Source organism: Lupinus angustifolius, chromosome LG08, assembly GCF_001865875.1.
Source record: "Lupinus angustifolius cultivar Tanjil chromosome LG08, LupAngTanjil_v1.0, whole genome shotgun sequence".
Taxonomy (NCBI): Eukaryota; Viridiplantae; Streptophyta; class Magnoliopsida; order Fabales; family Fabaceae; genus Lupinus; species Lupinus angustifolius.
In genome coordinates this window covers 13,956,435-14,100,613 of record NC_032016.1, presented here as the reverse complement: position 1 = coordinate 14,100,613, position 144,179 = coordinate 13,956,435, and the positions used below count along the sequence as shown (strand labels likewise).

Here is a 144,179-nt window from a genome sequence, read left to right as displayed (position 1 = left end):
TGGCTTTGGCACTTAAGATTTGGGCATTTAAACTTTAGGGACTTAAGTATGCTACATACTAAGGACTTAGTCTCAGGGTTACCAGAAATAAGGATCTCTAAACAACTATGTGAGAATTGTCTAATTAGCAAGCAACCAAGAAAATCCTTCACCACACATACTAACCATAAATCATTGAATCTCTTACACATAGTCTACTAAGATGTGTGTGGTCCACTGGAAACATGCACATTAGGAGAAAACATATATTTTGTATCCTTTGTTGATGAGTATAGTAGGAAGATCTGGATCTACCTAATCAAACACAAGAATGAAGTCTTCACTATGTTCCAAGCATTCAAAAATCTGACAGAAAAGCAATCAGGAAAGTACATCAAAGTCCTTAGAACTGATGAATGAGGAGAATTTTGCTCAACAAAAATGGAAACATTCTGCAGAAATCAAGGGATAGTGCACAAAATTACCACACCCTATACTCCTCAACATAATGGCATTGCTGAGAGGAGGAATATGACAATCTTGAATATGGTAAGAAGCATGATCAAAGGCAAGAACTTAGCTCACAACCTTTGGGGAGAGGATGCTACAACTGCTGTTTATGTCCTAAATAGAAGCCCAACCCAAAAGCTGAATATGCAAGTCCTTGAGGAGGCTTGGAGTGGAAGAAAACCCTCTGTTAAACACTTCAAAGTGTTTGGATCATTATGATATGCACATGTTCCAGATCAAAAGAGGAAGAAACTAGACAACAAAAGTGAAGCTTTGATGTTTGTTGGCTACACCTCAACTGGAGGCTATAGACTCTAATCCAATAACCAAAAGGATCACCTAAAGTAGAGATGTGATCTTTGATGAACACAAGGAATGGCATGACATTAAACCAAGCATGAATTCACAGAGTATGACTAAACTGGACCTGGAATTGAGAGACTCATATGCACAGACAGGGGAACACACTAATCAAGCAGATGAAAATCTTGCCAGAATAGAGAATCAAGGCACTATCAATGCAGATAGACCACTCAGACACAGGTTGGCACCATATAGATAAGAGACTATGAGATGATACCAAATGATGCGGTAAATGATTATGGAAATTTAGTACAACACATGGCTCTCTTTGCAGACACTGAACATATCCAATTTACAGAAGCAATCACAAACTCAGTATGGAAAAAGGCAATGCTAGAAGAATTGCAGGCCATTGAGAGAAAAGAACATGGGAATTAATGACCCTGCCACTGAACAAATCAGCCATACTTGACAAATGGGTGTTCAAAGTAAAACTAAAGCCTGATGGTTCAATTTCTAAACATAAAGCTAGGCTTGTTGCAAAAGGTTTTATGCAAAAATCTGGATTGGATTACTCATATGTATATGCCCCTGTTACAAGAATTGAGACAGTGAGAATGATTGTAGCAACTACAAGTAGCAAACAATGACATTTATGGCAATTGGATGTAAAATCTGCCTTCCTTAATGGTCCTCTAGAACAAGAAATCTATGTGAAGTAGCCACCAGGATTTGAAATCAAAGGAAGAGAGAGTGAAGTCTTCAAACTGAGAAAGGCACTCTATGGTTTAAAACAAGCTCCCAGAGCCTGGAACAGAAGGATAGATTCATTTCTCTTACAACTTGGCTTCAGTAAGTGTACAATGGAGCATGGAGTCTATGTGAAATCATCCATGAGCAACAATGTTGTGTTGTTATGCCTATATATGGATGATTTGCTCATAACTGGAAATGATGAATCTGAAATTGAGACAGTGAAGCATAACCTGAAAGGAGAATTCGAAATGACAGATCTTGGCAAGCTCTCATTCTTTCTTGGAATGGAATTCATAGAAACAAAGGATGGAATTGTGATGCATCAGAAAAAGTATATCTCTGAGTTATTGGAGAGATTTCAGATGCAAACCTACAACACATCAGAAACTCCAGTTGAAAGCAATCTAAAGCTAGACTGTTGTGAACAAGAACCAAGAGTGGATGGAACACAATTCAGGCAACTGGTTGGAAGCGTCAGGTTTGTATGCAATAGCTGACCCGAAATCAGCTATGGAGTTGGTCTAGTTAGTCGCTTTATGAGTGATCCTAGACAAACACACATGTCAACAGCTAAACGTGTGCTAAGATATCTAAAGAAAACAATAGAACATGGCATGTTATTTCCTATTCAAGGAGAACAGAATCAACTACATCTTGTAGCATATTCTGATTCAGATTGGTGCATTGACAAAGTAGAAAGGAAGAGCACTGTGGGTTACATTTTCCTACTAAAAGGTGCTCCAATCTCTTGGTGCTCAATGAGGCAGAAGGTAGTAGCTTTGTCAACATGTGAAGCTGAGTACATATCAGCTTGTCAAGCAGCTTGGGTTTCATCTCTCTTAGAAGAATGGAAAGTGTTTGATAAGATCTTAGACACATTGCTTGTAGACAATAAATCTGCAATAAATCTAGCAAATAATTTGGTGTCACATGGAAGAAACAAACATATAGAGACCAAGTTTCATTTCCTTCGTGATGAAGTGAACAAAAGGAAGCTTGACATGAGGCATTGCTCAACCGAAGAGCAACTTGCAGATATCTTTACGAAACCATTGAAGGCTCACGGATTCAACAAGCTAAGAGGAGAAATTGGTGTTATAGACTTAAAGGAAATTTTGAATTAAAGGGGAATGATAGAATTGTAATTCAAAAGCTTAGTTAGTTTTCTTACTATAAATAGCAATATGTTATTAGTTAGTTAGTTGAATAGTTGCTATATATAGAAGGTTGTCACCATTGCTTTGATATATGAAAATAACACAATCTCCTTCTAACAATCTCACTTCTTCTATTCTTTCATCACTGTCTCTGTTCTAACACTTATTATTATAGATAATGTATTTGAGTTCAACATATCTACTAATCATGTTTTAACAATGTTTTTTAATTGATTTAGCTAGTAATGGAGGACATTTATGTGCAAATGATTTATCGACAAACTACTTGTATCTATTGTCATTGTGTCTCTAATCTTTTCACTATATATAGATATGATGATAGATCTGTTTACACTGAATTAAGTTATATTCAGTTTCATCTATTTATTTATTAAATTCAACGAACCAAATTAGTAATATTTAAAAGTCATCTAATATTGATCTTTTTTCTTTCATCACATCTTTCACTCACTCTTTTGGTCCATTAAATTTGAAAAATTAATAGATGAGATTGAATGTAACCAGTACAACTTAATTTGGATGTAAACAGATCACTCATCATATATAAATATTCAAATATTTTGCAAAATATATATGTATGTATTATATTTCATGCCAATAAATAATATTTAAAGGACCTCTATCTAAAATTGCGGAAAAATTGTATTATATTAATTTGATTTAAGGATAAGTTAAAGTTAGTTTCTAGCGTTAAGTAAGTCTTCAAGTCTAAGGTCGTGTACTAATTTAAAAATTATTCCAATTAATATTTAGGATTGAGTAAAGAACAAATATTACACGCATTAACTTGGTTCGTGCTCATTTGTTATGATCTATTTACAAGTTGAAATTTAGAGAAAAATGAATAAAAATAAAAGGTTTGAGGTACCATGAAACACACGTATAAGGTTAGTCTTTTATTTCCCACTCTCTCTCCTATCTTTCATCTTTCATGATCTCATATTTAATGATTTAGTGGAATGAGATCCACAACTTATATGATTTATTAAATTATGATTAAGTATCTCCAAATATGATGTGTCAGGCTATATCCAACCAAATTTTTCTCTCTTTTCTTCCTACCAACCAAATGGGAAGAAGCACCCTTGAGCAGAGAGTTAATAACACCATGTGGTACGTTAGGCAACTCTGGTTTTCGACAAAGAAAAAAAGTTATCTATACTTATATATCTATATCATAATATTAATTTATATTTTTACTACTAATAAAGGTAAAACAATTAATAACCATCATCATGATATAATTTTATATTCTAAACTTATCATTTTGTATTATTAATAACTATTATAAACTTCCATACATTGATTCTATTGCTTTCATTTTTATATTAATATATCATTAATATTCCACACATTCTCTTATTTTTATCATCTCTCTTTCTCAACTTAAGTAGAACACACAGTAACATAAAAAACATTTGACAACTCTGTAATGATTATTAAAGATACAAAATGAGAAATTCACATACGTTTTATGTGTATCATATCAACTAATACATGTTATCTTTTTAAATTTCCACTCTCTATTGAGTTTATATATTGCATTTCTTATATTTAAATTGTTTTTTCTTAAATAATATAACATGAAGATGATATATTTTATATCAAAAAAATAAGAATGTGGGTGATCGGCACGAGGTGTCGGTCGCCACGCTAGTTATATAAACGCAAAATATTATGTAACTACTACCATTATTTAATTTCTACAAAAAATCATAGAAATAACCAACACCAACACATTAACCACCTCTATCACCTTAAATAGTAAATTATAATAAAAACAAAAAATTATAATATAAAGTATATAGAACACAAAAAATATATTTAATTCTCCAAAATAAATATATGAAAATTGATTACTTAATAGTATATAATATAGACTGACAGACATAAAGTATTTATCAACACACTAGTTATAACTAAAAAGTAAAAAGCTAATAAGTAGTATGAACAACAACAAACCTTACTTTCAATTCCTGAAATTATTGATTAAAAACAAGTAATATTAATCCCCGAGTTTGGGAAATTATCATATTAGTCCCTCCTATTAGTCCTTGTTCAATAAAATTGATCTTCACACAATAACTTTAAAAAAATATTATAACATCGTATTTTTTAAGAAATGTTATAATATGATAATTTCTTTAAAATATATAACATCATAATTTTATTTTCTAAAGTGTCATTTGAAAATTTAGAAATTTATCATTTTCATTAATGAAGAAATAGTAAATCAGAGAAAATAGATAAATGTTGCATAGAAATATAAAGTATAAAGGATTATCAAAATCTGCAAAGTAGTGTTTTATAAGGAGTATATATACCAACAAATTGGAAAATTTCTATAAATGGACTTTCCCTTATTGCCATTGATATTAAATATATTAAAATAGACAAAAGAGTAGTTGTACCTACTTAATTATCAATGTTAACGCATACATATTTTATATTTATTTATAACTATAATATTTATGTATTGTCAGTTTTAAGATTATGCACAAATAATATATTATTTATCATTCATTTATATTTCTTTTTTGAAAATAAGTGATTATTAAAAATATATGATAAATAATATATTGATAATATATAAAACTCATACAATTATAAGCAGACAATTAAAAAAGATTCAAAGACTAAAGTTTTATCCATTAACATACAACTTTATGGCACTGCTTAATGCATGTATTATCTCCACCTAATAAAATTAATACTTAATTATTGTAATGTGCCTCTTAGCGAATAGTTGGATATTAATCTTTTTCAAAATTAGAGATAGTTAATGTAAGTTTTGCTCTATATAAAATGTTTTTTATGCAAAAAACATAGTTCAAACTGAATATCATTTTAAAAACTCAATTATCTATAAAGCATAATTAACTTTGTTAATTAAAATTTTATAAAAAGATTAAGATAAGATAACATGAACTAAGGCTAAAAAGTTGAAATGCTAATAATATAGATCGTGGTCGGGTTTGTGCTTAGTACTTACCCAACCTTGACCTGAAATTTAAAATTGGAACCTGAATCTGAATTTAGCGGAGTTGAAAATAATGCTACTATTCCCGAATTCGTCAAATTTTGGGTAAACCGGACCCGACAGGAATCCGTCTGAAACATGGATTTATTTATATATACAATATCTATATATGTCAAAAGTTTCTCTATATAAGTCTTATATATATTAATCGGGTTCCGAGTAAATATTAACTGTATCAAACTCAAAAGTTGAACTCGAGTAAAATCTAAACTCAATTACATCAAGTTTTTCCCATTAAATTTAAACATATATTTATAGGTTTGATTTTCATTATTATGAATACTATAATAAAGCCACTCAACAATTTGGATTTCCAGCACTTTTTCCCTCTAAATCACAACCACATTTTGCATCTTATGTAGTAAAAGAATAATGATACTAATTAATAATTAATTAGAATAATTAATAAAAACAATATTTTCTCAACTACTTATTGCTTATTTGTCATTTCTCATCGGTTCAATTCAAAAACCAATAAATCATTCTTAATATTAATATAGTATGACATTTTATTGAATATATATTTAAAATCGGTCAAATTAAAAAATATCAATTAAAAATCTCTTATTTTTTAAAACAACACATCAAATCTTGCATCTTATATAGTAAAAGAATAATGATAGTAATTAATTAGAATAATTATTAAAATCAATATTTTCTCAACTACTTATTGCTTATTTGTCAATTCATGACAATTATATCAATACTTAAATTGATAAAAATGAAAAATATCGATAAAAAATCTCATACTTTTTAAAACAACACATTTTTCGTATAACTATGTGTAACATGGTTAATCACTGTATAATTGCAATAATAAGAGTGTAAAATTTATATAATGTTAATATAAAAATTTATACACATTCACTATATTATGTATTATTATTATTATTTTGAAAAATCAATTATAATTAAAAATGAATAATAAATAATGCAACAACAATGTATAAACACTCATATAATGTTAATACATATATTTTTCAAATAATTATTTTATAAATTTATTATATTTATTTTATATAATTTATTTAATTCATATTCCCTTTTATTAGTAAATGAGTAAATCATGCAATCAATGATATTACAAACCATATACTAAATACTAAGAGTGTAATATTTATGTAGTAATAATACAAAAATTTATACACAATTAATGTTTAATTAAATATTCATTTGTATTACTTTTATGTAAGAGTTAATGATAATTGAAAATGAATGATAGATAATATAATGACAATGTAAAAAAAATTTATTCTGAGTGCATACATCTTTTTTTCTCAAATACTAATAGATTTTACTTTTTCGATATTAATGAGTAAATACTCATTTCAACCTCTCATATTTTCGACATTACTAGTTTGGTTACTCAAAAATTGAAAAACCCAAAATAATTATCACAAATTTTAAATGGTGAACAAATTAATCATTTTTACCATATTTTACAACAACTAATAAGACTAATTTAACCACAAAATAAACTAATTTGACTTATATTTAAAATTATTGAAATCATGCTACGTTTTTTAATTTTTGAATAAAAAGATGATGGAATAAAATAAATATTTATTGTTAATCAAATTGTTGGGGTTACCCATATAAAAAATAACTAATAATTGTGGCCGTTTCCCATAAAAAATAACCAATAATCGGCGTTTTAAGTTTTAGACAACTGTTACAACACCAATCACCAAACCCCCGTTAAAGCAAAAGTAGAAAAGTACAGTGTTAAAGTTATTTGATGTTATAAAAATCTCATCCTTTTCTCAATCCTCCCTCTTTCACACACACAATAGAATTGAAGCCATGGCTCTGCAACTATTGGAGACATTGAAGGAAGCCATAGTAGCCTACATTGGCCTTTCAGTACCAACCTTCTTCACCCTCCTTGCAGTCCTCATTGCCTTCTACTACGTTGTTTCGAGTTTCTTTGGTTCCTCTGATCAACACGCCCATGGTAGTTCTAGGGGCTATGAGTCACCGGTGCAGCCTCTTAAACCACCAGTTCAGCTTGGTGAGATCTCGGAGGAGGAGCTTAAGGCCTATGATGGCTCTGATTCTGAAAAGCCTTTGCTTATGGCTATCAAGGGTCAGATCTATGATGTTTCACAGAGCAGGTATCGAGTATAAAAATAAAAATCACTTTTTTTTTGGATTTTTGGTTTTGACCCTTTTTGAATTTTGTGGTTTTGGGTTCTGGGTTTTACTTTTGGTGACCAAAAGTGCTTTTTTTTCTTCCGGGGTGCTTAGTTTTTGCTGAATGTGAGTTTTAAGGAAATTCTGGCTTGCTTATCCAAAAAAATGTTTTTAGTGTGTTTCAGTGTTTCACCTATTTTATGTGCCATTTTTTTTTGGAATTAGTGATTTTATTTCTGGATTTATTCGAGTTTGACTTTCTTTTCCATGCTTATGGGTTTTATTTTTAGGTTGCTTTTCTTGAAAAATATTTTTTTGTCTACCTTTTATGTATTTCATGGTTTCATCTGTTTTGTGGTGTTTTGGTTTTGTTTTCTACATCTGATTCCTTGTGGTTCTTTGTTGTTATTATTATTATAATATTGAAAAGAGGATGTTCTTCTTATTGTATTACACTTGGCTATGCTATTTTTGAGTGGAATTTGGAGAATTGAAATTAATGGATCTATCTAGAGTTGTTTTATCACTTGCCATCAATTACATAGGTCAATTTTCAACCCTCTATTTTCCACCTTTCTAGTCCACACTTCTGCTATGCCTACCCTCATTGTATGGTTGGTGGAATTGGTGATAAAGTTGGTGGAATAGAGAGAGCTGGATGAAAAGGACTTTTAAACAAAGTTATGGCCCAGTGTGAAATTGACCTCTATTTTATCTTGCCCCTTATCTTATTTTTGTTACTCCAAGCACCCAATGTGTTTTTGCTTTCAAATTTTCCACATTCCAAATTTACTATCGTCAACCATGTAAACCATTAGTCAGAAGCCTGCAGTAATTTATCCTTAGCTGAAACAGTATCACTGTTTTAATGCTTGCTCATTATGTGTGTTTGCGTGTACTAACCAATCATTTTAAATTTTAGCCATAGTTTTGGTGCATCTGAAATAGGTCTCAATGAAATGTAGCATCAGTATGTTCCATATTTTTGTATGGGCTAAAGTTTGATCATGGTGGATTCTATGTTTCAATCATTATATCTCATTCTAACAGTAATGTTTTTTCTAGTGACTGGAAATATTGAATTGGCCTGCTTATTTAGTTTCACCTGCAAGTTATATTTTAGGGGTAATTTATTTTGGGATTATGCCAGATGGTAACTCTACTCATTAAGTTATGGACTTGGAATTGTTCACATTTTATCCAAAAATAAGTTTTCTTGTATCTTATAAGCGTGAAGATTTTCATACAATTTCAATATACTTTGAAGTTTGAGCCATCCAAGCCTTTGATTTAAGGAGTAAGTGGGTATAACAATGGAAGGAGAACAACAGTATCTTATTCTTTGTATAGGTGGTAGTGCATCATATGCCAATTTGGTGTTTCATTTCACTTTGATTGCACATGTAATCTTTAAGAAGCTTGATTTGATTTTTTGTTCCCGTACTTGGTCTGTTCTAATTGCTCTAGATCAGCTAGAATCACAGACTCACAAGTCTTTGGTATGAAACTTTGCTCGATATGGAGGATTGAACCTTGGCCTACTTTGCATCCCCTTCTGTCCTTGTTTCCTGAACAAATATTGGGAAATTTAGGAATTTTTCCATTCCGGTTGGGTGCCTGATTCTGTTGTGGCTCTGCTTAGAAAAATGAGTTTGGAATGGTTTGAATTGCAATTCATTCATGATTCCGATTCAGAAAGGAGCCACCGCCTAACTTGATTCCTTAAACTGCTTTAAACATGCATTGTTTTTGTTAATGACATCAATGAATGGTGTTGCAGATGAATGATAAAATCAACAAAAAATCTTCATTATAAATTTTTGGCAGTTGGAAAAAATATTAAACTCATTTTATTTTGATCTTTACTTCAATTCTGATGTAACAAATTATTAATCCAAACCAAAATAAAAAGATGGATATTTTTTTAATGTTCCGTTTGTGTCTTCTTACAAGGATGTTTTATGGACCTGGTGGACCTTATGCTCTATTTGCCGGCAAGGATGCCAGCAGAGCTTTAGCAAAGATGTCTTTTGAAGATAAAGATCTAACCGGAGATATCTCTGGTCTAGGTGCATTTGAGCTTGATGCCTTACAAGACTGGGAATATAAGTTCATGAGCAAGTATGTGAAGGTTGGAACTGTGAAAAAGACAGTTCCAGTAACCGAAGGAGAAGCACAATCCAGCGCTGAACCATCAGAATCTACTCCCTGTGATGCTGAAGCTGATGCATCCAAGAAGCCTACTGAAGATGGTCCATCGGAAACTCCAGCGGTTAAAAGTGAAACCCCTGCAAATATTGATGCTGATAAAGAGTAGTGATGATTGTATTGTATTGACAATAAAATACTCTTGCAAATTGTGGTGACAATGATATAGGAGATTATGAGAAAAACTGAACCTTTGTGGAAGTATGAAACAAATGTTCTTTTGGTCTAGGACCCCTGTTTTGCATGGAACTTGGCTTAAATATTGAATTTGATGGATGATTGAATATTCAATGTTTAATTTTAGTTATCTTAAGATATTTTTTGGGTGGTATTAAGGGTATCCCTTTATCTTTTGGTAAGGAACTAATCCTTTTCGGGGTGCGTGACTGCCCCTCTCAACAAGTGTCACTCCAAGGAATCGAACATTTGACCTTTTGGTCATTATGGGGATCTAGCTGGGTCTTACACCATTAGACTAACGCCTTGTTGGTAGTTATTTTGAGATTTAAAAACCTTTTTTTTTTTTGCATTCCATGAGATGTGATATAAATTCCCTTGAGGTAACATACCACTAAACATTTCTAGGATCGGAGCCAAGTAGAGGTCTTTAGTACAACCATTTGATCAGTGCAAGAAAATGGTAAGTATGCAGATTTTCCTTCTGCATGCAAATCATTTGATTGATGCCTCATTTTAGTCTCATAAGTTCTGGTAGTGGATATAATTTGATAACCCCAATTGTTAGCAGGCACAATATATGTGAACATTTTTTGTTTTTGTTTGTCATGTCATTGCTTAGTATACTCTCCTAACTAACTCAATATTTTAATGAGCATACTTTTTATATGCTAACACTATTCACATATTAGTCAGTAATTTCTTCGTCAAAATTTTATATTTTTAATCACTCAAATAGTTTTGATATATTGGCCCATTTGATAAGGAATTGATTTAAAGCCTATTTGAAAAGGAATTGATTTAGAGTATACAAAGTTGTTAGAAAAACTAGTAATTCAAAAATTAGTTGGAACTTGCTATAATTAGAAAATTGTTAAAGTTAGTTAGTCTATAAATAGTAAGGTGTATAAATAACTCATTGAGTTGTTCTATGAATGCAAGTTGCTTACACAAAAATTACACTACCTTTCTTGTTAATCTTTCTCAACTTCTTCTCTAAATCTTCTTCATTATGTTTCCATTTTCTTGCTGTATTTCTTTCTCTTCTTTCTTTGCTTCAACATTTGGCATCATAGCTTTGGTTTGGAGGAAAAATCATCACTCTATTTTCCGCTGCAAACATGGCACAATCAATTGCTAATTTCTCAACAAACTTGCCCGTGCTTGATGGATCGAATTGGTCAAGATGGTGTATCCAAATGAAAGCCATCTTTGGCTACCAAGATGTAGCTGAAATTGTCGAAGATGACATCCCAATTCTGGAGGAAGGAGCCACTGAAGTTCAGAAGAGTGAGTACAAGCAAAGCAAGAGGAAAGATTATAAGGCATTATGCATCATTCACCAAGCAGTAGATAATGCACACTTTGAGAAGATTGCAGGTTCTGCAACTTCTAAAGAAGCCTGGAAAACTCTTGAGAAGCACTATGCAGGTGCTGCTCAATTAAAGAAGATAAGATTACAGACAATGAGGAGAAGGTATGAGCTTATGCAAATGGAGGAAAGTGAGAAAATCTCTGAATTTTTCACAAGAGTAATTACTCACACTAATAGCATGAAGTCGTGTGGAGAAAGGATGGATGATGCCACAATAGTGGAGAAGATTCTTAGAACAGTGACACCAAGGTTTGATCATGTTGTGGTGGCCATTGAGGAGTCAGGGAAGGTTGAAAGAATGAAGGTTGAGGAGCTTCAAGGGTCACTTGAGGCTCATGAACAGAGGATGAATGAAAGAGGAGCAGATAGATCTCCTCACCAAGCCTTACAGGCTCACACACTCAAGAAGGGATCTCAGTTTGCAAAGACTTTTAACAAGAATCGAGGGAAAAGCTTTGAACAGAGAAATAACTCAAGGAGAATACAATCTGGTAATGATCTCAACACTGAACATGGAGAGACATTCAACAGAAGAGATGGAGGAAAACATGTCAAATCTTGGAAGAAAAAGCTTGACAGAAAAAGAATTAGGTGCTTTAACTGTGACAAGCTTGGACACTTCTCATCTGAGTGTCAAGCACCTAACAAGAATCATCACTATGGAAGGCAAGAATCAGAAGCAAACCTTGTCAAGGAAGATGATGAAGACTCGGGTGAAATTGTTGTTCAACTAATGATGACAACAAGCAATTTAAATGCAGGCAGTGATACTTGGTACTTGGATTCTGGATGCTCCAACCATATGACTAGAAATAGAGAATGGTTAGTAAACTTTGATGTAGCAAGAAAGAGTAAGGTCAAATTTGCTGATCACAGAATCATCACTGCTGAAGGAACAGGTGATGTCCCTCTTATCATGGCTAATGGCAGGAAAGCATACATCAGTGATGTGCTATATGTACCTAATATGAAGACCAACCTGATAAGTATTGGTCAATTGCATGAAAAAGGCCTCACAATGCAACTCTTGAATGGTTTCATGACAATCTATGATAACCATAACAGGAAAATTTTGAATGCTCCATTATCCAACAATAGAACATTTCAGGTCAAGCTAGGAGCAAGGAACACTCAATGTCTAAATGCAACAACCAAGGATGATGAAACCTGGTTGTGGCATCTGAGATATGGTCACCTCAACTTCAAAGATCTTGGATTACTAAGGTCAAGAGATATGGTAAGTGGTTTGCCAGAAATCAAGGTTAAGCAACCTGATTGTGAAAGCTGCATCACAGGTAAATTGACTAGGACCTCTTTCAGCAATCACTCACAAGCAAGAGCCTTAGATACACTACATGTAGTGTACTCAGATGTGTGTGGACCTATGGAAGTACGAACCTTAGGAGGAAACAAGTACTTTCTCTCCTTCATAGATGAATTCACTAGGAAGATGTGGATCTATATGCTTAAAGCAAAGAGTGAGGTGTTCCATAACATGATTAAATACAAAGTCATGGTAGAAAGACAGTCTGGCAAACAAATCAAGATCCTCAGGACAGATGGAGGTGGTGAATTCACTTCAAGAGAGGTTGAAAAAATCTGTGAAGACAGTGGCATAATTCATGAAGTAACCTCTCCATACACTCCACAACACAATGGCTTAGCTGAAAGAAGAAACAGAACTGTGATTAATATGGTAAGGTGTATGCTCAAGTGTAAAGGACTTCCTCACAATCTATGGGGTGAAGCAGTAACAACAGCAACACATGTTCTCAACAGATGTCTTACACAAAAGCTCAACAATATGGTTCTTGAGGAGGTATGGACAGGGAAGAAACCTTCAGTGAAACACTTAAAAGTGTTTGGTTCTATGTGCTATAGACATATACTAGACCAGATCAGAAGGAAACTAGATGATAAAGGTGAGTTGATGATTTTTGTTGGCTACAACTCAACTGGATCATACAAACTACTCAATCCTGTGACAAAGCAAATAGCTTTCAGCAGGGATGTCAAGTTTGATGAGATGAGCACTTGGAATGACATTCTCAAGAAGATTGAACACAAAGAAGCAATGATCACAGTGCCCATAGAAGAAGAGCATGAGAGCATACATGCAACAAACATAATCTCAGGTTCAGAAAGTGGTGAATCTAGACCTACAAGAACAAGAAGCAGACCAACAAGACTTAGTGAAATCGAGATGCTTGCAGATGATGCAGTTACAGAAAAAGGTGACTTAATCCACTTTGCACTCATGGCTGAAGCTGAACCAATCACCTTTAATCAAGCAACCAAAGAAAGTGTTTGGATCAGTGCAATGGAGGAGGATATCAAGTCCATTGAGAAGAATGAAACATGGGAATTAGCTGACCTACCATCAGATAAGACTCCAATTGCAGTGAGGTGGGTGTACAAGGTCAAATATAGGCCTGATGGAAGCATATCCAAACATAAAGCCATATTAGTGGCAAAAGGGTATATGCAAAGAAAGGGTCAAGATTACTCAGAGGTGTTTGCCCCTGTAGCCAGATTTGAACCTGTGAGATTAATTGTTGCCTTAGCCAGTAGTAACAATTGGAAGTTATGACAACTTGATGTCAAGAGTGCCTTCCTAAATGGACCCTAGAAGAAGTAGTATACATCACCCAACCTTCTGGATTTGAAATACAAGGAAGTGAAGACAAAGTACTAAGGCTGAGAAGAGCTTTGTATGGGTTGAAACAGACACCAAGAGCCTGGAACAAAAGGATTGATTCATTCCTAGTATCAATTGGTTTCATCAAGTGCACTGTTGAACATGGAGTCTATGTAAATGTGACTACCACAAATGCAGTAATTTTGCTCTGCCTCTATGTAGATGACCTGGTCATAACAGGGAGTTGTTAGAATGAAATTCTCAAACTAAAAGGCAAACTTAAATTTGAATTTGACATGACAGATTTGGGAGAATTAGCATACTTTCTGGGTATTGAATTTCTCAAGACAGATAAAGGAATCATTATGCATCAAAGAAGATACATCACAAAATATAATTCTATAATTGTGTTATGGCCATTATGTAATTAGCCAAAATATAAAATGATCTTAAGTAAAGATCACTCACAAACCAAGCAACCACTAGATGCAACAATTTTCAGACAAATGGTAGGATGTCTCAGGTTTGTGTGTCATAGCAGGCCTGATATAGCATATGGTGCAGGAGTTATAAGCAGAAACATAGCCACTCCTAATCAAACACACATGATAGCAGCTAAGAGAGTCATGAGGTATCTGAAAGGGACACTCCACTATGGTATTCTGTTTCCCAATGAGGGGGAGAGTAAGCTTCAACTGGTTGGTTTTTCAGATTCTGATTGGTGTGGAGACAAAGAAGATAGGAGGAGCACTTCAGGGTACACATTCTTTGCTCATGGTGCTCCAATCTCATGGAGTTCCAAGAAGCAAGAAGTGGTAGCACTATCAACATGCGAAGCTGAATACATTGCAGCTTGCAATGCTACTTGTCAAGGTCTATGGCTAACATCACTAATGGCAGAGTTGAAGTGTGGTGAAGACTTGAAGATTGAATTAAGAGTAGACAACAAGTCTGCTATAAACTTAGCAAAAAATCCGGTTAGCCACGGAAGGAGCAAGCACATTGAGACAAAATTCCACTTCTTGAGGGATCAAGTTAGCAAGAAGAAGGTTGAGCTAATTCATTGTAAAACAGAATTGCAAATTGCAGATGCTATGACAAAACCACTAAAGGGAGATAGGTTTGAGATGATGAGATCAATGCTAGGTGTGGTGAAAGTTTGAAGCAATATGGCTTAAGGAATGATGCATTTTTTTCGTAAATCTCACTGTTGTATTTTTTAAACAACTTGCTGCTTGTTTTTGAATGCTTTGAATTAAGGAAGGATGTTAGAAAAACTAGTAATTCAAAAGTTAGTTGGAACTTGCTATAATTAGAAAGTTGTTAAAGTTAGTTAGTCTATAAATAGTAAGGTGTATAAATAACTCATTGAGTTGTTCTATGAATGCAAGTTGCTTACACAAAAATTACACTACCTTTCTTGTTAATCTTTCTCAACTTCTTCTCTAAATCTTCTTCATTCTATTTCCATTTTCTTGCTGTATTTCTTTCTCTTCTTTCTTTGCTTCAACAAAAGTCATGAGTTAATCTAACTGTTGACATAAGAACCTCATGGAGCATTGAAAGTAGAGAACTAAGGACTGGACATTGCTATGGATAAGCTAACGAAAATTGGTTAATCTATTTGGTAAGGAATTGATTTAGATTCTATAAAGTTATGAGTTCGAATTTTGCTGTTGTCATAAGAACCTCATAAAGCTTTGAAAGCCCACAACAACTATGGACTGGACATTTTTGGAAAGCTAATGAAAATTGGTCCATTTGGTGAGGATTTGATTTAGAGCTTATTGGGTAAAGAATTGATTTAGAGCCTATTTGATAAGGAATTGATTTAGAGCCTATTTGGTAATGAATTGATTCAGAAAGTCAACAAAGTCATATGTTCAAATCTTGCTTGCTGACATAAGAATCTCATAGAGCTATGAAAGCCAAGTTGAACATCAGTATGGAAATCTAATGAAAATTAGTCCATTTAATAGGGAATTGATTTAGAACCTATTTGGTAAGAAATTAATTCAGAAAGTCGACAAAATGATAGGTTCAATATGAATATGAGAGCTTTGAAAGCATACAAAGAAGTATGGGCTGAGCATTACATTATTAACCAATGGAAAGGGTGTGACCTTGTCATATCCATCATTGTTTCTTGTTTATAATTTCAACAACATACTGAACAATGATTGGACTTTTTCCCTTGTCTTCATGACACCTCAAGTACACATAACAATTTATTCTACAAAATACATAACTTATGAATCATGCTAATAGAAACATATGCATTATTATTCATTAAAAGATTAAGAGATTCAGAAACCAAATCCTATCAAAAACTTCTTGATCTTGCAAATCGCAATTGAATTAACCTTGGGCTAAGGTAGCCTTCACATTACAAGCCCCATTTATATTTTCTAACTCATGCACTCAATCTTGTTGCATCATCTTCAACGATTCTATGTTGAATGAAGATCATTTGTCTCACATTTTGTGTTTCACTGTGTACTAATCGAAGGAAAAGTTAACATATATTTAAAAAAAAAATATAAAGTAATATTTTTATACTATTTGGTGAGGTATGATTGACTTGAGACATGAGAACAATAAGTTTTGAAGACAGATGATCTTGGTTCATCCTCTGTCCCCTTAACTTTCTATCTCTTTGTGGACGGGACAAGATTAGGATACCAAATTGGGACATGTGATCTCCATCCATCTTCAATACCAAGAACTCACGTTACTTAGTTCTTCTTTGACACATTCATCCTTTTTATCTGCACACAATTCTATGTTTGCATTCATCCCTCTAATTTGTTTTTCATAGTACATTTGTGATTTGTTACTTACTGAAGAGGTACCTGAATAGTACCAAAAAAATCTCAGCCATTTTTGTTTGATTACTATTGCAGGATTTGGGTTGTGGTATGCTCATTATGATTTTGTTGTGACCCTCCACCTGAAAACATTACATCACATGCATTAGACCATGCTTTAATTCAATGATAATGTCACAACTCACAAATGTTTTCGTTTCATTTTAACATTTTGAACTTGTAATACTTATAAATTTTAAACACTAAGAGCAAAACTCATAGAAAGATAATACCAAAATGACAAAATAATTCCAACCAAAACATAAAAAATTTAGTATTTATATATAACCATATTTTCCTTTAAAAAACATAAAACGTTTCGCATGTAAACTGGACTTTCTTTCTGACAAAGGAAAAGAATCATATCATTAAAAAAAATTATGGCTGTCAAATACCTATTAGTTAAAAATCATATCAACATTATTAGTTAAAAGACATTTAACACTCCAAAGTTAGTTAAACGACTTTTGTCTTGCGAGAATAAATGGAAGCGGTCCTATTCTTATTCTGAATTATCGTTGTATCTATATCATGCCTGTGTCAAATATGAGACCACATCTCCTATATTACAAAATGTGATAATTCATGTGTTGTTAGTAAAAAAAACAACATTTAATTATTAAAATTTTAACTCCAATATAATTTTCAATTAATCATAACTAATAGTATATGGAGTAACACATTTTATAAAATACACCGGTCAAATACCTATCAACATTAATTATACACTTCAACCTATGCTTTAAAACTTTGTATATTTACTTTTTTATTTTTACGACCATTACAGATGAAAATGTCTTTTTTTTTTACCATAGTCATTTATTTTTTTGTTATAATTAAGAGTATTACTTCATTTTATGAATAATGAACTAATCTATTTCTGAGTATGAGAGTGTTTCTCTCAACAAGTGTCATTTATATGAATTGAGTTTTAACCTTTAACCTAGTATAATATCTGAAAATCTCATAAGACTTCATACTCATCAAAACATTATGAGTTAGCATATTCATTTCTATACTTGGTTTATAATCAAAGATTATAAATTTATTAGTTTTCAAAGCAAAGGTATTTAAACTAGTGGTTATAAAGTAGACTATAGATCATGAAACTTTAAAATTGAGGTTATGTTTGTATCATACTTTTAATTACGTCCTTGGATACCTAGCCTAAATTCTATGCTCTAGCTATAAAGATCAAATTAATTAACTAGTCCCAGTCACCGAATTGATATACATGGTGACAAGGAGAGGTAATTAATATACCAACAACTCTGCTCTTTCATTCAAGAAGTCAAAGTTGGAAACATGGAGAAAAACGCTACATAATCATAACTATACCAATTGCTGGTCCTAGAGAAAGTGATTGCTTCCTTCACCATGAATAACACTCTTCAGAAAAGTAAAAATAGTTAGAGATGCATTGTTATAAATATTTATATCCAATCAATATATCATTTATTATCTATTTGTATTAGTTATATTTAAAAGTCAATAATAATTAAGTATGAAATGTGAATAATACAATGACAGTATAAAAAACGCTTACATTGTTCTTGTACAGTTTTATGCATATATTCTTTTTCTCAGAAGAGTTACCCTGTGTTGTTTCATCAACATTTAGTTCTGCTTCTTTTCTTAAATGCTTTGGTCCCTCCACAACTGCATTTTAAAATTTGTATCCATGCTATTACACAGATTTGTTGACTTAAAACATATTTAGTAGCATCAGTTATAAAGTTAGTGTACCATTTAGAAAACAAAAGTTATGCCCAGAGCATTTAGGCATAAATATTATTCACACTAAGCTGTCAGATTAGAGCATGCAATAACCATATGATTATGATTCAATTATCGTACACCGTTGTTCTTTCATTATTTTAGGTACACATAGCAATATTAGTGTGGGTGGGGACAATTAATTAAGCACATGATAGTTTATGGAAAACTGGTTAGGTAAAAATATCTACGATGTTGAATAATGATGGTTGCACACACGAGTTGAGTCAGTCAAAAAAGTTGAATTTCTATTCAGTAACTTACATAAGAATGTGTTGACAAGGTTGACACGTTTGTTAAAACCTTTCGCTCACACTCACTATAATTTGGGTTTCATGAAGAGGTTTCTTAGTGAATAGATGATGGGTGAATTTCATTATAAATATTTGTTGAGGTTGGTATACCCTAACTTTAAAAAGGTCATGTTTCCTCACTCTAAATCAGATTTTGTAGAAGGTTTAAATATTTATATCTCAATCTTCCCTAATTGTTTTTATATGATTTTTTCGTTGTCTTCCTCATCCAAAGTGTCTAATGGCCATCTTTCACACATTCTAAAACAATTTATGGTGTGATGCTATTATATTCTCTAACTTTCTCCCTAATACACATTCTCATTATTCCTGCTACATTGATTTTATTCTTTTATGACATTTATCGCAGCCTAACAACCAATTTCATAAAATATTGTGGACTTATAGTCATGTGGTAAAATTGTCCCTTAAGTTTAAGTAGAATCTATATAGCACATATGACACTTGAAGCAATTAATTATTTCATTCATCCGCTTCAATCCAATGGTTTACATCTTCCTCATTTTTTCATCATGTTACATGATCAATCTAAAATATTTAAATTTAGTAATTTTTGATATGATAGGATTTCAAATTTTTACATCTACAGTTCAGAATGTCATTCTCCTATTAAACCTGCAAAGAGAAAATGGTAGGTGTATAATCACAAGTAGATTTAGAACAACATTTTAACCCAAAATTTAAACCATAACATCTGTGGATTAATCAACTCACATGACCTTCAACTAATCATTATTTTCCATTATAAAACTTCTCCACCACATCTTATTCATACTTGGAATTCCGAACATTAAATTATTCCTAATTTTTCAGTCAGGTAGCACTAATGATCATCAATTATTAACATAGGCCTAAGTATGATCGGAATCAAATTTCAATCATGTGTATGTACTCTTTACCACAAATTGATTGAGTGCATTGTACATATGAAAAACACTAAATATCATACCTGCTAACCACCTATCAATATTTATTTTTAATAGTGATTCAATGACTTTTCTAAATATACTATTTAACACAGTATTCATCTCAACCTCCCTCTTTTTTCCTTATCATTTACAATCATGAGAGTTCATAAATCTACACTCTTAATTATCATGTTCTTTCTTCTTATACTAGCACTACTTCATCTTTCAACTTACTGGCACATTTCCTTGGGTGGCAAGGAAGATATGAGAGAAAGAACAAGGACCAGGTTCCTCTTTTCATTCCCACATGCTTTTGGTACTACTAGCTATCACGCTGCAGAAAATAAAGACATTAAGGTCAGTGGGTTTCACACTGTTTCACTTGCAACTACCCCAGGTGGACCAAACCCACTTCATAATTGAGAATAGGTATCATTGTAGTGATAGAAGATCTAGTACTAGAACTAAGTATTCATAGCAATTTGAATCACAAAGGTATGCAATTTCCTTTGGTATATGTATCACATTTTACATATATTACTTGATAAAATTGCTTGTACTTGTGGGGTTCATCTAGCATAGTATAATAAAGGTACTTATAATGTACTTGTCCATATACTCTATGTTGATTATTTCATCTGTATCTTGCCAAATTCATTGCATCCACAACTTGAATACGTTGAATTGATTTAGTTTTCTCCAGTTTCTCTTTGAAGTATCAAAGAGGGTAGTTATATATTCAATAAAGGAATATTAATCATGACTTCATGCTTCAGCTTCTATTGTATACATCAACCTTTTATTTCCACACCTCATATTTGGATTTGGGTTCTTGCGGTCAAAGTTTTAACCGCATGAAATCTTAACCTTTCATTTTATAAATTAAATGGAAATTTGGTTCAAACACTATCGGCTATTGGATTCAATGAATGCAATGACTGGGACTTTATTTGGATACGGGAATGTGAATCCTTTCATATGCACTCACAATTTTTCTATCAATGCTAACATTTCTCAAGTATTTATGTTTCCTTATTTCATCAATCCTTAGTGTATGGATTTCTTTAAATTTTGAAAGTAACATTATGTTGAATATAGTCAAGCCGTGAACATGTAACATTTTTTTAGCTTGAAATGAAAATTATGTAAAATAGTGATAAGAGTTTGCTACCCCTATAAAAGACGGTGGAGAATATCACATTTGACATGTACTTTAGAGTATGTTTGCATGTTACCCTCAGCTTGTCTAACTCATGTACCCTTCTGTGAATTGAAGAATAGAAATCATTACCATATATACTTAGAGAGAATTACTCTAAAAAACTACAGAAAAGACAAAATATAATGTTATTGTTTGCACTTTTTATTTATGATGAAATTATATTTTTATCCTTAAAAGTAAAAGATAAAAAGAACATCTCTCTCCAGTAATAGAGATGATCATTTTCTATATATTTGGAGTAAGACTCATCTCCATTGATGAAGAGAGAAGATATTCTAAAAAACAAAAGAAAAGGCAAAATACAATGTCATTTTTATTATTTTCATTTTATCCTTTTTAAACTAAAGACTAGGTTTGATCAGTGGCTATAATTTGCAATAAAAGAAAACTATGTGAAGAATTTTGATAAAGTTTTTCTAAATTAAGATGGACAGATCATTATTTTGATATTATACACAAGTCAAGTTCAATGAAGCATATGAGAGTAGTTTATATCCCTATTCCATCCTCTCGTGCAAGAAATTTTTGAAGCAAGGACAATTGATGCACGAGCTAACTTGAAACAAACAATTAAATAGGTGAGCTTAAATTTAATTATAGAAAGTACTGTAAGTGTAATGGTAAGAACGAAACTTCTAATCACTTGATTAAAGAACCTTTAAAAATATCAATTTAAACATTTATACAATTACCAATGATTTTATGTTCCTTCAGCTCCATAAACATTCACTTAATTGTTCAGTAAACTGTCTTGAAAGCCAAATTTTGACATTCAGCATTTGGCATATATAATATATACATATTGGTCATGGAATGTTCCAGGCACAAGTTGTCAAGGATTTAAAATTGTTAACCATATTTATATGTTAAATGAACTGAATCTTTCTCACTATAGTCTCTTACTTGGTAGACTTACCAACCTGTCTAGGACGGCAAATTTACAATACAAATACACCTTGAAATATTACTTTGAGGAGTCGTAAATATGATTACCCATTTATGAAGAGCTGAGAAAACAAGTATCATTTACTTTTTTAACAACATAGAAATCGTACCTTAGTTGGCGAGTTCAGTTATTATTATTGTTTTATAGAATCCGTGGATACCAGCCACATTTTTGGAACTATCTTGTGGATAACAGCCACAAATACTTTTTGTACAAAAAAGTTTCTAGTTTTTATTCTTTTAACTTTTTGCAGAAATCTTTCCTCTTTGTATCTCGTGGATAATTCCCACCAATACTTTATTTTCATTTAATAAAATATTTTAAAAACTAATAAATTGTATTGTGTACTGAATATAATTATCACATGGGATAATGAATATCTTTTGTCAGAAATGATATCTCATTTTCTATCATGAATCAATCATATATTATCACATGAATAAAAAAAACTAAAAACAAAAAACTAACAAAAAAACATTCTGATTGATCCGTGATAGAAAGTTAAACATCATTTTAAGACATGTGATTTGTGAAATGAGGAGTGGATAAAAGAAAATTTTTAAAAGCAAAAAGTAATAAAATGGAGTATCCTGATTGGTTTGAAACATGAAGTGAGACATGATTTGGAATGATATGTGTACATCAATAACACCCACTATAATGTTTGTTTCTATGCATGGATAGAATCATAACCATATAACTCTCTCATCTACCGAATTAATTGTATCGTCTACTATGTATGGAGTTGGTCATTACAAACAACGTATCCAATCATGTAGCCTTACCAGTAAACTATGGGAGAGACTAGTGCAACTGGAAACTAATTCAATTGTCTAAAGGTTGTCCAACCTTGCCTTTGTAGGTGATCTGATTCTTTTTTCTGAGGTGGACATGGACCAGGTGGATTGTATCTCAAACTGTCTTGAGCTTTTTTGTGAAAGTTCAGGTGGTAGGATTAACAATGAAAGACCATTAGTATATTATTCTCAAACAATGTTAATGTCAAAGAATGACCTGTGAAAGAATCTATGAATAACATAACAGAACTCACTGCACAAACTTATTTCTTTACATTGATAAGTGCTATTTCAATTTAACTAAGATATGTATGGCTTGCTGCTTTTTATTGAACTTTGCTCCATAAATTTGATTGGTGTATGTACTCATGCACACTGTTCTTCTATAATAGGAGGGAACGGTCGGCAACGGATGTCTGGTAGAATGGGGAAGATTGGAAGCCTTGGTTGGAGTATCATTTGGACCCGACGGGGGAGGTACTTGAATAGGTTATCCGACGATCAAGTCAGTAGAGTGTTTTAGAGAGAGAAATGAAGTAAATAAGAGACAAGTTAGAACAAGTAGTAATAAATGTAGCAATAAATAAGGGAATGAGAATTGATTATACTCCATGTGTGGTCTCTTCTATTTATAGAGCTTGAGAATTGCTGAGGTGGTATCTGGCGATTGGCTAGCACCTAACGGGTACACTAGAGGTACTCTAGGCTGTCCTTGCTTGCCCTACAGATATGCTCTTGTCGAGTTGTTGGGGCAGGCGGCGTGACATGTGGGTGTTAGTTGGTATTAAAGACGGGTCAGCAGTGCATTGATGGCGGGGCCAAATGTGCATTAAATGATGGACCAAATGCATTAATGCCGTGTTAGAAGCATTTATGATACCTGCCACAAGTGGGCCCATTCGAGATGGGCAAGTATGAGATGGTGAATGTTGAACTAAATACTCAGGACAGATTGAGAACAGCTCGGATATATCCGGGGTAGAACAATTGCCCCTAGTCTATCAGGTTGGTCGAGAATGGATCGACATGGTAGACTCAGACTATTCCAATCAGACATAGTCGGGTGTATATAGGTGCAAGGGTAGGTCGTGATGGCTATATTTCCTAGGCTGACACGTGGAAGATCGGTAGCATCCTATCTGATGACCTCGAGTGTCCAACCGGCGCATATGTTCGTTTCAGTTTTTCTTCCTCGTTTGCTGAGCCACCGTGGATCGTCCTTGAGTTTTTTTGGACGGATGCGACAAACTGTAGTGTTGGGCTTCATGTATAGCCTAGGCTCAACCTCTCTCTTATAAATAGGGATCGTTTTCTTCATTCTTCTTCACTTGCTTTTATCTGAGAAATTGTCTCCTGCCGAGCACGTACACTACTTGAATCCGACCATCGTTCTTCCTTTCAGAGTCTTCTACTTTCGTCAACTCGGTAATTCCTTTTTCCTTTCTATTTTTAGGAATAGCTTTAACTGATAATAGCGATGTTAGGCGGAGATTCAAGCCCCGGTGAAGTGGAGATCTTGCCCGTACCTCCACCCATTTTTTCTAATGCCCCCCATTATCGTCGTCAATGAGCTTAGCACCCTTCCGCCTCGGGAAGTAGTCGTTCTCCGTGGAGGCGACACGCACAGTTATCCCTACCAGCCTTGTTGCACGACCTGAGAAGGAGAGAAGCTGGTAGTGGGGCTACCTTAGTGGACTGGGAGGCTTTCTTAGAGAAGTGGTGTCCGATCTTGGATAATATGTCTAGCTCGGACTCTAACACTTCTTCTGATGACAAGTCTATCATGGGGCGAAATTCCGCTGATCATGCCGACCAGTTTATTATCCTAGAGTATGGCGGGCTCCGATGGCCATTATTGGTGGGTTGACCAAGAAGTTAGGAGAATCCCATCTTACTTCCCCTCGGATGTGCGTCCGACTGTGGATGTGCTAACGCGTCCGACCAACGATATTCAGTGGTATCCTCCTACTACTCAATAGCAAGTTTGTCGGGATATCATCTTGGAGACCCATAATCGGTGGAGTTTTTACTTGTACGAACATGTCTGCCGGCGGATAGGGGTGAAGATCCCCTTTGAAGGGTGGTATATGGAGGTACTACAATACCTCCAAGTGGCCCCATCTCAGCTGCATCGTAACTCCTATGGATTCATTCAGGCGTTCAAGTTGTTCTATGGGTCATGGAACGACCTTGCATTCTTCAGCTATTTTTCTAGATGTTCTGAGTGACACATAGTTCCAATAAGGACGAAACTCAGGCTGGACGTCGTGGGTGGACGTCTCTTCAATCTGGGAACGGTCGGGCTCTATTTCTTCCCTTCGAGGGTTCAATGAAAAATTGGAAGGGCGGCTTCTTCCGTGTCGAGGCTCGAGGGATGTGTCACACTTAGGTATATAGCCCTGACAATGTCCCTATTTTTACCTTCTCCTGGAATGGGGGAATTCATCAAAGACCCGCCGATTCCTTCAGTTTCTCCTATGACCAATTAGATATTCAAGAGAAAAATATCGTGGACGAGAAGTTGTCCTAGATTGAAGAGGGATGGGAAATCCCTTGTTATAAGCTCGTTAAGGGTGACCAAGTCTTTGAGGAGGAAGTCGGTATGTATCCGACTATATGTACCTTTGTTTTTAGTTTATAACATCTGCTTAACCTGTTTTTGTTTATTTCTTTCAGAAACAACCATGGGGGATCAGGCTGATCGGAGCAAGCTTCTAAAATATGCCTTGAAAAGGAGGGATGCAGAAACTAGCAAGCGGCGCAGGAAGAGCTCATCAACCTGATCTAAGGGTCCGCCATCCATCCCCCGAAGGGAAGGTGGTCAAGTTGGTGGTTCGGAAGAGGCTGCTGTAGACCCGCCAATTCCTATCACCGTCGTACTCCCCGAGTCATCCTTTGGTCAATCGATTGACTTGACTATTGAACCTGCCACTCAGGAGGCTGCAATGTTAGCTAAGTTGGTTTTGAGTGCCGCTGAAAGGGAGGTGATCTCATCGACGTGCACTATCCGCCAGGTGGGCTCACCAATCTCTACTGGGGTTATGGTTTCGGCCCTGTAAGTGAGGTTAAAAGGTGAGATTCCCCGGTGGTGGAGTGAGGAGTTGTGCGGTAAGCCCAAAGGATGTGATGCAACTGTTCCGACCATGTTCCTTTGGCCTCTTGTAATATTCTTTTTATTCTTCGCAGGAGGACCTTATTAGCTGCTTTTGCATGACCATTTGTCTAAGGGTGCTCGATCGAAGTGAAATGTTGCTTGATGTGGAGACCTGACAACAGTTCCCCGAATTTCTGGTCGAAAAATGGATTCCCATTATTAATGACAATCGCAACCGGCACCTCGAACCGCGTGATAATGTTTCTCCAGGTGAATTTATGGATGTTGTCTGACGTGATAGTGGATATGGGTTCAGCTTCGATCCACTTAGTGAAGTAATCCAATGCCACTATCAGAAACTTAAGTTGTCGAGCTGCTGGTGAGAATGGTCCCAAGATATCCATACCCCACCTGTAGAATGGCCACGAGGTCATAGTGGTTGTCAACTCTTCAAGTGGGGCCTTGTGAAAACCAGCAAGCATATGACAGGGTATACACTTCTTGGTTAATTCAGAGACATCTTTTTCCATGATCGGCCAGTAATACCCTGCCCGGAGCACTTTCTTGGCCAATGATGCTCCGCCGAGATGGTGGCCATAACATTCTTCTTGAATTTCTTGGAGGACGTACCATGCCCTATCGGGGCCGAGGCATTTAAGCATAGGAGCAGAGATGCCTCGACGATATAAACAACCTTGTACTATTGTGAACCATGAGTTGTGCATGAGGAACCTTCGTCTTTCTTTCTTGTTAGTCGGTAGGTCCCCATTGAGTAAATACCTAATGATGGTACCGGTCTAGTCATCTGGGATTTGTATCTCTTCGACCGCCATGACATTGGGTCGCAAGACGGTTCCCTGAACCACCAACCTCTTATTAACTGGACTCTTTGTGCTAGTCAATTTGGATAATATGTCCGCCTTGACATTCTGCTCCTATGAGACGTGTTGGGATGAAGGCTGTTTCAATCTTGGCCATCAATTCCTTAACCTTGGCTAGATATTTTCCTAACAACATATCCTTCGCTTGGTACGCGCCTGTAATCTACGAGACGACGAGCTGGGAATCATTACATATGGATACGTTTTCTGCTTTGATTTCTCTGGCCAACTGTAAACCAGTAAGGCATGCTTCATACTCCACTTGGTTGTTTGACATAGGAAAAGTGAAGGTCAGCGAGTGCTCAATGGTCACCTCATGGCCATTATCCAACAAGATTCTTACTCCACTGCCCAAAGGATTGGATGAACCATCAACATAGATTGTCCTTATTTGCTCAGAGTTACTAGGTTGCGCGGTTAGCTTGGCAACAAAATGAGACAGGACCTAACTCTTGATAGCCGTTTTGGGCTCATACCGTACATCAAATTGTGACATCTCAATAGACCAGGAGATTGTTCGACCGACTAGCTCTGGTTTTTGCAAAATTTGGTGGATTGGCTAATTGGTTCTGAGCACCACATGGTGGGATTGAAAATACTATCATAGTCGTCTTATTGCCACCAAGAGGGCATATGTGATTTTTCCAATTTCTGGTACTTAAGCTCCAGGTCCTGCAAGGCCTTGCTGGTGAAGTATACTGGGTATTGACCCTCTTCACTTTCTCTGACTGTCCACAACCTCATCTGCTACTAGTAAGTAGACATACAATGTCTCAGCAGGTTCAGGTTTAGAAAGCACATGGGGAGTAGCCAAGTATTGTTTGAAGGTCTGGAAGACTTCTTCACATGCATCTGACCAAGTAAAAGTGTTGCTCTTTTTGAGGAGTTGAAAGAATGGGATGAAATTCTTGGCGGATGTAGGGAGGAATCTAGACATTATCGCCAGCCGCCAATTCAATTGTTGGACCTCTTCGATCGACTTCGGACTGCACATGTCTATAATTATCTGAAATTTTGCTGGATTGGCCTCTGTATGCCCGACTTGTTAATAGAAATCCTAAGAATTTTCCAGCTTCAACTTCGAATGTATAGTTCTCCGGGTTGAGGCGCATATTGAACTTGTGTAACCACCTAAATATGGCATTCAGGATGATTACATGGTCTTCTGTTGACAGGCTCTTGACAATCATGTCGTCCATTTAGACCTCCATGTTCTTCATGATCTGGTCCCCGAAAAAAGTACTCAACATTCTCTAATATATGGCCCCTGCGTTTTTTAGGCCAAAAGACATGACCGTGTAGTAGTAGGTTGTTAGATATTTATGGAACGACAAGTGCACCATATCGTCCAAGTAATAAAATCCGGTAAAATACCTGGATATCGTCCTCAGGGAGTAAACTAGATTTACACTAATTTCAAAAATAATGAATTGAGTATATATTTACAATGATGTTTTTATAAAATTTTGTATTTGGTTATGAAAAGTCATAAATTGAATGAAAAACAACTAAAATAAACTGGGATCGAAATGCAGCAGGTCCATCACCTCCTGACCCCTCCGGGATCGAAAGTCATACAAGGAATAATACGAAGTATAATCGTTTCCACGATTTCTATCATAATCTCCCTGTGTTTCTCTCTATTTTAGTGCCAAATATGCTTCTGAAAAGTGAATGGGATCCTTTTCTGACTTCCGAAACCACCAATATCAGTTCAAACTTCCAAGCCCTCGCCCAAGCTAGAGATTCTCACATGGGCGAGTAAATAAGAGGCTTTCATACCAGAGCACCTCGCTTGGGTGAGACATCCCTCGCTTGGGTGAGGATCCCTCGCTTGGGCTAGGATCCCTCACTTGGGCGGGGATCCTTCGCTTAGGCGAGGATCAGGTAGGATATCAGGACCTCTTTAGCTCCAATTATCGCTTAGGCGATAGTCCCTCGCTTGGGCAAGGGACAATAATGATTTCTGGTGATTTTTCTTCTATTTGTGGCTTGGGTGACCCTCTCCTCGCTTGGGCGAGGCTAGCGGTGCTCATAAGTACCAGTCTTCTCCTTTATCTCCATTTTTTCTTAAATCTTATCCTGAAACAAAATAAACACATAAATTTTCCTACACATAACAAGATTACTAAGTTATCAAGAATCTTACACAGTTACAGCATAAATGTGCACTAAGTGCCCCAAAAGCATATGAATTTCATTAACAATTTGGCATTTAATAAATTCTCCCCAACCTAGAATCTTGCTTGTCCTCAAGCAAAGTAACAAAGTGCAATTCAGTTTAAAGTATATGGGTTTTCAAAAATATTCATTCATCCAATCATGACATGGCTAGAATCATTCACTTAATGTTCGCAAAGACCTGTTTCATGATCAATCATAGTGGACCAAGTTCCAACTAATAACAAAATGCAAATGCAGTTTAATTTCAAATAGAATAGCAAGAATAACTACTCAGTTCAATCAAATGAACTCTCTCGATCTCACAGGTCATGTGTTTCACTCATCTCTTTGTTGGACCCCAAACAATTTGACTTTCCCTTTCAGTTCAATCAAACCACGTACACAGGTTCAATCATGGATCTTAAGGACTTCATTACGGTTGTAATGAGGTTTGGCTACAAATAATATTGGTTTTTCTAGGATTCAAAAAGGGAGGTAGACCATTAGTTCATACTTACCTTTTCTTCTCATGTTTCCTTTCCAATTTCTTTGTATCATGTTCTTTCCTATCAACCATTGGATTCTCCTTCTTCAACCGACTCTTTTCTTTTGAGTCTCTACTTTCTCGCATGACTTATTTTTCACTTATTTCTTTCTTTTTGTTGCTTCATGCTTTACCATTTAACACATGGTTAAAGAATGATCCTTTTTTATTTCACTATCCTCATAAACACATAATTTATTTCATATTGCCCAACAGGACTCATATGCACTAATGATCTTCCTCCATGGGTATAAGGATTGATACATTTTGATATAGTTTTGGTGCACAATCTTCATAAAAAAGAAAACTTTTCAGCTCAAACGGGCTAAAAATAAAATCAGGTTCATAATTCACCTTGGTAGGCTTTCTGGCTGTAGTTCAACTATCCTAAACTAAGCCTTAATCATTTCCATGTTATTCCCTACTTAATGACAATAAAAAATCAGGCAAAGTTCAATGGTGAAATCCAGCAAAGACACTCATCTGTGTTTGGGTACACTCTCTCACCTGGTTATAGGTTTTGTCCTTTGACTAACTACTCATTATTCAACCTATTCGGTATGTGTCTAAATCAACATTCACATCCCGAAACAGTCAAACTTTAAAACCCTAATCATTCACAATCACAGAATCTTATCCCAAATTTTCATTCACATGTTTCTAGCATATCACAATTTGACAACAGTAAACACACGACTAACCAGACTTAGTTTCATTGACTACACATTTTGTCACTAAACTTGAAAACAAACAACATACAGAAACAAAACACATAATAATTACTCCTACCCCCTAAACATACAATCTAAATAGTAGTCCTAAACAATCCTATACATGCATCCTAAACATTCATCCTAAATTACAAAATGGAAATAACAAAACAAGTAACAGACGAAACAGTTTCATTCAGTTCAAAAATGCTCATTAGAGCATAAATTCAACATCTTCAGCATCACCATCATCATCAGCAACATCACAAGCAAAATCAGTTCCATCTACAGCAGGTCTAGCAGCTCCTGATCCCTCCGGAAAGGTAGGCCTGACCCCAGGCCAAGGAAACTGTTGAGTAAAAGTGTCTGTGGATCCCCAGAATTGGTTCCCTGAACTCAAGTGTTGGAAAGCAGCAAACAACCCTTGCTGCTGGAACACCTGTCCTTGTCGCAACATCTCATTTTGGAGCTCCAAATGCTCCATATGTAGTGTTAGCATGTGAAGCTGCTCCTGAGTGGAGAACTCTTGATATGGTGCCGAGTGTGGCATTGGTTGTGGTTGTACTAGCTCAGATGGAGGTGGTTGTGGTTGAGATGATCCTTGGCCCTGATCTTGGCAGGGCTCCTCTTTGTAGTTTTGAGAGTTGTACTTTAAGGTAATAGGAGGTTTAGTCTTCTTGGTTTTGTTCACCACAACCCCATGTTGTGTGCAAAATTCTGTAATTAGAGAAGGGAATTCCAGTGCACCCTTCTTACCAGCCCGCACTACAGTTTTGTACATCTCATATGAAATGATTCCAACCACATCGATTTTCAGGCCGTGGAGGATGGCATAGATAATGTGGTAGTCAAACAGTGGCAGAGATGATACGTGACTATTATGGATCACGTTGTGCAATAGGAATATCATCCACAGTTAGGCCAGTGAAGTCATGTGCTTTCGGTAAATCCGCAATGGATGACCGTTAGAGTTAGTGGTGTAAGATTGTCCAGGAATGCACAACTTCTGAGCTGTGTTACTCGACTGGAACCCGCCTTGGGCTAGAGTACGAGACTTCTGAATCATCAAGTTGTACTCGTCCTTGGTCCCATCGATTGCTGCATAATATGGGCTACCCAACAGGTCATTGATTGTATCAGTGTCAAATAGCACTATTTTTCCTCTCACCCAGGATTTGTAAGCCTACTCTTCTCCCCCTCCTCCAAAAGGTAAGCATTTGCATAAAACTCACGTACTACCTCTGGATCAAATTTCTCATTGGGGATGGCCAATATCCACCATTTCAAGCGATCCAGATGTACAGTGAAAACCAGAAGGTCCTCTGTCTGTAAGTGCACTCGCCTTTCTAGCACAAAAATCCAGTTGATGAGCAGGAGATAACGATCCTCCTTGCCCTTCTTCTTGAATTTGGTTCTGTCGAATGCTTGCAGGGTTTGGGAGGTTGATACACCCTTTAATTTTTTATGAGGAGAAGGATCCTTTTTAGCAATAGACTTTCTCCTCCTGTAACACAGCAAAACCAAATACATAGTGAACGACATTATATAAATTAATTCATAAATGATATCCATTGCTACAATGTCACTATTACAACCTCTTAACCAACTCAAACACATGAGTGCCACTTTTATGAATTATATTTGGGGTTTCCACTTAGGAATCCCAGGTTTCTTGATATGGACACTCATGGTTACACAACAACAATGCAATACAATACAAATGATAAAGTAGCATCAAGAGCGACCTAAAGTACCTAAATGTGCCTAAACGAATGAGAGTAATCAAAATGCACAAATAGAGAGGTAATAGGTTCAAGATGCTAAATATGCACTTACATTGGTCCACTCATGATGCAAAGCTTGTGTGTGTGCACTAACTGATGAAGAAGAGAACTTGGGCTCTTGGAGAGAATCACAAGTTTGCTTTTCGTGTTTGATTGCAATGGGGATGTGAGGGGTTGGACCCCTCACCACTGTTTTTAGAAGCAAATTCGTGGTCTCTTGCTGGAGCAAGAAGCTCGGAAAATATGGACCTGTCAGCCTCGGCTGAGCGAGGATTGGACATAACATTTCAAAAATTTAAGCCCTTCTCGCTTGGGTGAGGCCACTCTCGCTTAAGCGAGGGACCTAACACTAAAGGGTCATCTTCCTTGCTTAAGCCAAAAATACCTAAAACTTCCTCTTTTTTTAGTTAAATGCAAGCACAAAATAAAGCTGGATTGCCTTCCAGTTAGCGCTTGTTTAACGTCATTAACTCGACGCCTGTTCTGTTACGCATCTGATAAGTTGATGATTGTGGTGAGCCACTCGTCGTCACCACCCAAGTAAGGTTTCACCCTTTGGCCATTGACTATCCAGCTTCTATGATATGTTGGGTCTTGCAATTCGATTGCACCATGCGATGTACTGCGCCAACAGCATAATCACTAGCATCACACACAAGTTCAAAATCAAGATGCCAGTCGGGCACTACTATAATAGGAGCATAAATCAGTTCTTGTTTTAAGGTTTCAAAAGCTTTGGCACACTCAGCATCAAATTGAAAAATAGTATCTTTGTTTAAAAGATTGCTGAGTGGCTTTGCTATTTTAGAAAAGTCTTTAATAAACCTTCTATAGAAACCTGCATGCCCGAGTAAACTCCGAATTCCCTTGACATTAAGTGATGGTGGAAGGTCCTTGATGAGCTCAATCTTTTCCTTGTCAACTTCGATGCCCCTGGAAGAGATCTTGTATCCCAAGACCACTCCCTCAGTCACCATGAAGTGACACTTTTCACAGTTCAGTAACAGGTTTGTCTCAACACATCGTTGCAGAACGATGTCCAGATTTTCAAGCAGCTCCCAAATGACGACCCGAAGACTGAGAAGTCATCCATAAAGACCTCAATGCACTACTCCACAAGATCATAAAAATTGCTAACATGCACCTCTGAAATATTGTTGGTGCATTGCATAGTCCAAATGGCATCTTCCTATATGCGAAGACACCAAAAGGACAAGTGAAAGTTGTTTCTTGCTAGTCTTGGGGATCCACAGTTATCTGATTATAACCAGAATAGCCATCCAGGAAATAGTAGAATTCTTGTCTAAACAATCTTTCTATCATTTGGTCCATGAATGGCAGAGGAAAGTGATCTTTGCAAGTGGTCTGGTTCAGTTTCCGGTAATCACTACACATTCGCCAACCAGTGACTGTTGTGGTCGGGATGAGTTCATCTTTGTCATTCCTGACCATAGTCATACCTCCCTTCTTTGGGACCACCTGAATAGGACTAATCCACTTACTATTAGATATCAGATAAATTATCCCCGCATCTAATAGTTTCATCACTTCCTTCTTCACTACTTCCTTCATAGTGGGATTAAGACGCCTCTAAGGTTGCGCCACCGATTTGTAATCCTCTTCCATATAGATCTTATACATGCCATAAGATGGATTGATTCCATGCAAATCAGTCAGTGTCCACCCTATTTCCCCTGCATTCTTCCTTAGCACCCCAATTAACAACTATTCTTCATCACATGTAAGGGCACTACTAATGATTACCGGTTTCTGCCATCATTCTTCTAAAAATACATACTTCAAATGTGAAGGAAGTACTTTCAGCTCCACCTTTGGAGCTTCAACTGTCTTCTCTTTCCTCAACTCTTCAAATCAATTCTGATTAGATATAACCTTGCGGGGTGCATCTAACTCTGCCAAACATGTCTTGATCATCTTATCATCCTCCAAACTATTTCCCTCTAGGTTTCCCCTCAAAACCTTCTCCATAGGACTAATCCTACTCAAATGAATGTCATCGAGCATGAATAAGTCCTCAATGACATCCACCCGTAAGCAGTGTTGCTTGTCCCTAAGATGCTGCATAGCCTCAAAAACATTAAAATTCACCTCTTGGTCTTCAACTCTTACCTTCAACTTTACATCATCAACAACAATAATAACTCGCGCTGTCTTCATGAAAGGTCTTCCCAAAATAAGAGGAACCTCCTTATCCTCTTCAATATCCATGATGACAAAATCCACAGGAAAGACCAATCCATCTACCTTCACCAAAACATCCTCTACAACTCCATAAGGATACTTGACAGATCTATCAGCAAGTTGTAAAGTCATCCTGGTAGGCTTGATTTCCAAATCCCCAATTCTTTTCAGCATAGAAATGGGCATCAAATTAATGATGGCACTCAAACCAAGCAGTGCCTTTCCCACAGATAATTCACCAATAATGACTAGAATAGTGAAGCTGTCAGGATCTTTAGTCTTCTCAGGCAAATACTTCTGAATGATAGCATTGCACCCAACTTCTAAGGTCATTGTCTCTTCCGAAAACTTTCTTTTCTTTGTCAAAAATTCCTTCATGAATTTAGCATACACACGCATTTGTTCCATCGCCTCCATGAATGGAATGTTGATATGGAGGTTCTTGAATAAATCCAAGAACCTAGCATATTGTCGCTCGTCTTTCTTGGAAGGTCTCTTTGGATAAGGGAAATCCTTCAACTGAGGTAGGGCACCCTTCCTCTTATCATTGTTCTCTCTTATATCATCCTCATTAGTGACAACCCCTTCCTCATCTTGTACCACTTCACCCTTCTATGTCTCTCTGATTATCTTCTCTGATCTTCCAACTTCAGTATTTCTCATAACATCTTCCTCAACAGCCAAGTTCTCACCAATACCCTTACCAATGACCTTACCACTTCTAGTAGTGATAGATTTAAAGTGTTCTTTTGGGTTGGTTTGAGTGTTGGCGAAGAATTATTGTCTATATGAGTTCTGTTCTGCCATTTGCTTAGCCAACTAACCCACCCGAGTCACCAAATTTCTGATAGAAGCATCAATATTTTTCTGGTTTGAAATGGAGACTTGCATAAACTTCTCCAATGTTTCTTCCAACTTTGTCTGCCTCTCATGTAATGGTGGGTGTGGAACTTGCTGATAAGATGGTTGATATGGTGGTTGCATGTTAGATGGCCCTGCATCCTGCCTCCACCCAAAATTCTGATTCTGGTTCTGGTTTCCCCTCCAACCCTGTGAAAACCGATTATTGAATCAAGGGTTGTTAGGGAAATTAGCCTAACGAGGTTGATTGTTAACATACTGAACCTCTTATGCTTGTCTGTTGGTAGGCATTGAGCCATAACTAGTAACATGGTCATCCCCACAAAACTCACAGTGTAACACCTATTGATGAACATGAGTCTGCACCATATTCAATTATTGAGGCAACTTGGACATTTGCTTTGTAAGTGCCTCAATCTACTGTGTCAGAATTTTTTTCTGAGTCAGAATGGCATCAAAATTATTCAAATCCAACAACCCCCTCTTTTGTATCGTCCTTCTATTATGCTGAGCTTGCCGATCTGTAGCATATAATGCAATAATAATTCTGGTGGCTTGCTTAGCATTCACTGCCATCATGGTGCCACTAGCTGCGGCATCCAATATCATCGTAGTCTCTAGATTCAATCCATTACAAAATATGTTTAGTTGATCAACATCTTCAAATCCATGATTGGGACATTTCCTCAGCAACATCTGGAAGCATTCCCATGCCTCATAAAAAGCTTCCTCAGCACCTTGTCTGAATGTTGAAATTTCGAACTTTGCATGCACATACCTCGCCTGAAGGAAAAATCTTGTCAAGAACTTTGTTTCCAAATCACTCCAATTGGTCCAGCTTTGGGTTGGATGTGACTTTAGTCATTCCTTAGCTTCACCAAGGAGGGAAAATGGAAAGAGCATCATGTATGCAGCTCCACTCTTGGTGTCAGAATACCCCATAGTGACCACCAGCTCATAGAAATTGTCCAAATGAGCATACAGATCTTCATAATCCTTCCTCATGAACTGATGAGCACTGACTAGATTCAGATAGTCAGGCTTGATTTCCACTGCCCTAGCGGTATGTGGAATCACAATGCTAGAATAGTGCTGAGGACCTTGATACATAGCATAATCTCCTAAAGTCCTCCTTGGAGGATTAGGCCTTGGCTTATTATCAGCAGCATTATTAATATTCTCCATTTTCTTGGACTGAGAATCTGAAACTGTAGGAACTATAGCCAATGCAGAGCTACAATGTGCTTCCTGAGGACCCTACTATCTCTTCTATTTGCTTTCTTTCGGTTACTTTTAGCAGACTTCTCAATCTCTGGATTGTATTATAGTTGCTCTTCTTTAGATTTACCTTGCAAAAGCATAAATAAAAAAACTACAGAAAAGGTTAGCACAAGGGTTAACACTATACTACAAAGAATTAAAGAATAACTATGTACAAAACTCAAAAAACTCTATAAAAAACTAATGTAAATCGCTCATTGCTCCCCGGCAGCGGCACCAAAAACTTGTTAGATATTTATGGAACGGCAAGTGCACCGTATCATCCAAGTAATCCGGTAAATACTGGGATATCGTCCATTCGCTTGTATTTGGTTGTGAAAAATCATAAATTGAACGAAAAATAAGTAAAATAAACTGGGATCGAAATGCATCGTTCTTTCCCAATGACATCCATGGATTCAATTCCAAGCGAATTGTGAAGTTACTAATTCAGATGCACATATCATTCAAATCATTCACATCAATCCCTTGAGTGTAAAATCCTTAGATAATCTCTAAAATACCAATTCCTTGGATATTTGATCGATTAACTAGCATTAAGTTCCATGTAAAAGCAATTCATGGATCAATTTCCATTCCTAGAGCAATGATGTATGAAGGAAGATGATTCATGTTCGGTGTCCAGTTTAACTTCCCAATTAAACTTGAACCCAAGAACAAGAAATTAGTAGCAAAGTAAATTCATGCATTAAGAACGAGATGAACTTCCCAAAATCAAATAGCAATTACAATGGAATCGAATCTATGAATACAGAGTTTAGAAGATTACATTTCAAATCCCACAGCAAGATCTAATCACTCATTCTCGCAATTACAACACTCAAATCATGAAATTATACAAGGAATAATGCGAAGTAGAATCGTTTCCTCGATTTCTATCCGAATCTCCGCGTGTTTCTCTCTATTTTCGTGCCAAATATTCTTTTGAAAAGTGAATGGGATCCCTTTTTGACTTCCGAAACCGCCAATATCAGTTCCAACTCCCAAGCCCTTGCCCAAGCTAGAGATTCTCGCTTGGGCAAGTAAATAAGAGGGTTTCAGACCTGAGCACCTCGCTTGGGCGAGACATCCCTCGCTTGGGCGAGGATCCTTCGCTTCGGCGAGGATTGGGCAGGACATCAGGACCTTTTTAGCTCCAATTGTCGCTTGGGTGATAGTCCCCCGCTTGGGCGAGGGACAATAGTGATTTCTAGTGATTTGTCTCCTATTTGTAGCTTCAGCAACCCTCTCCTCGCTTGGGTGAGGCTTCCGGGGCTCAGAAGTACCAATCTTCTCCTTTTCTTCTTTTTTTCTTAAATCTTATCCTGAAACAACATAAACACATAAAATTTCCTACACAAAACAAGATTACTAAGTTATCAAGAATCTTACATAGTTACAACATAAATGGCCACTAAGTGCCCCAAAAGCATATGAATTTCCTTACCAATTTGGCACTTAACATAGGTCGCCTTAGGTGTAATGAAGGCGATTTTGTCTTGATCTGGGGGATACATGGGTATCTAATTGTATCTGGAATAAACATCCCTAAATGATAAAAATTGATACCCGAAGGAGTTGTCCACAAGATAGTCAATATTCGGGAGAGTATACGACTCCTTCGAGCATACCTTGTTTATATCTGTATAATCCACACACATCCGCCATTTCCCGGATGGTGTTTTGACCAGCACTACGTTTTATAACCAGGTGGTATATGCGATCTCTCGGATGAATCCCACCTCTAGAAGTTCAGAAATTTTCAGAGTAACCTCGGTTGTCCTATTGGCACCCATCTTCCTTTTCTTCTAGGCCACTGGTCTTGCTGCTAGGTTTGTTGTGAGTCGGTGGCAAACGACTGAAGGGTCAACTCCAGGCATGTCCATAGTGGACCAAACAAAAAGGTCTTTGTTGGTTTTCAAGCATTTAACTAACCTAGACCTTTGACCTTCGTTGAGAGTGCTGCCAATATATACCAGATGTTCTTTTGAGGGGCCAAGTTGAAGGGATGTTTTTTCTCCCTCGAGCTGAGGGCGAAATTCTTCCTCATCTGCTCTGGCGTCTAGTTCCACCAGGTGTACACCCCGCTGTCTTTTCCTTAGGGGTGGTGTCTGCATTGAAGTGTGGTTTAGGCGGAGGCTCATTTGATAACAACTCATTCTGCTCTGCTAGTCTCCCTTGACAGGCCGCAAGGGTCCATTACTAGGTTCGAGTCTTTGTTGGCGAAGCTCGGCTAACAATTGGGCTTGCTGTTGGATGATCTGGTCTTGAGTTTGGAGCATTTAGAGGAGTTGGCGGGTAGTAGGTGCTTCTAGGATGGGGTTGGGGGGACGTCTTTGGCTGGCCTATTGAGATGGTTGTACTAGTGTTGGGGGGTCAATAGAAGGAGTGTCGTGGTTTGGTGGAATGTTTGTGTTGAGTAGTTCTGCTTGACTGGGTGGTTGAGTTTGGTTACGGGTGGTCACCATGTTGTAGGTAAGTCACAGACAACGCCAATGTTCTTCTATATTATGAGGGAATGATGAAGTAATGATATTAATGATTGTTAATTATATCATTGTTGAATTATGAATTGCTATAAATCATTGTTCAATTGTGGTAAGTCTGTTTAGATGTTGGGGTGATTAACTCATTGTTTCAATTCATAGTCATTCATTTCGAGGACAAAATGATATCTTGTGTTTTTAAAGAAGCTCATCATAGTTGTCAAATTCCATAAATCAAATAAACTCGTGATACTTGGTAAACTCTAATTATAAACGTTTACATATCTCAAAATGTTATTGATGAATGATGACATATTCATGAAGATCCTCTTCTTTCAAATATCAATATGCTCAACACATGGCTTTTACTTTGTCGATAGAAAAAAACTAAACATTAATACTAATACATGTTATTTTGCATAATCTAACTGAAACTTCCATGAGAGTAAGCTAAAATTTATAGCCTTCTAGTGATATATATATAAGCCCACCTATATAATATTCTAAGAGAAAAACGTGGCAGAAGGAAATAGGTAAAAATTCATTGCCTTATCTTTCGAAAGAAATCTATATGTTCAAGAAATCAAAATATACAAATATTGAAAAGTCTCATTGGTTTGCGAAACACCTTTCTATTTTCATTTTTAGTCACAAAAATGTCAAGTTGTTTTCATTAAATTTCCCAATTTTGAAGATTTGTAAAAATGACATTTTATTATTATATTTTATCATACAGATAGTAGAAAATAAGAAACAAAATCATAATTTAGATTATTAAATTAGCACAATTGATATATGTTTAACATTCATTAAAAAATATTAAATGACTTTTATAAAAAAATTAAAAGCAACTACAACACAAATATATTGTCTCTAATATAAGACATTTACAAAGAAGGGAGGTATAGGTTGGTTCTAATATTAAATAATTTGATAGTGTTGATAAATAACATCAACGATAATAGATTAGATTTATAAATTTTAAGGATATTTTGGTAATATTAGAGGAGATTTATAATTTTTTATTTACGCTCCAATGTTTAGAGTTCTAATCCAATTAGAACCAAAAAACTTTTGAAGATCCCAACAAACATATTGAAAAAGCTTAAAAAATAATTTGGAAAATCTCCAAAGGTACTTTACCTCCTTCTAATGAACTTCCAAAGAAGCATTAAATATATTGACTGGTTCCATATGTAACTATAAGTTGTCACCAAATTAAGACTCTCAAATATAAATAGAGTGTAATAAGTATATACTGATAGTATAGTTTTATATAGAATTAGTACATTATCTATTATTCATTTGTATTACTTTTATATAAGAGTTAATTATAATTAAATTTGAATGATAAATGATGTAATGATAATATAAAAATATTTTACAGTATCAATATATACATTCTTTCATTATTATATCATGTTTTCATTATTATGGTGTTGGATGCCCAAATAGAATAGAATGAATAAATATCCTATATATGATGTACTTAGTTTTAAGCAAAATGCTTGCTAGACATGTTAGAATGGAAAGAAAAATGATATAAGAATTATTTTTTTATTTAATGTATTTTATAAACAAAATAGAATAGTGTGAAGAAGATTTATGTTCTTATTCTTCGCACGATCTTGATGAAAACACCAACATCTCCAAAAAGAAGAAAAGGAAGAATACCTATGAAGACAATGAAGATTCAAACTTCAAGATATTCAAGACTTTTAGTCTAAGTCTAAATAGGTACTTCTATCATATACTCTTGAATATATAATAGTAGTATTGCTCAAAATACTTTAAAATAAAATTGAAACACTTCAAGTTTAAATAAAAAAAATTTCAAAATATTGTCTAACAAATTACTCAAGTTTCAACGTTGTTGAGTAACTGGTTACTCTAATATGAGTAATCGATTACTCTAAGTGAATTTTAAATTCACTGTTGGACAAAATATTTGGGTAACCGATTACTCAATGCTGTAACCGATTACTGAGAGTTGTTGCCTCAGATTTTCAAATTCAAAGTGAATGGGTTTCAACTCAAAAGACATGGTTTCATTCTAATCAATCCCTACCTTTTCAAAGAGGCATTTTGGATGATTGAAAAGCCTATATAAAGGCATTGATACTCATAATCACAACACACAACTTTCATACAACTCTCATACAATTCTGAAACAATTCTCTCACTATTTTTCTGCACTTTTGCACTCAGTTCTTCAACTTTCAAAAAAGAATTTTTATGAGTTACTTGAAGTAATTGTTTCAAAGTTTTACAAACCTATTGGGCAATATTACTCAGTATACAAGAGAGTTATTGGATTGCAAGTGATATTACATTTCATACTTGTAAAGATAATCCAATCCATTGTTGTAATTCTTCATTCATTGTAAATACTTTCTTTTCGAGGTGAGATAAGAAAGGGGATATAGTTACTTGGAAAGGTGTTTTTCAAGGTGATAAGTATTAGTGAGTGTGTAAGGTACATAGAAGTCTTGGGGTGAGATAATGTAATTACAACTCATAATATTTAGTGGAAAATCTCTTGTGCTGCAAGAGTACTGGACGTAGCATTCGGTGGACAAGAAGGTGAATCAGTATAAAATTCTGGTGTAATCTCTTCTCCCTTTATCTCTTCAATTATTTACTTGTAATTTTCTGCAAATTATTTCCGCTGCTCTTAACTCTTGATATAGCAGAAAAAGTTGCCATAATTTTAAGTCAACTAATTCACCCCCCCCTCTTAGTTGCAATCTCATTCTTACAATTGGCACCATAGCTATTTTTGAGTAAGATATTCTTAAATTTGATCTTATATCAAAGATGGCCTCAAGATCATTCCTAGGAGAAGGTTCCAACATCAACTACCCTCCAAGCTTTGTGGGAGAGTGCTATGACTTTTGGAATATCAGAATGAAAATCTTCATAGAGTCTCAAGATCTAAACATTTGGAATGCGATTGAGGAAGGATCCTATGAACCCTTCACAATTGTCAATAGTATAAGGAAAGTAAAGCCAAAATCTTCGTGGAATGATGAAGACAAAAAGAAAGTGCAATACGACCTTAAAGCCAAAAACATTATTATGTCGGCTCTAGAAGAAAAAGAATTCCTTAGAGTGTCAAGTTGCAAAACGTCGAAAGAAATTTGGGACACTTTAGAAAGGATACATGGAGCCAAAGAAGTACAAAGGTATGCAACGAATAGTAAAGCATTAATAGCAAAGCAAAAATCTACATGCTCTATATGCAGAAAACCAAATCATCTTGGATGTGTTTGTTCAGCCCTACAAAAGCATCATACTTTCAAAAGAAAAAGGACAAGAAGAGTAGAAGGATAAACGTTATATCATAAGATAAAGATGATGGTTCAAATGCAGAAATCAGAATTAAGGAGCAATCACATATTTCCTTGATGGCTTCATACAATTTAAATTTTGATTATGAGGTTAGTAATTCTGAACCAGATGATACTTTTTCATATAATGAATCAAAAAATGATTTCAATGATTTATATCAAGAATATGTTAAGCTTTCCAAACTTTTCCTAAAACAGAAAAATGAAATTTTTATTTTGGAAAGCCATAACAAAGTTCTAAAGAAAGATATTGAAAAACTCACTTCTTCCTCATGTCAAAAATGTGTTGCTCTTGAAACTAAAGTTTCAACATTAAGTCTTGAACTTAATAAACTCAACAAGATCAGTCACAATTTAGACAAGATCATAAAAGTCCAAAGACATTCAATAGACCATAGAGGTCTTGGCTATGCAAATAGTCGTGTGGCTAAAAATGAGAATGTCTTAGGAAAAACAATCATGGGAAGCACTATAAAGTTTTATAAACAAAGTATCCTTACCAATCCTATTTTTAAAATAAAATCTTGAACACATAAGCATCTACGCATTTGTTCTTACTGTGATAAAATGAGCCACACACCTAACACTTGTCATATTAGAAAATATGGTGCGTCATTTGGCCAATATAAATGGATAGAAAAAGGTGATAACCCCGTATGACCCATATCACATTGGGTACCTAGAAAATATTTTTAACTTGTTTTTCAGGATAATTTGAGAGTTTCCTGCAACTTATGGTACTTGGATAGCGGCAGCTGAAAACACATGACGGGCGATAGAAACAAGTTCTCTGTCCTCACTCCAAGGGACAAAGGTTATGTCACTTATAGTGATAACAACAAGGGAACAATTCTTGGAGTTGGTAGACTTGGCAAGCCACTCTCAACAACCATAGAAGGTGTATTATATGTTGAAGGGCTAAAGCACAATCTTCTAAGCATAAGTCAATTATGCGACAAAGGCTTTCATATGGCATTCTACCTAGATAAATGCATCATTGAAAGTAAGAATTTTCAAAACTCTAAACTCATTGGTAAGAGGATAATTAATATATATATATGATTGACATAGACTTTTCTTTACCAATAACATGTTTAGTTGCAAATGATAATCATGATGCATGGCTTTGGCATAGGAGAATTGTTCATATACATATGGATCATTTGAATAAAATCATTAAGAAAGATTTAGTTGTTGGTTTACCCAAAATGAATTTTGTTAAAGAAAAACTATGCAGTGCTTGTCAAATGGGTAAACAAACAAAAACTTCTTTTAAACCTAAGCATATGGATTCCTCCGATAGACCATTGCAGTTACTACACATGGACTTATTTGGCCCCTCAAGGATAAAAAGTTATGATGGTAACTACTATGCTCTTGTTATAGTAGACGATTTTTCGAGATACACTTGGACTTTATTCTTAGTTCATAAGAATGAGGCATTAAAAGCCTTTAGCATTTACGCTAAAAGAGTTCACAGTGAAAAATCACTAAAAATCGCTGCAATAAGAAGTGATCATGGGGGAGAATTTCAAAACTCTTTATTTGAAGAATTCTGTGATGATCTTGGTATCAATCACAACTTTTATGCTCGTAAAACACCACAACAAAATGGTGTTATAGAAAGAAAGAATCGGTCTTTAGAAGAACTGACTCGTTAAATGTTGAATGAAACTAACCTCCCAAAATATTTCTGGGCTGATGCACTAAGTACTGCATGTTATGTTTCAAACTAGTTCTTATAAGACCAATTCTTAAGAAAACCCCCTATGAACTCTTTAAAGGTAGAAAACTAAACATTTCTCATTTGCATGTATTTGGTTGTAAATGCTTTGTTTTAAATAATGGTAAGGATAACTTAGGAAAATTTGATGCAAAAGCTGATGAATGAATCTTCCTAGGCTACTCTCTTACGAGTAAAGCTTATAGAATTTTTAATAAAAGAACTCTAGCCATGGAAGAATCCATTCATGTATCTTTCGATGAATGAGTTAACTCCCCGATGAGGAGGAATTGCCAAGTTCTTCTTCAAATGAAATTTCTATTATTGAACCTATAACTGATACTAAGCATTTGAAAATGAATGATAATCTACCCTCTCAAGAGGAGCATAGTCATTCAGAGTTACCAAAAGAATGGAGAACTCATCGATACCATCATATTGACAACATTATTATTGAATTAAATACAGGTATCACTACCCAACGAATGCTTAATAAAGCATGTCTAAACTTGGCCTTCGTCTCTCAAATAGAGCCCTCCAAGATTGATGAAGCAATCGAGGATGAACATTGGATTCTTGCTATGCATGAAGAATTAAACTAGTTTGAGAGAAATGAAGTTTGGGAACTTGTTCCTAGACCGAAAACAGGCATGTTATTGGAACTCGGTGGGTATTTCGTAATAAATCTGATGAAAATTGTATTATTCTGTCATTAGACCTGATATCATGTTTATTGTATGTTTGTGTGCATACTATCAATCTAAACCAAAAGAATCACACTTAGTTGTTGTTAAGAGAATCATGAAATATCTAGACTTTGATGAAACCTTCACTCCGGTTGCTAGACTTGAAGCTATTAGGCTATTACTTGCATATGCCTGCTCTTTGAATTTTCAGTTACATCAAATGGACGTAAAGAGTGCTTTCCTTAACGACTACATTCAAGAAGAAGTGTTTGTTGAACAACCTCCCGGTTTTGAAGATTACAAACATCTTTCTTATGTTTACAAATTAAAGAAAGCTCTCTATGGCTTAAAGCAAGCTCCTCGTGCATGGTATGATCGTCTAACTAAATTTCTAATTGAAAAATATTTCAACAAAGGAAAGGTTGACACTACACTCTTTATAAAGAGAATAAATCATCATACTCTACTTGTTCAAATTTATGTAGATGATATTATTTTTTGTTCTACTAATGAGGTTTTGTGTAGTGATTTTGGCAAAATGATGCAAGGAGAGTTTGAAATGTCTATGATGGGGAAGTTAAATTACTTCCTTGGACTACAAATCAAACAACTTGATAATTTTCGTAAGTCAATCCAAGTATTGCAGAGATTTGCTAAAATGATTTGACATGGATGGCTACAAGCCAATAACTACTCCTATGAGATCCAATACTTACATTGATACGAATGAAGCAGGAAAATCTATTGAAATATCAAAGTATCGAGGTATGATTGGATCTCTTTTATATCTAACTGTCATTAGACCTGATATCATGTTTATTGTATGTTTGTGTGCATACTATCAATCTAAACCAAAAGAATCACACTTAGTTGTTGTTAAGAGAATCATGAAATATCTTAAATGTACATATAACATTGGATTGTGGTATCCAAAAGGAAGTATATGTGATTTGGTTGGTTATTCGGATTCAGATTTTGCTGGGTGCAAATCTGAGAGGAAAATTACAAGTGGTACTTGTCATATTTTGGGAAATGCTTTAGTCTCTTGGTCTTGCAAGAAACAAGCATGTGTTGTCCTAAGCATTGCTGAAGCTGAATATATAGCAACAAGTAGTTGTTGTGCCCAAGTGTTGTGGCTTAAACAACAATTACGAGATTATGGCTTAGACTTGGGGTGCACTCCTTTAAAATGTGACAATACTAGTGCTATAAACCTCACAAAGAATCATGTTATGCATTCTAGAATCAAATACAATGATATAAAACATCACTTCCTAAGGGACTATGTCCAAAAGAAGAATGTATCGGTAGAATTTGTTGATACTCATAACCAACTAGCAGATATATTCACTAAATCTTTGGCTAAAGAACCTTTTTATAAAATTAGACGAGAATTAGGCATTCTTGATGAAGCTTACTTATCTTAACATGATTATATGTGTGCTTCATCATGTTTATCTCACGCCTACTTGTACTTAAAAGTGTTTATTTATGTTTAAATATTTCCAATTTTGGGTTAAAAATCTTTTTCATAGCTTAAAATTGCATAAAAAATTAAATTTTCTGGGGTCAGTAGCCGATTACCCAAGTAAGTAACCGGTTACCTAAACCTGCTGTTTGAAATTCTTAAAAATTTTAAATTGAGTAACCGATTACTCAAAGGTGAATAACCGATTACTCTGTGCAGATATTTATATGAAATTTTCATTTTTTGATACTTCTTCTTCTTATTTTCAAACCCTCTTCGTGTCCACCATTTTCTCTATCTAAAATCTTCGTTTTTGATCCATTTTGACTGATTTTTGTGTGCATTCATATTATATTTTCACTTCTAAACCATCATTTTCGTGTTTAGTGGCCTAAATCAAAAACCCCCCAAATTCTCCAAAACCCAAAAACCTAAAAACTCAAAAAACTCAATCCATGGCTTCCTCTTAACGAACAAAAAAGCAATGCACCAATCTGACTCAAAAGAAGCAAGGAACTTCATCCTTGGAGTCCAACCCTCTTGACTTAGGCGGCTTCTAGAAAATGATGAGCAATGTAAAATCTTTGAGGAGCAATTTCATGGTCGCACTATCTTCACTCCCAAATACGATAATCTCGGGAATTTTGAGTTTGAAGATTTTCTATTTCCTTATCTTTTTAGACAACAAAACCTTTTCGATTTCTGTTGTGAATCAAATGAAATCTATCATGAACTGATTAGAGTATTTTACTATAACATGAACTTTAGAAAAAACCGTCTTACATCCTATGTAAAAGGAAAAGACATTACTTTGGATTAGAAAACCATGAGTTCATTGCGCTTTAACATACCCTATTAGTGGAGCATTGCAGGTTTCAGCTCTGTATGCGAATGGGATAATTATGATCGAAAAGATTTTTATTATTCTCTGTGTAGAATTATCAAAGAGGAAATAGAAATGATTAAGCAACAGGACTGTGGTGAAACTATTAAAAATAGAGATATCATATTTGCTGGACATCTCAAACTGGAACTCATCTTACCAAAATTTTCAAACCACTCTCAAATAAGTGACACAGAACTCCAATTGATGTATGCTATGAAATTTAATCTAAAAATCAATTGAACTCTAATGATAATGAGACAAATGTGGTCTGTAAGAGGAACCCAAAGCCCTTTGCCATATGCAATCTTCATAACAAAAATCCTTGAGCATTTTGGTGTTTCTATAAGGTCCCGCTTAACCCTCGTGAAAGCCATATTGATGTGGATGTAGTCCACAAAATGGGCTTCACATATAATATTCAGGACCAAACCTACAAGCATAAGAAAGATAGACCTCCTACTCCTGAATCAGAACTTGACCCTGCTAATCCCTATGAACCTCAACCTTCTGAGTTTCATGCTCAATCTTCCTCATTTGTTGTCATGCCTTCAAATCAGATGATTATGGATGAGTTGATTTCTCTTCGAGGCTACATCACTAACCGGATGGATGCCTTTGATACACAGAATCAACAAATCTAGTTTGAACTTCATCGTTTGTCTTCTAAGCCGAGTAGCATGGACATCGATGAAGACGGTTCTGATCCTGAGTCTTAGATTATATCTGTTGTTAGAATTTTTTGGTTGTAATGTTATTTTTTCTGGTTTCGGACAAATTTCTATTTTGTTGTTTGTATTTTTTGTTGTTTGCATTGTTACTCCTTGAACATCTTTTTACTTTTATGTTATTGCTTCAATTCTATTATATCTTGATATCCATATTATTATATGTATGAGATATATATCTTATTGCATATATGCTATATATATTGTGCTGGAAAACTCTTGGTTTTTCTACTTTTTGATGAAGTCAAAAGGGGATGAGAAAAGTTGGGAGAGTGTATTTTCTGTCAAAATTATTTCAGGCACACAGCTCCAAATGAAAGGGGACGCATACTCAAGACAAGTCAAGAATATCACAAAGTATGCTGCTCTCAGAAAACTACATTGTTAAGAAGATATTGGTTTGTCATCATAAAAAAAGGGAGATTGTGAAGAAGATATCTGCTCCTGACCTTGGCACGGTTTTGGTGAAAACACCAACATCACCAAAAAGAAGAAAAGGAAGAATACATATGAAGACAATGAAGATTCAAGCTTCAAGATATTCGAGACTTTTAGTCTAAGTCTAAATAGGTACTTCTATCATATACTCTTGAATATATAATAGTAGTATTGCTCAAAATACTTCAAAAGATAATTGAAACACTTCAAGTTTAAATAAAACAATTTTCAAAATATTGTGTAACAAGTTACTGAAATCTGAGTAGCAGATTACATGAGTGAGAAATCAGTTATCCAACAAAAACTGAACTGAGTAATCCATTACTGAACTTTGGGTAACAAATTACTCAAGTTTCAACGTTCTTAAATAACCAATTACTTTAATATGAGTAACCGACTACTCTAAGTGAATTTTAAATTCACTGTTGGACAGAACATTTAGGTAACCGATTACTCAATGTTGTAACCGATTACTGAGAGCTGTTGCATCAGATTTTCAAATTCAAAGTGAATAGGTTTCAACTCAAAATATATGATTTCATTCCAATCAATTCCTACCCTTTCAAAGAGGCATTTGGGCTGATTGGAAAGTCTATATAAAGGCATTGAAACTCATAATCACAACACACAACTTTCATACAACTCTCACATAATTCTGAAAAAATTCTCTCACTATTTTTCTGCACTTTTACACTCAGTTCTTAAACTTTCAAAAGAGAATTTTTCTGAGTTACTTGAAGTAATTGTTTCAAAGTTTTACAAACCTATTGAGCAATATTACTTAGTATACAAGAGAGTTATTGGATTGCAAATGATATTACATTTCATACTTGTAAAGACAATTCAAGCCACTGTTGTAATTCTTCATTCATTCTAAATACTTTCTTTCATGGGGTGTGATTGGATATAGTTACTTGGAAATGTGTTTTCCAATGTGATAAGCATTAGTGAGTGTGTAAAGTACATAGAAGTCTGAGAGTGAGATAATGTAATTACAACTCATAATATTTAGTGGAAAATCTCTTGTGCTACAAGAGTACTGGACGTAGTCTTCCGTGGACAAGAAGGTGAATCAGTATAAAATTCTAGTGTATTTTCTTCTCCATTTATCTCTTCAATTATTTACTTGTTATTTTCTACAAATTATTTCTGTTGCTCTTAACTCTTGATATTGCAGAAAAATTGACCATAATTTTAAGTCAACTAATTCACACCCACTTAGTTACAATAAATGATATAAGAATTATTTTTTTTATTTAATGTATTTTATAAACAAAATAGAATAGGACAAAAATAATATTTTTAAAATTGAATCAAATTAATCAACAGAAAGGGTTAAACCATTAACTAGACAAACTCCTTATTATTCTTAGTTAAATATGTCATCATTTGTACCGTCAAATCACATTAAATTAATCAACAAACTTGACCGCTTTATAGTCATGTTGGAGCTGTGACCTTATATTCGAAAATTAGTATTTGGTTTTTTATTTTATAGTTGGATACTTAATTATTAGTAGTTTAGTACAATGAATTATGTGTACCCAAAAATAGTACAATGAATTACGATTTAAGATGCAATTATAATACTTTAATCAGGTTTATATGTTTACTATACCCTAAGTTTTAATGAAATTACATAAATCATACACTTTTTTTTAATTTACACAAATCACCTATAATTATTATTACATTATACTGACTATCTTTGTAAGAGAAAAAAATATAATTTCTTAAACAAAAAATGGTGACGAGTATAATTAAGTCAAACAAAATATGATATAGTGTGAAGACAAGTTTAAATAGTGTAAAAATCAATGTCTATTCATTATTTTTTTGATTCCTTACAAACTGTATCAATAATTCTTAGGAGATGTTAAGTCACTCTTATACTATATTGTAACTAACCAAAATAATGAATAGATATTGACTCTTACACTATTTGGGTTTGTCTTCACAATATACCATATTTTGTTTGACTTAATTACACTCGTTATCATTTTTGTTTAAAAAATTACCCTTATCTCTCTTACATGGATAATCAATGTAATGTATGTATATAATTAGAGTGATTTATATAATTTTAAAAAAAGATTAGTGATTTGTATAATTTTACTAAAAATCTAGGTGTGATAGTATAATTTACTATATAATTAATTATGAGGAAGAAAGGATAACATTAAAAACAACTAGAACAAAGAGTGATATGGAGAAAATTTTGTAAATTTAAGATTATGATATAAGTTGCGAGGTACATTGTGGAAGTTGTTCGGTGGGAATGAATTATTAATTAAGTTGTTATTTAAATTAGAAGGAAATAATGAAAATATATAAAAAAAATCATATGAGACCAACTTAAACAATTGTATTATGGTCAATCGATATGGATGCTTAGACCTATTTACCTCATTCCTTTTTGTGAGGTTCCTTTAGAGCTCCCTCTGAGGCACATTTTAGTGGTAGAACATCCATGCATAGAGCTCAAATAAAAAGAACACTATCCAAGGATTGATGAATTTGTGTGACTTTGAAAGTTTGGGTATGTGGGCAAACAATGTTCTAAGTAGTGGGGTCACGTGTCACATAAGTATTTTAGAAATGATATATAAAAAAATATGTTTGGAAGATAAATTTCTCAGGGCTCAAGTAGTCACGTGACTATGTGAGTGATAGTTTGGGGAGAAAAAGGTCAAAGAGGAAAAAAATAGTTGTGATGAGATTTTGAAAATCTATAAAACTATGTTTGTAACATTACTTTAGCTCTTTGCTTAATAAGGTGGTAACGAAAGAAGTCAAGAGAGACACTCAACAAGTTCCAACAAAAAGCAAATAGTATAAGGAAGAAATTAAACTAGTGGAGTGGAATGAAGTGAAGAGATCAGAAGTGGGGTAATGAGGAAATGGTCACATAAACAAAAGATAGATAGAATCTTATGTTAATATATGCAAGCATGTACCAAGATAACAAATCAACTCTTATTAACATTATACTAATAATACTATTGAAAAATCAATAAAAATATAATTACTTTTATTTTCATTAACAAATTAATTTTAAATAAAAATCAGTCAATATATAACTGTTACAATTTGATTAAAAAATAAATAATTTTGACTCCATCATTGAGATTATAAGTTATTGAGTGGGATAACATAAAAAATAAGACATAGTAAATAATGTGTTTGGCACCACGTGGCCATGCAAGTTCTTTATTTGTCTGAATCCTCCATTTTCTTTCTTATTATTACTTGGCGGTAGGTAGAAGGCACTATTAGGCAAGTAGTGGCACATACACTATACATAGAAACCAAGACAAAGAAAAACACACACAGGGTTACAGGCTCATAGAGGCACGGGTTGTTGATTCTCCGGCCACCGCAGACTGCCGGAGGAATGCAGAACCCAAACTCCGATAAATGTCTGCCACCAGTTTGGACTGTGGAAATGAGGGTGAGAAAGAATGGTAAGAGACAAGGTAAAATTTAAGGTTTGATTTTGACCCCATCAATGGATATGATGTTGCTTTTTATTACGAGGATGTGTTAAGATCCTTGTGACTTGGCTTGACCAGTTACTTTTATTTTACTGCTGGGAGTGAAAAAATTAAGACTTTGTTTTTTTAAGGTACATGTCTTTTTTGTCATTTGTTTGATGGCTAAACTGTGGTTGCAATCTCTTGAGTTCCTTCAAATTTCAGAAAATTTTCAAGCTAAGGAAATTTATTATTTTTGTCAATTACTTGCTTGACATTTGAGATTTAATCTATGCTTTGCATGTTATCTATGGACCCTTTGGACTATATCTCTAATAAATCCTTGTTCTTAGTTGAAGCTTTGAAACTATACATGGGTTTTGCTGTGTAATTTTGTGATTATTAGTGGGTCAAGAAGAAATGAATCTTTAATGTTGCAAGAGATTTTCAGGTACTCTTTCCCCTGATTGGTTGGGTTTCATATACTATTAAAATGTTTTGCATGTTTATGAATAATATGTTAACATGCAAAGCATTTCTTTCTATGTGAAAATACAATTCTTTCCATTTTAGCATATTTTACCTGCTAATGATTGTTGGGAAAACCGGCTTCAATCATGGCTTGACTATTGAAACTCTTTATCTAAAAGATTAAAATGATTCAACTGCATTCTTATTAATGTTAGGTTTATCGCGGTATTAGTTTGCTCCCTCAAGTGGACTGAAACTCAAGTCCAGGGTAGAGGTTTTTTGTCATATTGACTATGCTCAGAACAAAGTCAGCATTCATAAAATTTGGAACAATGTCTGTCAACAAAATTTTGTGTGGTATTATGCATATTTAATAACTATCTGATTGTGTTAACTTATGTGGGAAAACATTGGTTATTCAAGCAATGTAGGTTGTAGTTAAGAAAGTTATTGCAGAAGGGTTACAATCGGGATGGGTGAAAAAGACCAGAATCACAACAAAGGAAGGTACAAATAGAAAAGATTAGGTAAATAATACCTCATCACTTTCTCTTGCACATTGTATCCACGGATTCTTTATATGTTTGTTTAGTCTCATGCTAAACTTTCCCTTTCGCATACCCATCTCGCGTTTCATATGCGTTTAAACCTAAGTCTTTCACCTAGGCATATCGAATTAGAGAAGGTAACAATTAATGATATGCCCTTAACAAGTAGATATTACATGGGAACTAGATGAAAACAATATGTTGATTGGCTTTGTTTTCTATCCTTTGTTGCGGTTTTGGTTTATGGGGGAGTGTTTTTGAGTCGGAAGGGCAGGGTATTCCATGAATGAGAGAAATGAGGATATTAGACATATGGACAAATTTGCTAGAGCTCACCACAAGCAAAACAGAAAAACCCCACAAGCATTAAATGTGGGGATGAGACCAACCCACAGGAAAAACCCCACAAGAGTAGTCTGAGACTCTGAGTTATGTATGGACTCTAAATTCCAGTACAAGGGACTAAATCACTCACCCTATTCATGTGGCAAACACGGATGCCTTAGTTAACATTCATAAGTTATCTCCTCTGACTGAAATTATTTTTTGTTTGCGGTGATATTGGAATCCTTTTCTGTCTTCAATTATATCTTCCCCGAGATTTCTACTTTTACAAACTTCTTGTCTATCTTTCCTTCACAGTCAACAGTTATAACCTCGAATCCAACATTATCAGCCAACATTGGTCTAAGCTCAGATTTGGACATGATAGCCAATGACCAACAGATTTCAAACCCTGCATGTTCAGGAGAACATATGCCTATGTCTATGCCCATCTCTGAACATGTTTCCAGTCAGTGTAAGTTCCCAACTTTTCTTTTTCTTTTGAAGTTAAAACTTAAAAATAGTTACCCTACCTAATTCGGTGCATGCCTGAATGCTATTGTATTACATTTACTAGTCTTGTATTGTTCTCTACATGTGTTTGGGGAGGGAGGGATATTAACTAATTTGCAATGTAATGTATACAATTCTGTCTTGCCAGATATTATGCTATTTCCAAAATTTTAGACACTGTTTTTGTGCTCAGTATTGAATTTGATTCAGGTTTAATGGTTCAAATTCTTGTTATTTAAGGAAACATAGAAATAGATGGGTTTTCTATTTATCTACACTTTTTCTTTATCTGTGGTTATATAAGGATGTTGCATATGATGTAAGTATATTACATGATATAGGTGTGGTGGACACTAAATTGACCAGCTCAGTTCTGTCACAAGCTGAAGGTTCAGATCAGAAACAAGGGCTAGCTGTTTTAGATAAAAGCAATGTAGCTCCAAGTTGCACTGATGATGCCCAAGAGAGGCAACTTCAAGAGAATGCACAGACAAAAAGTGGAACTGAAAAAGCTCAAACTTGCCAGCGCAAAAGGCATAAGAAAGAGATCAATTTGCCTCGACGTGCTTCAAAGCGTCTTGCTGGAATTAAAGTTGATCCACTTCTAGAACTTCAAACTAGAGGTCGATCACGTCGAGTCGCAGTCAAACAATCATGTGAGGGAGAAACCACCACAAATGAGGATAAGTCTCTGAACAGCTTGCATAATGGTGAAGCGAAACAGATTAATACACTTGACGGTGGGTCAGAAAAGTGCTTATATGACAGTGCCGCAAACACACCAAAGTCAGGTAGTAAGCATTTTTACGGGAAGTTGCCTACTTCTGAAAAGCTTCATGAGAAGACTGTAGAAGAGCATGGAAGTAACGCGGGTCAAGAATGCTTTCCATTTTTGCCTCGGGAGAAGCATGCTACTATGACAGAAAATGTGAGAATCCTTGAAAATGGAGACAAGGTTAATGGAAAGTTAGATTACTCGCTTGACTGTCCTCTTGGAGAACTACTAACAGACCATTGTATTGCATTTGCAATACAAACTCTCACTGGAGTAACATTTGAAACCTCTAATGACTCTCAAATTTCTCCCGAGTTAAAAAACATCGAGCATCATGAAACTTTCCTTGCTGCTGAAGGGCATGGCACTAAGAACATCAAAGGGTCGCTAAATATGTGCGATGATGTTGATAAGGAAGGTTGCATAGTATTTCCTTCTCTTGCTATTTCACAAGAACATGCTAGTGGTGCAAAAATTGATGATAAGTCCGAAGACAACAATAATACAGGACCATCTTCGGAAAAGACACTAGGTATTTCACCTTCATGGATGGATCCATGTATTGAATTTGCAATTAAAACCCTCACAATGCCATTAGACTCTGATCAAAATCCGAAGAACTGCCTTCAACAACAGCAACATAGTGATATGGCCTCGTCAAGTGTCGATTTGGGTAACTTAAACCAAACTGATTACTATAGCAGCCAATACTTTGGTGCACAAAGGTCAATGTTTAAAAAGAATTCCTTTGATGATCCTACACTACAACACAGCAGAAATGTTGGCATAGGTAATTCTGCTGGAACCATATTGCCCCATTGTGGTGAAGATAGAAGAAACATTTGGCAGAGGTAAGAAATCAATCAGCTTCACATATTGTGCCTTGTAGTAACATAAGATTGTACAGTTAGGAAACTTTGTAAAAAGTTGTCCCATGAAACCTTTAACCTACTACTTCCTTTTGTTGTCTTTGGCATTATTAATCTGGTATTGTGTTTGTAGAACATGTTCATAGGCTTTCAGGTACTTGGAATTTTTATGATAGCTTGGCTTTTTAACTAGTATCTAATCTAAGTTGACATGTGTAGAATCTTCCGACTTTCTTGCGGGAGGACATCTTATGGCCCACAATGTGTGTCACTCCATGTGTCATTAGTTGTGATTGGTTAGAAAAATAATTCATAATTAAACTTTCAATCAATTATAGCTGATGACATAGTGATACAGATTGTGAGAGAAAAGATGTACTGCCCTTTATTGTATGGCACATTCCTTCTTTTGGCTGGTAAAGTCACACATAATGGTAGGTGTGGTGAAAAAGAATTGCTCTGCTTAAAGCAGAAGAGTTGGTGAAAATTCTCATACACTATTCCTTTTTTGAAGCTGTCATACACTTTTCTTGAAGTTGTGTCATACTCTCAAAATCGATATTTAATACTACTATCACACATGCTCAAGACAAATAAACATCTGGTTGAGCAAGGTTGAACAATCGCACATTTATATCCACTTATTTATAGTTACTTGTCTTCAAATAAATACAGCATGTGTGATGGTTCATCTTGTACAACCTTATGTTTTATTTTCACTAAAGCACTCACATTTAAACTGGTGAGCATCCACTCTAATACTAGACAGGAAAGTAGATAAAAAAAAACAAAATAATAAAATACCATGACACTTTTATTCTTTAGATGAATGTAATGATAATTTTATTCTTAAATATAAAAATAAATACAATTTGCCATATGAAATGATATATGTATATAATGCATATCTTTTTAGACAAAACGTTCTCAATATTATTTATTATTATGAATATGCAATTTGACATATGAAATGTATATGTATTTATATATCATTAATCATGCATATATGATAAAAAAATTAGAAAATTAATAATACTTTCGACCAGATAGATGTTATTATTCTCAGTGTAAATTAAATAAACATACCTATAAACATGATGAATGGGTAACGCTAATCGGATTACGATTGTATTACTTGATCCTAAATATTGAGTGAGTCTAATTTTTTAACTCAAATCTGACCCTAAATATGATGAAATCCGACCATATTCGGGTTCAATCATAATTGGGCTAAATCAACATAGTGCGACTTTTTTATTATTTATTTATAATGATGTGATATTTTTATCCTAAAAACAAAACAAAACAAATCTAACCCTAAATATGATGAAACCCGACCATATTCGGGTTCAATCATAATTAGGCTAAATCAACATAGTACGACTTTTTTATTATTTATTTATAATGATTTGATATTTTTATCCTTAAAACAAAACAAAATAAAAGGAAATTATGGGCAGTTTTAGCTAATTTAGACTCAACATAATGTGACATTTTTAACATTTATTTATAATGAGATGATATTTTTATCCTTAAGCAAAACAAAAAGAAATCACCTACACTTTTATTTTTAGCTAATCTAGACTCAACTCTAATTAAACCTTCATATGTTTCAATTTAAGTTTGAATTAAAGAATTGACCTAATCATAATTTTAAGTGGAGTGAGGAACATATCATAATCATCTTACCCAACCCCAATTATGGCACTAGTCCAATTAATCTAGGGTCAAAAGACAAGTGCAGCCTGAGTCTGATAACCGTAGATTCCCATTGGGTATAAAAAGTGAAAACAATTGCGCGGGAAAATCAAACCAGTTTGCCACCAAAACCCATCCCATATAAACCCTCAAATCCTCAACCCATTGAAATATCAGATCAGAGAAAGAGAGATGCAGATTCATATTAGATGCAACTGTGGAGAAGGAACCTGCCAGGAATGGGGAATCGTTGAACTTCAAGGCATAGTCGAACCCAACCCTTCTTTCCACCATTCCCTTCAAAACCTTCACATTGGCACTCTCTGTCGTCCTTCTTCTCAGGTTCCTACACAAAATTAATAATCAAAATCTGTTTTTTAAGGTACCCCATTACTTATTTTCATTTCATTACTCATGTTTTTGTGTTGGTGTGTCTTCAATGTTCAGGAAGTGTACACTTTCACTGTTGGGTACCATGAATTGTCAGGGTCAAAGGTTCCCTTGAAGAAACCATTGCTAGTGCTCAACAAAATCAAAAATGAAGGTGGAGAAAGTGGTTGTTCTGAGGTGGAGTTACGAGTTGTTGGAATCATTCGGAATCGGATTCTCTTCAAGACCAGACCTAAAGCCTTGATTTCTAGTAATATTTCTTTCCTTTTTTTACTTTACATTACATTCTTCTTTGAAGCAACATGTGAAGTCTATTGTTATTCTTAGGCGCGATTAGATGTATAGGGTCACACTACGGTACCTCACTCTTCGTTTGGCAGATAAGACAAGGAATGAAAAGTAGTAAGGATAGAGAAAAAAATTTTTACCATAAATTGCCCCCAATTTGATTAGGCTAGAAAAAAGGAGAGACATTTTTTGGTTAGGGTAGAGAAAGGCTAAAAATAAAGGAATAAAAAATGTATGACTGGGGATTTAATATATATAAATATTGATAGTGTAAAGATTTTTTATATTGTCACCATATCATTCATATATTAACCATAATTGATTCTATACAAATCAATAATGAATAATGTATCGACAATATAAACATTGAACGTATGTAGATTTTAAATTCTATAGTTATTTCTTCTAAAGAGGAAATCATATATCATATTTAAGATTTTCAAAACGGGCTATCGGGTGAGGAAATGCTATTTACTTGCATTTTAAACTCTCCATTACGAGTGGTCAATGAAAAAGATAAACAAGAGGCATTTAGGATTTTCTAATGAGCTCACTCTTTCAATTATATATCCTTAGATTTATATAGCCTTATGTTTTTTAAATTCCAGACATTTGTCTCTTAACAAAAATAATATTTTCTCTTATTTAATTAATTTAGTTTCTTTAACCAATAAGGTGTTGGTTTTGTAGTATAAGATCTTGATGAATTACCTAAATGATTAAAATGTCAAATGTTTGATTTCTAAAAACCACATTTGTTAAGTACTATTGGTTATACTAAAACTGTACGTATCACATTGGTCAAATGTTAGATATTTGATTTTTGTGTCTAATATTTGTTGGGAGATAGTCATAAAAATCCAAAAAAATTAATTCTTTAAGCATAGAGTAAACTATACCATTTTTTATTAAAAATCACCTCTTTCTTCCCTTTTTTACATTAAACAATACAATTTTTTGTACATATGAAAATAAAGACACAAAAACTAAAGATTAAGAATGCGTTTTTTTTTTACAGGATGCTAAAAACTCATGTTGTTAGTGTGTCCCAAAAATAATACAATTTTATTTATAAATAGTTAATTTTGTTCCACTCATATAAAAGAAGAAAAAAAAGAAAAAATTAAAATAAATTGAGAAAAGGGAGAAAAATATATAAATTGGGAAAAGAGAGAGAAAAATAAATAAATTGGGAAAAGAGAGAGAATTAAATTGTGGAAAGAAACAAAAATTAAGTTCAACATTTGTCATTGTTGTTGCTTAGTCCCAGTTGTAGTGACTCAATGAAGTTGAAGGTCTTTTTATAATTATTTCCTACCACAATTAGCTATAACATAGGAGTTTTACCTATGTATTTTTAGATTATTTCCTATGAGAATCGGCTATAACATGAGTTTTATATATTGTTATTTTTTCTACGTTGTACATAAATCGGCTACATATAACTTTTATATATTGTTATTATTAAAAAACAAATGCATTACAACATTAAAAAATTAATTTATTAAATCCCAAAAAACTTTAATGACGTCTATGTGATGAAGTGTCACATGTATGTGATTTTCTCCTTTTTAGCAGTTGAACTCTTAATTGTTGTTCATTCTGCTGCGAGATTCTTCCTCTATCATGTGTCGCCAATTATGGATCCTCCTCATCACAGTGTTGCCCAATAACGTCTATGGCAGTGCTATGGCGGATGGCAGTGGCGTTCTTGGGCTACCGCCATTAGCCATTTGGGAAATCCCGCCATTTGGTTGTGTCTGCATTTTGCTCGAAAAAGTTGCCATGGCGATAATGGCGACATTTTGGTTTTCTGATTAGTTGTTTTTTTTAAATTGGGCTGTGATGGGTTTTTTGGGCCCATTCTTGGGTGAAAATTAAAATTTTATCCCCTTTATGTTGTGTGTTGTCGCTGCCACAATCATGTTTGTTAACTTTTTTTTCGTTGTTTTTTCCCTTTCTCTAATTTTCTTTCTCTATTGTTTATTGTTTTCTCATTTCTTTATCTTTTTTTTATTCTATTTTTCTAATTTTGTTTTTTATTTACTTTCAAAATATATATTTTTCTAGTCTAATTTTTCCAGATTACTTTTTCCCACATTTTTTTCCTAGTTTGTATTTTTTTTTTCAATTTACTTATTTTTTCACATCTTAATTTCTTTATATAGTTCAGTATATATACAATTTTAAAACAATTATTTACCAGTAACACAGTTTATTCCATAAATAGGATAACGTACAATATGAATATTTTTGCATTTTATATTTGTGTTTTGCTTTGATTTTTAGTTGTGGCTCTTTATAAGACTTGTTATTATTATTTATTTTACATTTTACTGATCTTATGATGTTAGGAGACATTGATACTTAATGATTTTTTATTAAACTTTATGTTATTATATTATTATTTTATTTTTCATATTGTGTTATATTTTTTATTTATTTTTTATCAACCGCCATGATGTTGGCCGCTATTTGCCCGCAACGTCATCTGTAATGTCATCCGTAATGTCATCCGTAATGCCTTCATGATTGAATTTTGACAACCGCCATGGGTCGCCATCCGCCATGGGCAACACTACTTCATCATCTTCATCAACATCTTCAACTACAATTTCGTAATCAATATATTGCATAACAAATATGTTTGCAAACGACATAGTAGGACGATAATACTGTTGAAAATTGTGTGTCGACAATGGTGTAATTGAAGTAGTAGCAAATAGTGATAGTAATGAGATTTGAGATTTTGATGACAAATAGGTAGATGAATAATTAAAATTTCCGAACTCACACAATTGTTGTTTTTGAGGAGTAAATGATGAAGTATGTGCTTGAGAATGAGTATTCGTTTGAGTTCGTTGCGGAGACTCAATTTCCGACATATGATAATAATGAGTAGAAGGAGCTTCATCAATATGGGTAGAGTATGAATAAGTGTATAGCTCAACCAATGTTCCCATCATTTCACAGTCAGATGAGAAAACGTCAGATAAAGATTGTGTGAGATTTACAAAGAAGTTGGAGGACGACTTTGATCACAAATTCTTTTTTGCAAATGTATACTGAAAAAGAATTAGAGAATATTATGTGTAAATAATATAATTAAATACAAAATTTAATTTATAAAAAATGTTAGTATTCTATCAGAGTGTGCTCCATTTCGAGATATGTATCTTTTAGAGATTTTCAAGTATCAATACATATATTCAAAGTAGTGGTTCAAATGAGGGTATTAATGATCAAATCATTAACCATGTAGTTTCTCCTACTATTCCATATTTGAATCCAGCGATGATGCTTATGTGGTCAGCCACAATCACTTTTGTCATGTAAGTCAACTTTATGAAGTTTTTCATAATTCACTGGATCTTGTGGAATTGGTTGATCAAAACCAAATTGTCTCATACCTCGACCAGTAGTATGACATTCCACAATTGCGAAACAAATTAGTGGCACACGTGATCGGCTTATCTCCAAGAGGTTTGACAAGAAATGCAATTGGTAATTTGACATTCACTCAAACTGGTAGAAATGTTAATAAAATAGTTAATATACATGTCGCATATGATGTAAACTAATAAAAAAATTATATAAAAAATATAGAAACATAAATACAAATAATATACTTATTTCTTTTACAAATAATATACTTATCCACACGCATAGGGTCGAACATTGCACATATTGTATTAACAACATGCCCAAAGATGTTGGTTGTGATCAAATGGTGTGACCAACTTTTATTAATCAGTGTTAGTAAATATTGTTAATTAAACATTAACATATAATACTAAAATAAATAAATACATTTTAACCAAGGGAAAATATGGTATAGTTGTGTCGTGCAGTCTTGGTGCAAGTATTTTAATGCGATCATATGCCCATGGTTGAAGGAGGAATATGAATCCTCCAATTATCTTGGATCACTGATTATTGCTGCATGACATAGCTCTCGATAAAGACAAGTCAATACAGTTGAGGTCCAACTGTATTGAAATGTCTTGTTAAGTCTTCAATCAAGGGTAGATACATAAGGTGGACTCGGTTACCTGATGTATCCAGCATGAGAAATCCACCGATAATTATCAAAATAAATGATTTAGCGTGTTGTTGAATAACAACTTTATTAGCATTATCGGGGAGTTTACGAAATGTCCTCTCAAGAGAGTTTCACATTTTGCCCCATTAATTTGTTACATGTTGGGACAACACCCAACAATAGGAGGATAAGCCGATCAGGTGTGCCACTAATTTGTTTTGCAATTGTGGAATGACATACTACTGATTGGGGTATGAGGCAATTTTGTTTTGATCAACAAATTCCACAAGATCTAGTGAATTGTGAAAAACTTCATAAAGTTGACTTAGTGGCAAAAGCGATTGTGGCTGACCATATAAGCATCGTCGCTGGATCCAAATATGGAATAATAGGGGAAACTATATGGTCGATGGTTTGATCATTAATACCCTTCATTTAAACTATTACTCTGAGTATATGCAATAGTACTTAAAAGTATTAGAAGATATATATCTCGAGATGAGGCATACTCTGATGGAATGATAACATTTTTTTTATAAATTAAACTTTGTATTTAATTATATTATTTACTCCTAATTTTCTCTAGTAAATCTAACACAATTTTTATCTAACTTCTTCTCATCTCGTCGGGAATTATTGGAGCTTTGGCTGAGCTATACCTCTATTCATATTTTAGTCACATTGATGAAACTCTTGATACTCATCATTATCATATGTCGGAAACTGAGTCTCCACAACGAACTCAAACGGATACTCATTCTCAAGCACATACTTCATTATTTACTCCTCAACAACAACAAACGTATGGGTTCGGAAATTTTAACTATTCATCCATATATTTGTCATCAAGTTCTCAAATCTCACTACCATAAATGTTTGCTACTATTTCAAGTACATCATTGTCAGCATATGATTCTCAACAGTATTATTGTCTTACTATGTCGTTTGTAAACATTTTGGTATGGAACATATTGATGATGAAGTTGTGGTTGAGGATGTTGATGATGAGGACGAGCCACAATTGACGACAGTGGTAGAGGAATATATCGTAGCAGAATGAACAACAATTAAGAGTTCACCCGTTAAGAAAGAGAAAATCACCTACATGTGGCACTTCATCATATAAATGTCATTAAAAAAATTTGGGATTTAATAAATTAAAATTTTAATATTGTAATGTTTTTATTTTTTAATAATATTAGTGTTGAAAAAATATTCATGAGGATGTACTTTAGGGTTTGGTAAAAGTGATAAAGGATAAAAAATAAAGAGATAAAACTCCATTCCTGTAGCGGATTTAGTTAGGGCAAAAAAACTCAAAAACCTCTTTAACAGTAGCCGATTTATATGCAGCATAGGAAAAAATAACAATATTTAAAACTCATATGTTGTAACTGATTCTTAGGAAATATTTAAAAAAAACATAGGTAAAGCCGATTATGGTAGGAAATAATTATAAAAAACACCAACTTTTGCTAATTTTGGTGGGACCAAGAGAAAAAAATAAACAAAAACTCCTATGTTGTAGCTGATTCTCATAGGAAATAATTAAAAAAAATCTCCAACTTGATTACTAATTTTGGTGGGACCAAGAGAAAAAAATAAACAAAACAGTCGATTTATAAAAAATTACACTACTTTATAATTAATACAAAAATGCATTACTACGATAATTTTATAGTGAAACAATACCATCTGAGTAAATTGCCCATCTTTTTGGCTGGTAAATAATTATTTCCGTGAAATAGCCGTATACATCTTAATTGTTATCATGTTCAAAGTGCAAGAATACCACTCAAAGTTATTATTATACAATAATATTGAATGTGTTTCATGTCAGCTATATAAGACATCTGTCTTTTCTTTTCATCAGGTTCTTCTCTGAAGCAACATATATGATACTATAATAAAGTTTGTCCATCGAGATTCTTAGGCGCGTCAAGGTGCAGTACAATAGAGTCACAGTATATGGTACCATAAGGGTACATGTGCCTTATAAAATATTTATCATGCTTTATACTTTGTGTCACATCGTATAAGTGCATATATACCGCTTAGTGATATATTGTTGTTTATAGACTTCCCTTACACAAGGATTTGGTTTCTTAAAAGTGCAAGGATCATTTTAGAATATAAATGTAAGCAATGCTTACAAAGTCAATGGTTGATATTATGAAATTGTTAAAATACACTCCTCATTTTTTAGGAGATAAATCCAAGGTTGAATATAAAACTAGAATGCAAATGTATGTACTTAACATTGTTTCTATCACTTTAATATCTACATTAATTTTTTGTTAGTGCTAGTTGTCGGTACTGGCTGAATAAGTTTTGGTAAGGGTCACCGGTAGAGTCAACTCGCAAAACACTGTTAGTGTAAATATACCGATAATATATCATTTATTTATATTATTTTTTTGAAGTGTTAACAATAATAAAATATAAATAGTAAATAATGTATTGATGATAATGTATATACATTTGGTGTATATATTTTTTCTCACTTATTGTTATCTTATAATATCTGATGTACTGAAGAATTTCTTCCCCTAGGTAGTGTTGCTTTAGAAGGCATAAATTTAGGAAACGACCTATATGCCATTGGCTTAGTGTTCACTCACTCAAGTAGGTATTCCCTTTGCAATAAGTTTGAGATTCGAACCAACTTATACACCAATGAAAAATAAGAAGTCAATTGTTTTTGGGACTTTAAAATTAGGATTTACAACTATTTAACAAGTCAATTGTTTTTAATGATGTAGCAACGAATATAGTCTGATAGTATAAACAACATAAATGTATGAAAGTTTAACTAAAATAAGTTAAATTCGTGATATTAGAATATCTCTAACGGCAAAATGCTTGGAACAAGCAACCCCCATTGCAAGGATGTACTTGTATGTTAGCTTCCGTTAATGCATTAAGGAACATAAAAAGTGGGTCGTTCTTGTTGCTTTATGGGTCCCAAAAGCAGCAAATTTTGGCATAAAAGATGTATAAAATAAGAAAATATGAAAGTGTATGTGGTAAGTTATGAGATCAATCCAAGAAACATTTTCAGAATTGTTGAATTGGAGTAGAAGTTATTTATTTGAGTTTCTTGAAATAATAAAAAGTAACGTAACTTTTTTGGAATAAACAATTTGCTTGTATTAACTCTTCCTCAACACTATGAGGTTTGAATTTAACAGAACACAAGATATGGTCCTGACTCAATATAATTTGAACCCTGAGGCTCTTTTTGTTGGGTGAGATCACAAGTATCTGTTCTCGTTCTAATTTTTGTATCGCTCTAATTAAAATATGTCACTTAACTAAAAATACAAATTCTAAAAATATAAAATATATATTTTTATATTATTTGGAGAAAGTTGATTCACTAACATACTCATTTTCGAGCACATGATCTCTCTTCCTTTTTCTCTATATACTTATGCCTATGAAAAAAAGATTCTGCTGTTACAATCTATGCCTTATCTTAGGGGTGGGTCTCACCTTGTTTCTGCTGTACAGCATAGATTGCAACCACTATGTTTATCATTTGCATTTCAAGAAAAAACCTTTAATTATCATAAATGTTTCTATCTATTTGGACACATCACCTTCCTTGTTATCCCTTTCAATTCTTTGATAATCAAGATGATCACTTCTACTTGTAAAAAAAGTGTTCTCAATCTTTATAGGTATAGTGGGGTTTTCCCTTATTTCAATCAACCTATGCTAACTTACAAAAACTTTCAACATTACTTTTATTATATGCTTATCTATTAGGTCCTTCTCAATGTCACCACTTCTTCAAGTTGTAACACTTATTTGATTTTTTCATTTTTAATTGATTTAACCATCAAAAGATCACATTTTTTTAATATAAAACTATGAAGAGAGATAATCATAATTACAACCCATATTATATGTTTTATCTTAATTAGAAATAAGATGCTCACTTAAAATATCTAATTGGAAATAAGATGATCACTTAAAATTAGTATCGTGAGAATCAGACTGGACGGTTCGGCCGGTCTGACCGCTGACTGGACTTAAAAACGGATATGGTTTGCAGTCTTAATCGAATGAGAATTGAACTGCTTTGAATTAGGGAAATTCCGGTCCGACCGTGTTAAATCTGGTTAAATCAAATTAACCCGGGAAGTAAATCGGACGGTTCAGTTAAAAAATGGAACACTGCTTTAATATTTTGTTTTACTACGATCAAAAAAATATAAAGATATTATTACTTCAATATAATTATACATAATTGTTAATTATATATTTTACATTAATATATAACTATATATTTATAGATAAAAATTATTAATTATGTATGTAATATCCGATCAGACTAGACAATTTAACCATTTAAAAGATATCTTCCAATTTGAGTCTGGTACTAGTTTCACAACTTAAAATATCTAATTGGAAATATCTATTTGCATTTTTATTCTTCCTAAAGTGTTGTTAAATTATTACTCCTAATCTTGGACTTTAACTGTTTTTAAAACCTTCTACACTTTAAAAGGTTGTCCTATACACAATACCTTACAAATCACACCTCCAGATAGAGAAAAAAGAAATTATCAGATTCTTTGAGTAAAGTGATTGCTGTTTTTGTCATTTCCTTCAAGCTGTATGCACGCACTCTCATACTTTCTTTTTCTCTTGTCAGTTATACACACTCTAGAGTAATTTCATTCTTTCCCTAACACATAAAATGAATCGGTTTTCATGTTATAATAAGTACTCAGTAATTGTTTTAATTTACATGGTTTCTACCATTGGAACATATATAAACAAGAACCTACTAGAAAGTATTTACTATATCTATTATGAATTTATGATGCAGCTAGCATTCCAATTATGTACTCATGATTAATAATTGGGTTTTATAGATGGTCTAGTAATGCTACCACATTTTGTCACATCGATGAAACACCTCATCATATTTAGTACTTTAGAGTCTAGACTAGTCCTATAGTTAGTTCAGATATTAAAATCTTGTAGTTTTTAGTGATGTAATTGGAACACAAATCTATTATTTTAAACCATGTTTTAAAATTTGTCTAATATTAATGAAAATATGTCATATTAATTACAAAATTTAAACTTTCATAATTTTTTCTAATTTTGCTTCAGTCTTATTGATATGGCACACGATCTAAGATATAGTTTTAGACAATTGTTCTCGTCATTGTAGGGTGTAACAATCACTCACATATATCTGATGGTTAGCTTAGGCCATGTCATTTTTGTATTAGAAAAATGTTACTTTCAAATGAAACTTTTTCTTTACTTTTGTATTATCTTGTCCCCATTGTGATTCAAAGTTCTAATGTTATCCTTCCTTCATTGCCTTGATATTCAAGAGCCACAGAACATTCAAGGAGAGACAAAAATCTATCACATTAGGCTCTGTACCTTCAAATTCAGATGCATGATATTTCATGTCATTCTCATTCAACGAAATGATGTTACACAAGTTGAAGGAGACACACTTATCATCCTCTTCACACACTTGCAAACAAAAATCAACTAAGACCTATGTCTCATTGATTATTTGTAATATTAGATACCACATGATATGTGGAGCACTAATAATGGCAAAAGTGATTGTGATTTATCATCCATCCGTCATTATAGGCTTTTGTTTGTTATTATCTTAATATTTGTTTTGATGTGAGGTGTAAATATCATTATGATATTTTAATCACATCTAAACTTCAAGTAAAGCATTAATAATAACAAAAGGTTAAACTATGTTTGTGACATGTAGAAGCACCTTATTTTTTCCTAACATTAAATTGTTTTCTTGAAGTGTTATTTTAACTCCAATGATGTGTATACATTAGTCTGCATAGGGTTTTTTGGAAGAAAATCAAGAGTATGTATCTTTAGTGAAATTTTTGAAGGGTCGATTTGTTTTATTCTGTATATATATTATAATTAATAGAATGTTTTTCTAAGTTCCATGGAATTGTTTTTGACAAAGTTATATCAATACTCATATTTAATTATTATTAATTCTTTAAAAAATAATATAAATAAATGATAATAATATATTTTATACTAAAAATAGATAGACTCCACGAATAATACTCACACAAAAAAGTAAATGTAGATGAAAAAAGCAAATGTAGATTTAAAAAAAGCAAATGTGGATCCCAAAAAAAGAGGTGGAGTGTATGTTAGAAATACAACTTCCAAAGAAGCTAATCCATCGTTGATTTTACGTGTTAAAATGTATGACCTTTTATTTATTATATATAAAAAAACTCTTCACCTATAATGGGTGGTCCAATTAGTATAAAAAAAACTATAATAATACAGTATCAAAGGATAAAATTTATTTCATGCAACTACTAAAATAATGAGATATTTAATTATTTTTTATAAAAATATTTATAAAACTAAATAAATTAGTATATATGACATACTTTTATTGATCAAAAAGATAAGTTATATCCTATTAAGATTAGATATTTCACTCTCTATTTTTACAATACAATTTTCTGTAATTCCACACTTTTATCTCAACTTAATACTCCTAAAAATCCAGTAAAGTAACCTTGGTTATAAATTTATAAATAAAATAATGAAATAAACGTTTTTAGTTTAATGTAAATATAATATCATATTATTACCTAATTAATTAAATAAATTAGTAACAGAGATACTTATTACAAAACAAATTAGGTTGAAAGTATTCTGATAGAGAGAAACAAAAAAATTAACTTTCATTTTACTGTTCTTCTTCCATCTCAGTACTCTCTTTCCATCATTCTCATACGAAATCTGACAATCTCTGCAAAAAGTTAGAACGACCCATTTATTGTACCAACCCAAGCATCACCAATCTCTTCATAGAAAGAAGGGACAACATAAATATCTCTCAGGCCACCATATGTTCGACGAAATTCCCGTGACATAATAACATAACCTTTTAACCACGGCTTGCAACAAGTGGCGCCGTCAACAACACCCTCATGCTGTTGTACCCTTCACTGTCACTCCAACATTTCCTCGAACTTTCCAACATTGGCATCTTAACAACGTTATTGTGGCTAGCTGAACGCTGAACCCTTCTTCCATCGTAGTTATTATGGTTCACTAGAATGTACTTCCTCACATCCTCTGGTAACACAAGTGTGTACCTTTCCACACTCTTCCCTGATTCCAAAACTGAATGACCCGTTGAATTTGACCTCAAAAGCTTCAACTTTGATGAACGAAGATCACCACTCTCAACTTCCTTTAAGTTACTCACAACTTGGATTATGTTTTGTTCTATTGGGTCGTTGTTGTTCTCATCACCACCAACATGTTCTGCTATAAAGCCTGCACTTTCTGGCACCCTTTGAGGAGTACTCAAATGGGTTTCCACCGTTACATCAACTTCACATGAATCTTGGTTCAAATTGGCTCGACAAACAGGGCATGTCACGTGAGAACATAGCCATGAGTCTATGCATGAAGGATGAAAAACATGGTTGCATTTTGGTAGCAACCTGAGGGTATCATAGTCTTTGAAATCATTCAAGCAAACAGCACATTCCAATGACTCTTTACCCTTTTTGAGATCCTTGATAGTAGAGTAAAAGAGGATTGGAAAGGTACTAAGAAGTTCATTGTTGATGCCTTGTGCACAAGAACATAGCCTTTGTGATGTATTAGTAGTGCCAAGAAGTGTGTTATTGTTTCGGGTGTTGTATCTTGATTCTGTGCAGAACCTGATGTAGATTGAAATCAATCCTAATAAAAGAAGAGAACATATAACTGCTCCAGTTGTGATTGCAAAAGAAGGTTCCCAATTGTGGCGTGAGATGTATGTAGGAAGTGGTTCTGCTGATATTTGTGCATCAGTTGCATGAAGAAGGAGGAAAAGGAGGTGAAGGAATGTGAGGTGAGTGAAGGGAAAGTGGTTGAGTTGAACCATTTTGTGATATGGGTGTGAAAAGTGCATGCAAAGTTAAAGTAGTGAAGAGATTTATGATGAGAAAAAAGGGGTGAGAGAGAAGGGGAAGGTGATTGAGTGTGTTATAAGAAGAGAGAAAGTGGAATGGGGAATTCCAATGAGGGTTTTGTGATGAGTAGAGACAGTTGTTAAATTGTTGTCATTGATAAAGAAAGAAGAGAAAACGGGTGAAGTCAAAAAAGGAAAACTGATTAGCAGAAAGATCAATAAGACTTGGAGAATACGCCTCTAGTTTTATGGACATGTGGGGCCCTAGCACTTACATTTTCTTGAATTTGGATCCTCTCTCCGAGTCCATTACCATGTTGAGATCATGACATGTAATAAAAATAAAAATCCAACGGTCCTAATTTTAACTCATTTTTTAATAAAATAAATTGTAGTAATTGTTTCTCCTTAATACCATGTTGGGCTCCATTTTCTTTGATGTGTGGAATTTGAACAAAAATCATCAAGGTCAAAATAATGATTAAGGATCATTTTTATCAATTTTATTTTATTAATTGAGATGTGAGTATTACAAAAAATAAAGGAAAAAAAGTATTATAAAAAATATTTTTATCTTAATAAAATTTTGCCATTAAAAATACAATAAATCAAGTATATGTCTCTATATTAATAGAAATGATATTTGTTCTTATATCCCTCCATTATCAAGTAAAGAAATATTTTTAGGTAAAATACTGCTAACTTAATAAATAATTTAATATTTATTTGATATGATAAAATCATATTGGTAGTAATGAGTTAGGTATAGGAAAATGCAATAGAAAATCTCAATTTGTGTTTGTGTATAACTAAAATTTACTTTCTTTAACTCTTCCATGTTATTACATGTAATTTAGTCTTTATTTGGTTGTTTATTTCGTTGTTAAAGAAAGAAATGAAAGACGTTGAGGGAAAATAGGTTATAGAATAAATGAATTTTCCCCTCATTTCCTTGAGAATGTAGAAATGATAGAGAGACTAAAAATTATGTGGGATCACATAAAATATTTTCTTAACAAATAAGAAGAGAAAACTATAATGAAAAGAGTTGGATGACCTAAAAGGACAAATATGACATTAAAATATAATATAATAATAGTTTTCCATCTTTTGTTTTAAGAATATTTTCATCTTTTTCAAATATAACAATTTTCTCTTTTCACTTTTTTTGTTCAACCAAATAAGATAGATAGAGAAGAAAATAGTTCTTCATTCTCTTTCTGTTTCATTGCAATGATACCAAAACAATATAAAAATATATCATCATTCTCATCTATTTTCCCCTATTTATTATCTCTCACATCTTTTTATCTTTTTCTTCCCTCAACCAAACAAATCATGAGTTCCATTTTATGCCACATTGCACACAAATAGTAGAAGTTATTATGGCCATTGAAAAAGTAATTACAAATACTATATATATTTATATAATTGAATAAAACAAAATAATAGATTTTTAAATATAACCCATAAAGAAATAATGTAATAGATATCTTTAATAAAATAATTGTGAAGTTGAAGATATCTTTAATATAATAGAGAGATACAAAATGAAGTGAAATAGATGTGAACTTGAAACAAAGTCATTGTAGAGAATGAAACATCTTCCTAGAGAATGAAAAAAGAAGCAACTACAAAGAATGAATCAAACGAAAGAAGAAGAGAATGAAGTCATGTTAGTAGAAGATAAGAGACGAAGTACACAAACATGAGAGGAAAGAGACAACAAAAGAGGGGGTTCTACTTTTTTCTTTTCTACTACCAAGAGTATCTCATCACCTTTTATGGATAAGGAACTAATCTTTTTTTGGATTCTGGTTGTCCCTCCTAACAAGTATCGCTCTGAGGAATTGAACATTCGATCTTAGGGATCCAGTAGTACCTTACACCACTAGACCAAGGGTTCTACTTTAACACTTGATAATGCGGCTTTAAAGTTGTTATTTAATTTTCTTCATTTCTAGTTTTGAAGTAGTGTTGGGTCCTATTTTGTTTTCAATTCCTAACTCATAAATTGTGTTGGTCCAATATTACTATACAAAAGCCAAAAAGTTTATTTTTTAAAATTTATGTGACAAAAGTCGGATTGAACCAATATATTTTTTAGAGGGGATTTACTTACTCCCCATCCTTCGTAGGGAAATCCAATGACTTGAATTGTGAGTAGATCTAAACTATTTGATGTCTATAGAATTAATGGCTAAGATGGAAAGTAAGTTTAAAAAACTTACTCCAAAGAATAACTTACTCTTAGAGTAAGTTTAGAGTAAGTGGATACCCACTCAATTTTTTAATGGCATAAATTTTTTTATTAATAAGTTATAAGTTGTGTTGAGGTAACATGATTTATCTAATGTAAGTTAGAACAATAAAGTTCACATGTTAGAACATGCCTTTTTAATATCTAGTGTGCAAACAACATTTGTCATTTGAGTGAACTTTATACATTTAAGGTAAGCCCAATAGATAGATACTCGAGTTTTTTAAGTATAATGTTAGAGAATTGATCTTTCTTGTGTGAATCGTTAGAGATTCATAATTTATAATTAAGGTGAATATCATATACTTAATACAATTATATTGATTATTTATTTTTGGGTTATAAAACAAGTGATCTAATTACTGACAACCTATAAGATTTCTGAAATTGATAACAAATATGAGTTTAATGAGTAGATACACAAACGATTGACCTATATGGGATAATGACAACGCTATAAGTTAATGCATAAGAAACTATTATGGTGCTCAATACACCAAATCACAATAGTTTTCGCATCTCTCCATCAGAGAGAAAACGAAGGCCCCACAATGAATTAAGGATTTGGTTGAGGAAGACTATCATACCAAAAACTCTCTCAAAATGTATATCAAATAAATAGACCAGAGAACATGTATTCATGTATGATATTGTATCCTTGTTTTATATATATGTGTGAGAATCATGAGATTCAAGATCATATAATTGGTATTTCGTAAATCATAAGGAAATCTCCAACAAGTGGTATCAGAGTTTTAGGTTTTGAAATTTATGACTCTCCATTAAATGTGTGTTTTTCCCAAAAATAATTATGAACCCTAATTTTTAAATTTAGTGATTTTTATGCTTATGCTTTTGGTTATGAAAATTAAGTATTTATGAATAACGAGGATAACTTTCATGTGCTTTCACTTATTTGAATCATGAGTAATTTGTATTATGAATCATTGCAACATATGTTAAAGTATATATTCAGATTTATGCATAAAAATTGCATTAACTTTTATGACTCTGTTATAGAATATGTATATTATATGTGCAGTAATGTCTTATTGTTGAACATTGAATTTTGTCACTTTACAAATTTTCAATTTGTTGAAGTATATGTACAAGGTAATATGGGTTACGTCGTGTTTTTCTTTTATACATATACAATATGGAATATTGGAATTCATGACCTTGTATATATATTGTGAATTAAAATATACATATATACATATGTAATTGTTTCTAGCTTGAGGTTGTTGTGATGTCTGAGATTACTGATTAAAATTAATATATATATATATATATATATATATAATGGTTACAGATAATGCTTAAAATTATATATACATTTACTATATTAGTGTGTGAAATGTATATATAGTGTTACATATATGTTTTAAGATATGCATGATCATATTCGATTTAGAATTTCGATAATGATTTGCATCTATATTTTATGCTTTTCAATTCGGATTTACTTGACATTTGATTAAGATTGCATCCATTTTTATGCGTTAATATGTATGTAATATTTTTTTGTTAATTTGGAATTAGATTGTGGGATTAGATTTTTTAATCATAAGAAATATCAAATCTGAATATTTTAATTCCAATATTATATTTTTTCATAATGGAGTCATATTGTTTAATTTTTGTGTGATAATTATCTTTGAATTAATTGATACGAAATGTTACCAAAGTAACCTTTATTGTAGAAATTGATTAAAATTACACAGATGGGTATGAGATTATTTATGCAAATTGTGTTTGGTTCAAAAGAATACACAATTTGATCAAATAATAACATACTTGTGATGATAAACATATAACAATTATAAAGTTTTTGCCCCTGTGAATAATAGTCGGTCCAAAGAAATACTATTATTTGACAGAACTAATTGTTAGTAGAGTTTAAAATGTATGCACTGACAGTGTAAATATTTATATACAGTCAGTGCATCATCCACCATTCATTTGCAATACTTTTATTTAAAAGTCAATAATAACTAAAAATCAATGGTGGATGATGTAGTAACAATGTAAAAAACCTTTACACTGTCGGTGTATATATCTTTTTTCATTGTTAATATTTGATCATTACGATGAGAGTATCACTTACAAATTAATTTCTCTGTCTAAAAACTAGAAATTGGTGTTGTGCTAGGTATCTTGTGACGAGTCAATTACGTGAACACGTCTTATTTTATATATTACTTGACTTGTTTTTTAAATGGTTACAACACTTCATGATTTGTTGCATTGATTGATAATTGATTGCATTATTAAGTGGTTGTTATTGTTGAAACCTTGTTTTTCTTTGGACAATGTGTCCTACCATTTTAGTCATGTATAAAATGATAATATTTCTTATGAAAAATTCAAAAGGACCATCATTGGAATTCGAAACGCAGATCGTTGTGATGAGAATGATGCAATGCTACTAATAAGTTGTAGTGCATATATGTATTTGTATGTGGATATAAGTAATATATATTTTGGATTAAGTGTTGAATCAAACTCAACTAAATGGTTTTTAAATTTTGGAAAATAAATTTTTTTGACATTTTAAGTGAACCTATTAAACAAGAAGTCGCTAAAATGACATATTTTCTGTGAATTGTTCATAATAAATGTCAAATGCTAGTGTAGATATGTATCCATGTGAGTATTAATCGACCCAAAAGAATATAATTATTTGGCTGGATTATATACAAACATATGATGGTAAACATGCGATTATTATAAGGTTTCATATATGAAAATCAGTCCAAAGAAGGGTTCATTAAGGCAATTGTATTTTGCATATTATGCGAATAGTGATCGGCCCAAATGCAGATTATTATTTGGCCCAAATTACAAACATACGTGTAGCAATAAATATGTGATAATCATATGACTTTCTATGCGAATAATAAGTTTGTCCAAAGAAATACTTATTGTTTGACAAAACTGCTTATCAATGTTTGATTACTATATTGAGTATACCACTTACAAGCTAATATTTTTGTCCAAAGACTGAATATTAATGGTGTGCTAGGTAACTTGTGATGTGTCTCATCATCATTTGAATTTAAGCATTAAAGTTGAATGTGAGTTTAATTGCAAGAATGATTGCAATTTGTTTTGTTCTTTTACTAGTGCTTCAAATATTTCTGCTCAAATTAAGAACATCTCATTGTTGAATGAGACAAACTAAGGTCTATAAGAAAGTCATAGATATTATTCTCGGCAGTATGGATTTAGTTCTGACACTTCAGGTGGAGAAATTAATTTTTACTCGTGAAATCCTCAATGAGGTTAAAATTGAGAAATTGTAACGCTCTAACCGAATGTGCCTAATGATCATGAAATACACTATTCTAGAAGTATTTCAGGGCTCTCTTTCTGAGTGTTAGAATGCAAGGAAGTTCCTTGAATAAATAGAACCATACTTTGCCAAAAATGAAAAGGCGAAGACGAGTATCTTTTTGGCTAAACTCATCTCCATGAAGTATAAAGGTAAAGGAAACATAATGGAGTACATAGATATATCTAATCTCGCATCAAAACTCAAGTCACTTAAGTTAGAGCTTGGTGATGACTTGCTCGTGCATTTGGTTTTGATCTCACTTTTTGCAAACTTTGGGCCAATTCAAGTGAATAATAACACTCGGAAGGACAAATGGTCTCTCAATGAGTTAATATCTCACTATGTGCAAAAGAAAGAGAGACTGCAAAGAGATAAAAATGAAAGTGTTCATTTGAATATGACCTCTCAGAATAAGAAAAGAAAGAATAATAAGGATGTTGTGAAAGGGCTGTTTGTGTTTTTCCTCAAACAATGTGGAATTGTTCTGCAATACACTATGCTAGACAAACCTAACATGAAGGGTTTTGTTGAGCGATTAAACCAAACTCTTAAGGATATGGTGAGAAGTATGATTAGTCATTCTTCCTTGCCAGAGTCTCTTTGGGGAAGCTTTAAATACTGTAGTTTACATCCTTAATAGGATGTCAAGTAAAGTAGTTAACAAAACATCATATGAGTTTTAGACTGATAAAAGACCAAGCTCAAAACACTTGCACATTTGGGGTTGTCCAGTTGAGGTGCGGCCTTATAAGCCACATGAAAGAAAACTAGACTCAAGAAGAGTAGCTGCTATTTTGTTGGCTACGCTTAACGCTCTCGAAGCTATAAATTTTATGATCTCACTTCAAGACTTTTTTTAGACGAGAAATGCAAGGTTTCTCGAGGAAGTTGATTTTGGAAATGAAGAGAATATAAGGAACGTTGTCTTTGAGGAAGAACCTGTCACTAATGGTGAACAAGTTCTTGTGTCTATAACCATTCAAGGAACAACTTCGGTAATATAAGATAATGTTCAGAATATTGTTCCTGACAATATTTTAGAACAAGACAACAATGAGGTTCTCCCTCAAGTACCTATAGAACAAATTCAACAACCTCAAGAAGTGGAAGTGTCATTAAGGAGATCCATTAAAGAGGAGAAGTGCAGTTCTTGATGATTATATTGTATTTCTTCAAGAACATGAGGATGACATTGGGTTAACAGAAGATGATCCATTGAACTTATGTCAAGCCATAAAGAGTTCTAACTCACAAATGTGAATCAATGTCTTGAAGGATGAGATGAAGTCTATACATGATAACGGCGTTTGAGATATTGTCGAATTACCTGAATGTATGAAACTTATTAGTTGCAAATAGATATTTAAAATTAAGAGGGATTCGAAGGGTATTATTGACATATATAAATCTCGTCTAGTTGCTGAAAGCTACACTCAGAAAGAAGACATTCATTATAAAGAAATATTCTCTCTAGTATCTTCAAAGGATTCTTTTAGAATAATATTGACACTAATAGCTTATTTTGATTTAGAAATACACTAGATGAATGTTAACACTGTGTTTTTAAATAGTAATCATTACTAAAGAAAATAATAACTTTATCCACAAGATGTGAAACACTTCAAAAATGATTGGTTTCCTAAAATCTGATATTGATATTTGGATTGTTTAAATGTATATATAGAAATTATGTTGATAAAGATAAAAGACACCTTAGATCTCTACATATGGGAAATTAATCTTTGGTTACATATTTTTAATGCACACCAAGAAGAAAAGTAATAACATTTGTATGTCTGGTGCATTTGTTTCATGAAGTATAAATGTGAAATTGGTAAAAACACGTTCTTACAACACATGAAAGAAGATATAGAAAAATAATTTTGACTTTTGAGTATTATTGATCCTAAGGAAGGTGTTAAGTGCCAATTTGTGAATGAAGTGTATATGAATTTGGGGCATTTAGTGTGTAGTGAGGATACAAATTGTGTACAACTCCTAACAACTTAGTCTAATTTTATCTTGTTTAGAAATTTAAGTATGTTTATATCAATTGCAGAATAAAAAATATGAAAAAGAGGAGAAAATGAGAAGTTTGGAGTTTCTGAATGCTACACCCCTCGCCTGAGCCACATCCTCGCCCAAGCAAGAAGAAAGTCCCTTGCCCAAGCGAGGGACTATCGCTCAAGCGACAAATGAAGAGTGAAAAAGGCTGATTCTCTGCCTGTACCTCGCCCAAGCAAAAAGGAAGTCCCTCACCCAAGCGAGGGACTGTCACTCAAGCAACAAATGAAGATGGAAAAGGGCTGATTTTCTGCCTGACCCCTCACCCAAGCGAGTTGTTCATGATGGAAAATGGTTATCTCTCTCGCTCAAGCGAGAATCTCTAGCTTGAGCGAGAGACCAGAAGTTGGAACATATATAGGCGATTACAGACTGAAAAGAGGGGTACTACCATCATTCTGCCAAGCTTTTCACGAAATTTAGAGAGAGAAACTCTAGGAAGAAAGAGAGAAGTCGTTGGAACGACTTTAGATTGATAATTTCTTGTAATTCTCATGAGATGAGTGTTGTAATGGCAATGATGTTTGGCTAGATCTTCAGTGTTGGGATTGAGATGTAATCTTCTAACTTTTGTACTCCTCGATTCAATTCTCTAATTAATTTTAGTTATTTGATTTTGGGAAGTTTATCCCATGTTTAATGCATGAATTTACTTTGCTACTGAATTCATGATCTTGGATCCAAGTTTAACTGGGAAGTTGAACTTGGTATCGAATCTGGATTATCTTCCTTGCTACATCACTGCTCTAGGAAGGGACAGTGATGTAGGAATTGCTTTTACATTGAACTTAAGATTAGATAATTGGTTAAATAACTAAGGAGTTGGTATTGAAGTAATTTTCTAAGGATTTTGTACTCAAAGAATTGATACAAATGATTCGAAGAAAATGTGCATCAAAATCTGTATCTTCACAAGTTATACGGAATTGAATCTAAGGATTGCAAAGGGAAAGAAAGATGAACTTCAATCCCAACTCATTTAATTTCATAGTTTAACTTTTACAATTTAACAAATATTTTCAAAACCCAAATGATCATAAACATCAAATCTTGTAAATACATACTCAATCTACTTTCTTAGGAATTAATACAAATCCACTCTGCTCTCTGAGGACGATATTCCGGTATTTACCGATTGTTACCTGAACGATACGATTCACTTGTCGTATGAAAATATTCAACAAGGTTATGGCGCTGTTGCCATTGAGCAATCAACGATTTATATTAGTTCTATATTAATTTTATTGAGTATTGTAAATATTTATTCTTAATTCTTGTAGTATAATTAACCCTTGTCCTAACCTTTGTTGTAGTAGCTTATTTATGGTTTTGCGAGGTAAGGCTACCGAAGAACAACTACAGTACAATCCAGAAATTTAGAAGTCAACCAAGAGCAACCGAAAGAAAGCAAAAGAGAAGAGGAAGCAGAGTAATCAAGAAGCACAAGGTAGTTCCGAACAATCAACAAATTCAAAGACTCGGTTAGAGAAAAGGGAGAATGCAAATGCTGCCATTGGGAATAATGAGCAGCCTAGTCCTCCAAGGAGGACGTTGGGTGATTATGAAATATATCAAGGCCCGAGGAACTACTCAAGAATTGTCATTCCACACACAGAGAGAACAATGGTAATTAAGCCATCATTTCTAAATCTGGTTAGAGCACACCAATTCTCTGGGAAGGATTATGAAGATCCCTATGCACATCTAGACAACTTCTATGAATTGGTGGCAACAATGGGCTATACTGATACTGAAAGGGAAGCTACCTACATGATGTTGTTCCCATTCTCTATGTTGGGTGAAGCTAGGGAATGGTTAAAATCTCATCCAACTTAGAGCTTGACTAGTTGGAGTGATTTGGAGTCAAAATTTTCACTCAGTTTTTCCCGCCAGCTCGTTATGTGCATGCCAAATTTGAAATTTCCACTTTCAGGCAAGGTGTAGATGAAGCATTCTATGAAGATTTGCATCATTTTCAGATGCTACTAAGAAAATGCCTCAATCATGATTTTGAGGATGTGGATCAGCTTAATATATTCTTCAATGGATGGAAGCCTGAGACCAAGATGATACTAAATGCGGCAACAAGTGGAACAATGATGGCTTTGGATGTTGAATAAGCTACAAGAATCATAACTGCCCTATCTTCAACAAATAGGCAAGCACAACACATTCAGAGGACAATATAAAAAAAGGGTGATTGATCTGAATACATCTGATGCTATTCTACCATAGAATAAAATTTTGACTCAGCAGATCAAAGTACTTACCAAGAAAATGTCAAATTTGCCGCAACAACTCCATGTTGTGCAGTCTACTCCGAGTCCACCACTGTTGAGATGTGATTTTTGCGGAGGTAACCATTTAACTGGTCATTGTATAATTCCAAGTGTTAATCAGGAGGAAGAAGTGAAGTATGTCAACAATCAACCTAAACAGGATAATTTCTCCAACAACCATGCATACAATAATCAATTTTCGCAGGGTTGGAGGGGCAATCAGAACCATAATTTTGGTTTGAGACAAGAGGCAGGGCCATCAAGTAGACAGCCACCATTTCAGTAACCATTCCAACAGGCTCAACACTCACCATTGCATGAAAGACAAACCAAACTGGAGGATAGTTGGAGAAATTCATGCAAGTTTCAATCACAAACCAGAAAAATACTAATGCTTCTATGAGGAATTTGGAAACACAAGTGGGGCAATTGGCAAAACAAATGGCAGAGCAACATCCAGATTTCCAACAGTTCTCAGCCAACACCCAAACTAATCCCAAGGAACATTGTAAGGCTATTACTACCAGGAGTAGGAAGGTGATAGGTACGAATGTTGGTGAGAAAGAGGTAGTAGAGGATGAGGTACTGAAAGAGAGAGAGTATAGATAGAATCCAGTGGAAGAATATTTAACTAGTGAGGAAATGAAAACACAAAAATAGGGAGAAAAATGTGAGCAGAGCGAGAAGAAGAAAGGTGAGCTGCCACAATTAAAGAACATCCCTTATCCCAAAAATCCTTCCAAAAATATTAAGGAGAGGTAGTATACAAGGATCATGGATATATTCAAGAACCTTCAGATCAACATTTCTTTCATGGAGGCTATGGAACAAATGCCTACTTATGCTAAATTCATGAAGGATTTGTTGACAAGAAAGAGGAAATTTACTAAAGAGACAGTGACATTGGAAGTTGGGTGTGCTGTAATCATTTAGAAATCCTTACCTGAAAAGACTAAGGAACCAAGAAGCTTCACAATACCAGTCACTATCAGGGAATTGTTAGTGGGGAAGGCACTACTCGATTTGGGTGTCAACATCAATTTAATGTCATTATCCATGTTGAAGCATATTGGAGATTTGGAAATTAAACCTACCAGTATGACTTTGCAACTTGCATACAAATCAATGAAGTTTCCTTATGGAGTTCTAGAAGATGTCTTGGTTAAGGTAGATCAGTTGGTGTTTCCATTGGATTTGTTATTGTGGATATAAAAGAGGACGCATAGGTCCCTCTTATTCTGGGTAGACCTTTCATGAAGACTGTTAGGGTGAATATTGATATTGATGATGGCAAGCTGAAGGTCAGAGTACAATATGAAGAGGTGAAATTCAATGTCTTTGAAGCCATGAATCATCCGAATGATAAGCAACACTGCTTCAAAGTAGACGTTATTGATGAACTATACATGATTGATGCACATTTACACAAAAACAATCATTTGGAGAAAGCCTTGATGGGTGAGTCTGAGGCTAGAGATGTAGAAGAAGAAAGGTGTATTGAGAAGTGCGTGGCAGAGTTAGATGCATTCCGAGAGGTTTAATCTCAGCAGGCCCAAACGGAGGAGCTTCCAAACACTAAAAAAATTGAAACTCCGATGTTGGATCTAAAAACATTACCCTCACACTTGAAATATACATTTTTGGTAGATGGAGGTAATAAGCCAGTTGTAATCAGCAGCACTTTGTCAATTGCGGAAGAATAAAAATTGCTCATTGTGGTGAAGGCAAATGAAAGGGCTATTGGTTGGACTTTGTCAGATCTGAAAGGAATTAGTCCTTTATATTGCATGCACAAAATCCACATGGAGCAGGATTACAAACCAGTTGCTCAACCTAAAAGGCTTCTCAATACTATAATGAAAAATGTGGTGAAAAAGGAGGTGATGAAATTTCTGGATGCATGAATAATTTACCCCATATCTGATAGTACATGGGTGAGTCTGGTTCAAGTGGTTCCGAAGAAGGGAGGAATGATTGTGGTAAGGAATGAAAAAAATGAATTGATGCCTACCAGAACAATCACAGGCTGAAGGATGTGTATTGATTACAGGAAGTAGAACCAAGCTACTTGGAAGGATCATTTCCCTTTACCATTTATGGATCAGGTGATTGAGAGGCTGGATGGACAAGCATTCTATTGTTTTTTAGATGGGTACTCAGGATACAATCAGATCACTATGGACCCATATGATCAAGAAAATATAGTTTTCACATGTCCTTTTGGTATCTTCGCATACAGGAAGATGCCATTCGGACTTTGCAATGCACCAACCACATTTCAAAAGTGCATGTTAGCTATCTTTTCTGATCTAGTAGAGCGATGTATTAAAGTTTTTATGGATGACTTGTTAGTTTTTGGATTGTCATTTGACTATTGTTTGGCAAATCTGGACATCATAGTGAAGCAATGTGTTGAAACCAATTAGGTTTTGAATTGGGAGAAGTGTCACTTCATGGTGACTGAGGGAGTGGTCCTAGGACACAAGATATCTTCCCAGGGTATTGTAGTTGACAAAACAAAAATTGAGGTTATCAAGGAGCTTCCACCACCATTCAATGTCAAGTGAATTAGAAGTTTCCTTGGCCATATAGGTTTTTACAGACGTTTCATAAAGGACTTTTCTAAAATTGAAAAACCACTCAGTAATTTACTTAACAAAGATATTGTTTTTCAATTTGACGCTGAGCGTGTAAAATCTTTTGCAACTCTAAAACAAAAACTCATTTCTGCTCCTGTCATAGTAGCTCTCGACTGGCACTTAAAAATTTGAACTAATGTGTGATGCTAGTGATTATGTCGTCGAGGCGGTACGTGGATAAGAGAAAATCTAAGGTTTTTCATGCCATAGATTATGCTAGCAAAGTACTAAATGAGGCACACATAAACTATGCCACAACAGAGAAAGAATTGCTAGCAATTGTGTATGCTTAGGAAAAGTTTAGATCTTAGTTGATTGGATCCAAGGTCATTATTTTTACTGATCATGTTGTTATTAAATATTTGCTAACCAAATCGGATTCAAAACCGAGATTGTTGTGATGGGTGTTATTATTGCAGGAATTTGATTTGGTGATCAAAGACAAGAAATGAAGCGAGAATTGTGTGGCAGAACACCTATCAAGGTTGGTCAATCAAGAGGTGACAGTAAGAGAAGCTGAAGTGGTGGAGGAGTTTCTTAAGAGACTCCCGTCAGTACGTTTGGGATGACCCTCATCTTTTCAAGATTTGGTCTGATGGATTTTTGAGGCGGTGTGTTTCATCAGTAGAAGTCAAAAGTATCCTATGGCATTGTCACAGTTCGCCATATGGAGGACACTTCGATGGAGAAAGGACAATTGCCAAAGTCCTCCAATATGGTTTCTATTAGCCTGCAATGTTAAAGGATGCACACCACTTTGCTCAACAATGTGATAATTGTTAGAGATCGGGTGGGATCTCTAAGAGAAATGAAATGCCATTGTCTAATATTCAGGAGATTGCGGTTTTTTATTGTTGGGGAATGGACTTCATGGGACCATTTCCACCATCACACTCACATTTATTCATACTTGTGGCGGTGAATTATGTGTCCAAGTGGGTTGAAGCTATAGCTGCACCAATGGATGATGCCAAAACCGTAGTGAAATTTTTAAAGATAAATATATTTAGTCGGTTTAGCACACCTCGAGTTCTTATTAGTGATGAAGGATCACACTTCTGCAATTCAGAACTTGAGAAGGTCCTTCAACATTATGGAGTCCGAGACAAGGTAGCAACTTCTTATCATCCGTAGACAAATGGACAAGTGGAGGTATCCAATAGAGAGATCAAAAGAATCCTTGAGAAGACTGTCTCCACCTCAAGAAAGTGTCATCCATTCAAGGCACCTAATGGTCTATCTCCTTATCAGCTGATTCATGGAAAGGCATGTCATCTCCCGGTGGAGCTTGAACATAAATCATATTGGGCATTGAAATTCTTCAATATGGATCAGAAGGCAACTGGTGAGAAAATAAAGCTACAGTTGCAACAATAAGAGGAGATGAGACTCGCTGCATATGTGTCCTCCAAGTTGTACAAGGAAAAAGTAAATGTATCATGGTCGGAAGATCCGTAAAAACGATTTTTGGCCAGGTCAAAGTGTGTTGTTGTTTAACTCCCAGATGAAACTATTTCTGGGAAAACTCAAGTCAAAATGGTCAGGACCCTACCTAGTTAAGGAAGTCAAATCACATGGGGCGATCGAGCTAAAAGATCCAGCATATCAGAGAAGTTGGATAATCAATGGCCAAAGATTAAAAGCTTACTTGGATGGTGACGTCGAGCGGCTCACCACAATCATCAACTTGTCAAGTGCTTAAAAGAACAGGCGTCGAGCTATGACGTTGAACAAGTGCTACCTGCAAGGCAATCCAGTTTTACTACTTTCGAGTTGTATTTTATGTTGTGTTACAAAAAAGTGTGCTAAGTGGGGTATCAGGTACCAAAATCCTGAGTTTTCACTTAGGCGAGGATGGCTCGCCTAGGTGACAAATAGACCTCAACTCATTGTCCATGTCTCGCCCAAGCAAGACACCCTCGCTCAAGCGAGGGTATCAGGTCTACAAAAAATTTCTCTCGCTCAAAAAAAAGGGCACGAGCTTAGTTTTAAAAAATGGGGATTGGGGTTCAAACCCTTCATTTCCCCCTTTCAAATTCTGAAGAGAAGGAGATGAAAATCTCCCCCAAGAGCTCCAAATCAACTTCATCTTATACACACTCATTCAAGCTTCATCATTCATCATGTAAGTACACTCTAGATCCTCTCACTTCACTTCACTCACTATGGTTATGCTCACCCTCTTTTCCTTTGTTAAATGTCATACCCATTTGTGATTTATGCACATTTAGGATTAATTAGGGTGTTAGACCACTTCATTATCATGATTTACATTCGTTATGTGAGTTGTTGTTGAAATATCATGAGTGTACCAAAATGGAACCAAGGGTTCTAAGTTTAAGTTTGAAAATCAATGAAATCGGTACACTCATGTGTTCTTGAGTTGAATAAATTATAGTGGTATGGTATGGGACCGAATTAATGTCAATTTCATGTCCCCAAGATTTCTAGGATTAAAATGCATGTGCTGTGTCTTATCACTGATGTGTTGGATTTTATCTGCTCATTATAAGAGAAGGAAGACAGTGGCACAAAAAGATCCCCCTCCTTACAAGAAATCAAAGGGCGGGTCTACTTCAGCTCCATCCTTTGACCAAATGAAGTTCACCTCCAAGCAAAAGGAGGAGAGCTTTCTAATCCTCCCCCACTGGATGTTTGTAGGAGAGTGGCGGGTCCAGCTACAACCAAATGAGTACCAGGATTTTACTGGCCCGCTAGATGAGCATGGGTGGTGGACGTTAGCATCTCCAAATGATAAATTTGACCCTGAGGTGGTCAGAGAATTTTATGCTAACGCCTACCCATTGGAGGAGAGTGGAGAAGAATTTGCACATAAATGTTGGGTTCGAGACACAACAATCAGGTATGACAGGGATTCTATCAATGCCCTGTTAAACAGACCCCATGATAGTCGGATGACTATCATAAAGCATATGACTACTATAGCAGAGATCTGGATGATCTTTCTGTTGCACAATGTTATTTCAAACAATAATGTATCTTCCTTACCCCCGAGTAACTGTCACCTCATTTTCAGTATTCTGACGGGCAAGAAGATTGATGTTGCTGAAATCATTGCCACTAAGATCTACAAAACTGCTGCAAAGGGCGGCAAGAAAGGTACCATGGGTTTCCCTTCATTGATTACTACATTGTGTGCTCAACATGGAGTTAGGTCAACCTGACTGAGAAGATTAAACTGCCAATTACTAAATAGTACATCCAGCAAAACTGCAAAGAGGAAGCAGTTGCGAGGCAGAATCAGGGCCAGACACACTCATCCCCACACCAACAGCCACCCCATCATCAATATCAAACCTTCACACTGGAGCTGAAACTTTATCAGCATACACATCACATGGAGCATGTAGAGCTCCATAATGATATGCTGATGCAAAGGCAGATGCACCAACATCAAGATTGTATGCATCTAACCATTTTTACTGTCCAGGCAACCAATTCTACATGAGCCCTGAAGTGTTTACCAATAGTTTCCCATGGCATGGGGTCAGGCCTACATTCACAAGGGAGGTAGGCACATCTAGTTCTGCTGGACCATCTGGTGTTGGTGCTGCTGGAGATGAAGATAATGCTGAAGAGGAAGATGAAGAGATGTTATAACTGAAGCATCGGGTTTCTCTGTTTAATTTATGTATTTTAATTCCAAGTTGTAGTTGTATGTTTAGGTTGTAGGTTACACGTAATGTGTGTTAGTCTACCAATCTAAATAGCAGAAATATTCATGTGTAGCAAGCCTTTCAGGCATTTGATCAATGAATGGGAGATGGAAGTGATCTTTCCTAGTAGTTGTAGTTAATTTTCTATAATCAATGCATATTCTCCAACTTGTGACTGTTCTAGTTGGTATTAATTCATTTTTCTCGTTTTTCACAACACTCAAAGAAATAGAAGGAAGAATAAGTATTTATTGAATTTAAAAGGGACTAGCCCCAATCCTAGAAACAAACTCACTCATGATGGAGAAGAGAATACCAAATTCTAAAATAGAGAATTGTAATGTAAAGTGTAAAGTGTTTTCATCCTTGAGGGAGAACTCTTATTCATCCTAATTACAAAATATTAGGCTAAGCCCAACAAAACAAATCTAAAAAAATAGGAATATAATATAACATCTATGACTTCTTTTGGCCATTCAATTGGTCTTCGCATAGCCTAACACTGAATTTGATCATCTTGCACCCAATCTCTACTCTTTTTGGCTTTAATCAATCCAAACTGCACAACATAGCAAAAAACACCCACTGAACCCGAACAAAGAGAAATAAAAGCTAAAAGCAATCCTAAAGTCCTAATTATGTCCTAAAATGCAAGTTAAATGCAATGCAAATGTAGCATAATTTCACACTCATCAAATCTCCTCAAGCTTATCTCTTGCTTGTCCTCAAGTAAGTATTATGTCTAACTTTTACAATCATGTATGAATGATGATATAGAAACCATGACCCAAAATAACAAGCAATCACATGTTAGTTCTGAAATAATCCAGACATCAAGACAAGACGATCATAAACAAATTTAATTCAAGCTAAGTTTTTGAGTCATAAAAACTGCATGAATTAGGGTTACTCTTCTCTCATCACTCTCTTGTGTTTAAATGTCATAGTGTTTCACTCATAAATTTTAATGAAAGTAAATTACCATAGGCTTGATTATAGATCAAATCACCACTGACTGTATTTGAATGCATGCAAAAATCAAGAGGTCTTTAATTTGTTGTAATGGGGCCAAGGTGAATGACTTAAGGTGGGATAGTCAAAGAAAAGATAATTCAAAAGGCTCACAAATGTTTCTCAAAATAATTAAAAATTTTAAACATCTGATTGAAGCATTGATATTCTCTTAATAAACTTTACTTTATCATATGATCTTTTCTCAATCAACTTTTATTCTTACAACACATTTTTTTCAGTCCCTTCTCATTTAATATACTTTGTATTTCTTTATTTTTTATTTTTGTTTTGTTTAGATTTTCTAAACGTAAAGGGGTGAAATTTATTTATTTATTTTCTTCTTCACCTTTTTATGGATTCTTTCATCAAACATGACATTTTTAAATTCTCATTTCTTCAACCAAACATCATAAATTACCCCAAACCCTCATTTGAGTAACTATGAAAAATCATTAAAGTTCAGGCTCAAAAGTGGGAAATTAATGAGTTTTCAATGTTTATAGCAAGCGGTTGAAGGTCAAAAGAAAAGGTCTTAATTGTCTCTATCATTTTAATGCATATATACAGACTTCAATCTTGAAACAGTCACAGATCAAGTTTTAGAATGTACAATCATAGAAAATTATGCACTCATGAAAGAAAAAAAGGTTTTATGCAATTGTCAATTCAAATCAGAACCCTTATTGTGTTTGGCCCAAGTTTCTCACATTTGGTACATTCAACAGAAGTTATGAAACAAAGACCTTTATTTAACCAAATTTAATTCACAAGTGTCAAATCTAATTTCATTCATGTTATTATTCTATCAACAATTTTTTTCTTCAATGGGGGTCACAGATCAACAATCATATTCATGCATATTTTTCATTTAAAGAACATACAGACAACACATAGAATATATGAGATATGAAACATATGTGAAATGCATGATGATATGAATATTCAACCTATAGAATTAAAATCTATATGCTATGCATGACATGAATGAACTATCTAAAAGCAAAACTTCCTCATGCTTAGAAATTTATATTGTTCCTAATGTAAAAATCTAAACAATAAGAGAAAGAAAACTCACGGTTAGGTAGGAAGTATCCTTAACTCATGTGCCAATTATAACTAGCTGACTTCATTGGGTATAGTCGAAGTACCTGCAAAAAAAGAGAAAAAAGTCTGAAATGGCCCATATGTCCCAGTCAACAAGTGGAATACATTGCATCAACCTTGGAGCATTAGCTGATCTAGTACATCAATACATGTTCCTATGCACATTCCAATCTTGACTAACTTTGCTAACTTCCCCCTCTCAACCCGTATCTTATTTGTTCTGGAAACACGTCTTCCTCCTCTATCTTTTCTCGAATCTCCTTTAAGGTATGATATAGAAGCTCGAGAAGGAATAGAAAAACCTAGTTTACTTCCTAGATCTGAACACGGTCTAATAAAACTTATGTTTGACTCCATAGAGAATATAAAGTCCATATGCTAAGTGGAAAAAGTAGGAGTAGCATGTACTATTTATGATGTCCATGGGATTGTAGCCAGGGATCGTCAACGAACCTTAGCTATTCGTTGGATCCTTGAAGCAGCTTTCAAACCACGTATAAGCTAAAGGATAAGCTTAGAGAAATGTTCATTTGTTGGACTACATGCAAATATCCTATTTGAATGATGCAGCTAATATGCATTATCGTGTTAGCATTTTTCCATGTAATTTTTTATTTTATTTTTATTGTTTAGAGTTTATGATTTTTTTTGTGGCCGACACTATATACATCCCCTTACAAAGGCTCCAAACTCAATGAGGCACTAAAGCCGACACTAAAATACTAATATTAATGAATTAAAGAAAAATGTACCTCCAACGTGGGTTGCCTCCTACGAAGCGCTCGTTTAATGTCATTAGCTTGACGGTTGATCTTTGTAGCTCATGTAGGATCCAAGAGGGTTATGTTTGTTTGTTTCTTCAATCACTCATATGATAGATAATGCTTCAAATGTTGACCATTCACCTTGAAGTTTCCCCTTTCCTCATTCCATATCTCAATTGTTCCATAAGGGTAAACCTTGGTAACTCTAGATGGACCTGACCATCTAGATTTTAGCTTCCCTAGAAAGAGCCTCAACCTAGAGTTGAATAGGAGAACTAGTTCTTCTATGTAGAATTCTGTGCGGAGTATGTGTTTCTCATGCCATGTTTTGGTTCTTTCTTTGTAGGTGCAAGCATTCTCATAAGCATCCAACCGCAGTTTTTCCAACTCTTGTAGTTGTAATTTCCTCTTTTATCCAGCAAATTACATATCAAAGTTTAGCAATTTGACTGCACAATATGCTTTATGCTCTAGTTCCACAGAAAGGTGGCAGAGCTTACCATAAATCAACCTTAATGGTGACATATCAATAGGTGTTTTATATGAAGAACGATAAGCCCATAAAGCATCATCAAGCTTTGAGGACTAATCTTTCTTGCTCCTAGATAATGTCTTCTCCAATATGCTCTTAATCTCACGATTTGATACTTCCACTTGACCACTTGTTTGAGGGTGGTAAGGGGTACCAACTCGATGAGAAACACCATACTTCTTCAAGAGGTTTTCAAAATATCTTTCAATGAAGTGTGAGCCTCCATCACTAATAACCAGCCTTAGGACCACAAAACTTGCAAATATTATCTTGGTAAACAATTGGATTACCGTTTTAGCATCATTGTGTGAAGATGAAATTGCCTCCACCTACTTAGAAACATAATCGACTACCACCAAGATATATTTGTTGTTGTTTGAAGTAGGAAAAAGTCTCATATAGTCAACTCCCCATACATCAAATATCTTCACCTCAAGGATGAGGTTCATTGGCATTTCATGCCTTTTTGATATGATCCCCACCCTTCAGCAAGAATCACACGTGAGAACAAAACTCCTTGCATCTCTGAATATGTGTGGCCAAAAGAAACCACATTGGAATAACTTTGCTATTGTTTTTGAAGTACTGGCATGGCCTCCATAAAAGGCAAAGTGACAACAACTCAGGATCTTTAACATTTCTTCTTCTAGAATACATCTTTTATAAATACCATCAGCATAGAGTCGGTAGAGGTAAGGATGATCTTAGATATACTTCTTCAGATTTGAGAAGAAATTCTTTTTCTGTTGCGGTGTCATTTCAGGTGGAAGAATCTTGCTGACCAAATAGTTTACAAAGTCAGCACACCAAGGTGCCTCTACAGTGTCGAGGAGGAGGAGTTTCTCTTCAAAAAAGGAATCATCAATAGGTATGTCCTCCTCCCCTCCACTTAGATGTTCAAGCCGAGATAAGTGATGTGCAACTGGATTATCTGTCCATTTCTGTCAACAATCTCCAAATCAAATTCTTGCAGAAGGAGAATCCATTGGGTGAGACGTGGCTTGGCTTATTTCTTACTCATCAAGTATCTCAGGACTAAGTGATCAGTGTGAACTATAACTTTAGAATCTACTAGGTAGGACCTAAATTTTTCGAAGGCAAACACAACAGCTAATAGCTCCTTCTCTGTGGTGGCATAGTTGGCTGGAGCTCCATCAAGTGTTTTACTTGCATATTAGATCGCATGCATCTTCTTGTCCTTCTTTTGGACCAACACTGCTCCCATGGCATAGTCACTAGCAACACACATCACTTCAAAGGGAAGATTCCAGTCCGGTGATTGCAATATTAGTGTAGTGACCAATGCCTCATTCAATCTGCAAAATGATTCTAGACAAGCAGCACTAAAATCAAATGCAGTGTCTTTCATTAAAAGGTTACAAAGGGGTTTCGCAATTGTTGAAAATCTTTTATGAATCTGTTGTAAAATCATGTGTGGCATAAGAAACTCGTAACACCTTGTATGTTAATTGGTGGTGGCATATTTTCTATTAGTATAATTTTTGCCCGGTCCACCTCTATCCTTTCTTCTGAAATCAAATGTCCCAACATAATACCTTCGCACACCATGAAATGACATTTTTCCCAATTTAATACAAGATTCACTTCCTCACATCTCTGCAATATTTTTGTCAAATTTGTTAAATAGTCATCAAATGAAAGTCCATAAACAGAAAAATCATCCATAAAAACTTCCATTATGTTTTCTATAAAATCAGAAAATATTGCAGTCATGCATCTTTAAAATGTGGTCGGGGCATTACATAGCTCAAAAGGCATTCTCCTATAGGCAAAGGTGTCATAAAGATATGTGAAAGTAGTTTTCTGTTGGTCTTCAGGATGAATGTGGATTTGATGAAATCCCGAGTACCCATCTAAATAGTAGAAATATTCATGTGTAGCAAGCCTTTCAAGCATTTGATCAATGAATGGGAGAGGAAAATGATCTTTCCTGGTAGTTGTGTTTAATTTTCTATAATCAATGCACATTCTCCAACTTATGACTGTTCTAGTTGGTATTAATTCATTTTTCTCATTTTCCACAATACTCAATCCTCCCTATTTAGGAACCACATGAACTCGGATCACCCATTCGCTATCAGATATAGGATATATTACCCCATCATCTAAAAGTTTCAGCACTTCTTTCCTAACCAATTCTTTCATATTAGGATTTAGTCACAACCAGTTCTTTTCTAATTTTGCCTTTGCTAAAATTTTGGGGAAAAGGAACTGGTGGTACTTATGGTGGTTGAGCTACATACTTAGACACCTTTTCAAAATTTTGCTCCCCTTTAGGGGGTTGTGTCTCAGTATGTTCCTCTGTCACTTGCGCATTTTTCCTAATTTGAGGAATATCACTTAGTTCATTTCCACTCCTTAATTTGATAGCTTTACAATGTTCATTATTTAGATTTTTTTATGGTTGTCCTGTAAACATCATCGTTTTCCTATTAGATTTACTAGCTTGTTGGGCAATTTGTGTTTCTAGCATTTTACCATGGATGGTCAAGTTTTATATTTTAGAATTCAAGTCATTGAACATGTTTGAAAAACTTTTATTAATCATGACTTGATCTTCATGAAATTTATTTTGGTTAGCGATCAATGTTTCTTGACATTCCATTAATGTTTTAAGAGTAGGAACAATAGGAGAAGATTGTACTTGTGGAAACCTTGTTGGAGGTTTCCTGTTACTTGGCTTATCCTCGTATTGATAATTCAGAGTGTTGTTGCTCCTTCAAGAAAGGTTGGGATTGTTCTGTCTATATGGTGGGTTGAATTGTTGTCCGTTCCTCTCATTATAGCCATAGTAGTTGTACGATTCAGGTTGTTTATTGACCAACGCTCCATGTTCAGGTTTAGTGAAGTGTTTGCATTCAGACCACTCATGACCTTTTGCTCCACGTCCCTCACAAGTTGCAGTAGACCCAATAGCATTAGCATTATATTTTTCCTACTTTCCAAACCTTTGAGAAAGGTTCTCCAGCGTAGAAATTACCTTCTCCATCTGATTACCTGAATATTATGAACCAGAGTCTCTTCGTGGATGATGCCTCCTCTCATTTTCCCATTGGTGATGATTGGGAACTACATTCTCTATGATCTTTGAAGCAGCATCAATTCACTTGCACATAAAGGCACCACCTGCTGAAGAGTCCAACAATTTTTGTGATGAAAGTTGAGCCCACTGTAGAAGTTCTGAACTAGCATCCACAGTGGAATACCATGATGAGAGAAAGCTTAAGTTAAATCATTTAATCTTTCTCATGCTTCGGCAATTGACTCCTCATCCTTTTGACTGAAGTTCTGGATGAGGTGCCTATAGTGCACAGTTTTGGAGGAGGAAAATATTTATTGAGAAAAGTCTCCAAAGTTCGCCATGTTGCTTTAATTTCAGCATTTTGATTCTTTAGCCACGTCTTAGCTCTGTCTCTAAGGGAATATGGAAACATGCAAAGACAAATGGCATCTTCAGAAGCCCTGCGGGTCCTTACAGTCTCACAGAATTCCAAGAACTGATCGATATGAGCATTTGGATCTTCATGAGCTTCTCTTCCAAATTGGTTTTGCATAACCATTTGTATAAGATCAGATGGCAAAGAAAAGTTTTCTGCCTCAATAGTTAGGCGGATGATTCCAAGACGTGAACTATGAGCATTAGGGGCTGCAAAGTCGTAAAGTGGTTTTTCATCTCGTTTAGTTATTGTTTGTACACGCGCACGTCTTTCTCTTGCTCTTTATCTTTGTTGCCTTCTTCTTCTATGGAAAGTCATTTATGGCTCTGAGTAGTAATTTGAACTTTGCATAAACCAAGTGTGCAACCTGTAGAGGTACCAAGAAAAAGGGAAACGAGTAATACACTAGAATAAAGTAATGAATTAATTGAGAATTAAATAAATTTTGACACAGTCCCCGGTAACGGTGCCAAAAACTTGATAGGGCAAATCGAAAGTACATGATTATGTCGTCAAGTAATAAAATATCGATTCTACGAGGACTAGAAAGTTCCTTTAATTATAACAATTAATTTATACTTAACTCAAATAAGGAAATAAAAGTGAATTTAGAACAATTGAGCAATTGATAATAATAATTATGAAAATATAAAAAATGATTAAAATCTAATTTAGGAATAGTTCTCACGATAAAGGTTACCGTCTTTACACTCGCAAATCCTTGTTTTACTCCTTTTCATGAACTTTAAGTTGTGATGGTGAATTGCTCTCCGATATGTGTCATCCTCTCTCGAGCTCCGACATGTGTACAATTGAAGTCGCACCTACTTTCGTGGTACGGTTATCAATCAAATCCTTTACTTGGATCATTCTATCCAATGGCTTCGTAGCAACCCAATGTGAATTCCAGAAACCCCCGAGAATCCTAATACTACTCTCATGAATTAGGATTCTAGTTTGAATAACTGGATGATCAAGTAGTTAGGTTCACCTCTCGGTTTGTCTCCAATGTATCTAAGAGATGTAATTTGTTGGCCACATAACTCACACAAATAAATCTCAGTTTAATGATTCAAATCACAACACTCAATGAAATAGAAGTAAAAATAAATATTTATTGAATGTAAAAGGGCATAGCCCCAATCCTAGAAATAAAAGGAATTACTCACTCGTGATGGAGAAGAGAATACCAAATTCTAAATTAGAGAATTGTAATGTAAAGTGTAAAGTGTTTTCATCCTTAAGGGAGAACCCTTATTTATCCTAATTACAAAATATTGGGCTAAGCCCAACAAAACAAATCTAAACAAATAGGAATATAATATAACATTTATGACTTCTTTTGGCACTTCAATTGGTCTTTGCATAGTTTAACACTGAATTTCATCCTCTTGCACTCAATCTCTATTCTTTTTGGCTTTAATCCATCCAAACTGCATAACATAGCAAAAAACACCCACTCAACCCGAACAAAGAGAAATAAAAGCTAAAAACAATCCTAAAGTCCTAATTATATCATAAAATTCAAGTTAAATGCAATGCAAATGTAGCACAATTTCACACTCATCATAGCAAGTTCAAAAACCATGTTTAAGTTCAAAGAAGTTGTATATGGTAAAACGAAAATGTGTTTGTTTAATCCAATTGTGTCATCATGTTAAAAACAAAATGAAAAAGAAAAACCTATGATTTAAAATGATTAGGGTTCTGAGTTCAATTTCTTTCAAGATGTGAATGTTGATTTAGACACAGACTGAATAGGTTGAATAATAAACAGTTTGATCAAAGGAATATGGCCTAAAACTTGGTGAGAAAGAATGCACCCAAACACAAATGAGTGTCTTTGCTGGATTTCTTCAGTTAGCTTTGCCTGATTTTGTTGTTGTCATTGAGCATAGAATAACATGGATATGACTAAGGTCTAGTCTAGGATAGATAAGCTACAGCCAAAAGCCAACTCGTTTGAATTATGAATCCAATTGTTGTAGCCCCTTTGAGCTGTAATTTTTTGTTTGAAAATCATGCATCCAAGCCAAATTGAAATACATCAATCCACATACCTATGGAGAATGATCATCAGTCCATATGGTTTATGTTATATTGGGGAATGAAATTTTGAATGATGTATCTGAGTTGGAAAACAAAACCGAAGAAAATTCTCCTTCTTCACTTATGTTTGATTGATAAGCATGAGGAAATGAAAGAAAATCAAGGACACAAATAAATCATGCTAAAAAGAAAGTGAAGACTCAAAAGAAAGAGTCAATTGAGGAAGGAGAATCAAAATGGTCAGTAGTATAAATGATGATGTGGTATAAGAAATTTGGGAGTGAAATTCAAAGTAAATAAGTGAGGGAAACATGGATATGCACTAATGGTCAATCTCCTCATTTGTATCCTAGAAAAACCAAGTTTCTTTGTAGTCAGACCTTATTACAACCCTTTGTTAAGTCCTTAAGATTCATGGTTGAACTTGCGTATATGGCTTGATTGAAATGAAGGGCAACGTCAAATTTTTTGAATCCAACAAAGAAGCGAGTGAAACACTTAACCTGTGAGCATGATAGAGTTCCTTTGATTGAATTAAGTAGTTATTCTTGCTATTCTGTTTGAAATTGAATTGCATGTATATTCTTATCAGTTGGAACTTAGATCACTATGAATGATCATGAAACAAGTTTCTGTGAAAAGTAAGTGAAGGAATTTGCATGTTGCCATGATTGGATGAAAACTTTTGGAAAAACCACTAGATCCTCTAAGTTGAATTGAACTTTGTTACTTTGTTTGAGGACAAGCAAGATTCTAGGTTGGGGGAGTTTGTTAAGTGCCAATTTGTGAATGAAATGTATATGAATTTGGGGAATTTAGTGTGTAGTAAGGATACAAATTGTGTACAACTCCTAACAACTTAGTCTAATTATATCTTGTTTAGGAATTTATATATGTTTATGTCAATTGCAGAATAAAAGTATGAAGATGAGGAGAAAAATGAGAAGTTTGGAGTTTCTGAACACTACATCCCTCGCCTAAGCCACAGCCTCGCCCACGCAAGAAGAAAGTCTCTCGCCCAAGCGAGGGACTATCACTCAAGCAACAAATGAAGAGTGAAAAAGGTTGATTCTCTGCTTGGACCTCACCCAAGCGAGAGACTCTCATCCAAGCAAGAAGAAAGTCCCTCGCCCAAGCGAGGGACTGTCGCTCAAGCGACAAATGAAAAGTGAAAAAGGCTGATTCTCTACCTGGACCTCGCCCAAGCGAGGGATCCTCGCCCAAGCAAAAAGGAAGTCCCTCGCCCAAGGAAGGGACTGTCACTCAAGTGACAAATGAAGATGGAAAAAGGCTGATTCTCTACCTGGTCCTCGCCCAAGCAAGTTGTTATCGAAGGAAAATGGTTATCTCTCTTGCTTAAACGAGAATCTCTGGCTTGAGCAAGAGACCAGAAGTTGGAACAAATATAGGCGGTTACAGACTAAAAAGAGGGGTTCTACCATCATTTTACTAAGCTTTTCACGAAATTTAGAGAGAGAAACACTAGGAAGTAAGAGAGAAGTCGTGGAAATGACTTTAGATCGATAATTTCTTGTAATTATCATGAGATAAGTGTTGTAATGGCAAGGATGTTTGGCTAGATCTTCAGTGTTGGGATTGAGATGTAATGTTCTAACTTTTGTACTCCTGGATTCAATTCTTTAATGCATTTTAGCTATTTGATTTTGGGAAGTTTATCTCGTGTTTAACGCATGAATTTACTTTGCTACTGAATTCATGATCTTAAATCTAAGTTTAATTGGGAAGTTGAACTTGGTATCGAATCTGGATTATCTACCTTGCTACATTACTGCTCTAGGAATGGACAGTGATGTAGAAATTGCTTTTACATTGAACTTAAGACTAGATAATTGCTTAAATATCCAAGGAGTTGGTATTGAAGTAATTATCTAAGGATTGTGTACTCAAAGAATTAATACAAATGATTTGAAGAAAATGTGCATCAAAATTGTAACTTCACAAGTTATATGAAATTGAATCTAAGGATTGCAAAGGGAAAGAAAGATGAACTTCAATCCCAACTCATTTAATTTCATAGTTTAACTTTTACAATTTAACAACTATTTTCAAAATCCAAATGATCATAAACATCAAATCTTGTAAATACATACTCAATCTACTTTTTTAGGAATTAATACAAATCAACTCTGCTCTCTAAGGACGATATCCCAGTATTTACCGATTGTTACTTGAACAATACGGTTCACTTGCCGTACGCAAATATTGAATAGAAGGAAGTAATATTTTCTTCTAATTGAACTATTGGCTTTTGTTTGAATGAATTAAATATAGTGCGTAAAATTTATGTACTGACATTATAAAGATTTATACATAGTCACTGTATTATTTATCATTCATTTATATTTTTTTATTTAAAATGATGATTAAATATGAATGGTGAATGATATAGTAATATTGCAAAATGCACTATCAATATATACATTTTTCTCTTAAATATATGGTAAAAAATACTCAAGAAGACTACAATTTCATGTTAGTTAACCATCATTTTCTTAAAGAACATAATTTTTTAAAAAGATGATATAGAGAAGTTTTAATGATAGCGAGACTGAAATCATTAGCCTCATTATCACTCAATTCCTCAAAACCTTTCAACCTAACCATCATACATACTATATAAGTTTTCCTATTAAATCAGAAATATTACTTAACAAATTCTAATTCAATAGTCACTCATTATAAGCATGGTAGTTAAAATCGTTATTCTACTCATGAGGTCACACGATCTTATGATCCTCGACCTCTAACTTGTGCTCGATCTCAGTATTGGATGTGTCTCCAAGAGATCGGGTAGGATCGTCATGCAAATGCATAAAATTGTAGAGTCAACCAGCCCTCTGATACCTAAATCTCTACCACAACTTCACTTCTTCTTCTTCTCTCTCTCTCACTCTCGGCTTCACGTGCTCACTCTCTCTCAATCGAATAGAGAAGAAAGTTCAAACTGATCACTGTCGCCATTGGAAGGGTGGAGAAGACGGCTAATTGGGTCATATGTGACCCGGTTTGTAGAAACCCTAAATATTTGTGTATTTATCATAAACGGATTTGATGGGCTTTTATCCCACTCTTTTAAGCCCAATTTCTTTTTCAGTCTCATAAACTTATTAAAATGTGAGCATTGACTATGAAACCCTAATATTTAGTTGGAACATGCAAAGTTGTATTAGTTTGCTATCATGACTTATGGGGCATGACCTCTGAAATATTATATTTGTGGCTCTTATAACTTAAATATATATTACTCCATAATTTATAAAATATTAGTTCATAATTTATATAAATTTTTTTATTTTTATGATTATTTTTAGTATTATGACTTTTGAATATTTATATGAATATCTACAGTACTATATATATAAATTTTTATGCATATATATACTAATAATTAGGATCTTTTAAATTGTGTTTTTATGTTAATGATCTTTGACTCTCTTCTCAATCCTAAGTAGAATCTCGATTTTAATTACTATCATTTTAAGAATGCCATAACGTAAACCAGTGTATACAATTTTAGCTGTTTGCATCTTCAGGAAAAATTCCACTAATATTGTTTCTCTCCATCATTTCCACCATCCATTTAACATCGGAATCCTGCAAACATTTTCCTAATGAGGGTATATGTAGTTTTGAATAAAAATCATTTGATTCATTATATACTTGAATAACTTGATGCCAACTTAGAAAGAAAAAATATATTGTTCTTATGTCGAAGGAGAATGTCCCACATGGAAAGTACCGGTACCTTATAGTACAAATACATGCAGGACATTGAGTAAGACATGGACACGCATGAAAAACTAAACTATATGAACAATTATTGACATTTATTTATGAAGGAAAAAACAATATAATTGTTGTTGCATCCACATTTGTAGAAGAATCTATTGTGATTAATGTATAATGAATATGAGAGGAGGTAAGAATTAGTGATAAAAAAAATATTATAAGTGAGAATAAGTATAATGATATGTGTCTCACAAATATCTATATATTCATAACTTTATTTTTAATAACTATTTTATATTATTATAATTTTTTGCTTTGAAATTATATATACTCTATTTTATTATCATTCATAATAATTTTTTGTGATTTAGCTATATTGACAAATCTATTATAATAAATGTTTTATATATTAATTATTAACAAATATATAAATATATAATTAAACTTGAAAATATATTGGATCTGTTTATATAAGCATATCTATCTACAAATATGTTTTGGTATAACTTCGTTTTCAAACCATATTAAAAATCTTAATACTAAAAGCTGGAATAGCTCAGTTGGTTAGAGCGTGTGGCTGTTAACCACAAGGTCGGAGGTTCGAACCCTCCTTCTAGCGATTTTCTTTTTAAAAAATCATGACAAATTATAAACGACAGGATAAACTTATAAAGAAGATTGCTTTATACCAAAAGAAATTTGTTAAAAACTTGCAAGGCTTCCAGGCATGTTGTTAGTCATATTATAAGAGCAGTTCTAAAGTTGGAAGAGGAACACATATCTATTGTACCACAGTTTGTATCACTTCATGTGGTATAAGTTTGTGATTGATCAGAAAATACGTAATACTTAAATTTTAACTTAAATATATTTTTTCTGACCAATCACAAGTTTATGACACATAGAGTGACACAAACTATGAGACAGTAACTTTGTAACTCATATAAACACACATTTTCTGGAATTTGAAATCATATCAAATGTACTAGGATAATGTTTGGGTACAATAAACAAGCCATATCACCCTACGTATGTGCGAGATGGTAGAAGAACAGTGGAACTAACTAAATTAGTGTGCAAGTGTACAGAATATAAACCGGGAATGGCTATGCAATCAAATGATAAAAATTATAAGAGAAATAAAATTATATTCACTCCATCATTTATATTTACTTATCATTGATTCTGAAATAAAATTAATTCAAATGAAAGATGAATACTGTATTGCAGTATAAAAATTTATAACGCTTATTATATCATTTATCATCCATTTGATTTTATTTAAAGAGTCAATGATAAACAAATATAAATGATTAATGATACAGTGATAATATATAAAATTTATATTTTGTTTTGTTGATACATATGTTTTTTTTCTTTAATTAAATAAAACAAAATTTCATTTTCTTTTTACCCAATCACGTCATAGTTTTTTTAGCTGAATAAAAATATATCCTAAGCAAAAGGCATTCCCTGTTAATTTTAACAAAAATTAAAAACCGTTTAAACAATATTATTGCTATCAAGTAACAAAAATTTTAACTTCATTTTTTTATTTTCACAAAATGAAGGTGTGACTGATATTCTAGTTTTTTAGTTGTTCAAATGCTACAAATTGTGAGTATTTTCATACACGTTTTTTTGTACTACCAAAAGTATTTTTTCATCTTATGATAAAAATTAATCTCATTTAGGATTCTATTAAAAATTATTCTTGATCTTTTGATCATCTAGGATCTAAAGGGACCTTAATGTACAAGGCATGACAATGCCCTATTAGTTCCACACACGTTTAAGCATATAAATAATGTACAAGGCATGACTCATGTTAACCATCCGTTATAAACAACTTAATCATAAAGGCTATATAAGTTTTATATTGACCCTAAAAACGTAAAAATAAAAGCCCACCTATCGGTTATACTCAATTATATCTTATGCAATCATAATTCAGTATTAACTTCCGGAAAAGAATTATCTCAAGTATTAGTATTAGAAAGACAATTTGTTAATCTTATTTTCATTTTAAGAGTAAAAATATTATTACATTATTTCTAAAGGGTAAAATTGTCATAGCATCTATTTTTTCTTTATTTTTTACATGTATTTTCTTCTTCAATGTTGGAGAGGATTCTTACCCTAATGTGATAGTCTTTTTTTAACACTTAGTATATTTTGTCAATATTATTTGCAATGATGCCATTTGGTGTTTAGAAGTGCAACAAAAGTGTTTTAGGGATTAGATTTTATGTTCATGAAGTTGAGGGATTAAATTTTATAAACATGGATTGAGTTTTATAAGCTTCTTTGAATCATGGACATCGTTTTTTCTATAATCTCACTGACCAAATTCATAGTTCAGTTATAACATATATAATTATAAAAACTACCGTATTTTAATGTTCGATGTAGCTAAATGCCTAAACGTGTCTTCAATTAATGAGTGTCAACCCTCGTCTGCTCCATGAACTAAAGTTTGTGGATCTCACATGCACTTTTCTGCAATTTCAATAATCTCAAGGACAAAACAGATGATGGCATGCAAAATGGATGTAAATAAAATGATATATTCTATTATAAATATTTTTATAATTTATAACATTTTGTCGTAATCTAAAGTATCCTTATTAGCAAAACATTAGTAAATTCTTAGATAGATAGATAAAAAGTCAATATTCGATCTCAATAAAGATATTTGGTACAAGAGCTATAGCTCATAAGAGCATTAGTTCGCTACTCATACCTCATAATAACATTTATACAAATTTTTTTTACATGTTTTCCTAAAAGAGTAAAAACTAATTTTACTCCCTCATATTTGTTTGACTTTACCAATTTAGTCATTCAAAAAAAAATCTAAAATAGTCTCAAAAATTTTAAACATGGGTCAAATTAATCTTTTTAGCATGTTTTACAATATTTAGTATAGACTAATTTGACTTAAATTTGAAATTTTCGGTATTATTTTAGATATTTTTTTAAGGGCAAAACTGCCAAGGTAAGAAAAAATATGAGATATTTACCCTTCTTAAAAAAAAAAGGGAAAGGGTAGTATTGGAAATATGATAATTTTTAGTGGAATTTTTGTTGCTACAAAACGAGGTTTTGTGTGGAAGCACCTGCGACTGCTTGCAAACTTAACACGTCAATTTGTTTCGAGGTATGACTCTCATTTTCATTCGTTTCCCCACAAAATTTAATTAAAATGGAATTTCATTGTTTCATCTCCGTTTTCGAATGTTGACTGAAGCATTCTTCGATTATTCCAACTTGTTATTATCTTCGTTCAAATTTTTCACACGACCGTTTTAAGGTTTTATTTACCAGATATTTGTTTTCCTGATAGAAAATTCAATCAACAATTAATAATTTTTACTGGTAGTGATTTTGAAAATGTTTTGATAATTAATCACTTTTACGGTTTTTAATTTGCGAATTTTCTGTTTGTTTATGAAATTTATGGTTTTAGATTTGTAGTTCTGTATCTTGAAAATGGAAATAGCGTTGTTCCATATATTCATGGAACTGCGGTTTTAGCAGTTTTGTTCTTCCCTCAAATTGGATTTTAATGTTTCATATTAGATTTAGATGTTTCACATTTCTTATTGTATGATGAAATTGTTTTGTGTTTATTGTAATATTTGCTTTTCACCGTTGAATTTAAGGGGATTTAGTGATGTGTAAGTTTGCTTTCAATGGATTTGTGTTTTACCTCAATGTTTAGGGTTTGACTGTCCAATGCTTTCTCTATTTCTGATGTTACAAATTAGTGAAATCTGTTAATTTCCGTGTTTAACTTAGAAACATTTGCTAGCAAGCAATGTTTTCAATTTTCGTTATATTAAGTTATAGTTGCAACTTGCAACATATCATAAATTGATGATAATCTTGGGTTTTTGGCTCAAATTGAAGGGGTGGTGTTTTAGGCTCATAAGAAGTGCCATATTGTCAAAATTATGGATGCTATAGTAAAACCTTAATAAGCATTAGAAATTAGATACAATGATGCAATTTACTAGCCTGTATAGTAAGAGCTTTGAAGTTTGAACAAATTTCTCATGGCCACATTACCTTTCTGCTTCAGAGTTTAGTCTAAATGAAGCAATAGCAATTTGACATCCCCGTTTATTTTATTTACTTTTAAGTCTTAATTGTTGGTGTGTTAATTTGTAGCCTTTTTCTTATTCATGGTCTAATCAATACACTTAGTCTGGTATGTCTTGGTAATTTGAAATACGTTATTCACTGTTTCTCTCTAATTAAGTATGAACTTTAGTTGAGAAGGGCAGATTCTAGGATTGCATTATTTTTTGGCACGCATATTACCTCTGCTATTTCATCAAATTTTTGGTTTACATTTTATTATATGTTTGTAGTTGCCCTGGCATTCTTTAACTTGTTTTGGATGTTGTATCTGCATATTTCACCCTCCTTTTATCTTTCTTTCTTGTTTTTTTATCATTTATCCACTTGAAGCTTAAAGCTTACTGATTAGCTTGTTATGCTTTTCCCAGTTAATCAGGCCACTGGGATCGCTTTGCATACTTTTGGAACCATCTACCACAATGAAGTAATGCAAAGATAAATCAATTTTTTATTTGTTTGCTTATATTGTATATTATTTAGGTTAAGGGAAAGATAATCTGACTGAAAAAGATGGATGCTCCAGCTTATATTGTATTGCATGTTATTTATAATGATGAGATGAAAAGGAATCTGATTCTGTTTCTCTAGGACAACTTATCCTGGTTGCCACATCTACATCAGCCTCTTTCCTTCAAATAACTTATATCTAATTAACCAAGTAAGCCCAAAGATCCCCCACCCCATAACTCCCATGTCTCTTTACATGCTCAACAGGGAGCCTATACGAAGGCAAAAATAAAGGGGACAGTGGATAAAGCTTTTATCAATCTGATGTCATATTAAAAAATGACTGTCCTAATATGTCCAATATTTTCAGTATATTAGAAATTTTATAAATCAGATTTAAAATGAACAACATCACGTTGCCTGCTTAATGGATGTGCTTATTGGTTGGAAAACTAAAATGATAAATGGAACTTCCAGTCTTTATCCAGTGACGGAATATAAATTTTTGAAGCATTTTCATGATCTTTTCATTTGTATACTGTCCTATTTTAAGCATGTCACATTACCCAGTCTTAATATTATGGATCTTTTGATTTGCTATTATCACAATGCAGGGGACGTGTACGATGGGATGAGACTAACATTGAAGAAATTGAGGCAAACAAACCTGTGAGGCAGAAAATTACTGAGCCGAAGACTCCATATCATACTATGATTGATGATGACAGTATGTAAAGATGATCTCTTAAACTCATTAAATATTGATGTATATCCATGACTGTCTATTTATAGAATCAAAAGCCTATTTGTATTTTAGCCAGAAAAGGTGATATTTTATTACTTTAATTAAAATGTTGGTTTTTGCTTCTTGTATTGGGTGCTTAATATTTTTTAAAAATCATATTTTGCACAATGATCTAACTTTGGTAATGGAGATCCACACTGGAAATATCTATAGGTTTAGGCATTGTATGTGCAGCAACTTTCCTTTTGAATAAGCTAATTTTGTAGGTTCACTATCTCCTGGACGGGGAAGTTTTGATGCATGTATTGATGATGAAAATCACACAAGACATGTTGACGCAATATGGAATGCGCTGACTGATGCGTCCTCTACTAGCAGAGGAGGCAATGGAGAATCTGGTGGCTGGACATCATCTGAGGATGAGCTTGAAACAATGGAGCAAGATGAAGGTATTATCCGAATTTGATGTTTTCAACAAAGATCTTTGTTTAGTCTTTTTATTTCAATCATTATGTTTATATCTGCTTGTGCTTCTAATTCATAAGAATTTTGGTTCTTATTATCAATTTCTGATCAAAATAATTCAAACTTTTGAATAATTATATCACATTACCTTAATTGGCATAAATTAATTTTTTTCTAACATGTAAGAGGATCATAAGGCTATTTAATTTTGATCTGATATCTAATCTAAGAAGCTAGAATAAGTAATGATGGAATCGAGAGTTCTCACAGATTTTTAATCAGCTATGAATTGATTTGGTTGTTGCTGCACATTTTCGCTTGTGTTCTGTGCTGTTGTATCAGACCAGAATAACACTTTTTTGGGGGATAGAAGATATGTTAAGCACTGATATCTAAGATTAAACAATTAAGAAGAGAATAGGAAAAAATGTGCCCCTAACACAGAATCAACATGATTCTGCTAGGGTTCTATGAGTTTTATTGATAGAAGAAGAGATGATACAAGGAAGAAGATGATCAAGAACAATGCTAGGGTTCCAGAACCCCAATTCCCTCTCTGATTTCCTAAATCAGAATGAACTAATTTCTAACTAACTAACTACCCAACCAACCTTTCTATTTATAGACTTTACATTCTAACCGAAATAACTTCCTAGGGTAAAGAAGGAATTTTGCTATTTACTTAGCCAAACTTTCCTCTTCCCTCTTCTATATACATTTTTAATCATAGGTTTAGTCTTTCTATTCCTATCAATACCCCCCTCTTCAACAACCAACTTGTCCTCAAGTGGGAAATCAGGGAATTTGTCTTGTATTCAGGCTGCTGATGCCCATGAGCTTTCATGTGTTGGAAGATCCCTCCATTTCACCAAAATTTCCACATTCCCCTGTTTATCTTCTCTACTATTCAACACTTCTTCTAGAGCCACAATTAGTTCCCATTCCTCATTTAACATAGGAGGTAAGGATTGTGGTTGTTGGTGAGGTTTGAGTGCTCTTTTCAACAAGGACACATGGAACACTGGATGAACTTGAGATTGTGCAGGCAGAGCCAACTGATAGGCCACTGCTCCAACTCTTTTTTCTATCTGGAATGGACCATAGTACCTAGGGGCTAGTTTGGCATAAGGTCTAAGAGCTAGAGATCTCATTTTATATGGCTGCAGCTTAAGGAACACCCAATCCCCCTCTTGGAACTCCACATCCATCCTATGCTTATCTGCTTGTTGCTTTATGAGGTTCTGAGCTTTGGCCAAATTCCCCTTCAACTCTTCAAGGATCCCATCTCTTTGAGCAAACAACTGATTAACTTCTTCTATTTTGGAAGGTATGGCCCATGCTTTCATCAATAATAAGGGGGACCCCTTCCATACAAAGCCCTGAAAGGAGTCATTCCTGCAGAGGTATGGTAGTTAGAATTGAACCAGAATTCTGCCCAATGCAACCATTCCAACCATAGTCTAGGGTTAGGGCCTACAAAGCATCTAAGATAAGTCTCCAAACATCTATTAGTAACCTCTGTTTGACCATTAGTTTGTGGATGGTAGGATGTGCTCATCTTCAATTGAGTGCCAGCTAGTTTGAACAATTGTCTCCAGAATTGGCTTTAAAACAGGGAATCCCTATCTGATACTATAGTGTTAGGAAATCCATGAAGCCTCACTACTTCCTTCAAGAACACTGTGGCCACATCATTGGCAGAGTATGGATGACCCAAAGCAAAGAAGTGAGCATACTTGGTGAGCCTATCAACAACAACATAAATGGTATCCTTCCCTCTTACTCTAGGTAAGCCTCCAATGAAGTCCATGGATATATCCATCCAGACTTGTTGGGGGATGGGTAAAGGTTGGAGCAATCCTGCAGGAGCTAAGTTAGAATACTTACTCCTCTGGCAAACCTCACATTCTTGCACATAGGTTTTATTATCAGCCTTCATTCCCTCCCAGAACAAAAAACTAGAAATCTTCTTAAAGGTCTTGAAATAACCTTAATGTCCCCCCATAGGGGTCTCATGGCATTCTGCTATGATATAGGAAACTCTATTGGAGGCCTTAGATACCACCAACCTACCTTGTAATACAAGATACCCTTCTTCAGTTCAAATCCAGGGTGAGAGGTAGGAGAGATCACTAGGTCTTGCATCACTTTTCTCCACTTAGTATCATCCTGCAACCCTTCAGTCCAAGAATCCAGTTCATCATTGTTGACCATAGAAAGAGCAGAGTACATTTTCTGCTTGGACAAAGCATCAGCCACTAAGTTATCCTTCCCTGGCTTATATTTATTTCAAAATCTAGCCCAATCAGTTTTACTGCCCATTTGAATTGTTCTTCTGAAAACAGTCTCTGCTCAGTGAGAAATTTGAGGCTTTTCTGATCTGTCTTGATGATAAAGTGCCTCCCCATCAAATAATGTCTCCACTTCTGAATGGCTTGTACTAAAGCCATAAGCTCTCTTTCATAAACAGACTTATGTTGTGCCTTCAAGGAAAGTCCTTGACTCCAAAATGCCAATGGCCTCCCCTCTTGCATCAATACAACACCCAATCCCTTGCTTGAAACATCAGTTTCAACCACAAACCCTTTAGAGAAATCAGGAACAACAAGACTAGGTAGACTCATCATAGCAGATTTCAAGCCTTCAAAGGCATTGGTGGCTTTTTCTGACCAAAGGAAGGCATCCTTCCTTAACAGGTTAGTGAGGGGCTTGGCTAATTTGCCATAATCTCTCACAAATCTTATGTAATACCCTATCACAAATCTTCTGTAATACCCTGTGAGACCCAAGAATCCCCTCAAACCCTTCACACTAGTAGGCCTTGGCCAAGATCTAATAGCCTCCACCTTAGATTCATATGCAGATACCCCCTACCCTGTTATGACATGCCCTAAGTATTCAATACTAGGCTGTCCAAAACTACACTTCTTCAAATTGGCCTTTAGGGAGTGCTCCACCAATAATTCTAACACTGCCTGCAAATGCTGGAAGTGAGTAGCCAAATCATGGCTATACACTAATATATCATCAAAAAAGACTAGGGTGAATTTCCTCAAATATGGCTTCAGAACCTCATTCATTAGGGATTGGAAGGTATAGGGAGCATTGGTTAATCCAAAAGGCATCACTAAGAATTCATAGTGACCCTCATGGATTCTGAATGTTGTCTTAGCCACATCCTCCTCCCTCATCCTTATTTGGTGGTACCCTGACTTCAGATCCAGCTTGGAGAACACCATTGCCCCACCCAACTCATCTAACAACTCTTCCACCACAGGAATAAGAAATTTGTTAGGGATAGTGATTTTATTGAGAGCCCTGTAGTCCACACAAAACCTCCATCCCTCATCCTTTTTCTTGACCAGAATGATGGGGCTAGAGTAAGGGCTAATGCTAGGCCTAATCACCCCTGTCTCTAGCATTTCAGTCACCAATTTCTCCACCTCAGTTTTCTGATAATAAGGACACTTGTAAGGCCTAAGGTGAGGTATCTCAGCCCCCTCCTTGGGATGAATAGCATGGTCTTGTCTCCTACATGGAGGCAACCCTTGAGGATCTTGAAAAACCTCTGGAAACCTCTGCAACACCTCTCTGATTGGGCCAGGGATCTTTGAATCTGACCTCTGGGAAGCAGCATCACAGTGAACCAATAAATCTTCTCCCTCTTTAATCAAGACCTGTATGAATGCCTTCAAAGATAACTCTGCCTTAACTAGAGCAGGATCACCCTTTAAGGTAATGATAGAGTCTCCTATCTTCACCTTAAGCTTCATCTTCCCAAAATCAGCCATAACTTCCCCCAAACTCCCCAACCATTCCAAACCCAGCACAATATCCACACCCTTTAACCCAAACAAATAAAAGTCTTGAACCACATCTAGTTGTTGCATAGAAATCTTCAGTTTAGAGCACTTACCCATACCTTTGATGTGATGACCATCACCAACCTCCACCACATAAGCTTTAGTTGTATCTACCTTCAACTGTAATTGTTCCACTAGATTCTTGGAAATGAAATTACGTGATGCTCCACAATCCAGCAAGATGACTATGGGATGTGCTCCTAACATTCCTCCTATCTTCCAAGACTTGGCAGAGGTAAGCCCCTTCATAGAGTATAGAGATAATTGAAGAGAATTTAGGCTCTCTACCTCCTCTCCTGCTCCTTCTTCCATCAGCTAGAATAAGAGTTCTTAACTGCTTATGCTTACACACATGATCCCTATTGAAGGGCTCATCACACCTAAAACATAATCCCTTCTCCCTTTTCTCCCTCATCTCAGCATTAGTGAGCCTCTTAAATTCCCCCTTTCCCCTAGTACTCTCAACTTCTTGGCTGTTTTTGAGAAATCCACCCCCACTTCCCACAGAAGAGCCTTCCCTCCTATTACTGTTGGCAGAAGAAGGATCTAAAGTGACCACCTTATTATAGGAATTCCCTCGAAAAGGCCCTGAGGCCCTAGAAAATGTAGGATTGGGCCTTTTACTAACCACTGATTCTTTTGTTCAATAAGAATTGCTTTCTGAATTATCTCAGGCAAAGACTTTAATTCATAAAGCCTAACTTCCACCCTTATCTCTTCCTTGAGTCCATTAAGGAACACCCCTCTCACAAACTCTTGGTTGACCTCCCTCAAGGCTCCAGCATACCTCTCAAACTCCTCAACATAAACTTCTACACTCCCTTCTTGCTTTAGAGACAGGAGCAACTCAAAAGGATTCTGCACAATCGAAGGTTGGAACCTTCTCACCACTACGAGTTTGAATCCTTCCCAAGTAGGGGATGGGTTACACCCCTCCCACCATTGGAACCAACTTAGGGCTTTACCTTCCAAAGCTACCAACGTAGCTTGCATCTTCTCCGCTTCTGTTAGGGCTCTGAGATCGAAATACCTCTCCAATTTTTGTACCCATCCAAACTCATCATCACCCATGAAAACTGGAATTTCCTGCTTACGCCAACGATCCACCCCGTGAAGGTTCTTTCTACTGTCAACCTCTTCACCATTCTCACTGGTTTCCTCGTTCGAATCCCCTTTTCGTGCAATCTCTAATTTCTCAGCAATGGCGGCAAGCAACTCCTCCGTCTTGTTCATTCTAGCCTCATTCAGTTCTAATCTGAGTCGAATTTCTTCCTTTCTTTTCGCAACTCATCACGTTCGTGGGATCCATCTTCCCCCTCTTTTGCCATACTTCTGGTTGACACCATAAACTTGGATTCAGCAGCGGTGGCGATAGGGTTCCACACCTCAGGCACCAAGAAAGGTGCTCTGATACCAGTGTTAAGCACTGGTATCTAAGATTAAAGAATTAAGAAGAGATTAGGAAAAAATGTGCCCCTAACACAGAATCAACATGATTCTGCTAGGGTTCTATGAGTTTTATTGATAGAAGAAGAAATGATACAATGAAGAAGATGATCAAGAACAATGCTAGGGAAGGGGGAGAGGATTTCATGTATTCTGCTGCAGAAAGAGGAAAAGAAGGAGAACATGAAGTTTTTCACGTTAGAAGAGAGAAGAAGAGGGAGCAAAACCCTAAAAAAACCTTGCCATGTATTTAAAAATAAGGGCAAAAAGGGTTTTTTCCTCATTAAAAACTAGGCTTCACACAGCCTTGCTGCCACATATTAAAAAAATAAGGGCAAAAGGGGCATTTCCCCTTTAAAAATTAGGGTTCCATTGCATAACCTTGTTGGAGTGGGTTCTGACCCGCGATTTGGCCAGGGAGGTCACTGCTTTCTGACCTGCGACAGGCGCGACGGCCATCCGCGCCGCTACACTTCCCTCCGTCGCGGTGGAGGGCTGGCAACCACCGCAACGCCGCTATCCCAACGCGATAGCACGCTATTGACTATTTAGCTTTTGACAAGTATGTTTTATGCCGGTCTAGGAAAAATGTCGACTTGAGACTGCTGTAGTATCCAACATTATACTGTTCTAATTTTCAGTGAACAGTAATTTGTAGTATCTATTTGATTGGGGTGGGGGGATATTGGAATGTTATCCTTTGCTTCTTCCATGGAGGAAAGTTATTTTATTTTTGAAGAAGCCAAGAGGCAATGAACCTTTACCCCCCCCCCCTGATTAAGTCTGGTGATTTAGAGTGTTTCATTTGGTATTTTACATTGGTAGATTACTCATTCCTTTTTAATATATATATATATACACACACATACATAGATTACTTATTCTTTACTAACCTGAATGTTTTCTTATGTTGGGAATTCCTTTAGATTCCGAAACAGATAGAAGCATAAGTTTTAAACAGCACAGAAAGGCCCACTATGATGAATTTCTAAAAATCAGAGAGCTGCGAAGAAACGGTTCTCTTGCTGAGGATGAAGATGATGAGACTAACAATACTACTGCTGAGATTGGTTCAGGGAAGGAGTGTGTATCATCCTCTTCACCGAGTCATAATGTGAAAGAGATGGAAATCGAGGGTGAAAAGTCTTCTACACCTCCACCTAATGGATCTTAGACACTCAGTGATCAACAAACGAAAGCCACTTTGTCATTTCATTAGTCTTGTTTTGTTGGTCGGAAAAAGCAAAATGACGCACCGCATTCACGTATCATGTTTGTGAACAATGTCTTTCTCCACCACGTATGTTCATGTAAACTTGCATGAACCGTGTACTATACACACTTGTAATCGTCTGACGAATGGGATTCTGTACGTTTTCGGGGAAATTTGTTGGTGGCTTTGATAAGTAATTAATGTTCGATGCTTCAATGTATCCGACTTGGAATTATACTGTCTTTTCTTGCTGACATTGCATTTGTCGTACCTTTTGATTTTTAATTGATTTTGGTGAGATTTATGCCCCAATTTTGATATCACTCTGATTTCTGATTCATCTGTAAAATGCACAATTATTATCCGCCCACAACATGGCTAAATTGAGCATATTTCTTAAGCTGTCATTTTCTCAGCAGTATCTTAGATTTCTTATCTGGTCTTTATAGGGTAACTGTTGGAGCTTCTATGCCAGTTGTCAGGTCATTGAAATCAGACAAATAACAAATCTGACCTGGTCTGGTATATGATATCCTTGTCTGTCCAATGCTTTGTGCTGCATGTTTACCTCGTGGCATATCATAGAAGCATTTATGCATGTCCAGTTGTTGCTTTATAACCATTTTCACGTTTATTGAATTCATCGGAGTAAGGAAGAAGGTTAACTTGCAAAAGTAAAGGGAGATAAGATCTTAATGCAGTGTAAAGGGGAGCCATAATTAAGTGGTTAAGTAACACCCAATTGAGTCTCCTATTCCTTTTTCAAGTAAATCATTGAAATGAGTTCAAATCTTACTTCAAGCATGCATTGATATGGCTGAGTCATGAGAGGTGTGTTATAGCTCATTTTCTTATTAATTCTGCTGGTTTTAGCTTATGTCATGAATCTCGACAAAGGAGTCTGATAATTTTGATTAGTTTTAGATTTTTCCTTCTTGTACAGTAGATTATTTGGTAGGGAAAGATGGTTGAAGTTACACACTTCTCAGTTAGTTAAGTGTTGGAGCTGTCCGTGATCAGAGCTTCCAGTTACTATTGTTACTGGGTTATAGGAAGAGTGAAAAAATGTATAGTAGATTTTCTTAAATAAAGATTATAGTTCTTTTTTTAGTTTTTATTTAATGAAAGTGTCATATCATTATAAATAAAATAATAAAAATGTCATAATATATTGTTCTTTACAACACTCACTTCTTCCATACTCTACGATTCTTACTCGACTTTCATACTATGTTTAAACAAATTGAGGGTTTTGTCTCTGCACGTATTAACCACTTCAACTGCACGTCTTATTTCGGATATTGGAGATCTCTTAGTGTACATCCAGCATAAATACTTCCTTGAGTTTTATGACCCTCCATTGATATTGTTGAAACCTAAATCAAAGGTGAAAATTTTAATACCTATTACAAGCAAAATTGGTTAATATTGACTATAAGATATTTACTAATAAATCCTTGACCCAATTATTATTTGGTACTTAAGTAATTTTAGTTGCTATGTATGATTTTTTATAAACTAAAAAAAGTGTTTCTTAGGTTACAAGACATATTTTTTTGTTTGTCTTCTTCTCCCCTTTGTTCTTCTTTCTCTCTTACTGTCCTTTGCTTACCGTCGCCCACAACCTCTTGGTTTTTCTTCTTCTCTCCAATTCTTGTTTCTTGGCCTTATTGCCACCGCCATTACCAGCAAAGCACCACCGCATATTTGTTACAAGTGTGGATATTGATCAAAAGTTGAGAGGATCAACTGGATTTAATTAGAATTTAATTGATAATAACAAAATATCAATAATAAAAAAGTAACAACAAATGCAAAGAAACATTTACATACATAATGTTATCAGTTTTATTAATGATTTATAAACATCCTTATAAATATTAATTGTATGCTTTCAAGATGATTGTATCACGTCTAATACACCTGAAGTCAACTACAAAGGAAAACATCATTGCTTATTTAGAAAGCATTATTGATTTTCTTTTAGTAAAACAATGAAATTGAAGCAAAATATTTTGGGCATGGTCTAACAGATTTTGGATGGTATGAGATATTTTGTGATATTTATTCATGATACTATAGGAAATTGTGGGTGCAATTTCTAAGGAGTGGAGTAAAGGACATGTGTTTTAAACTTTCAATATTTCAAAAGGTTTCATGCTGGGATGCAAAGATAAACAAGAAAATCTTTGGAATTTCTTCGAGCCATAATGAGATGAGTACACTTACCATGTATTTAATAACTTTTATTTTGAGCATGTTATCAGACATGTGAAGACAGTCCTTAGTACCCCATAACATAATGATATGGCCAAAAAAAATCAATAGAATAATTATGGAAAATAGACATAATGTCGTAAATGGTTAAACTACCTAAGTCATTTTAGGGCCAAACTATTCAAAGGCACGCTACATAATTAACATATATATGTTTGTTCCTTTGCTTTTAGACATTCCTACGAAAGTATTGTTCAAACTCTCAATTGTTCAACATTAGAGATATAATTAAAGGATGCATGAATATCACAATATTTTTTAGGAATAAGAGCACTGAGTTTGAGACCCAACACACTCGCATGTCATCAAGTCAATACCTGAACCACCACATAAATACTTGAAGTTCCTTTTCGGTTCATTCTTGACTAGAAAGTTAGAAACCCCTCTATTTCTCAACTTATTTCACTACTCTATAATCTTATATACATGATACATCCAAAATGTAACCCCTCTATAATGTTTCCATTTAAAAAAAAGACTAATAAAAAAAGAGAATTGAAAAGTAAACTGAACAATATATTGATAGTTTATAAATTTTTACACTATCAATATATAAATATTACACTCATAAAAAAGATAGTCTAAAACTATACAAAACATGAATCAATAGATGATCACTAGTTAGAGTTTTATGCAACTCTTAATGCAGCCTTGATCTACTGAATGGTCTCTGTGATGAGGCTACTGACAGAAACAACAGACTCCATAGGGAGCTTATTAGAAGTTGGGAGTGTACTCAACAAAATTTGCAGAGTAAATGTAAGTAAGCTTCCACTACCTTCATTGCTAATACCACCATTGTTTGAATGAACATCTGGGTGTATAATAAAGCCAGAAGGTAAGAGAGGAAGATATGCAGATTCTCCACCACTCATCACCAAGTTTATCGAATCCATGTCAACTGTGACATACATCATCATCGAGGACGAGTTATCAGTCCATGTATCTTGCAGAACCAGCATGCGCCTCGTAGACCCAATAGCCTGCATGGGATAAAAAAGAAAATTTATGGTAGGATAAAAAAAGTTGTCTAGAACATGAGACTCCCATCTTTTAGAATTTTCGGAAAGTAGATGTAGCAACCAATCTTACCATTATGCTGAAACTCATTCTATTATTTATGATGGTAAGATGTTGGTTTTTATACAAGGATAAAAAAATGAAAAACTGATTTTTTGAAGTCAGCCAATATACAAGACAAATTTAGCATACAATCTTAGAATTTCTCTTGATTCTTGAAAGCAAGAAGGAAACAGAAATGCACAAGATAAACTTGCGGTAAGGAAAAACAAGAGTATGAAAAATACCTCAAGAATAATATTATTGATTTATTTGAATATGTTACAAAAGATTATTTTCAATGATCTAAACAACTTCTTTTATAACAAGGAAGGGACACCTAACTACTTTAACTGAAAATAACCTAAACATAGTGTATTCAACATATTTAACATATGCATAATAAGTTGCTTAACTGATACGTAACTGAATTGCTTGACTGATATGTAACTGAAATGATGTTGTTGTTGCCTTTGGTTGACCAGGCCCAAGTCTTGGTGCTTATTGACCAAGGCCTGTTGCGAGTTGGCCAAGTCCTGGTGCCTATTGGCCAAGGCATATTGCGAGTTGGTCGAGTTGGCCAAGGCCTGGTGCAAGTTCGTTGAGTTGACTAAGGCATGGCACACCTGGTGTTGGTTTATGCGATATTGATGTAGTTTAGTCATATTTCTGGTTTCTTCGGTCACAATTGTATTTCCTTCGGTCAAGATGAGTTTTCCCTCAGTCATGTGTGTATTTTGCTCGGCGAAACTTATTTGTGGCCTTGTTATGTGAAGGTCTAATGTGAGTTGGTCCATGGTGATACATATGGTTGTAGTTGTTATGTGTAGGTGGTTGTAGTTGGATTGAATGGAAGCATAGTCTTTGGCAGGAAGAGGCTTGGTTAAAGCATCTGCAAGTTGCAATTCATATGGGACAAGAAGGAGTTTGATGAATCCAGAAGAGCATTTTTTTCCTTATTATGTGGTTGATTTCTGTAAGGTTGTTGCCAGTAAGCACAATATCATCTACATATACTAGGATAATAGTAATAGAGTGATTAGGAGTTCTTTTAAAGAAAAGGGAATGATCTGCTCTTGCTTTGTGGAAGCCATGTTTAATAAGGAAGGTGGATAGCTTAGCAAACCACTGTCTACTAGCTTATTTGAGGCCATAAAGAGATTTTTGAAGTTTACAAACAAGTTTAGGATTAGGGGATATGAGACCTGGTGGTCGAACCATGTAAACAGTTTGAGATAGATCTCCATGCAAAAAAACATTATTAACATCCAACTGTTTGATGAACCAATTATGAATTGAGGCTAAAGCAAGTATCAATCTGATGGTTGAGATCTTAGCAATAGGGGAAAAAGTATCCAAGTAATCTACTCCTTCAGTTTGTGTGTAACCTTTGGCAACTAACCTTGCCTTATATCTTTCCACAATATCATCTACTTTGTATTTAATTTTAAACACCCATTTACATCCAATGGGCTTTTTAGTGTTAGGTAAATCAGTGAGATACCAAGTATGGTTCTCTTGGAGGGCAACGAATTCTTTATTAATGGCAGTCTGCCAATGAGGGAATTTGATGGCTTGAGAGTACGTTCTAGGTTCTATGTTAGTAGAAACAGGTAGAATGGTACACTTGTATTTTGAGGATAATTTGTCATAAGAGATATATGAAGACAAAGGGTAGGCACAATGTGAAGGGGGATTAGTTGCTTGGGATAGAGCACAATGATAGTCTACTAGGTAAGTTGGAGGTTTTTGGACTCTAGTACTCCTTTGACCTGTGGAGGAGAGGCTGTAGAGGTGTCATTGTGGTGGGAAGCATTGGTGGGTTCAGGAACAAAGTAGGGGGATCCAGGATCTTTGAAAGATCTATTGAAGCAGGAATGATTGGTATTGTTAAGTAAGTAGTCGAAGAGATTCTGAAAGTAGTAGAGCTCTTAGTAGATCTCTGATACCATCTTAGAATTTATCTTGATTCTTGAAAGCAAGAAGGAAATAGAAATGCACAAGATAAACTTGCGCTAAGGAAGAATAAGATTATGAAAAATACCTCAAGAATATCATTGATTTCTTTGAATGAGTTACAAAAGATGATTTTCAATGATCTAAACAACCGCTTTTATAACAAGGAAGGGGCACCTAACTAATTTAACTAAAAATAACCAAAACAGAATGTATTCAACATATTTAACATGTGAATAATAAGTTGCATGATTGATACGTGACTGAATTGTTTGACTGATACGTAGCTAAAATGATGTTGGTGTTGCCTTTGGTTGACCAAGCCCAAGTCCTGGTGTGTATTGGCCAAGGCCTGTTGCAAGTTGGCCAAGTCCTAGTGCGTATTGGTCAAGGTATGTTGCGAGTTGGTCGAGTTGGCCAAGGCCTGGTGCAAGTTGGTTGAGTTGGCCAAGGCGTGGCGCACTTGGTGCTGGTTTCTGCGATACTAATGCAGTTTAGTCAGATTTTTTGTTTCTTCGATCACAATTGTATTTCCTTTGGTCAATATGAGTTTTCCCTCAGTCATGTGTATTTTGCTCGGTGAAACTTATTTGTGGCCTTTTTATGTGAAGGTTTGATGTGAGTTGGTCCATGGTGAGACATATGGTTGTAGTTGGTGGTGTGATACGTTGTTTGTTGTTTATGGATTAAATATGTATAAGATCTGATATACAATTTAATCACAAATAATCACATTTGTAAAAGAAATTGCACAATTTCATAAGGCCACCCATTTCAAGCTCCTAAATTTGCTGAGGAGATGCTTGTGATACTTCTTTTTCCTATGAGCCTGAGGCATGTTCTCATCGGCATCTCCATCGTCACTGGATGCACCATCAAAATTGTCACTTCTTGATTGGCTTTCATAGTCATCATCCTTCACTCTTCCCATCTCAAAGTTCTCACCAAGAAGACTCAAGTCACTACTAACTTCCATTATTCTTTTATGTAAGATAGTTCTATTAGCACCAATAAAAAGAACATGAATGAAGAAATCAAATTCATAATAAATAAAGAAGCAAAACAAACTTATGGTAGAGAAAATAGGCAAATTTACTGAATAGGTATATTTTGACTTTTAAATTACCATACTAGTGTAACTTTTCTATTAATTGCAATTGTAGTGTAAATTTTCTGAAATCGTCAACCTCAAAGGAGTTTTTCCTTTTCTGTTTTCTCCTGGCCCCACTGAAATCGTCAACCACAAAGGAGGTTTATTTTTTAATCAATTTCCTTAGAAATCGTGTACTAGATGGAGTTTTTGGTTTTTTTTAATTGCATAACCAAAATCATTAGTAGGGAAGGAGTTTTTGGTGTTTAAATTTTTTAATACCCAAAATCGTTATTGGGATGGAGTTTTATGTTAATTGAAATCGTCAGCAGCAATGACGATTTATATATGTTTATTGCAAATTAATTTAGTGGAAATCGTCAACTTCAATGCCGATTTTCTTTGAAATTGAAAACCTAGTATGTTAGCTTTGCACGTTACTTTCTGCAAAGGAATCACTGCACTATTTTTGTCTACATTCAATCACTTTTTCTCTGCATTGAATCACTGCAATATTACTCAAAGAATCAAGACAAATTTGAATCTATGGAATGTCATTCAATCACTTTTCTCTGCATTGTCATTAAATAGCTTTGAATCTATGCAATGTCATTCAATGGCTTTCGCTATTTTTGCATCAAAGAATCTCTGCATTTCACTCACTAATTGACTCACGGACTCACCAAGTTATAATACATATATTTTACAAGTTATACGTTATTTAATAAGTTATAATATATATATTTTATAAGTTATAGTATATATGTTGTAAGTTATAATATATAATAAGTTATAGTATAGATTTTACGAGTTATACGTTAAATAGAAGTTAAAAAGCAGGGACAAAAAATTAAAAAGCAAAACTCCCACTCCACGGCCGATTCTGGAGTGGGAGAAATAAATTAAAAACCAAAAACTCCCACTCCATAGCCGATTCTCAATAGCATAAAAAAATTAAAAATCCAAGAATTCCATCCCCACTAACGATTTTGGGTATTAAAAAAAATTAAAAACCAAAAACTCCTTCCCTACTAACGATTTTGGTTATGCAATTAAAAAAAACTTCATCCTAGTACACAGTTTCTAAGGAAATTGATTAAAAAATAAACCTCCTTTGTGGTTGACGATTTCAGTGGGGCCACGGAAAAGAAAAAGGAAAAACTCCTTTGAGGTTGACGATTTCAGAAAATTTACACTACAATTATAATTAATAGAAAATTTACACTAGTGTGGTAATTTAAAAGTCAAAATATACCTATTCAGTAAATTTGCTGAGAAAATACGAGGTAGTGAAGATATGACAACACAATTTGAGCCACAAATAATGTATTACTTTGTAATGTATGTACTTTTTAATACCTAAAATGATTAGCGAGAGGATTTAGTAGAAAAATGTATCATTTTTCATTCTTTTATGAAATTGTCACTATCACAATTACTAAGGAACATTTTTAATTTTAGATTATTTACTAAAGTTCAGAACTTTTCACTAGATTGATCCAAAGTTTGAAAATTATGAATCTTTATAAAAATAAATAAATAAGGACAACCATAAAGCATTTGTCAAAGGTTTTTACATTAAAACGGATGTAAATGAGGAACATGACAAGAAAATTTACTTTCTCATGGAGATGCTCTTACATTTGGCTATGTTTTGAAACCTCCCACCAAAGCATAAAGAAAAAGTGAAAAACCATAATTGACAAATAAGATAGAATAATAATATACAAATTATGAAGCTCGACTCATGAATACAAATAAAAAATAAAAAATAGTAATACACAAATACAATAAAATATTAAAGATATTTTGCACATGCGTCAGTAAGTTACCAAGAATGATTGACTAATTTCTTTTTGGATAGAGGTCAATCAAGTCATTGCAACTTGTTAAGAATGACAGATTTTTCTAAAAACATGGAAATCAGTTTTTTTAGTATTATTATTAAACAAGGTGAAACTATTAAAAACAACAACTTCTCTTGTAGATAATATCATATTTATACTGAACTGAGTGACTATTCAAATTCTTCATTCCAAATTCACGCAAAAAACCCGGTTCAATTCACACATGAAAAAAAGACCATAGTTAACAACTCCACTAACCTATCATTTTTTTTACTATATTCCTTCATCATTTTTTGACTAAGGAACTAATAACTTACACAATATATAGTTCTCCCTCTAAATAAGTGTCGCTCCTAGTACTTTACACTACTAGATCAATATCTTATTACTAACATGTCATTTTCTTTGATAAACAAAGAAAAGGAAGGAAAAAAAAGTCAGAGGGAACATAAACCAATTCAAGTACGGTACCTTCGAACTAGAGAGTGAGCAAAACAACGTTAGAAAGTAGTACTTGGATCTGAAAAGAACATATAATATTTATATTATAATAATAAATTTCTCAGAAGCAGGAAATAATATTTTTTTTAATTCAATCATTCATTCATCATTAACAAGTAAATAAAAAATAAAATAACAGTGCTGACATACAATCAACCCAAGACCAAGGGAAATAAGATACTGAATATCTTCCTCTACAACTCCTCCACTACAAAAAATTGAAAAATCAAAATGATCACGATAACTTATTGAGTCCAAGGGAAATCATTTGTATTAAACTTGATTAATGATAGATAATGTAATAATAGTGTATAAAACTCATATATTGTCGTTATATATATTTTTTCTCTAAATGATTATGATTAACTACGATTAAAAAGAAAAAGTAAAGGCTCTCTAGTTTCAATTCTTGACTCCCTCGCCTCTCTAAACTTGATGAAACCAACCCAATTCGAGTTTGATTATAATCAGGTCAAATCAAGTGACCAGGTCAGTTCATACTCACCCTAAAAGATGTGATGGTGACGTCGACATCCACTCAGTAAACTGTAGTCCACCACCAAAGAAAAAATGGGATAATAATAACAGAAATATTAAAAATAAACAAAAATAGTATTTTGATTAAGAGAGTACTATAGTATGTTCTTTTCATAACTAACACAAACCCAAAAAGAAATGACGTGTGGCAATCAGAAACAAAGTTATGATATTTTAGATCATTTCTGCGCGTGAATATCTATATTATTAGTCTATACTTCTACACTATTAATAAAGACAAAACAACAAATAATTACCATCATTACATAATTTTTATATTTCAAATATATATTTTTGTATTATTAATAACTACTTTAAACTTTCAAACATTATTTTCATTGCATTCACTTTTATATTAATATATAATTAATTTTCTACATATTCTCTTATTTCTATATTATCTCTTTCTCAACCTAAGAAAAACAAACAATAACATAAAAAAATATCTATAATGATTATTAGATGCACAAAATGAGAAATTCGCATAAGTTTTATATATATCATATCAACAACTACATGTTATATTCTAAATTTTCACTCTCTATTGAGTTTATATATTGCATTCTATATCATAAAAATAAAAAATGTGGGTGATCAGTACGGACACAATAGTAAAATAAAACAAAAACAAAAACAATAATAAAAATATAATTTTTTTGATATAATTTCGTTGTCACAATGATAAAATATATAACGAGAGAACAATCTCTCTTAGATAATCAGAGTGCCTCATAAGCAAAAGAGACAAACCAACAAATCATAACAAGGAAGCAACAATAATGTCCACGTAGAACCCTTATAAGAATAATAACTTAGATGCTAAGAATAAATATTTCCAATAATTTTGAGAATATGAATATATTGGCCAAAGGATATACTTAATAGTAACAATTTTTTTATTACTCTTTTATGTACATTACTTGTTAACTTTGCAGGATGTGGATCCGTAAGAAATGGAATTAGTTAGGGTGGATAGTCATATTAGTTGTTGATTTATGAAGGTATTTCATGTAATGTGAAAAGAAGATAGTGAAGGAATAATATGCGCAGAGAAAAAGATTTATTTACTGACATTGTAAGAGTTTTTGTACTGTCAGTGTATTATTCATCGTCAATTTTAAATTATTATTAACTCTTAAATAAAAGTAATATAAATAAATGATAAATAATTCACTCTCTATATGTAAGTCTTTATGCATATATATTATATTTGAAACTGAATTTGGTGGTATGATGAAAATAAAATTTAGTGTTTGAGGTTGTGTGCATCAATTAAATTTATTTGGATGTTTGGTAAAACAACTAAAATAAATTAACACACAGAACCAGATTGCAAGAATTAAAATGACTATTTGAATAAAATTTCTGGACCGAAGTTGATATTTTATAAGTATCAATGACTAAATTAAGTGATTGACTCTTGTCAAAGTCAATGATTATATTTCCGTTTCCCAATGTAGGTACTAAATTGAGTGATGATTTCATTTTCAAGGACTAATTAATATTTTGTCCATACGTTATGATTGGTTTGAGAAAGAAAAGTTAAGGAAAAAAAAGTTAAGAAAAGAAAATGAGTGGAAAATATGATGAATTTTTAGTTGTTTGGTATGATAGAAAATGAGAGAAAAAATATTATTATAATTACTAATGAAAATCACATGATAGATAAAAAACATGAGTCCCACCATATATTGGTTTGTTTTTAGGAATTACAAAAACACACGACCCGTACATAACCACAAAAAATACATATAACAACTACTTGCAATAATAGTTTATGGGTCGATACAAGTATCATAATATCCGTCGGCAGGTGCATAATTATAAACTTATTTAACATTTCTTATTATCCATCTAATAATTATTTTTATATATTATAATTATAAAATATATAATTATATTATTAAACTTGAAAATTTTCTTAATAATGTTATATCCTCTTACTAAAACATCATACTAATTATCCTACCCACAAGAAGATAATACGTGTTACTTGTAAACCGACCATTAATAAATAAAATATTTCCTTGTGACATATATCATATTTTGAGTAGGATGATTAATAAGAGAATGTAGTAAGAGGATATATCATTTTCTTAATAAAAAGTTATTCTTTAATTATATAATCTAAAAGAAAGAAAAAATGAAAAATAAAGAATTGAGAAATATTCAAAAACAAAAATAAATAAGTCTTATTAATTTTAAGCTAATACAAATATAGCTTTTCCATCCATTTTCATTCTATACATGAGAAGAAAACTTTTTAGTGGGCCTCATTGCCCATTTTTCTTTCCTTCTTTTGTTTTCTTTCCATCCAAATGATAGAAAATAAATTTTTCCTCTACTTTTCTCTTCTCATCTTTTCTTTCCTTCTATTTTCATTGCAACCAAACATAGCCTTATTCAAGAGATAGTGGGGTTATTGGTGTCCACAATTCCCCATATGAACCCATCATAACTTTTGCTTTTAAATATAATTTTTTTTTATAATCATGGAGGATTATGAATAAGTATTTGAGATACTTAATATTCTCATCATTTAACACAATTTAATTACGAGTGTAATATTTATATATAATCATTTCATTGTTTACTATTTTTTTGTATTACTTTTTTTTTCAAAATAAATGATGATTAAAAATAATTGATAGATGATGCTCTGATAATGCATACATATTTTCCTCTTTAATTATAAGGATTTATTTGTTAAGATAAGAAGATGATATATGAATATGATAAATTATGAGTAATTAATGGTGTCAAATGGGTGAATTTGGATTCATATGCTAATAGATGGATGAGAAATCATACATTAATCCATATAAATTCATTTAAACTATATTTTTATTGGAACTAAAAACATTATTAAATGAAATAATTATTTTAAAAACTATTATCTCAACAAAATATTTTTAAAATCACCTTTTAAAAAACTAAAGTTATTTAAAAAACACTTTTAAAAATCAATTTTTAAAAAAGTGATTTTTAAACTTTTAGAATATTTATTACAATATTTTATAAGCATGTGACGTTTAAGGTTCTACGTGTAAAAAATTTATAAGTAGTAATATTTATGCGTTATTAGTATAAAGATTTATACATAATCACTACACCGTCTATCATTCAATTGTATTACTTTTTTGGAAGATTCAATGATGATTAAATATAAATGATGGATAATGCAAACGATATATAAAACTCACATTGTCACTACATATATATTTTTTCTCATACTTATATATGTTACGTACTTAAGAATAAACTTTTAATATTAACTACAAACACATGTCTTATAATTATATCAATGAGTACCCGTGAAAATATTCGCAATGGGTACCCACAATAATAACTCATAGGTGAGAACAAGTTTTATGATACTCACCTCATGAGTACCCACAAGTTTATAAATTTAGTTTTTGATCAAATTTTTATATATATTATAGTTTATTATTATGATTTTAAGATTATTTATCATACTTTATCATTCTTTCATAATAAATTATACTTATTTGATTATCATCATAAACTTATCATATGTATATCATATTATTCATGTAATAATTATTTTTATATATTGATTATTACAAAGTATATAACAATATAATTAAAATTCAAAAATCATTGGATACTCGCAAATACACGCTACCTGCATGAGTACCCTCAAGTATTGTAGGTTTGAGAACGAGAAAGCACTACGAGTACCTATTCATGTCCGTTGTCATGCCTAGATTTGCTTAAATTTAGTTTTCTTAATATTAAATGAAATTGAAAAACAAACATCAACATTTTTGCATTTTTTATTTTTAGATAGATTGAGTATCCATCCAAATAGGTATTTCATGGATATCCATTAGATATAATGGATGAATTTGGATCCATCTATTATCAACATTATCTATTAGATTATAGCCATTTAAATTTATTAGTTGTAATTGATGGATTTGAATGAATTAAAAATTATGGATACTTTTGCCACCTCTAATGAACATTAATGATAGTCTTATTTACCTATACTACTTAATAAAGGGAAAATCAAAATAACTTCCACATCATGGTGTATTTTGTGATTCCCTATTTTGCCCTCATTATCTTCTTATTTCTACAAAAATCATATAACATTATCTTCTTATTTTACCATCATATTTTCTTATTTTTAAAGTGTATTTTAAAAAGTTGAAAATTACATCAACTGAATAAATTTAATTACAAATTAAAAATATTTAAAACAAAATACTATATTTGTCATTTATAATGTACTAACTACACATTACAAATGATAGAAAAGTGAGTTGACATACACGATAGTCAACACGCTAGTATGTCATAGAAGATAAATAACCAAATAATAGCATTATAATATGAATTAAAAATTTCTAACCACATAAGAGTTTTATTATATTCTCATTATATCATCATAATTTATGTTTAATTTATTTTTTAATCTGTTAAATAAAGTAACATCTATTTATTTTATATCTATACTTCTATATCTTCTATAATCTATACTCTATACTATTAATAAAAGGAAAACACAAAATAACTACCCATCATGGTGTAATTTGTGTTTTCCTATTTTGCCCTCAATATCTTTTTATTTCTACCAAAAAACCATATAATATTATTTTCTTATTTTATCCTTATTATCTTCTTATTTTAAAAGTGTATTTAAAAAATTGAATATTAGACCAATTGAATAAATTCAACCGTAAATTTAGCGCAAAAAATTATATTTGAATTTATAAAATACAAACTATACATTACAAACGATAGAAAATCGGGTTGACAGGCATGAGAATACATGTCAACACGCTAGTATTAATAATAAACAAATGTACATCCACCGTAATTCTATTTTCCTATTTTGACCTTAGTATTTTTTATTTCTAAAGTAAAATCATATAATCCTAGATAACTATAATTAATACATCTCAATTTAAGTTGGATATTATAATAAATACAAAAAATATAAATGAAGTACATCCAATAAACAACATTCTGATTCTCTAAAATAAAAAATACAAATTTAATACTTAATATCATAAAATAAGAATGCAGATCGACATGCACGAAATGTCTGTGGACACATTAGTACTAATATAAAGCGAAAACAAAAAATAACTACACATTGAATATTTTATGTTTTCCTATTTTATCTTTTATAACTTCTAATTTCATGTTTATGTATATTAATACTAATAAACATAATATAATTACTCATGGAGTATTTTATGTTTTCATATTTTAACTTTTATAACTTTAATTACATGTTTATATAAATTCTATAATTTTTTTATATATATTTGTATCTATATTTATACTTCTATTCTATACTATCAATAAAGCGAAAACAAATAATAATTACCACTATAACATAATTTTTATATTATAAATTTATCATTTGTAACATTTCTCATTAATAAATAATATAAATTTCCACAATTTATATCATTAATCTTCCATACACTATATTATTTATATTTTCATTCTATTCTGAGTTGATATATTGTATTTTTATATTTAAATTATTTTTTTTAAATAATATAAGAAGTAATAAATAATGGACAAGTAACAAACTTTACCATATATATTAAAATAATAACTTATATGCAGTTTCCAACTAAACTGTAAGTCAAGCAACACACGTAATGACATAAGCCATCCAACTACTACAACGTGGCTTTCCATGAAAGCAAAAATACCGCGTACACTAATGTGCACATTGTAAGTTGTCACGGTGGGGACACAGATTTCTTAACATGTTCCTTATTGTGGTTACTGCGTCAGTTACAAACATAAAACATCTTTCTCCAATCTCCATTCCTAGCTATTTTCTTTATCCCTCCAATTCTCTCTCTTTTCTCATCTTAGATTTAAACCCAACCCCTCTTCATCAATTCTCATAAAGTTTCAATCTTTGCTTTGGTGGGTTCTTAATTATTCGAGTCTTTCAGAGAATTTCAGACCTGACACAGAGAGAGAGAGAAAAAACATGTTACGGAGAGATCTAGAAAGTGGCGGGGAAACAAAGAACAACAGAGCACTAAACAACAACAACTATAATAATTACTCTGCTGCTCGTAATTCTTATGTCTATGATCCTGAAACTCGTTGGATATCATGGCTTGTTCCTTTTTTTGTGTTGGTAAATGTTGTTGCTTTCGTTGTTGCCATGTACATCAATAATTGCCCCACCGAAAACCAAGGTAATTGCGTAGCCAAGTTTCTTAGAAGGTTCTCTTTTCAGCCTCTGTCAGAGAATCCATTGTTTGGACCATCTTCCTTAACGTAAGAGCTAACACCTCAATTACTATTTTTTTATATATATTTTCATTCATTTGTTTTAATTTATTCCCTTTATTGATTTTGATGATTTTGGTAGTGCCTTTTTCTTATGATCTCAGTTGTTATTTAATTAAGTACTTCAGTGCTGTGGAACTATTGGTTCTAATTTTGTTTTAGTTTATTGTAGTTCTGCTATGGAAATTTGGTTAATCTATTGAATTGGGTTTTTTTTTTCTTGATCTAAATACATATCCAGCTTTGTTTTTTAGGTCAACATTCTAGCACTTAGAGTTTGTTGATACTCCTAAATGAATTTCAAAATATTCTCTTCTTTGCTTGCTCAAAATTTCAATTTTGATTTAAGTGGTCATTCACAAATTGATTGAATCAATGGATTTGTTGTCTTATTCCCTCATAGACCTTCTACCCTTTCAATTAATAGGAATTTTAATACTAAATTTCTTTCCTGGTGTTTTCAGTTGTTTAAGTCGCAGTTCTTTGCATTAACTCTTAACTAGGAAGTATGAACACTATGGTAGTATAGACTATAGATTCTTGAATAAACTTTATTGATTTAAATTATTTTGTTAATCTTTGAAGATTAACAAAGATGGGAGCCCTCAAGTGGGATAGTGTTGTGAATGATCATCAGGGATGGAGACTTATCAGTTGCATTTGGTTGCATGCTGGACTCATTCATTTGGCTGCGAACATGTTCAGTCTTGTCTTCATTGGCATTCGCCTTGAGCAACAATTTGGATTTGGTATGTTTTCTTTTTACGGCTATTTAATCATCCTGTCATTGAAGCAACTTCATTTAATGAAAATTTTACACAACTAGTAAAAGTGAACATTGAACTTCTGATTTTTCATTTGTACTAAAGTCTTACCTATTTACCTTGTGTGTTCTTTAAGTTTTTCTTTATAAAGGGGGGTTATGACAAACATTTTATTGTGCTAACATATTGGCAACTTGGCAGTGAGGATCGGGATCATCTACCTTTTGTCTGGATTTGGTGGGAGTGTACTCTCTTCTCTATTTATCAGAAACAACATCTCTGTTGGAGCTTCTGGTGCTCTTTTCGGACTTCTTGGAGCAATGCTTTCGGAACTGATCACAAACTGGAGTATTTATTCCAATAAGGTGAGTGTAGCTAATTATTAGTCCTCATCCTGTTATTATGTATTCTGTGTACTCATTGATACTTTAATTTGAAAATTACTTTTCATCTTCAAAGTATTATCCCTTTTCAATCAATTAGATTAAAAATTCAGTTCTGATCCCCTTTTTCTGCATTTTGTAGGTAGCTGCTTTGCTCACACTTGTGGTTATTATCGTCATCAACCTCGCCATTGGCATTTTGCCACATGTTGATAATTTTGCTCATATTGGGGGATTCCTGACAGGAATTCTTCTTGGTTTTATTTTGCTGCTCCGTCCTCAATATGGCTGGTTAGAGCAGCAGCATCTTCCCGCTGGTACTCGACGCAAGTCAAAGTTCAAGGCTTACCAATATATTCTATTGATCGTCTCTCTTGTTCTATTGATTGCTGGGTAAGTTCCTTTCTAAAAGCTTATTGTTTTGATTAAGCTGTTTTGGTAAAATAGAGGAAATTATATTACTTGACAACATGATTGTTGTATAAACTAAACTTTGAATGAGATCTTTACTTCTAGATTTTATAACTTTTCGCGGTCTATTGTTACTTGTTAGAACATTTGAAAGCTGGTTATTTGTTTCTCAAATTACTCTCTATCAATCCATGCTACTGATGTCAATCATTTTGCTATAAGTTTATAATTTATCATCCACCCGTGAATTTCTCTAGTTATGACAAAGTAGATGTTGTATCTAATCACTGAAATCATTTGTTAAATTGCAGGTTAGTGATTGCTTCTGTGATGCTATTCCGGGGTGAGAATGGTTATGATCACTGCCATTGGTGTCACTACCTATCTTGTATTCCAACTTCTCAGTGGAAATGCAATGACAGTTAAACAAAAATGCATGAGCTATTCATGTTCACATGTAACACTATAGCTCATAGAAACTAGGTTACATTATTTTTTATTTGCTAAGTTCTTTCATAAATCAGTTATTGGTTTATATTTGTGGATTTATGTTTGTTTTCTTTTACATATAAATAATTAAAATTACTTGTATATCAATTCATTTTACATTCATATTCCTTCCAGCTTTCAAATATAATTTATTTTGATTTCATTTAATTTTTTAACAAAACTGTCTTAACACTTCCCTCGTGCATACATAATTTAATCAAACTATTAATTAATGATGAAAGTGAAGCTTTCAAATGTTTGTACATTTTGCCATGGTGTCACAACTTTCATAATCTAAACACTGAAATGCTTGTAACACATAATGCACAAGTCACATCTTTTATCCCTTTCCTTTCTCCAATAAAATAAGTCCATGTTTTAAAAGGTTTTTTTCCCTACAGACCCTTCTGTAACTGCTGTATAAGCATCACTGTAACAATTAAGGATATAAAAACTCAACCTTACATCATCAGATTTATCTCTAAACTATTGTTTCACAATACACTTATAGCCTCCTTTTGTCTCTTTAGAATGTAGTTTACGTAACATTATTCCTATTTCATAATCGTTAGTATAGTCTTGGGAAGATGAATCACATTCAAAACTAGCATTTGGTCAATATAAGCTTTTAAGACATGAAATTTAATAAAACCAAATCATGATTTGAAGAATCATACTTTTGTAACATTAACAATGTGACTTTTAATGATGTCTGAGAAAGACTATATGAGTACAGGTCAAATACTTACAATGTAGAACTTCTGTCATACACAGAAACTCAAGCAAAAGGAAACAATGTAGTTTCTGTTTGTTGTTTTTGTAAAAAAGATAGGAAAATTGTCTTCATTCATAAGACTTGTTATGTCAGATTGTCATGTTAAATTGGTGCTCCCAATTCTGTTCAAGTGGCTTGAAGTTGAATAGGCCTTGCTCCTGAAATCTGAATCTCTATCTGAATTAGGCCATGCATTATCCCAATGACCCTGAACACAACTTCTAGTGGAACCAGATCTCTCAACTCCAGCCTTTGCCTTGGGGCACTTTGTGACCTTAGCCCTATAGATTCAGTATTTGCCATGTAATTAGGATGACTCGAGGTAGCCACGGAAGAAATCCCACAAACACTCTCTCTTAGGTTGTGTTTGGGAGTACAGTTTTGGAAGGGAAGAGAATGGGATAGAGATCATTTGTCCCAAATGGTGTCCCACTCCATGTCCCAAATGGTGTCCCACTCCATGTCCCAAACCGATCAACATGCTTCATTTTATTATTTTTTGTTTTTAAATTTTTTATTTTAGTCACATGTTAATATATGATTGACTTGAGATAAGAAATGAGACACGTTGAGGACATGTGATCCCCATGAATGATTTTGGTAAATCTCTCCCTTGAATGGAAGTTGGATGAATGAGAGAGAATGTTATGGAGGGTTTCTCAAGCCCTCTAAAACCATTCTCATGTCTATAGTTTTCCTAATTTGAAATTTTTCTAGAAATAAAATGTCAAAATATCTTAATACTTTTAGTAAAATTATATAATTACACTATTATTCATTTGTCATTGATAATTGCATTTTTAATGGAAAAATAAAAAAATATTCTTATATTATGATAATTTTACTTTTCTCTCATCTAAATTTCATACTTCAAACAAGAGAGATTTGTCTTCCTTTCTCTTTCTCTTTCGATTTCTCTCATTCCTAGCCATTTGATCCATCTTTTTTCCTTTCCATCATAACTCTCAAATATATCTTAAGTTTTGTTTGGGAGTTATGAAGAAAATGCATCGAGGGACAATGATGAGGATGAAGTGAAGGAAAAATAAAAACAATCATCTCCTTTGAAAATTTAGATGAGAGATGAGTAAAATAATTATAATATAAGAAAAATTATTTTATTTTTTATTTAAATATGTAATTAACAATGAGTAATGAATAATAATATAGTTATTTAATTTTACTGACTGTATATATGTACTTTGACATTTTGCCACTATAAAAACCCTAAATTGACGGACTATGAAAATATGGATATTGAAAGTTTTAGAGAGATTTAGAAACCCTTTAAAATCTTCTCATATATTTTACTCAACTACCAAACAAGGAATATGCTTTTCAAAGTCATCCACCCATTCTTTTCCTCTCTAAAATTAGACCCTCAAACAAAGCCTTAATGAGTTGGTGTAAATGGACCTCTCTTTGCACCACTTCCAAGCCTTGATGAGGCAAAAAATGCTTATGGACCATTCTCAGAAGTTATTGAAGCTGCTTCTTTTCATGCTTGGATTTAGAACCTTCAAAGAGATTTTCGATGGAGAGTCATATCCCATAAAATTCTTATTGTTGTAATCAGAATCTAAATAATGAATAAAAACTACTTTGACAGCATCATGAAATAACATCACTTATATATGACATATGTAGCCAGCTGTATATTAAATACGATAGCATCAATTGTAATCATATATGGTAAGAAGTATATAAATATAATGACTTATGTAGTGTATAAAATAACTTGGCATGGCTTGCATTGCATTACGAAGCATTGATGCAAAAGTTGAAATGTAAGTCAATAAAAATTGAACGTAGATTAAATGTTTCAGTTTGTTTCCAAAGAAAAGAATACATTACAGCTTAACCTTAACTGTTGGTTTAACATCCTTAACCAAAGTTCCTTTCGTCCACGTGAAAGGTTAGAATATCAGTATATGTTAATTTTAGGAAACTCATTTATACAATACAACAATTGAACACAGTCAAAGATATAGAATAGAAGTCACAAGAATGATTATCAAAAGGTTGGCAAACTATATCATTGAAGCAATGATAATGAACGGTAAAAGTGTTGGCCAAATATTTTATTTTCTGCCAATGAGTTATCTTCATTCCATTCATCTTGGCCTTTCAAACTCACCTGAAGACAATTTTTGTTCATTGTTTCATATGTTATGACAATCAATAATTCATAAGGTCAATCACTAACAAGTGTGAGTTATATCTATCTCGATATGTTTTCAGTCATGATCTATTGTATGTCATTTTTTCTAAAGTTCAAACTATTGAAAGACTAAAAATTTTGATACACGACAAGGAAGGAAAACCAAGTAATACGACAACAAATATGGTCTTTAAGGAGGTTTTCCAAAACCTATAATCAAGTAAGTATATGCTAATTATTTTTTTCACTAACCCTTTAAATATAATTTGATTATAGTCTTAATTTCTATCATATAATATATAAGCTGATATAATATGATTCTAAATATAGAGACATTCATGAATAGAGTAATTTATCTCATTTCTTTACTCAAATAGCTACTAATTTTATTTATTGATATACATTGCAGGTATCATAACAATGTAAAAGGTGTGTATTTTTTGAGTTGAGTTATATCAAGATATATATATTATGATAACAGTGTAAACATGTTATTAATATATATATATATATATATAATGTATATATATACACAATTTTATATATATTTAATAACATTAAAATATATGTGATATTAACCATGCAAGAAGAAAATTAACTTTCTTATATGTATGCACAAATAATTTACTAGTTCCATACAAAAATTGTAGCAACCACTTATAAGAACATATGTGGCAGAATGTAGATGATAATATAATAAAGAGTAAATTATATTCAAGTGACAGTATGAATATTATAAGTAGTAATATGAATAATATATTAAATGTGTATAAATTACTAGATTAATAGTATATATATTGACCCTCTGAACTTAATTATATTCACGAGTAATTTTAAGATAATACACTCTATCTCAGGTTATTTGTGACATTTTCTTATAGTGAAATATTATGAGTTGACTATTTAATTAGATAATTGTGAGATATTAATGTTTTTTTAATTTGGAAGTATAAAATTAATAATAATGTATGTTAGAATTATAAGAATCTTTCGATTTTTCGATGTAATCAATTTAACTAGCCCAATCAGTGGGCTACTAACCCGATCATTGACTAAATAATGACTAATCTAAATCTAAATTTAATAAAAGTAGTTAAGCTTCTATAATGTAACCAAATATGACAAATGAGTGACAATCATACAATTTTATATAACCAATAATATAAACATGTTAACTGTAATAATGCATATAATTTTTTTCTCTAGGTATACGTGTACACACGCTCACTGTATGTAATGTGCTTCGGCCACTGCCTCTATATATATAAAAGAGAAATTCTTTTTCTTTATACTAATTATACTCGATCTCAGTTATTTATTTTCTTAAATTTAATATATCAAATGGTGAATGCAATAAGTTATTTAAGAATTTTCTTTCTCTCTCATTATTTATTGCACTTGCCTATTTGATCCGTTAAATTAAGAAAATGAAGTACTGAAATTGAATGTAACTTAACTTAGGTGTAAACAAATCTTTCATTTATATATGAGAGCACATCTGCTGTCCCACAAAGTGTGCCAATCTATGTGTTTGTGATTGGTTGAAAAAATATATTTAAATTAAAATTTTAATAATTAACTATTTTTCTAACCAATCATAAATAATGACACATGAAATGGTACACTGTTTTGGGACAGTAGATGTCCACCCTATATAATATATATATATATATATATGGAGCTAATCAATATAAAAATTATGAGAATAATAGATCGGAGCCTTACAAACAATCATTGACAAATAAGATTAAAAGTTAGTTATTGGTCATATGATAGTCATGTGCATATATCTTTTAATCTTAACCATTCCATCAAAATCCAATGATCCATATTATGTATTCTTATTTCTCACAATAACGTATTGTTCTCATGTGACTAAGTGTAAAAAAATGTGACTCTTATAATTTCATCAAATCTCACGTTTATATAATACAGGCTAAGTGAAGAATATATATTTAGCTAGACCACTAACAATATATGAAAATTGAAAATATAATGTGAAAAAACAATATAGGTGATTACGAAGTCACTGTTGGATAACATAAGCTCAATTTTTTTTGACTCAGTAAATAAACTAAAGTAATTTAGTAAACAAAAATTGGAAGGATCTTATAGCTATTAAAAAGAGGTTTGTATTGATTAAAATCTAGTTTTTATAAGGCTAATTCAAGTAGCTTTTCAAAAGATAAAAGCTTTCAATAATTCATTGGTCAATTTTGTATTTTTAAAATTTATCAAATTACATTAATTACACTATACTAAAATACTGATTGTATATTAATTATACATAACTAAATAATCATAAATTAATAAATATTTTACCAAATTATGTATATGTATAATATGATTAAATAAATAATTAACAATAACTAACATTTTACCCCATCATGTATATGATTAAATAAATAATTATATAATTAATAATAGTTTTAGAAAATTATTAATATTTATTTATTTAGTTATCTACTTTCAATTAATAATTATAAAAAGCAAAACAAATAATAAATAAATAAATATTCTCTGTATTTTTTAATTATTTAACAAATTTCAATTACTATCTCGAACAACTCTAATTTAATAAAAATACACTTATTGCTAGAGACTTCTATCTATAAACTTGCAGTTATGTGCGGTCGGGATGCCCAAACCCCGAAGTCTATGCTCCAAAGAACGCACAGTACTCAGAGTCTTCCTATAAACGAAGAAAAAAATGTGTACAGGGTGTATCTATGCATTTTTCGTACGATATAATAATTAATAAGTGAAAAAGTAAAAGAAAATAAGAATATATATCATTGGTTAAGTGATGAGTATGAAATATTTCGCATCTAGAGTAAATAAATATATTTTACGTAGAAATGTGACAGGAGATAGTATTATTTAGAACTAGCAAACGACTATTTTAAATAATCTTTGTAGGTATGAAACAGTTGAAAAAATATATAAGATATTAAAGATAAAAAATCATTATGCCATTAAAATTATATATATATATATATATATATATATATATATATATGAAATATTAAAGTTATATGAGCAATTATTAACAAATTATGTATTCTATTTTTAATTTTTTTTTGGTATAACTAATAGTATCGTCTTACTTCGTGGATAAGGAACTAATATCTTTTGAGATGTGTGACTATTTCACAATAAGTGTCGCTCACAGAAATTGAACTTTTGACCTTTTGATATACTTGAGGATTCAGTAAGAAACCACTAGACAACTTTCTACATATGAAGTGATCAATATTATATGTGTAAGAAACAATAACACTCATTTCATTAAAGATAGTTGCATGACCTTACACCACTAGACAACTTTCTAAGTAGGTGAAGTGATTCATTAAACATTGTTAAATTTTGAGTAATACATTCAACAATACTCAATAAAGCAAATGCTATTGAACATATATTTTTCTATCACATTTAACCATCTTTGTTTCACTAAGCTGATTTCCTTCTCCCTATCATTTCATAACATTCTACACACGATCACTATTAGATGAGGATTATTAAATTCGAATTGGGTTTAGTTCGGTGTGTTTTGGACAATAGAGTTCTTAGCTTTTCCATTCTCAATTGGGTTTAGTTCAGTGTGTTTTGGACAATAGAGTTCTTAGCTTTTCCATTCTCAATTGGGTTTAGTTCAATGTGTTTTGATTTTTTTTAATCTTATTCCATATATCTCTTAATATTTTATAAAATAAAGACAAATTATATGTATTTTTTTTCCAAACTTACCATTATTTATTCAATACACACGTGAAATTGAAATCAAACTACTTTCAACTGATTGTTGTTTCATTTAGTTGATGAGGATAATTTTTCCCTGAGAAGATCTGGATGATGTTTCACATTAGTTTCATGGCATATATATATATAAACACTGAATATATGTTTGTCAATCAAAAGGAAAACTCAAACATCTTTATTTCATAGCATTGACTTCTTTTTTGCAATCATCATACAATGCATGGTGTCTCCAAAGGCATCAGTGCCAAAACCAAATAAAAAGAAAACAAAGTAAAATAAAAGTGTAACCATAGAGGAAAGGTTTCAACATTATTCACCACACGCAGCATCCACTTCATATGCATTAATTTGTGCCTGAAACGTAACTTCATTTTTTAAGAATAAACCAATAATAACATTATAGTTATGAATTTAAATGTTGAGTATTTTAATTTTATTATGAATAAACAAATCATAATAAAGTTTAAATGTTATAAATTGTGAATAGCTCATAGTTTAGCACAACCGTTTTGTAACGAATTATTTGCCAATATGACCATAATAAAAATGGTTCAATCCACGAAGCTATCACACATTATAGTTGCAAAAGTATAATTGTAATATGGTGGGCACAATATTGATTGAGAGATGAAACACTTTAATAACTTTCATGTATCGTATTTGATATGTATTTTATATCGATATTTTCTGATACTTTATCGATACATACTTATAGGGTGTTGAAATTATATTTTTGAAAAATAAATAATTTATATATCTAATACTTCAAGATATTCTTTAATAATCTTAAAATAATTTTCAATCACTTCATAGACACCTAAACTACCATGCGATAACATTTTAAGAGAGAAAAATATAACACAATCAATTAAGTACAAGAGAGAAACATAATATTCAATCTACCATGTGAACTCGTAGCTATAAAAAACAAAACATGTACATTGCATAGAGAATGAATAGAAAATGCATATGCATAATGCTAATCACCGATTAAACGTGATTGATAATGTTCCTATTTTTTAGTATTAAGTAAAAAATTCTTATGACAATATGAATTTCATTTTATATTTAGTGATGTCTAAGAAATATGTTATTTATTTGGAAATTCATAATAATAATTACATGTTTACTATGTTATATGAATTTTATGTGCATATTTTATGTGTATCCCAAACTTATTGTATCATGCATTTTTAAGAATATGCATATGTACTTATTGTATTTGATATACGTATCCATATCCGTGCTTCATAGATTTAGACTATATATAACTAATAATGTGTTAGTTAAGTAGTGTAAGATATCGCTATATCACCAAAAAAATCAAAAGTTAAATGTTCGATTCTTGAGAGCGACACTGTTGGAAGAGGCAACCACTCGAAAGGGATTAGTTCTTTATCCTTGAAGTGAAGGAATACCCTTATAATACCAAAAAAATTAGAGGTGTGTAAACGTAAGTAAAAAGAACTTATTGAGAAGCATATATACCACAATCAAGGGGTGGGAGTTGACACTGTGAAGGTAGTTGAGAAGCAATTCTAAGGGTATTGCAAAGACAGTCAGGGTTAACAGCTTGAAGTGCATCACAGCAACCAGCACTTGGTGCTCCTAGGGCACCAGGCACCACAAAGGGTGCACAAACATTGAGGTTGCTCAGCTGGGTCGTGCAAATGTTCTGTGCCATACCCATCTTGGTCCCTAGTGTCACAACCAAGAGTAGTAACACTGCAACATGAGATCTTAGGGAAAAGAGTGACTTGGGTACTGCCATGACTTTTCAAACAAATTGTTATTTGTTGAGTGTTTATTCTGGCTATGGTTCTTTCTTTGATATGAAATGTTTCAATATATAGTGAAGCTTTGGAAAGAAAATGTTGGTCCTTTTCATGAGTTACCTACCTATAGGATCAAGTTTACGAGTCACAACATTGGTGTTGGATGGCAGACTCTCCGGGACATGAGTTCAATCCTTCTATAACGTCTAATAAATGTTATAATCAATCATGTTATTTTTTTTGGGTACAAAAAAATCATTTTATTTCAACACACAACACACAACACTCAATTAATTGAAATCTCCTCACATTAATATACCATACATTTATTTAACCCAAAGTTAGGAAGTGTATCAATAATGTTAATGAAAATTTTTATATCCACTATTTTATATCACTCCCTCTCAAGGTAAAGATTGGTTGTTACTAGTTAGTTTTTAGGGAGGATATTGGCCATGTCATCTATCTCACTTAAACATTTTATGCTATAAATAGAAGACTAATAAGTGATTTTATTTTTTGTACTAAATCTAGGCATAAATATTTTTTAAAGTAAAACTCACTCAGTTGAATTTAATACATGAATTGCTTAGTGAGGGTAAAGAATTGGATTTAGATGCTTTTATTCATCAATGATGTGGCGTATATATACAAAAAAATGATCATTGAAGATGCAAGCATGCATGAATGATCATATTGTGTATGCAAGTATGCATCACATAGATTTTGATGAAGACAAAGGTTGATGAAAAGAGTTTGATAAAGACAAAGATCGACAATAATGATTGTATATCAAGGACAAACTTGAAGGGATGAACAAATCAACAAACAACAAAGTCAAGACTCAAGTTCACACAAGACAAAACATTCAAGAAGATCTAGAAGCTAAGTGTTTTATATATTTATTAGGTCTGAAGATGTTTACTTAGAAAGAATCTAGGCTAGGATGAACCCTAATACAAGTCTCACAAGCTAAAATCAATAATAACTAAAATGAGACTTACATGCATACATACATGATTTACATGCACATGCATACATACATGATCATATGATTTCGGATGCATTTAAAAAGAGTTTTTAAATCATACATAATTCAAAATCATGCACCATACTTTTACAAATCATGTAGGAGGTTCATATCATATTGAAATATGTTTTGTAAAACCATTAATCGATCAAGAGATATTTTAATCGATTTAGTATTGAATTCTTGGGAATCAGTTAATCAATTAAGTATGGATTTAATCGATTAAGGTTTGTTGCTATTTCTGTTTTCGGGTATTTTCAAGAATCGTTAATCGACTAAGTTTAAGTGATAATCGCTTAATTACAACTGAAAACAGAATTGTATATTTGCTTCAAGTTTTTCATATTGCTTAATAATAACATACATGAATAGATTTTCATAGAGTTAGAACACATAGACGAAAAACAAATTTTACATTGTTCTGAAAATCTTAACTCTTTCACTTTTATATCTTTAGAGAGATTTTCAAAGTGTTCTTCTGAAAAAGAGAAAAATGGTGAATATTTAGAAAGATCCCCATAGAGCTTCCTTGTCAAATCTTCTTGTAAAAGGAAGCCTTGCATCTCATGGTTTATGTATTATAATTGTGAGATTTGTAGAGAGGTTTTTAGATTTTAGAAGAGTGATTAATCTACACATTGAGGTGCACACATAACTTGAAAGATTCCAGACAAGGCAACAACATATTCTCTTGGTGTGATTGGTATCACTATTGAATAGGTTTGAGAAAATCCTAGCTATTATTATGTAAGTGTCTTCACAATAAGCAAGAGGTCTTGGTTCGAGCGATACCTAGGCTGTGGCAGAATCGCGAAAGGATAGGAGATCCAAGTAGGCGAGTTTGATAGGTCAAACCAAGATTGTCAAGTTCGTAGGCTCCAAGAAAGAAGCATCTTGTGTCTTGTAATGGAAGTTTGTTTATAAAAGAACTCATAATTTCCACAGTGAAGAAAAATCTCCCAATATCATCAGAAGGGGAGGCCTAATTGTAGTTTGCAAGTGTACCCGCAAACGAACCAAGATAAAAGTCGTGTCTCATTCTTCTCATCCCTTAACTTTTTACATTTCCGTATTACATGATTTACTTAACTTGAGTTAATTGCATATTCTGTTTTGTGCATTAACTGTTCTTAATCATCTAAAAAAGATTGCATATAAGTTTAGTTGAATCTTAGATATCGAAAGAAAACTGTTTTCATAGAATAAGAACTAGTTAATTAATTAAGATGTTTAGTTAATCGATTATCTGCAGAACGAGTTAATCGATTATAGTTGTGTTTAATCGATTAAACAATGTGTAAAATTTTCTAATCTGTTTGTTTATCGAGCAATGATTATTGTATATCGTATCACCTATTTATCACTCTCTAGGTGAGTTATCGAGCCCTATGGGACCCAATATTAATACTATATATTAATAAATCTATATAATATTTTAACAAATTTAAATCTGCTCCTAGAATCTCTCATGATCATTAACATGTTCCTAGAATATCTCCTAAGCATTAACAAATATAAATTTGTTCATAGATATTCTATTTACATAACAACTTGAATTTGAATGGAATAACAAACTCTGTTAGCTTCTTTTACGGTATTACCTCCCTCAAGTGGGAGCATGAAGATTTTGAATGCCCAACTTGCCCAGAAAGAAATTGAACTGAGATTTGCCTAAAGCTTTGGTGAAGATGTCTGTCAACTGTACAGTGGTGGAAACATAGTTTTGGAAGAATATTCCAATTTAGAACCTTATTACGAACAAAATGAAAATCGACTTCAATGTGCTTGGATGTTCATGAAACACTGGATTTTTAGTGATGTGGAATGCCGCCTGACTATCACGGTTAAGGATCAAAGGTTAGGGATGAGCAATGCCAAAATCAGAAAGAATTCCTTGGAACCATTTGAGTTCGCAAGTAGTTGTGGGCATAGAACAATACTCAACTCCAGCCGAGGAGCGAGAGAATGAGTTTTGTTTCTTTGTTTTCCAAGAAATAGGAGATTGGCCCAGTTGGACAAGCCAACCAGTCACGAATTGACGAGTAAGAGGGTAACCAACCCAGTCAGAATAGCACCACCCATGAAGATGGAGATTACAATAGTTTGAAAACAAGATGCCTTCTCCTGGATTACCTTTGACAAATCGAACCATGCGAAGGGCATCGTCTGAATGCATTGTACGGGGTTCCTGCATAAACTGAATGAAGGTGTGCACACTAAATGACAATTCTGGGCGTGTGAAACAATGATAGATTAAGCGCCCAACCAAAGGATAGTAACGCTCTGGGTTGTCGAAAAGAGACCCATCAACCGATTACAAATGATGATTTTGCTCTAATGGAGTACCTATAAATTTGGTGCCAAGAAGACCAGCTTCAGAAATAATATCTAGCGTATATTTACACTGACAAAGAAAAATACCTATAGGACTACGAGCAACCTCAATACCCAGAAAATATTTTATTGTTCCAAGAGCTTTCACGTCGAAGCATTTGTTGAGATAGGTTTTAAATCTTCTGCCAATTGAAGAATTATTATCAGTAATAATTAGATCGTCAACATAAACTAGAATGGTAAATTGAACTCTTCCTTGATACAAAGTGAAGATAGAATAACCCAGACATGATTCTTGAAAGCCATAGGAAACAAGAGCCCGAGACAACTTGGTAAACCAACAACATGGAGCCTGCTTCAATCCATACAATGATTTTCACACTTTGCACATCATGTTTGAGCATGTAACTGAAAACCCAGGAGGTGTGCGAATGAACACCTCATCATGGAGATCACCATGGTGAAAAGCATTATGGACATCCATTTGATGGAGCTCCCAGGATTTGGCCACAACTACGACAAAAATAGTGCGAACAATCACCATCTTGGCGACATGAGCAAAAGTCTTAGTGTAATTTATGCCTTCCCATTGATGATTTCCCAGAACAACTAAACGAGCTTTAAAGCGCTCAATGGTGCTTATCGCGCCCCGATTTTAGGCTACATGACTTTATTAGAGTCGCCACTACATTTTTCCAATAAAAAAAATGTAGAAAAATTGTTTGGCCCAATCACATTGGGCCTTCGACTTTGATATCCAGGTTCAGGAGTCGATTACACGCTAGGGAAGGTATTAGCACCCTAGTTACCCGTTTGAATGGTACCCCACTATATTGCATGAATTATTAATTGTGTTATTATTATATTTTTTACCAAAAAAAAACTTTATTTTACTATTATGTCTGACAAGAGTGATCTTGGTCCTACGTATCCCCTTTATGGGAATCAAGACTACGTAGTTCTTTGGGTAAAAAAAAGTTTATTGGTTGGATTAATTTTATTTCTTAAAAATAGTAAAGTTTAAATGTTTTTGAAAAAAAAGATATGAGCGAAGCATAGCCCTTAGGTCCGATACCGCATCTCATGTTAAAAGTTTATTAATAAATTCTAATTTTTTTGTTTTATATTTTAAAGAAAATTTCTTAGGATATGGAAATATGATTAATCATATTAATTATAAGGAAGTGAAGTGTAGCCCTTACGTCCGACACTGCATCATACCTTAAAATTGTTGAGGTAAATATTATTTCATTTTTTATTGACTCATAGATCTTTGTTTTATATATTTTTTGAATAAGTTTTAAATTGATGTATGGTGAGAAATTAGTTAATTACCTATTTTACTTCAAAATTAAATATTTATTAAAAAGAATGCCATATATGCATGCAAAGTGTGAATTGTTTATACATTTACCTTTTTGATGTAGTTATAGTTATATGTTACAATCATTATAATTATTAGTACTAATGCAGTTATTGGTAACAAAAACAAAACTTATATAAAAGAAAGTAGTGAAAATAACATACCTCTCATGTCAATTCCAACAACAATGGAATGCTGCAACTTTGAGGAAAAATGGTGCAAAAAGGTTAACCAATGCTGAACAATCATGAAGTAGAGGTAGGGACTTTGTGTGCAAACACAAATTCGGAGACATGACTTTTGTATGTATTTGAAGCTTGTCTACAATGTATATTAATGCAATTATAATTTATTCTGAGTTTCCTTGTATTTTTCTCGTTTTTTGTGGTGTTTTTGTATATTGGAGATCTTGGATTATTGTGGATGATATGGACAGTTTTGGATGTTGAAGGTTTGAATGAAATTTCGTTGAATGATTTTTGGGTTATTGTGTATAGGAGATTTTGAGGTTGTTGTGAATGAGAGATATTGAGGTTGTTGGGGGTGATATAGATTTGTTGTGTATGAGAGAAATTTTTTTTGGATTGTGGATTTGTGAGGGAAAAAATGGTTTTTGTGTATGAGAGATTTTTGGGATTGTGGATGTACTTGTGGTGTAATTTTCTGGTTTTGAGACTTTAAAAAAATATGTAGGATAAATGAAGATGAAAAATATGTTGAGTGACAATGAATTCTATGTCTTACTAACTTTGTGTTATGTCTCTTTTGTTGCTCTCTTCTATATTTTGATATGAGGTTCAAACCTCCATTTATAGCATTATTTCCCACATGTTTAAAAATAAAATCATTGTTAGCTCCAAGAGAAAATCCAAGAGGTTTTGAAGAAAAAAAATAATGTCTACTTAAAGTTAAATTTGGACACATGTTTGAAAGTCAAATCAAATATCTATTAACTTCCAATAGGAAATTAAGGAGATTCTGATTTTTGCCTTTAATTCAAATTCAACACTTTAATTTTTGTTATTATGATGATTAAATCTTTGAAATTCGAATTTCATAAAATTACTAAATTAACAAAAACTGAATTTAAACCACTTTTGTCTCATGACACCTAAAAATGTCATTTTTCAATAGAAAATACCCAAAAAAACATATTTGAATTTCATCACTTATTATTTTTGGAAAATGTATTTTGGGTCGTACAAAATTGGGTATTCACAACTGCCCCTCTTTACTTGTTGCTTATTGGACATTACTCAAACTGAAGTTTGAGTGTTGTCCTGATAAGTAACAAGTAAAGAAATGAATGCTGATTTTATTGAGGTTCAAAATACGTTTTTGTTGGTGAGATAAAAAGTGGGGTACAAAACTTTTTTGTTCAAGGTCGTCAAGCACGGGCCCCTCAAATTTTAAAAGTCAGGCACAGATCTTTGAAAGATTGACTTCGAGGTCGTCAAGCATGGGGTCGTCGAAGACACAATTTGAGGTCGTCAAGCACGAGGTCCTCGAAGGCACAATTTGAGTTCGTCAAGCACGAGCCCCTCAAATTTTAAAAGTCAGGCGCGAAGCTTGGAAAGATTGACTTCGAGGTCGTCAAGCACATGGTCCCCGAAGGCACAATTTGAGGTCGTCAAGCACGGGGCCCTCAAATTTTAAAAGGTTAGACACGAAGCATGGAAAGATTGACTTCGAGGTCGTCAAGCACGAGGTCCTCGAAGGAAAACTTTGAGGTTGTCAAGCACGGGGCCCTCGAATTTTAAAAGGTTAGGCAAAGAGCCTAGAAAGATTGACTTCGAGGTCGTCAAGCATGGGGTCCTCAAAGGCACAACTTGAGGTTGTCAAGCACGGGCCCCTCATATTTAAAACGCCAGGAACAAAGCCTGAGAAGATTGACTTCGAGGTCATCAAGAACGGGTTCCTCGAAGGCACAATTTGAGGTCGTCAAGCACGGGGCCCTTAAAGTTTAACTAGTCAAAATGGAGCATGTTAAGGTTGACTTCGAGGCCGTCAAGCACGTGATCCTCGAAGGCACAATTTGAGGTCGTCAAGCATGGGCTCCTCAAATTTTAAAAGGTCAGGCACAATGCCTATAAAGGTTGACTTCGAGGTCGACAAGCAAGGGGTCCTTGAAGGCAATTTGAGGTCGTCAAGCACAGGACCCTCAAATTTTAAAAGGTCAAGCACGTAGCCTGGAAAGATTGGCTTTGAGGGCATCAAGCATGGGGTCCTCGAAGGCACAATTTGAGGTTGTCAAGCATGAGCCCTTAAATTTTAAAAGGCCAGGCAGAGAGGCTGTAAAGATTGACTTCGAGTTCGTCAAGTAGGGGTCCTCAAAGGCATAATTTGAGGTCGTCAAGCACGAGACCCTCAAATTTTAAAAGGTCAG

The 144,179-nt window shown here is 33.4% G+C and overlaps 7 protein-coding genes, 1 long non-coding RNA gene and 1 other non-coding gene across 24 annotated transcripts; 6 read left to right on the top strand and 3 right to left on the bottom strand.

The window, feature by feature from the left end:
- LOC109354845 (membrane steroid-binding protein 2-like) lies at positions 7,447–10,414 on the top strand. Its single transcript, XM_019597622.1, has 2 exons — positions 7,447–7,880; positions 9,853–10,414. Exons 1-2 carry the CDS (start codon positions 7,570–7,572, stop codon positions 10,214–10,216), a joined length of 675 nt encoding a protein of 224 aa, XP_019453167.1. The 5' UTR covers positions 7,447–7,569; the 3' UTR covers positions 10,217–10,414.
- LOC109354844 lies at positions 51,562–55,579 on the top strand. Of its 12 annotated transcripts, XM_019597609.1 has the most exons (4): positions 51,562–51,864; positions 52,764–52,839; positions 53,530–53,679; positions 54,059–55,579. In XM_019597609.1, the coding sequence occupies exons 1-4, from the start codon at positions 51,850–51,852 to the stop codon at positions 55,345–55,347; spliced, it is 1,530 nt and encodes a 509-aa protein (XP_019453154.1). In that variant the 5' UTR covers positions 51,562–51,849; the 3' UTR covers positions 55,348–55,579. The 12 variants fall into 12 exon arrangements, with proteins under 12 accessions (XP_019453154.1, XP_019453156.1, XP_019453155.1 ...); XM_019597611.1 differs by lacking the exon at positions 52,764–52,839 and having other exon boundaries at positions 51,563–51,852; positions 53,523–53,679; XM_019597610.1 differs by lacking the exon at positions 52,764–52,839 and having other exon boundaries at positions 51,563–51,864; positions 53,523–53,679.
- LOC109353693 (chromosome transmission fidelity protein 8 homolog) lies at positions 57,178–63,886 on the top strand. Of its 2 annotated transcripts, XM_019596048.1 has the most exons (3): positions 57,185–57,401; positions 57,507–57,699; positions 63,653–63,886. In XM_019596048.1, the coding sequence occupies exons 1-3, from the start codon at positions 57,252–57,254 to the stop codon at positions 63,676–63,678; spliced, it is 369 nt and encodes a 122-aa protein (XP_019451593.1). In that variant the 5' UTR covers positions 57,185–57,251; the 3' UTR covers positions 63,679–63,886. The 2 variants fall into 2 exon arrangements, with proteins under 2 accessions (XP_019451592.1, XP_019451593.1); XM_019596047.1 differs by lacking the exon at positions 63,653–63,886 and having other exon boundaries at positions 57,178–57,401; positions 57,507–57,791.
- Positions 68,463–86,956, bottom strand: LOC109355038. Its single transcript, XR_002108623.1, has 3 exons — positions 86,945–86,956; positions 82,883–82,888; positions 68,463–68,629 (listed from the first exon to the last, which is right to left on the bottom strand). It is a non-coding gene; the product is annotated as an uncharacterized LOC109355038 (long non-coding RNA).
- Positions 68,489–69,868, bottom strand: LOC109355037 (E3 ubiquitin-protein ligase ATL31-like). Its single transcript, XM_019597943.1, has one exon. It carries the CDS (start codon positions 69,731–69,733, stop codon positions 68,714–68,716), a length of 1,020 nt encoding a protein of 339 aa, XP_019453488.1. The 5' UTR covers positions 69,734–69,868; the 3' UTR covers positions 68,489–68,713.
- Positions 99,206–99,279, top strand: TRNAN-GUU. Its single transcript has one exon. It is a non-coding gene; the product is annotated as a tRNA-Asn (tRNA).
- On the top strand, positions 101,721–111,385 carry LOC109354851 (protein GLC8-like). Of its 4 annotated transcripts, none has more exons than XM_019597629.1 (5): positions 101,747–101,820; positions 103,175–103,230; positions 103,868–103,980; positions 104,265–104,447; positions 110,699–111,385. In XM_019597629.1, the coding sequence occupies exons 2-5, from the start codon at positions 103,226–103,228 to the stop codon at positions 110,944–110,946; spliced, it is 549 nt and encodes a 182-aa protein (XP_019453174.1). In that variant the 5' UTR covers positions 101,747–101,820; positions 103,175–103,225; the 3' UTR covers positions 110,947–111,385. The 4 variants fall into 4 exon arrangements, with proteins under 4 accessions (XP_019453173.1, XP_019453172.1, XP_019453174.1 ...); XM_019597631.1 differs by lacking the exon at positions 101,747–101,820 and adding an exon at positions 101,913–101,973; XM_019597628.1 differs by lacking the exon at positions 103,175–103,230 and having other exon boundaries at positions 101,721–101,820; positions 110,711–111,385.
- On the top strand, positions 126,008–128,701 carry LOC109354950 (RHOMBOID-like protein 3). The gene is made up of 5 exons (XM_019597792.1): positions 126,008–126,537; positions 127,135–127,298; positions 127,515–127,678; positions 127,839–128,089; positions 128,419–128,701. Exons 1-5 carry the CDS (start codon positions 126,242–126,244, stop codon positions 128,531–128,533), a joined length of 990 nt encoding a protein of 329 aa, XP_019453337.1. The 5' UTR covers positions 126,008–126,241; the 3' UTR covers positions 128,534–128,701.
- Positions 135,440–137,104, bottom strand: LOC109354127 (protein 108-like). Its single transcript, XM_019596482.1, has 2 exons — positions 136,780–137,104; positions 135,440–135,645 (listed from the first exon to the last, which is right to left on the bottom strand). The coding sequence occupies exons 1-2, from the start codon at positions 137,060–137,062 to the stop codon at positions 135,635–135,637; spliced, it is 294 nt and encodes a 97-aa protein (XP_019452027.1). The 5' UTR covers positions 137,063–137,104; the 3' UTR covers positions 135,440–135,634.

Coding starts and splice junctions, on each gene's coding strand:
- LOC109354845 (XM_019597622.1), top strand. CDS start 7,570: ATGGCTCTGCAACTATTGGAGACATTGAAGGAAGCCATAGTAGCCTAC. Junction 7,881..9,852: donor TATGATGTTTCACAGAGCAG/GTATCGAGTATA, acceptor TCTTCTTACAAG/GATGTTTTATGGACCTGGTG.
- LOC109354844 (XM_019597609.1), top strand. Junction 52,840..53,529: donor CAGAATCACAACAAAGGAAG/GTACAAATAGAA, acceptor CACAGTCAACAG/TTATAACCTCGAATCCAACA. Junction 53,680..54,058: donor TGAACATGTTTCCAGTCAGT/GTAAGTTCCCAA, acceptor TACATGATATAG/GTGTGGTGGACACTAAATTG.
- LOC109353693 (XM_019596047.1), top strand. CDS start 57,252: ATGCAGATTCATATTAGATGCAACTGTGGAGAAGGAACCTGCCAGGAA. Junction 57,402..57,506: donor TCTGTCGTCCTTCTTCTCAG/GTTCCTACACAA, acceptor TTCAATGTTCAG/GAAGTGTACACTTTCACTGT.
- LOC109355037 (XM_019597943.1), bottom strand. CDS start 69,733: ATGCACTTTTCACACCCATATCACAAAATGGTTCAACTCAACCACTTT.
- LOC109354851 (XM_019597627.1), top strand. CDS start 101,723: ATGATAATTTTTAGTGGAATTTTTGTTGCTACAAAACGAGGTTTTGTG. Junction 103,981..104,264: donor TACTATGATTGATGATGACA/GTATGTAAAGAT, acceptor CTAATTTTGTAG/GTTCACTATCTCCTGGACGG. Junction 104,448..110,698: donor AACAATGGAGCAAGATGAAG/GTATTATCCGAA, acceptor GAATTCCTTTAG/ATTCCGAAACAGATAGAAGC.
- LOC109354950 (XM_019597792.1), top strand. CDS start 126,242: ATGTTACGGAGAGATCTAGAAAGTGGCGGGGAAACAAAGAACAACAGA. Junction 127,299..127,514: donor TGAGCAACAATTTGGATTTG/GTATGTTTTCTT, acceptor GCAACTTGGCAG/TGAGGATCGGGATCATCTAC. Junction 128,090..128,418: donor CTTGTTCTATTGATTGCTGG/GTAAGTTCCTTT, acceptor GTTAAATTGCAG/GTTAGTGATTGCTTCTGTGA.
- LOC109354127 (XM_019596482.1), bottom strand. CDS start 137,062: ATGGCAGTACCCAAGTCACTCTTTTCCCTAAGATCTCATGTTGCAGTG.